This window comes from Cheilinus undulatus, linkage group 2, assembly GCF_018320785.1.
Source record: "Cheilinus undulatus linkage group 2, ASM1832078v1, whole genome shotgun sequence".
Taxonomy (NCBI): Eukaryota; Metazoa; Chordata; class Actinopteri; order Labriformes; family Labridae; genus Cheilinus; species Cheilinus undulatus.
In genome coordinates, this window is record NC_054866.1 from 35417544 (window position 1) to 35559929 (window position 142386).

General features: G+C 38.6%; 10 protein-coding genes across 10 annotated transcripts; 3 read left to right on the top strand and 7 right to left on the bottom strand.

Annotated features, from left to right (window-relative positions):
- The first annotated feature begins 3789 nt into the window (after window positions 1-3789).
- On the top strand, window positions 3790-20065 carry LOC121519226 (extracellular calcium-sensing receptor-like). Its single transcript, XM_041802070.1, has 16 exons — window positions 3790-4248; window positions 4335-4624; window positions 5262-5557; window positions 7501-7703; window positions 7821-8042; window positions 8834-8957; window positions 9620-9813; window positions 14052-14204; window positions 14286-14486; window positions 16374-16964; window positions 17077-17207; window positions 18056-18152; window positions 18319-18442; window positions 18565-19037; window positions 19133-19213; window positions 19576-20065. The coding sequence occupies exons 1-16, from the start codon at window positions 3955-3957 to the stop codon at window positions 19930-19932; spliced, it is 3831 nt and encodes a 1276-aa protein (XP_041658004.1). The 5' UTR covers window positions 3790-3954; the 3' UTR covers window positions 19933-20065.
- Window positions 20066-25145: 5080 nt separating this feature from the next.
- LOC121518487 (extracellular calcium-sensing receptor-like) lies at window positions 25146-32449 on the top strand. The gene is made up of 9 exons (XM_041800822.1): window positions 25146-25171; window positions 25292-25483; window positions 25535-25640; window positions 25965-26252; window positions 28389-28940; window positions 29037-29246; window positions 31189-31312; window positions 31410-31882; window positions 31968-32449. Exons 1-9 carry the CDS (start codon window positions 25161-25163, stop codon window positions 32388-32390), a joined length of 2379 nt encoding a protein of 792 aa, XP_041656756.1. The 5' UTR covers window positions 25146-25160; the 3' UTR covers window positions 32391-32449.
- Window positions 32450-34354: 1905 nt separating this feature from the next.
- LOC121518504 (extracellular calcium-sensing receptor-like) lies at window positions 34355-37414 on the bottom strand. The gene is made up of 6 exons (XM_041800846.1): window positions 37287-37414; window positions 36877-37153; window positions 35938-36762; window positions 35636-35857; window positions 35415-35538; window positions 34355-35253 (listed from the first exon to the last, which is right to left on the bottom strand). Exons 1-6 carry the CDS (start codon window positions 37403-37405, stop codon window positions 34355-34357), a joined length of 2466 nt encoding a protein of 821 aa, XP_041656780.1. The 5' UTR covers window positions 37406-37414.
- A 3834-nt stretch (window positions 37415-41248) lies between these two features.
- On the bottom strand, window positions 41249-44385 carry LOC121518510 (extracellular calcium-sensing receptor-like). The gene is made up of 6 exons (XM_041800859.1): window positions 44291-44385; window positions 43887-44157; window positions 43006-43809; window positions 42699-42929; window positions 42264-42387; window positions 41249-42162 (listed from the first exon to the last, which is right to left on the bottom strand). Exons 1-6 carry the CDS (start codon window positions 44374-44376, stop codon window positions 41249-41251), a joined length of 2430 nt encoding a protein of 809 aa, XP_041656793.1. The 5' UTR covers window positions 44377-44385.
- A 17924-nt stretch (window positions 44386-62309) lies between these two features.
- On the bottom strand, window positions 62310-66262 carry LOC121516796 (extracellular calcium-sensing receptor-like). Its single transcript, XM_041798210.1, has 6 exons — window positions 66099-66262; window positions 65708-65996; window positions 64772-65584; window positions 64465-64692; window positions 64228-64351; window positions 62310-63229 (listed from the first exon to the last, which is right to left on the bottom strand). Exons 1-6 carry the CDS (start codon window positions 66260-66262, stop codon window positions 62310-62312), a joined length of 2538 nt encoding a protein of 845 aa, XP_041654144.1.
- A 4616-nt stretch (window positions 66263-70878) lies between these two features.
- On the bottom strand, window positions 70879-76589 carry LOC121518497 (extracellular calcium-sensing receptor-like). The gene is made up of 6 exons (XM_041800834.1): window positions 76450-76589; window positions 75972-76269; window positions 75077-75862; window positions 74737-74979; window positions 74507-74630; window positions 70879-71792 (listed from the first exon to the last, which is right to left on the bottom strand). The coding sequence occupies exons 1-6, from the start codon at window positions 76551-76553 to the stop codon at window positions 70879-70881; spliced, it is 2469 nt and encodes an 822-aa protein (XP_041656768.1). The 5' UTR covers window positions 76554-76589.
- Window positions 76590-78095: 1506 nt separating this feature from the next.
- On the bottom strand, window positions 78096-81299 carry LOC121518478 (extracellular calcium-sensing receptor-like). Its single transcript, XM_041800811.1, has 6 exons — window positions 81154-81299; window positions 80730-81015; window positions 79741-80565; window positions 79420-79650; window positions 79142-79265; window positions 78096-79009 (listed from the first exon to the last, which is right to left on the bottom strand). The coding sequence occupies exons 1-6, from the start codon at window positions 81297-81299 to the stop codon at window positions 78096-78098; spliced, it is 2526 nt and encodes an 841-aa protein (XP_041656745.1).
- Window positions 81300-88650: 7351 nt separating this feature from the next.
- Window positions 88651-94876, bottom strand: LOC121516807 (extracellular calcium-sensing receptor-like). The gene is made up of 6 exons (XM_041798220.1): window positions 94689-94876; window positions 94319-94607; window positions 93252-94061; window positions 92939-93163; window positions 90765-90888; window positions 88651-89567 (listed from the first exon to the last, which is right to left on the bottom strand). Exons 1-6 carry the CDS (start codon window positions 94859-94861, stop codon window positions 88651-88653), a joined length of 2538 nt encoding a protein of 845 aa, XP_041654154.1. The 5' UTR covers window positions 94862-94876.
- Window positions 94877-98056: 3180 nt separating this feature from the next.
- LOC121518471 (extracellular calcium-sensing receptor-like) lies at window positions 98057-101375 on the bottom strand. The gene is made up of 6 exons (XM_041800799.1): window positions 100841-101375; window positions 100468-100756; window positions 99651-100385; window positions 99342-99569; window positions 99131-99254; window positions 98057-98976 (listed from the first exon to the last, which is right to left on the bottom strand). The coding sequence occupies exons 1-6, from the start codon at window positions 101062-101064 to the stop codon at window positions 98057-98059; spliced, it is 2520 nt and encodes an 839-aa protein (XP_041656733.1). The 5' UTR covers window positions 101065-101375.
- A 12998-nt stretch (window positions 101376-114373) lies between these two features.
- LOC121518517 (extracellular calcium-sensing receptor-like) lies at window positions 114374-124385 on the top strand. The gene is made up of 11 exons (XM_041800869.1): window positions 114374-114459; window positions 120711-120870; window positions 121002-121305; window positions 121445-121531; window positions 121609-121716; window positions 121843-122009; window positions 122172-122649; window positions 122754-122984; window positions 123087-123210; window positions 123310-123782; window positions 123861-124385. The coding sequence occupies exons 2-11, from the start codon at window positions 120746-120748 to the stop codon at window positions 124299-124301; spliced, it is 2538 nt and encodes an 845-aa protein (XP_041656803.1). The 5' UTR covers window positions 114374-114459; window positions 120711-120745; the 3' UTR covers window positions 124302-124385.
- Window positions 124386-142386: the final 18001 nt, after the last annotated feature.

Consider the following 142386-nt stretch of genomic DNA (forward strand, 5'->3'; position numbering starts at 1 on the left):
AGCATATCCTGGTCATAAATTTAATAATGCTAAAGTCAAGCTGAAGCTCATATTTAGTGGCTGTTGCTTTTACAGAGTTTTTTTCTGAAAAATAAACCCAATTTAAAGGGAAGTCTTATAGAGAAGAACTGACAGGAAAGCAATATCAAAGCAATACAGCAAAGATGACATTCAACAGTGTAATGAGTGAGACTTAGGCAGCAGGCTCCCCCTAGTGGTGGTAGACCGGAACCAAACCGAATGAATGGAGATACAAGGTAACAAAGAGCCAAAAATCAATGTTGACTCAATTGTACACTGTATAAAAATGTTTGAAGTGTTTGATTATTTACCGAGTAAGCCTCTGTTTGGCACAAACAGCTGTTTAGATACACTGAGGCAGAAGAACACATAGTCGGTAGTAAAATCTTTAAATTACTCTGTGGAACTATCTGCCTCACTGTATAGCCTAGCTTCCTCTAGTGGGACCTGTTTGAAGGGGCAACGTTCTTAAATTACTGGAGGCTAATGCCACTGCTATTGCCAACTACCTCAGACAACTTCAAAAATACTGAAATATCCCTTTAAGTAAAAACAAAAAGTAAATAATAAAAGGTTCACTGAAAATTGAGTGTTTACTTTTGTGTGAGAGGGATTGTGGTAGAAAAGTAAAATACACTTCTCCTTCTTGTGCAGTGTAATAATAACAAGAGAGTCTTCAATCAGTTTACATGCCCTGATATTACAGCGCAATACACAGAAATTTTGGATATAATATTGAATTACTGTTGAAATACTGATATGCTGTCATACCTACAGTATGTCAAACAACCTGACATCTTTGCACACCTGACAGAAAGCTAAAAGTGCAATTCTCAACTTTTAACCCTTCAAACCCTTAACTGTTCTCAAGCATTTTGTCACGCCTGCACTGTTTGTGTTGAAAAGCTTGTACAACATAAACCCTGTGGTACAAATTCAAGCTCCAAACATTCTTTTTTTCAGAACCACCTAGGCTTTAAAAATATATGTGCTGCAGTAATATCACTTGAATTTGTTAAAAAAAAAAAAAGTTAGGGGACTATGAAGACAAAAGAAAAACAATAAAAGGAAATAAAAAACCTAAAGATTTTTATGTGTGACACAGTAAATTATAATGACTGAGACCTTTGTGCATGAGCTTGTCCTCTTATCTCTTGGGACCAAAAAGTGAAAAAATAATCATTCTGTGACAATAAGTATTCAAAGTATTCAAATATTTACAAAAATACAAACGTCCTTGTGCTTTTTTGGGTTGGCTGTATTTATGCCATGGCTCAAAGCAGTTCCTGTCTGCAGTGACACAGAGGGCCACATCACAGTTCTCTGTCTCTCTTCCTCTCTATTGTGAGCTATTTAGGCCGCCTCATGATGTGATGACAGAACAGCCTGCCATTGGTTGACAGACCCTCACAAAGTGTTCTGGGAAAACAATATGGCTGTTAGCATTCAAGTGAGGGGCAAAAATTATTTTAAAAAAATGTATTAAAGAAATTGGTTTAAAAAAAAACATTCACTGTGGGATATAGCGGTGTCCATTTAATCTCTGTTCTGTTCCAGGCTCTGTAAGCTTCTGTAAGGTCTGCAAAGGCATAGATAGTGTCAGTGGAACAGCACAATGGCTAGCTTCAAGAGGAAAATGAGGGTTTATGGTTCAAAACTTGAGCTAGTATGAGTAAATGTAATTTATACTTTCCACCTCTGATTTTTATATGTAAGTTTCCATACAGAAATGTCACAAAAAGTTGCAGAGAGATATTTTACCTTCTCACAAAATGTAATCTTAATCTGTCTTAACTTGGTGTTAGACCATATTAACCTAGTGTGCATTTTTACATACATTATGACAAAGCAGACTGAAGTTATTCCTGAAATTATATCATTACAGTGTCCTCAGCAAACCTGTTGGGCTTCTTCCTCTGCAGGTCTGTGTTTTTCATTTTATGTGTGTATGTACAGTTATGGCTCTCACTGTGGTTTTCTGGAGTCCCACAGTTTTTTATGTTTTCACGTAGGTTTGGATGGCTTTTTTCCCCTTAATAACTGAAACCATCCTGTAAAAACTGAAGACTTCTGGTGACACATTCTGTCCAGCAGAGTAAAGGGGCATCTGTCCAGAAGAACTGGGTACACAGTGACACAGATGCAGCTCCTCTGTCCAGACAGTATTGTAGTTCATGCAATTAGGGCCCCCCCCCCCCCCCCCCTAATATGCTAGGCTGCTAATTGGATTCTGTCAGGATGGACACACATTTCCAGTATGTTTGTCACTTCTAAACTTCCTTGAATAATTTCTCTCTGTAGTCTTTGACTATGAAATCCACTAGGTGGTGGCAGAGTAAATAAAGGCTATATTCTTCCAGATTTCTTTGAGAGGTTTAAAGCACAGAAGGGCGGCACACTGTAGTAAGAAATAGTATGCACATAAAGTCATGGATCTACCTGACCAGATGTTTGATTGCTCGGTTTTTCTTGCTTACCAGTGAAGTGCTGCATGCAATTCAGTCTTTAACTATTGGCAGACAATAAATAAATATGAATACATATTGGCTACTGTGGCAAGCACTAAAGAATACAAAAATAAAATGTGATGAATTGCTCAAAATGCAAGCGATGGGAAGAAAATTATGAGCTTTAACAAATTTAAGGACATAATTTTCTTCCCATCGCTTGCAGCTTTACCAGCTTTTGAAATAACAAGCATGTATAATGTTAATGATATTTTCTCTCTATGATGATGTCTTTGACGTATAGTGGGGGGAGCTTTGTTTGAATTCTATAAAACCAGTGAAATTATGATGAGCATGCCCACATCCACACACCTGAGGGATGGAGGTCTCAGCTCTCTTTATTGGTCTGATCTTCTCTCTAGGTTTATGTGGGCTGAGTTCAGCTCTTGTCTTTAAAGGTTCAGTGAGACAAAGGGCTGCTGCTGCTGCTGCTGCTGGGGCCCCTGATCAGGCCTCATCTGTTAGATGTCAGCTGCAGGCAGTCGCTCGGGTGCCTGCTTTCTCAGTGGATGGGGACTACGTTATTGGGGGTGCTTTTGGCATGCACTATTACATGCAAAAAGTGAAGCATAACTATACCACTCTGCCTGAGCCACTGAAGTGTGATGGGAGGTTAGTGAGTGGGAGAAGATGCTGGAAAAAGTTTTGGAGTTACATGATTTGCTTATTTTGTGCAGAAATGCCTTTAGAATCAACACTTTCAATGAATGAGTCAGCGAATTTTAAAAGTAATATCTCTGTACACCAATGTTTTTACTTCTGTGTTCCTAAAGGGGAAAGCTGGGTGTGTTTATTGCTTTAAATGTTTAAAAAAAAAACAGAAGCGCTTGGAATAAGCTGGTTTTTCTGCACTTAGAAAAATTATGCCAAAAAATGTTACTGCAACAATTAAATAAGTGAATTGTTGAAGATTAGAAAATGTATGAAAATTGGATTTGGTAAAGTTCATTTTAATTGTTGAATTCAGCTTCATCTGGGTATTTAGTTAGTTTAAATTAATTTTGGCAACATTTATCATCATTTGACATTTTCTTATTAAATACAGTACATTTTAAGTGTTGCTAAAATAAATGTGAAATTGATTATTTTCCCCAAAATACAAACTTTAATCAGTACTTTAAATTTTAATTAGGCTATAGAACTAGCCCACTCGGTAATATTTCCTGTCAATTGTATTTTCTTTCTTTTTTAAAAATTATTATCGTTAAATGGGGGGGGGGGGGGGTCTTGCTTGACTCTTGACCCGGATACAAACGTTCGTTGTGTTTTTTTGTTTTGTTTTGTTTTTAGATCTCCGGCGGCTATTACCTAGAATTCTGGACTTGCCTAATAGAATGCCCACATTTCTGTGGTTTCTGTTGTTCTGTTTTCTAGTGTAATTGTACTTTTACCAACTGCAACAGTGACACCGGCATCTGTGTGCAGGATGGATACCCGTGAACTGCGCTTCGCGCGCGCAATGATCTTCGCCATCGAGGAGATCAACAACAGCTCGGAGCTGCTGCCAGGCATCAAACTCGGGTACCAGATCCACGACTCCTGCGGCTCCGTGTCCGTAGCTGCTCACGTGGCATTCCAACTTACCAACGGCCTGGACCCGGTGTTTTACACAGGCGAAAAGTGCTCACAGACCGGCATGGTAATGGGTATCGTTGGAGCGTCTGGGTCTACGCCTTCCATCAGCATGTCACGCGTAATCGGCTCTTACAACATCCCACAAGTACGTATATTAAATGTGAATGAATTTGATGTAAATCACAGCTGTTTTAATGCCGCCCTGTTGGATAATGACGCTGTGTTTGGTAGGTGAGCTACTTCTCCACCTGCGCATGCCTGTCCGATAAACAGCAGTACCCGAATTTCTTCAGAACCATCCCCAGTGACCAGTTCCAGGCTGACGCGCTGGCCAAGCTGGTCAAGCACTTCGGCTGGACGTGGATTGGAGCTGTCAGGTCAGACTCGGACTATGGCAACAACGGCATGGCTGCTTTCTTGAAGGCTGCGCGAAAGGAGGGGATCTGTGTGGAGTACTCTGAATCTTTCTACAGGAGCCACCCACGAAGCAGGATCCAGAGAGTGGCAGAAGTTATCCGCAGGTTTCTACATCACCACGCTTTTCTTCCTTAAAAAAAAAATCAACTGTTGCAAAATGTAGGATTAAATGTTGTAATTCTTGTGGTAACTCTTATTTTCTTCATCATTTTTCTGCTACATGCAGAGGGGGGTGCTAAGGGTGCTTGAACACCTAATTCAGTTTAGTCATTTTGAAGGGTGTGTTTTTGTCTCTATCAAAGTGACTTTGTTATGGTTAAAACAAGCCGGTAGCTGATACCTGACATCACTTGATAACCTCTGACCTGAGGCCAGCTTTGACACACAACGATTTTTACAGGAGAGGGAATTTCTATTGATGCCATTCGTTATAACTTTTATTAAATAACTTCTTTTATGAAAATGACTGAATTGTTTATTGATGACATGTTCAAACATAATTTTAATTTTAAAAATGATCAAAATATATTATGATCAGTTGTTTTCTGATTGATCTGTCCATTAGCTGACTCATTACAACCTCTGCAAGGGCCTGATCACATGTATGCCATTAATGTTACATAAGCACTCAGTAAGACAACAAAAAAAACGGGAGAATCTTTGTATTCATGTGAAGTACCAAGGATGCGTATTAAATCTTTCTTACAAAAATAAAAATGATCTATGTTTTTGTCTCCCCAGGTCGACAGCTGTCGTCGTCGTGGCATTTGTAGCCTCTGGAGACATGACAATCCTTCTTGAGGAGCTGTCTCTCAATCCTCCTCCACCTCGCCAGTGGATAGGTGGTGAGTCCTGGGTAACCGCCCCGGAAATGCTGAGATTCAACTTCTGCATCGGAACCATTGGATTCGGCATCCAGCAGTCCATCATCCCAGGCTTCAGAGACTTCTTACTGGACCTCTCTCCCGCTGAAGTTGCTGCCTCTCCATTGCTTACTGAGTTCTGGGAAGATGCATTCAGCTGCAGGCTGGGTAAAAGTGAGATAATTGTGCAGATCTGAACAAAAGTGAAGAAGTTTGATCCCTGCATTTTTGGTTGTTTTTCTCAGCAGAGCCTCTACTTCATAACATGTAACAATAACAGTTAATGTGGAGGGATTAAGGGTTCTTTTGGACAGTCATTTCATACTCTAAAACTTACAATTTGCAAGAGTAATAGCCCATCTAATGTCAAGGTATGAAAACAAGAATTGTAGTCTAACTTTCATGTAAAAATATGTATGTAGCAGAATTTACTTTTTAAATGACTTGAAGATCTTATTATTTTGTTGAATTAAAATAAAAACCTTATTTTAAGAAGCTTGTTGCGGTGGCAGCAGTTTTAAGAAAGACATTTTTTGCTTGCAATGTCTTGGATAATACTGTCAAAAGCACCTTTTATGTAACCTTGCAAAGCAGATGGATACACCCGTTTCCTTGTTTTTCACTGGTGTATCCATCTTGCAAAGCTCCCATCTGAACTGTTTGGGCCCGGTTAGAAAGTGACGGGACCAATCAGTGGCGAGGGGCAGTACTTTCAGGCACAGCAGACTTGTGACGTAAACAAGCAGCAGCAAGAGCTGGTGCAGTTATGGAGAAAGAGATTAGCGTGGATGTTGCTAAAGTACCAGTTTTATCAGAACTTGACCACATTTCTTTATTAAAAGAAGAACAAAGAACAGCAGTGAGTTGTTTTCTTTTCAAAAACGACAGAAGTCAAGTACTTACATGTCCATAGTCGCCATGTTTCACGTTATTCCTCACTAGCTGTGCACGCGCAGCTGGATAGCAGCTACGTCACGTGTTTTGTTGCTCTGATTGGCCCGTAGAGATGTGACAGACAGAATGTTCATCCAGTCACACTCCAAGTTTTTTCAAATCCTCTGCCTTTTCTCAAACGTTTCCTATTGAAGCTTTCCCAGATCGATATGTGAAACAAATCCATCTGGCGTGTCAGGTTACCTTTTATGTTAAATACAATGAGATATTTTTGACTAGAACTTAGACGAATACACTTGTTAAAATTTGAGCTTTTATGATGCAGATTCAACAGCCCAACAGCCCAGTCCAGGGTGGTAGGGTAGATTGCCTGGTCTGGGCACCTCACCCTGGTTCTGCTTCCCCTGTTCTCTTTCTAAGCTCTCTCCTCAGATTTTTTTTTTTTGTTATTGTTTTTTGGAGGTTTTTTTTTTGTTTTTTTTGGTATCTTCTTGCGGTCTCTCTTTGCCGACGCCGTCATGTGTAATGTTGGCTCCATGGGTAGCTGTGTTTTATTTGTGGAGGGCCATTAGGTGCCATGGATTAATCAGCATTGTCCCACCTGGAGCTTGCATGTAGAGAGCCTGGGCCAATTGAAGGTACCAGTGCTGCTTGGGCTGTTAAGGTCATGTGGTAGAGAAGGTAACATAAGGAACATCTGCCAGTTGGCATGGTGGGCGATAGAAGCTAGCATGGAGGGGGATGGCTCTGGGATGCCACTTACAGGTGTCGTGGGACCAATTGAATGAAACACAGGTGAAGGGAGGTTCTAACTTTTCAAACCTGGTGATGTGCTGGCTTTTAGTTGTCCATCAGTCTACTTGGTTTAAGGCCACTAATAAGAGCATTAATGGGTTAAGGGCGTGTCTATTTCAAATTCAGAATTTAAGCATTTAAAAAAGGTAAAATAGTCTTGGTATTAAAGAAAAAGTTAAACTTTTTGCTTGTCTTTTTACATAGTTCTATTATTTAAGAGAAAAGAACAAAAGGCCTAACACATCCTGAGGCATCAGTTATTTGATTTTGATGAGGCTGTAGAATTTTTCCATCACAGGGCTTTGATTTGTGTCACAAAATTAAGAGTTTTTAAAACAAATTCTACCTTGCAGATAAAAACAAAATCTCAGTGAAAGACTGTTGTCATGGCTAATGGTCATCTCCCTCTGTGTCTGTGTGGTTTCTAGCTCCAGCTGAAGGTGAGAGTGTGTGTGATGGTACTGAAGCCTTGCACACCCTCCAGAGCCCTTACACTGACACATCTCAGCTCCGAGTCACAAACATGGTGTACAAGGCTGTTTATGCCATAGCACACGCTATCCACAACACAATGTGTCAGAGCACAAATACTTCTCAGTGTGACACAATCACCAGGATAGAGACACAACAGGTCAGTTGAAAAAAAAAAAAAAGCAAAACCTCTACAACCTCTTGTAATTTATCATCATAAAATAAGGAAAATTGCGGTATATTTAGCTTCATTTATGTCCCTTGTCTCTCTTCACAGGTTCTCACTCAGCTAAAGAAAGTAAATTTTTCCAGAAATGGTTACCAGGTGTCATTTGATGCTAACGGGGATCCTGTGGCCATGTATGAGCTGGTGAACTGGCAGAGGAGTGCGAGCGGTGGCCTTGAGTTTGTGACAGTAGGACACTACGATGCATCGCTGCAAGTGGGGGAGGAGTTTCAAATCAACAGGGACGTCACCTGGATGGAGGGTAGCACACAAGTAAGCACATGTCCTTCCAGTGCCATTCCCTTGGAAATTTTTTGGATAACCAGTATCTATTTTGGTCATTTTTTTATTCACTTTTGCCCCATTTGTAATTTTAAACATAGACACACACTTTTAATGCCTTCCTAAAATGAATATATCTTGAGGCTCCTTGAAGTAGTTGTAAAGCGTCCTTGGGTTTCTTGAAAGGCGCTATATAAATTCAAGATATTATTATTATTTTTATTATTATTATTATTATTATTGAAGTTCAAGGCTCCAGGCTACTGCCTACCTTTACCTAATGGTAAAATGTCCTATGTATGATGAGTTGTCCATAAAGCCTTTTTTATTTTACCAGTTTTAAATAAAAGGGCAATAAGGGAGAAGTTACTATGATGTAGATTGAGATGAGTACAATCAGAGAGATGTTGGAAGAAGATCAGCACAACTATTGTGTTACATACATATTCATTTATTTTTAAAATGCTCCCAAACTGTAGAAATGTAGGGGGCTTCTTTGTACAGCAAATATATAAAAGGCACTACTTGTAGTCTAATAAGGCTAGTATGTCATTAAATGCAGGACTCCCCTTTAAACCTGAGTGTACAATACCATTATCAAAATTAATAACATTATTTTTCATTAATTCAGTATCTAGATGTATATCTTTTGTAAATATTGCAATTCAGTATCTTTTAGTGTAATACCACTGATATGTGAGTATTCTATTAAGCCAGATGTGAAAAAAAATCAAACCTTTAGTGTGTAAAGCTGAGTGAGGTTGTTTGGATCTCTTCTCCAGGTGCCTGTGTCAATGTGCACTGACAGCTGTCCACCAGGAACTCGTAAAGTCCTTCAGAAAGGAAAGCCTATCTGCTGTTATGATTGCATACCCTGTCCTGATGGAGAGATTAGCAATGACACAGGTATTCTTTTTGTTTTTATCTGATTTTTTTTCTGATGAATAGGGATGTGTCTGATCAATAGAGGTGTGCCATGAGGGTCAGATTTGGGCCCTGTGCTCTCCTCCTTGTATATCAATTAAATTGTTTTTTCTCTGTGGGTTGTTGCGGCCATCATCAAAAACTAGATATGTAGCAGCTTTAACTCTGAAGCCCTTATAAACTGTCTATCACTCCACACTTTTTATATATGGTGATGGATAGAGCACTCATCATTGTGTCCTGTACGAGAAGGTTGGCTGGCCTTCCCTTGAAAAGAGGCTCAGCAGAAATTGGTTTTTATGTATTGTTAAGGCCCTCATTGGAAAACTGCTACCTTACTTCATGTGGATTTAAGCTCTCGCATGACCCGCTCTACTGATTGGTTAGTTCTTAAAGTTCCTCAAGCTTGCACTGAACTCAGTAACACTGCATTTTCCTTTGATGCCCTCCAACAAATTAAGGATTGAAGTTCTGCCCTCTCTTGCAGAGTTTAAGACCTTGATTTCTGGTCATTTTGTTTCCAGTTGTAACTCTTTTGATTGATTTTTACTGTTTTTTAATCAGTTGTTTGAAATGAAATGAAAGCATGTCTGTAACATCAAAATACATGACCTTTAAAAGCCATTTCTGATCTGCTCTATCAGATTCCTCCGATTGTTTCCCTTGTCCGATGGAGTTTTGGCCTAACACAGAGAGAGACACTTGTCTCCCCAAGCCTGTGGAGTTTCTCTCCTTCAACGAGGTCTTGGGTATCATCCTGGCTGCGTTCTCAGTCGGTGGAGCCTGTCTTGCCATTGTAACAGCAGCTGTGTTCCTTCGTCACAGAAAAACTCCAATTGTAAGAGCCAATAACTCTGAACTGAGCTTCCTGCTGCTTTTCTTCCTGACTCTGTGCTTCTTATGCTCATTAACGTTCATCGGGGCGCCTTCTGAGTGGTCCTGCATGCTGAGACACACGGCATTTGGCATCACCTTCGTGCTCTGCATCTCTTGTGTTCTTTGTAAAACCATAGTGGTGTTAATCGCCTTCAGAGCTACTTTACCAGGAAGTAATGTAATGAAATGGTTTGGCCCTCCACAGCAACGAATGACTGTGGGGTTTTTCACTTTTATTCAGGTATTAATTTGCATTATTTGGTTGAGTCTTAGCCCTCCATTCCCCATGAAAAACCTTACTACTTACAAAGAGAGAGTCATCCTGGAGTGTGCCTTGGGCTCAGCCATAGGATTTTGGGCTGTGCTTGGCTACATAGGCATACTGGCCATCTTCTGCTTCGTGTTAGCGGTCCCAGCCCGGAAACTACCCGGTAATTTTAATGAAGCCAAGCTGATCACCTTCAGCATGCTGATATTCTGTGCAGTCTGGATCACTTTTATCCCAGCATATGTCAGCTCTCCTGGGAAATTCACAGTGGCTGTGGAGATCTTTGCAATTCTGGCCTCCAGTTTTGGACTCATTCTGTGTATATTTGCTCCAAAGTGTTTTATTATATTATTCAAGCCAGAGAAGAACACCAAGAAACATCTAATGAAAAAAAATCAGCCATAGTCAAGATGGCAGCTTATGATACCAAGGAAATTCAACTTAGTCCTTTTTTATGTTGATTGAAATATCATTTTGTAAAGGAGCCATTTTTTATTTTGACGCTGTTTTATTTAATATAATTGTATAAAATATAACAAATAATGAATAAAGTTGTGAAAGAAATATAGATATCCTCATCTGCCAAGGGCTTTCTTAAGTTACCATAAATAATATATGTTTAAATAATTTAACTGCAGTCTATACAGTGAAAATAAATGTTTGTTGCACAAGACATGCTAAAAATACCCCTCTTCCCTGTGTAAGATTAAGAAAGGTCAAGATTAGAGTCAGAAGGACAATATCAATAAAGAACCACCCACAAGCAAAAAGGTCTACAAACCAGAAAGCTCCTGTTAAAATGTTTAGTTCGCAACAAGCGAGCCATCATGCACTTCCCCACACTTAAAAATGTATAAGTGGGTTGCCACCTTACTTATGTATACTCATACATGTCACCTAACACAGCTGAAGTCCATCATTTCTAATAAGGCACTGGTAAATAAGAATAAACAATGATTGACATCGTGTGAAAATATAACAACACGCTAGATAGACTGTTTCATATATCCATTGTAGGATATGTTTCATATTCATCTGGGAAAACTTGCATACAAAGTTTTTGGGAAGAGCAAGACTTTAATAAATAATTCTTGGGTATTGGACGAATGTTCTGTCTGTAATATTTATTACGAGCCAATTGGCGCAACACAATAAAATAAGATAGTAAGCATGTGCAGCTCTTGCTATAACCTGAGCTTGGCAAGCATTGGTCACCACTGCTGTTTTTTATAAAAATTGGAGCTTGCTTGTGGATAAAACTCATGCTGAGGTCTGCAGCTATACTTCGGCTATATCCAAGCTAATTGCTACACCACCATACTAGCATACAGCCCAGCGCAGTTCAGCGCAGCAGCCATTGCTCTCAGCTTCCAGTACAGCAAAACCATACATGTAACAACTGCAAACTCATGTAGAGGCAGGTTGGGAGAAGAGCAAAAACATCAGCTACTTTCACACTGCCTCTCTTTTCTGTGTCTGTTACGCCTTTGTTCCGCAACGCCGTTCTGTATGAAAGTGACTGTTCTGCAATGGTAGGGTTGATCTCGCCCCACCTCTGATCCAGATCAGGAGGTAGTATCAGAGCCATAATAGACTTTTCCGCAACGAGTCTGAAAGGACGTCACGGCATTCTGCAACGGCAAGTGTGCGCTGCTGTCTCCATAAACGGGAGATTTAAAAACCAGCATGGTTTGATCGAGCGGCATTTCAACAGGGGGATAAAACAAAGGATAATGTGGCTTGTTTCAGCACACATTTTCTGAAAGGTGGAGGGGGGGGGTTCTGATTCTTGGTGGGATTATGGACAGGCCAGGCACACATATTTTTGCTAGAAAAGCCTGAAAAGTGTATTTTGCATAATATGTGACCTTTAAGGTCTGTTCTTAGGCTGGGCAAAATCATTTCAGATTGAAGCTTTGCAAGATGGATTTGCCTGATAACAGGCATGGGATCTGGCCAATACATCTGCTTTGCAAGGTTTATAAAAATAAATCACTCTTAGAAATTTCCCCTGAGGAGCACATACACAACACGCACAGCTAGTGCTTATGTGTGTTATACCTATTCACTCAAATTGGTGTTGGACTCAGGTGCAATGAGCCACATCTACAGTTGTATGGGTAAATAAAAACAATAACACAATCAACATATAAACAGAGATGTTATCTATATCACTGGTTTTTAACCTTTTTTTGCCCAAGGCACACACAGGTAAAGCTAGAATCTCAAGGCACATTATATCTATGTTTATAAAAAATAGCCTCTTCAAAACATGCTGCACTAATGTTTTTGTGTAGCTGTAATAATGTAAGATAGTAGAATAATCCTCAAACAATATTTAGGCCCATTACACATAGCAGTAACATGATAAAAAATCTTCAAGATCAGAAAGAAAAGGACATCATTATGCTATTATAGAAATCATAAAGCTGTTAGAAAAACCATTAAAATTTTGATTGAAGGACAGGTACAAAGTAGTCTTAACCATTTTAAACTCATAAATTTTCTTTGTACCTGTGGACATCTGTCTTAATTTTCTGATAATACTAAGTCAAAACCACACAATCACTACTTAATTATCTCCCTTCTGTGTCTTACATAAAATATAAATAAAATTATAACAACTAAGGAAACAGATGTTTTATTTTTCTTCATTTTATCACCCCGGTCAGATAATACACGTGTCTTTCCATGTGTGAGGCATCTTGTCCTCTTGTGTGCTTTCTGCTTTTCATTCTGATTGGTTCATTTGTTGATGAGTCATGTGACCTCTGAAATTAGGCAAACTTCATCAGCCTTTTTTAGGGAGCACGTTGGAGAGCAATCCTCTCCAGTAGCACACAGAATAGTCTTTATGGGGTCAGTATGGGTGCTGCATTCAACCCTTGTTGGGGCTTCTCCCTTACTGTTTCTATGGGTGTCATTTGCTCATCTGTTTTTGGTATTCTCTGATGTTTCTAGAAATGTGAATGATTTGAGAAGAAGTTTGGTGAGGGAAGGAGACACTGTTGATTTAAGCTCATCTAAATGCGTGAAACTGAGCGGCAGTGAACTGCCAGCCCTGCAGTCTGAGGGGGATGTTGTGATCGGAGGGTTTTTCCCTCTGCATTTTGTGGCTCCTGAGCCGTTACACAGCTACCAAAGCAAACCTCAGCTCACGCCTTGCAGCGGGTGAGAATACTCTTTATGTCATGTTGAGTCTTAGATTAGAAAATAGGAAGAGTTTTGTTAAATTTCTTCTTTATATAATCCTCTGGGATAGTGTTTTTGTCTGTGTCATGATGAATTACAAAACTGCATTATGCATTATGTAATTATGTAATTGTCTTCAGCTTTGACCACAGAGCGTTCCGCTGGATGATGACAATGGTGTTTGCTGTGGAGGAAATTAACCGTGATCCAAGCTTGTTGCCAGGAATTAAACTAGGCTACAGGATCCTGGACAGCTGTGACCATGTCCACACCAGCCTGCAAGCTCTTTTCTCATTAGTCAGCCACACCAAAGAAGTGCTCAGTGGTATTGGGAAAGAGGGGGTACAGATGGGAGAAAAAACAAGACAGAAAATAATGCCAACCACAAAGGAGACAGGAGGCACTGGAGTCAGCATGACAGTGCCCCACAGGCTTGAAAACAGAAAGCAAAATGTGACGGATGAGAGAAAGGATAGTGCAAAATCTGAAACTCTGTGTCTGTCTGATTCTCCTGTTCCTGTTGTGATTGGTCTTGCTTCCTCTTCCCCTTCAAGAGCTGTGGCTCAGACTCTTGGCCCTTTTAATATCCCGCTGGTATGAGAGGCCTAAAAAGATAAACTATGCACAATGTTCTTGATTCACTTACAATTTTTAGCAATCAATCACAAATGATATTTGAAAAGTTTAAGAAACATTTAGGAGCTCTGTCTAATCTCAAAGTTCATGTGATGTCTTTACAGGTGAGTTATTTTGCGACATGCACATGTCTCACTGACAAACACATGTACCCATCATTCTTGCGGACCGTGCCGAATGATCTCTTCCAAGTTCGAGGTCTAGTCCAGCTGGTCACCTTCCTTGGCTGGTTCTGGGTGGGCACATTAGGGACAACGGTGAGGTGAAGACTGTCTAATAATCAAACATTCATCAGTTAAAAAATTGCATCATTAACAAGTCTTCTCTCTATGTGCCAGGATGACTACAGTCAGTATGGTATCCAAGCATTTTCTAATCAGTTTAAACAACAAGGAGGTTGTTTGTCATTCCATCTGAATATCCCTAAATCACCCACTGTGGCTGAGATTCATGAGCTAGCAGACAAGCTGCAGAGCTCAACCGCACGGGTAGTGGTGGTCTTTGCAACTGAGGGACAGCTGGTGGATCTGTTCTTAGAGGTGAGCACATTGAATTAAATGGTTCTCAGCTGGTGGATCACAGAGCTGTTTTGACTGCAAATATGTGAAAAATGTAGCAGATGAATAGGATCTCAGAAGATCAGAGATGTAAGAATGAGCCTGCAGAGCTCCAAAAGACCTCAAAGTGGATTCTAAAATTGACTGATAGTCAATAAAGGGAAAATAAAACCAGAGTAATATTTGCTTTTCTCTATAGTTCCACTTAAAAGCTTTGCAGCTGCATGCTGAACTGTCTGAAGGTGGCTTAGAGCAGTTCCATAAAACGCACTAAAAATATGCGACAAGCTAGAATAGATGAGGTGAAAGCATGAATTATTATTGAATTCAGGCTTTTGTTGTTTTTCTAAAAACCTCAATGTATGTATCTCATCATCTTGGACTAGCAAAGTTAGTTCTACTATGATGGTGTGGTTGTTTATTGAGAAACTGCAAACAACAAAACCAAAACAAAATTAAATGTTATTGCCAGAACAGACAAAAATAAAATGTGTGCATGTCCTCCCAGGGCTTCTGCTGCAATGTTGCACTTTTCAACATGTTTGATTGTCCTCTCTCTTTGATCAATGATGTCTCATTCCATCTTAGGTCAGAACCAAAATAATCTTATTTTAAAATGTTAAATGAGCATTTACTGAAATGCAGGTAATGATTTCTCATTGAGGTAGCAGTAGTGGATGCTAAGTATGGTGGACCTGAAGGCCAATTGCAAAAACATCTTCTTTAAACAACAACAACAACAAAAAAAAAAAAACCCTGACAAATAAACAAATAAATAAATAAAAACATATGAAAAGAAATGTTAAAATAACATACAAAGCACTGAAATATTTTTTAAATAAGAAAATATTCTACAAATTATAAAATCATCTAATCACTTGCAAAAGCATCTTGAAATACATTTCATGGAGTACATAAGTATGCTTTGAAAGGTAGAAAAAATATTTTTCAAAACTTGAGAATATAAAAATAAACAATAAAAAAGGGAAAAAAATGAACAAAAAGGTTTTTGGAACAAAACATTTTGTGCAACACCATTTTTGGGGTTGAGTATAACATAATCTCAGAAAGTACAAAAATGTTCAAAAACATTTCGTGAAACACAGAAGACATTTCTTCAAATGCAAAAACATTTCATCAAATAGAAAAAAAGTTGAAATGAGAATATATTATTAAACATTCAAAAAAATCAATGAAGACCAAAATGTCAATGAAATGTCAAAAAATAGACTTTTCATTAAATACAAAAAATCATGAAACATAAAACCATTTCATGAAATGCAAAAAAATAAAAAGATAAAATACAAAACATTTTGCAAAACGCATTTCACACACTTTTTTGGGTCAAAAATAAAAGTACAAAACCGTTTAATTAAATACAAAATCACTTAATGAAATGCAATAAAAGTTTATTCAAACATAATGTTTAATCAAATACTGAAAACTAAATGTTGAAATGAGAACGCATATCATGAAACAAACAAAAAAATCATAAAGCCCCTAAAAATTTGTGAAATGTTGAAATGTCACATAAAACACTTTTCACTAAAACAAAGGCAAAAACACCCAACAAATCACAAAAAAACAAAAACATTAGATGAAATAAAAGAAAAAAATGTGAAATTCAAAACCATTTAATGAAACAACAAATATTTTCTGAAATGTTTTTGCTTTTCATTAGTAATTCTGTTCTAAGTTCTAAGTTCTTAGTGTTCTAAGTGTAGAGAAATGTTTTGTTCGCCTTTAGTGAGACTGTTTTGCCGTTGACCTTCAGGGCCTCCGTACCTCAGACTAGCCTAGCTGAGATCCACTAACATAAGGAATAGATAAGTGTTTGATTTTACATCTTTGATTCTCTTCTATTTCCAGCTGGCTGAGAGAAACGTGACAGGGCTCCAGTGGGTCGCTAGTGAAGCCTGGGTGACCGCTACCCTACTAACCTCCTTACGTTTCCACTCGGTCCTGGAGGGCACGCTAGGTTTCTCCTTCCCTGGAGTCAGGATCCCTGGTTTGGAGGAATTTCTGCTGAATGTTCGCCCGTCTTCTAAGCCTGGGATGGAGTTGATTAACATTTCCTGGGAAGAGCTGTTTGACTGTACGATGGGGGTCAGAGGTGACACATCCAAGGATGCTGCTACAGATGCTAACTTTGTGGGACAGCACAACTCTCGTAACATATCTGGGTCACTGGTTGGAGAAATTGTTGGAAACATAAGAACATTTAAAGAATCCCTTGATAAAACGTATAACGGTGTGGCTGAAAGGCCTGTATGTAATGGTTCAGAGGGTCTGAGGTACACAGAGAGCAGTTACACTGATGTTTCTCAGGTCAGAATATCTTACAATGTTTATAAAGCTGTGTATGCTATCGCCCATGCTCTGCACACTTTACTGAACTGTGATTCTATGGATAAAAACAAGGGAATATGTGAGAAACACAAATTCTTCACTTCAAAGCAGGTATGATAGACAACTATATGTTTACTTGTGATCATGCACAATTCCCTTTATTTGAATGTTATGCACTGTTGCTTTTATTTGATATTTTCTCCGTTGGTCTTCTTTCAAACAGTTGCTGCACCATCTGCAGACGGTAAATTTCACCAACCAGTTTGGAGAAAAAGTACATTTTGACTCTAGTGGAGAGCCAGTTCCTCTCTATGACATCATAAACTGGCAGAGGGATAGCACGGGGGAAATTAGGTGGAGTATTGTATTTCTTTTCTTTTTAAACATTTGTTTTTAGACTTTTTGGTCCGTTATCCTTTATGCTCTATAAGGAAGACACAGAGATGAGAGCACAGGGGACGACATGCAGGAAAGGAGTAACAAGTTGACTTGAACCTGGGTCATCCACATACACGGGATGCAACCTAACTGCTAGGCAACAATATTTAAGGTAAAATAAGTGATCTCATAAATATTCACTCCCTTTAAAGTGACTGACCTAATTCAACAGAGGTCCAGCCAACTGGTACTAGTAGTCTTACAGTTAGTGAAATGGGATCTACTGAGTGCAGTGAATGTGTCTCAAGTGATTGTAGTATAAAGACGCCTGTGTCTGGAAGGTCCAGTCACTGGTTTAACAGTATTCATGGCTACCATTACACCATGAAGATAAAGAAAAGGTTATTGAAAAATATAAGTCAGGAAGTAGATTAAAAAAATTCCAAGGCACTGAACATCCCCTGGAGTTCAGTTAAAGCCATCATCAAATCTGCCTGGATCAGCCGTCCTCACAAACTGATTGACCGTGCAACTTGTACTTGTACTTTTTTGTAAATACATTAAAAAAAAAAAGCCAAATTATATTGACCACGATTGACTTACCAAATTACAAAAGGGTAAAACATCCAAGGGTTGAATATTTTTTATAGGAACTGTATCTGTACCCTGGAGTAATCTACTGAAGACACAATAAAATGTCAAATATAAATAACAGTGATATGCAAAGCATTCTATATGATATTTAAACATTCAGACAGGGCACAGTGTTAACATATTGTGCTTGTCTTTGTGAGCTGATGGTAAGATTTCTGTGCTTTGGTTAGATTTGTCAAGGTGGGGAGCTATGATGGTTCAGCTCCTTTGAGACAACAATTGCAGCTTGTGCGGAGCGCCATTGTATGGACAAAGGGACAGTCACAAGTAAGTTAGATAAACTTCATGTGTGTTCATGTGAAATTTGACCTTGGATGCAGGATTGAAATGCTCGTTATTTTTCCTCTAGCAAAGAAGTGTTTGTTCAGCTAAGCTTCTTTTTGACATGGAAGCAATTCTTGGTGTTTAAAGTGTACATTTTTTGACTCTTCAGGTGCCGATATCTCAGTGTAGTGTGCCTTGCTCCCCTGGCAGCAGGCAGGCCAGACGTCCAGGAGAACCCCACTGCTGCTTTGATTGTCTGCCATGTGCAGATGGAGAGTTCAGCAACCAGACTGGTACTGAATTAATTTTTTTCATGTATTTCTAACAGTTTTAGGCCGTTGATATCACACAAATGCTGTATAATGAAGAGTTGTTAAAATATCCTGTTCTTTGTGTCAACTTTCTGCTCCTAAAGGTTCCACTGAGTGCACTAAATGTCCAGAGTACTACTGGTCAGACAAAGACAAAGTGAAATGTGTGGCTGGGGTTGAAGAATTTCTGTCTTTTTATGACACCATGGGCATCACCCTGGTCACACTCACACTCCTGGGTTTTGTCTTGACCTGCGTCATCACAACTGTCTTTCACCGTTTCCGTTTCACACCTATTGTCAAAGCCAACAACTCAGAGATAAGTTTCCTGCTCCTCCTGTCACTCAAGCTCTGCTTCTTGTGTTCCCTGGTTTTCATTGGCCAGCCGTCAGTGTGGACATGCAGGCTGCGACAGGCAGCCTTTGGCATCAGCTTTGTCCTCTGTTTGTCCTGCCTCCTTGTTAAGACCATTGTGGTTCTCTTTGCCTTCTGGGCTAAGGTACCTGGTTCTAGGGCTCTGAAGCTGTTTGGCCCCTCCCAACAGAGAACTCTGATTCTCTGCACCACAATTCCTCAGGTTTGTGGGCCGGAGAATTTCTTCAACCTCCAGCATCCACTTGTGATTATGTTGGGTTTTTTTTTTTAAAAGCTCGTCTTCTCTCTTGTTAGCAGGTTTGTCTCTGTGTTGGCTGGCTCTTGTGTGCACCCCCTTTCCCATTCAGGAACCCAACATACCAAGCTTCAACTGGAAAAGTGAGAAAAGTGATTTGATTTTTCCATTGGTGGTCACCAATGTCAGAAATATTAAGAAGAGTGTGACAACCACTCACACACTCTCTTTGTTATTATTACGTTTTGTAGTTGGATTCTGCAGGGCAGGTTTTTGACTCACCCTTTTGGTATCCTGACCCTTACCTTAACCCTTACCCTGACTCCAAGTGTGTATTTTAGTGTATATTTCTGTTCTGAGATATACAGTGTCTCAGATAAATGGCCTGTGAGTGGCTGTTGGAGCTAAATGGTCTGCAGCCTGACCGTCTTAGAAATATCTCATTTTGACTGTAGTGACCAGCACTGTACTTTTCAGGATGTTTAATGATTTACTGTCCCCTCAGATTGTTGTGGAGTGTAAGGAGCCGTGGCCTCCAGGGTTTTATTTGGTCCTCAGCTACATCGGATTACTAGCCTTCCTCTGCCTCCTCTTAGCATACCTCGGAAGGAAGCTGCCTGATACCTTCAACGAAGCTAAACTCATCACCTTCAGCATGCTTATCTTCTGGGCTGTGTGGATCTCTTTCATCCCAGCTTATGTCAGCTCTCCAGGGAAGTTTACTGTAGCGGTGGAAGTATTTGCTATATTAGCTTCCAGTTTTGGACTGTTGGTGTGTATTTTTGTGCCTAAATGTTACATAATTTTACTGATGCCAGAGAAGAACACCAAGAGAGGTTTATCAGGAAAATATCTCAGATGAACTTGACATTTACATAGTAGATGGTCATTTTAAGCACCCAGTAAATATGCCTTTTTATGTTGGATGAAGAAAATACTTTTAAATTTCCAATACTGAATGCAAATATAACAAAATAAGTTTCACATTCAAAAACATGTTGCTGTATTATAATTCCAGTAGTAGTTTTTAGTAGTCCTGAATGAAGAACATTAGTGATGAAAATTGTTGGGTACTGCTTTGTTTCATTGTATAGTTTCCTCTTAATAAAACTAGTGAGAACTATTTTTTACTTTACAAAAATGTGTTCTGGCTTCTTTGTACAGGCAACAGATATTTTAAACAGAAAATGAAAAATTCAAATTCCCTGCAGTTGAAAGCCTACTTAAAATAGATTTGTATTTCTGTTTTCCAGAGACCTTGATTATTTAAGAATAGAAACACCGAGCAGAAGTATGAAGGCTCGCCCTAGTGACTCATTTAAACCACTACATTAGAAAAAGAAGGTAAATTACTGGCTTTGATAAACTCCAAATTCTACTTTTGATGGGGCCTAGACTGGTGACAGATTTGAACTTTAACCATTGAAGCTCATTAAATACTTCATAACATCTGCAGGTTCCTGTGAAGAGGTCTTTTTTCCTCCAAGGAAAAGTGGAAGCTCAGTGGACCTATAATTGATGTTGCCTTGAAATTCGTGCATTTCAAACTTAGTCTCCAGGAAATGCATGAGATTATATATCCACAAATCTCCCAAAGGTTCTGTTTCTGCACAAAACACAGCACTGGATCAGTTTTTGAGCATATGATTTGTGTGTTAGCCAGTTGGTCAGTTGTTGGGGGTCTTCAGTCAATCAGTCAGAAATGGTGCCAGTCTTTAAGAGAGGTATGGTGGAGACATTTTGATGATGGCCCACAGGGACTTGTTGAGGCCAAATGTGATTAAAAGTTCCTCTCAAAGTTCTAAATTTATTGGAAATGTCCTTTTCCAAAATCCACAAAAAATCCTAAAATTTCAAAGAAATAACCAAAAATTACTGTGAAAAATTTTAACACATTTTTAAAGCATCCCATAACGTACCCCACATCTGCTCAAATATTCCCAGAATGTTAGACTGAAACTTTGTCATAAACTTGCAGAATTACAATAAAAATCCCCGAAAGTTCCTTGTAAGTTCCCCAATTTCAAAGAAAAGTCCACCTAAAATTATTTAGCAAATTACCCAAACTTTGAAAACAGACAACAAAACAGATTCCCTGAAATCCCCACGAAAATTCCTGAAAATTTTGAACTCCAAAAGTGATTTCATGTTGTAGGAAAGCTAACATGTAAGGACATGTACGTAAGGATTTAGAAGGAAAGGGGGAGTAAAGGGGAGCTAAAATGTAAATGTGTTGGTCCCTGGTCTCCTGATACCTGCTTGTACACTTTCATCCATCCAACTACTGTGACATCTGAGGCTCAAATATTAGACACCTGTAAGCTTGTCCAAAGCAGCTCATGTTAGCGCTCTAATATTTCAACCGTATTTCCCTCTTATTTTAAGTATTAAATCCTGCGAAAATATAAGGCTACCAAAAATTCTTTTATTTGGTTTGACTAAGCTCTCGTGTCATTATTGATCGATGTTACTGTTTGTTTTTAATGACCACTAGATGTCGCCAGCATCAGAGTCTGCCTGTCTCCCATACCATAAAGAAAACGCAGGAAGGGAGGGGCGGAGAGCCAACGGCGTGCGTATGAGTGCACGCAGTTAGCATAAAGACGTTATGATAAAACTTTGCTATCCTTGTTAAAAAACAATAGTAAAGTTAACCACGATAGTATTAAGGTTTCTGGAATTGTGTTGTTTACTACGGGATTAAGGAGCACCGCCTTTTGACGTGCTTTCATGTCTTTTCATCGGTGAGATTTTCTGTGTTTGACTGCTAGCTTAAATCTGCGTTACCAGTGCTAATTTCCTAACCATATATGGAAGGGGGACATAACAAAAGCTGTTGTCTCAATACTGAGTATAACGTTTGATATTCAGAGTTTTAAATGTGAAATACTGTTATTTGATATGATATTGCTATGTGAATTTTCAGACAGGTTCATGTTCTAGTTGCTTGTCATTATAAACGGCATACAACAACAAAACATAAGAAGACAAACTGTATTTTTCAACTATATTGAAAACAACTGAAGCAAACATGGACATTACGTGAAGTAATATAACACAGAATGCGGGCTGACATATTTTTTTTGTTAGGTTTACAAGGGACAACTGCCAGGAGGGAGGCTTGGACTTACCCTACTCCAGGAATCTACACCTCCTGTTTCTTTACAGGGATTCAAGGTAAGATAACAGAACCAACAATGTATGAATGCCCAAAGTCAATAACTAAACAAGGGTAACTTGGCTAGATAAATACTGAACCGAATTTACACAATTTTAGGGAACAGTGACCACAAGGGAAAAAATAAGAGTGGAAGTTATATTTTATTTTCTTATTTTTTGGTATTTAGATGAACAGCTCTGTGCAAATAGAGAGGATATACATTGCCTTCAGTACCAAGAATACTCATTCATAATATTATTAAGGTGAAGTAAAACTCTATTCTCACCACCATGTTATACAATTAAAGATTGCAAGCCACCATCAGTATTTTTCTTCACATTAAGTGAAATTTAAAACCTGTATTTGTTTGGTGCATGTATAAAAATTAAATCAATCAAAAGACTACCAAGCTTCAGTTTCCATACAAATGATTCATTTAATTGGAAATAAACTAAAGAAACTTATAGGTATGACTTTAAGTTTTTTGTTTTGTTTTGTTTATTTAAATATCTACTATTGTCTTATCCTGTGTAACAGCTGTAGGTCATATTAGTTATCTTTAACATAAATTAGTTAACATTTTCTTATTGCTTCTTGCATCTCTGGGAGGGCAGAATAGGGAATGGGACTTGGTCTTTGAGTTTCTCCACTCTATGTATCAAATATTATCAGAATATTAGTTAAACATGTATTTTGTGTTCACAGATGGTTTATTTATATTTCTTCTCCCTCAGTGTTATGTGTTAAGCAGTCACCCGTTTAGAAGTGACTAAGGATTAGACAGTCTAACATACTATCTGGCAGATACCAAATTGATAATTTGGTAAGCCCTCTTGGAAAATACCCTTTTGGGCCTTATAAATTGTGTAATTTGCCTTTCAACACATTCACAGTATTTTTTTTTTTGTACCATACAGGTTCATCTCAAAAAATTTGAATATCATTAATAAGTTAAATATTTTTTGTCACTCATTTCAGAAAGTGAACCACGTATATTAGACTCATTACAGATAGAGTGAGATATTTCAAGCTTTTATTTCTTGAAATGTTGATGATTATGGCTTACAGATATTGAAAACCCAAAATTCAGTGTCTCAGAAAATTAGAATATTACATAAGATCAATTAAAAAAAGATATTTTAAACAGAAATGTCGGGCTTCTGAAAAGTATGTTCATTTCTATCCGCTCAGTACTCGGTTGGGCCTCCTTTTGCATGCATTACTGCATCAATGCGGTGTGACATGGAGGCGATCAGCCTGTGGCACTGCTCAGGTGTAATGGAAGCCCAGGTTGCTTTGATAGCTGGGTTCAGGTCTTCGGCATTGTTGGGTCTGGTGTCTCTCATCTTCCTCTTGACAGTACCCCATAGATTCTCTATGGGGTTCAGGTCAGGTGAGTTTGCTGGCCAATCAAGCACAGTAACACCCAGGAACACCATGGTCATTGAACCAGCTTTTGGTACCTTTGGCAGTGTGGGCAGGTGCCAAGTCCTGCTGGAAAAATGAAATCAGCATCTCTGTAAAGCTTGTCAGCAGAAGGAAGCATGAAGTGCTCAAAAATGTCCTGGTAGATGGCTGCGTTGACTGTGGACTTCAGAAAACACAGTGGACCAACACCAGGCTTGAAATATTTCACTCTATCTGTAATGAGTCTATCTAATATATGGGTTTCACTTTCTGAAATGAGTGACAAAAAATATTGAACTTTTTCTTGATATTCTAATTTTTTGAGCTATTCCTGTAGTCCAGATTTGAGACTGGAGCTATGATACTTTGTTCACTGCAATGGTCCACAGTTTCCTGGATCAGTAAAACTGAAGTGCTGACTCAAAATAGCAAGATATCTATTTCTATCCCTGAGACCCTTGTGAAAAGAAGCAGTCCTTTCATCGTGAAGTTTGTCTTTATAGAGAACTGTTCAGTCTTTACCGGAAACATAAAAGGCCCTGTCATATGCCTGTTGCAGTGTTTTGGTGCGCTGCAAAGGTAGCTTTCCTGTTTTCTGACTGCATTTTTGATGTGTGCCTAGAAGGAAGATGTCATGGATATTCTTTTATTTTGAAGGATATATCTCTATCTCTTTGTTCCATCGTATCTTTTGTTCAATCACAAGCTCAACTACCCCATTTTCATTCAGTTTTTTCATTATGATTGAAAAATTCAAGAAATTTTGGTAGCAATTTTTCGTTTAGGAGGTGGTAGGTCCTGACATAGTTGAGAATCATTGGTTGAGAGGCTAAAGTACAGTGATGGACACATATCAGCGGAGCTCCAAAGGGTGTACAAAAGCAGCTTTTAAACAGTTTAATGTCAGTGCTTTTGCTGATATATTCAAATGAAGCTTTAAAGGGGCAAATGACAGGGAGTGAGAGCTTTTGTTTCTGTTAACAGGCTCTTTTTCATGCATGCTTGCTCCATTTTGTGATCTATGGAACACAATAAGCAAAAATTATAGGTGGATACCAAAATGTGGACAGATACACCCAAATGACTGTGCATAATGCATTTTAGACATTGCGCCATATGTCAGCCTAATAGGGGCCAAGGTGTCATCTTTGATGATGTTACAACTTCTTTACGTGGGCGGTCCTTTTTTGTCCTTAAGAGTATTTAAACCATCTGTATCACAGGCATTTTCACTAGGTAGGGCAGCAGCTCTCTTTTTAGCTCTTGAATTATTACACATGACTGAGCTGGAGATTTTCCTCCAACCTGAACCGGCCATGGCCATGGCTTCGTTATTTTTGATACTTTCCATCTTTGATAAAAGCTCTGTCTCAGTTGCTGCTGTGGACAGCTGTGTTTTCTTGGGGGAAGAAGAGAGAAACAGTCTGTATGAGAACGGAGATGTAGTTATAGGGGGATTGTTCCCTCTACACTACAGCTCTGTGTCCTCTGCCCCAGCTTATAAAACAAAGCCAACACCAACTATGTACAAATAGTAAGTGACATTTTACACTTACTGGATTTTGTAGAATGCATGTTAGCTTGGGTTTTTTATTCAGTTTATTTCCCTCTGTAATATTTGTGCTTTCAGATGAATTCATTTTTGATTTGACAGTTTCAGCTCTCGTGCCCTGCGCTGGATGCAGACCATGACATTTGCAATCAAAGAGATTAATAAGCGCAATGACCTGCTGCCACAGCTCAAGCTTGGTCTCCACATTCGTGACAGCTGTGATGACATACCTGTGTCTCTAAGAGCATCGCTGCTGCTGGTGAACGGCCAGCCAGAGAGAGGTTCCTCAGCCGAGTATGTGAAACGAAACCAAAATCCAGAAAGAAGCCGCAGTTCAAATTTAAGTTGCTCTGCTGTACAGAGGACGGTATCCTCAGTAATCATAGGAGACGCTGCCTCTGGAGTGTCTATGGCGCTGCTAAGAAGTCTGGGTTCTTTTCATATCCCACTGGTGAGACTGTTCGATCATTTTTGTTCAGATAAAACTAGGATTATGTGTTTCTGCCAAGTTGAACAAGTCATTTGTAGTTCCCATGTATTATTGGACTGTAAAACATTACTGTCTAACGTAAACAGTTTTTCCAAAATGTCAATTCTGCAAAGAATTTCCTCTCTTTGATTGTACTACTTTAAATTATTCAATCCAAACCCCTTAAATGCACTCTTAAAAGCTCTTAAAGACAGTGGATTTGTCTAGTGTAATGTGAAGCCTATTGAAAACCTTTCTCACAGCCATTGTGTGCAGAAGCTTAACTGTCCATTGCTTTAATACCAGGTGAGCTATTTTGCATCCTGCAGCTGCCTGAGTAATCAAAGGGAGTTCTCCACATTCATGCGCACCATGCCCAGTGATGCCTTCCAGATCAGAGCGCTGGCCCGGCTGGTTAGTTATTTTGGCTGGACGTGGGTGGGAGTCATCGGTGTGGAGTCCGATTACGCTCGTTTTGCAATCGAGCTCTTTCTGCAGGAGTCGGTGCAGTATGGTGTGTGTGCTGCCTACACTCATTTTTACCCTGTAACTTTAAATCAGCAGGCTCTAGATGAGCTCCTGGATATTATTCAGGTAACAGTGAGTCATTATTATATATTTGCAATGCATCATGTTGTGTCACAAAATGACATTAGCTTTTGTGTTGATTTAGCTTGTAGTGTGATTCTGAATAAAGACAAAGGCACTTGAATCAGAATAAGAAATACTTATCTGTAGGGGAAATTTGGTTGTTAATGTTGTGTTACACACAACATGGCAGTGAGAAATAGAGTTATGACCAGAAATAGGAATTAGATAATAAACATAAGTAAAATTAAGAAGCAACATGTACAAATAGTGCAGCGCATTGGGGGAATAAAGCCATGTTTAGAAAGTACAGACATTAAAGAAATCAGTGTGCAGTATTGAACAGTCACTGCACAGTTTTGTATCCTTATTGAAAAACAATATTATCAAGTTTAGCATCAGTATTGCATTTTGATGTAAATTGGAGCAACAAATGAAGTCTTGGGTCTCAATATTTACAAATGCATGTTCATTTATATGTATATAAATGTTGTTACTCTAATAATGGATACCGTTGAACCTAAATGATCTCTCGTCAGTAATGAAGCCTGCTTCACAAATATTCTAAATGTGTCTCATTTTGATGAGGGGGTGCTGACTAGTTTGTCATTATTTGACTGGGTAAAGCCTGAGGGGAGCTTCAAGAGGAAATGTTGATTTTCTTTTATAAAAAGCTAGATTTTTCACTGATACAAACACTCAGTAAAATCGATTGATTGCCTTGGCCTAGGTTATACATAGACTCAGAGTTCCTGCTGACCCTTGAAAAGTCTGAAATTTAAGGACTTAAAATGTCTTTAAAAGGCTTAATTTTACTAGTGAGAGGTCTTGAATTTTGAAAGGCACATTGGCTAAGAAATGTCTTTATCAATTCTTAATTTTTTTAGCCAACATTATAAGATTGTGATCATTCCTTTTATTTGCATATATGCTAGAGAGAGAGGTATTAGTGAAACAATTTAGGAAACAATTTAGGAAAAGAAGAAGAAATGACTAACCACACAGGCAACGTCATAGTTATTAAAGGCTGCCCCAAAAAACGGCAGAAAAACGGTGGCTACAACATAACGGATGTAAAGTAAGCATCAAGAGGTGTCTGTCCAAATGTTTATTCTAGCTTCCTCATGTCTGCATCTCATCCTCTTGCTCTGTAGAATAATGAGATGATATGTCCTATTTAAGCTGATATTTAGTGCCACTGCTTGTTTCGTTTTGAAGAAACTGGCAATTTGATGTTAATCCTCTCATTTTGGTGAAATCTATAGGTCATACAATTTAATGTTTGCCTTTATGAAAGGTTAGCTTTACACAGTCTATATTTTTGGTGTTAAAACAGTAAACAAAAATATTAATATGAAATATCAAAAAACACAAATTCAAGCTAAAATCACTGAAGTTTAAAAACTTAAGCTTTATAAAGGAAATAGTATTCTTTTTGATTAAAACAGTTCTGTATTTCTAACTAAATTTCCTCCTCAAATTGTTGTATAAATATTCTCCAGAATCCAGGGAATTCAGTGTTGGATGCTCAAAATTTTCTTGGGGATCCCTCAGACCCCATTTTAATTGGCAACTTCCTAGTAATTAAGTAAACTCTGTACTGCTATCCACGTGTCCGGTTCTCTAACTTTTAGTCTACCAAGTTACCCAGTTAAAAAGTTTTGCAGCTCACGCTTATTTTAACTTGTCTTCCCTGACAAAGTGTTATTCTGCTTTAAATAGTTTAAACTGTTTAGAATCAGTTTGGCACACCTGCTAAAATTTGTTTTGATAATTATTAACATATGGCATATAGATTCAATAGAGGCATTAAATGTGCCAGAAATCAACCATTAGCACATTTAGGGCCAAAAAATGATTTGTTCTACACAATTTGACATTTGATAAACAGTACATTAAATTTAAAAAATCAACCAAAGTCTGGTCTACAAAAAATCTCATAACTTTAATTTTTGACCAATTGCTGCACAGAAAGGGGTATTAATTTATCCCAGTCCAACCCTTAAAAAGGGTTGGACTTTATTATGAATAATATTACTTATAAGATAAGGGAGGCCCAACATGCCACTTCTTTGTTAAAGCTTTTGAGTTAGTTTTATAGTGGTATTAAATTTGAACTATATCCACATTGTCTCTGTTTAGATTGCAACCTCAAAGGTTATCATTAACTTTTCCGGTGAGTCGGAGCTGCAAGCTATTCTGACAGAGATCCGACGCTGGAATATAACTGGTCTGCAGTGGATTGCCAGTGAGGCTTGGGCCACGGCCACGTCACTCTGGGAAAATTTTGGAGATCTAATGATGGGAACACTGGGGTTTGCCATCCGGAGAGCTGATGTGATTCCAGGGCTTAAAGAACACCTCATGAGTCTAAGACCACCACATATTGAAAAATCTGCTTTTTTGGCCGAGTTTTGGGAAGAGCTGTTTAAATGTCGGCTGAATGGGTCGGTAAACAGTCACTCTCATGGGAGTGACAACTACTTTGACAGATTACCATGTAAAGGTACAGAGGATTTAAATGACGTTTACTCTCCTTACGCTGACGTGACACAGCTAAGAGTGTCTTATAATGTCTACAAGGCGGTGTACCTGGTTGCCCATTCCTTGCATGATATGAGCAATTGCATTGTTGGCCAGGGGCCTTTTCTTAATGGCACCTGTGCAGATCCGAAGAACTTTCAACCATGGCAGGTGAGACTGATTGCCTGTTAATCACATGTCTTAGCAAACTTAGATAAATAAAAGCTTGCGTTTAGTTAACATGTTTTTTTTCTAACCATCTTTCAGCTCATCCACTACATGAAGCGTGCTAACTTTTCTGCACTGGGAGAGAAAATCAACTTTGATGAAAATGGGGACCCTATTGCTTATTACGATCTCTTGAACTGGCAAAAAAGACCAGATGGATCACTTCATTTGGTAAAAGTGGGCTTCTTTGATGCCTCCTTGCCTACGGGACACAGCCTGGTCATAAATGACTCAGGGATTCAGTGGCCTGTTGGGAAACAGGTGTGTTCACTGCAAACAGGCTTGAGACCGTTTTTACCTCTTAGACTACTGTATGTACTTTTGATCAACACATCAGTGAATTTGATTTTGATTGCATGCAGTATAATCAGTTGGTCAATCAGACAGAGACATATTGACATGCTGACAATTAATTGCACATGAAAGTTGCAAAAAATGGACCCCATTTATTACCAAATATTGTGATAACAATCTCTGCAGTGTATGTTGACAGTTATTTTTTTATGGAATACAATATGGGCTAATAACAAAAAAGATGAAGTATATACTATGAATTTATTTGGGATGTTAAGATTTCCGATTCTGTTAGCGATCATGATCATAGTGTATCCAACCACAGAGCCCTAGACCAGTATGTTGATGGACTCTGGCCATTGGCAAATAATGTAGCATGAACTGATGTCAGTAACAGATGTATTTCTGTTGTATAGGTTTAATCCTGGCATTTAGCACACCTTACAGCCAGGGCTCCAGACTAACTTGTTTTACTAGGAGCACAGTGGCCCCTTACTTAAAATATTAGGGGTGCAAACAGAAAATTTAGGGGTGCACACTGTAAATTGACTAGCGAAATAAATACTCATGTTTCCTCTCATTTTTACTGTATTACTGATAAATACATATTTTATGTTTCCAGCTGGCATTGTGTTTGCTCAAAGTGTTGTGTTTTAATTGTGTAGTGCCAGTATTATCAGCAAATTTCGTGTTCCCCGCATGTTGTGGGTATTAGGGCTGCAGTTACCAAGTCTTTTTGTAATCGAGTACTCTATCGATTCTTCTGATGATTAATCGAATACTCTAATCACAAATATTGCATTTTTTAAATCAATTCCTTTTGCTTTTTTTTTTTCAAGAGAAATAGTACCAGACAAATGATAAAATACGGTGGGTCCCTTAAATGGACTACTTGTATGTTAAAAATACTAGGTATTAAAAGGTTATCTAAACAAAATATCTAAAATAGTTCTGATGGCAATTTACATTTCTTAAAGTTGAAAGGAAAGGAAGTTAAATAATTCCATTAGATTATGCCATAATTGAGGTTTAGGGATCATCTCCCAGGAATTCTGGCTGCTAATTCGTTATTTCTTATATTGACCCGGTACTGATATTGGATCGGATCGGTCCCATCCCTAGGCATGAGCTTTGATTTTCCCAGTGAGTGCATCTCTATTGTAAACTGCTTAAATGGCATTTAGCTGCTTATTCTGCCTACTGTGCTCACCCTTCTCAATCAATTGTATGAACTCTTAAGATATTGGATGCTCTCAGGCACTTTATATAGTATTACAGACTCTGTATTTTATTTTTAAATCTTGATGTTTGTACGTCAGTGTATGTTTGAGCTGTGTACATTCCACTACTGCTCGAGGCAAATTTCCCCTTGGGGACATTAAAGTATATTTTATCTAATCCTATTTTAATCCTGCTAGACTTGGATGTTGAGGTGTTCACTGGATCATCTTGTAAAGTAGTGTTGTTAAAAAAAATTTAGATCTGATACCATTTCTTAGATTGACAATAGAAAAAATGTGTAAGAACAAAATCTGATACTTATACTCTATAAAAGAACAGAAAATAATCAGTTGGAAGTTTGACTTTATTCCAAAGTAAACTTTAAAATGTATCTAAAACAAAACAAAAAACCCAAACATTTTTATGATAAGAGCTAAAAAAATAAGGGTTAAGTTCTCTAAAGAGAAACAGTCATTGCACTTTTGTTGTGTAATAGCTCTCAGAATTGTCCTTGTATTTTTGTAGATCACAAAAATTGTGTTGAATACATTCATCTGTAATTCCTATCCAATTCTGAAGGTGTCTCAGACGTGTGTAACTTAGTAAAGTAGAAGCAGAAGGCCGTAGTTCTTTATTGAAAGTGGTGTATTTTGAGTGGCTGAACTTTGCCTCCCAGGCTTCCCGATCTGTGTGCAGCGACAGCTGTCCTCCAGGCTCCCGCATCGCCAGGAGGAAAGGGGAACCTGTGTGCTGTTTCGACTGTGTTCCTTGTGCTGAGGGCCAAATTAGTAACAAGACTGGTGTGTTAAGTTCAGTCTTTGTTGCATTATCTAATTATAAACTGACCTGCTTGTATCTAAATGTGGCCTCTTCACACTTTTCTCTCTCCATCTCCAGATTCTTTAGAGTGCTCACGCTGCTCTGAGGACTCATGGCCAAATACAGCCAGAGATCTCTGCCTCCCAAAGTCTATTGAGTTCTTGTCTTACCATGACTTGATGGGTATCGTGTTGTGTGTTGTATCAGTCCTTGGAGCTTGTATTTCCCTTTCAATACTGGCAATCTTCTTTGCATACCAAGACACACCTCTGGTGCGAGCTAACAACATGGAGTTGAGCCTCCTACTCCTGATGTTTCTTGCAGTCTGTTTTCTTGTCAGCCTGCTGTTTATCGGTGAACCCTCAGACTGGCTTTGCCGGATCAGGTACCCAGCATTTGGGATCAGTTTTGCTCTCTGCATATCATGCCTACTTGCCAAGACTATAGTGGTCCTGATGGCATTTAGGTCTACGCTGCCAGGAAGTAATGTCATGAAGTGGTTTGGACCCAACCAGCAGAGAGCGAGTGTGCTTTTAGGGACAGTTATCCAGGTAGAAACACTTACAATGAGCCAGCTTTATTGTCCTTTTAACTGTGATTCCAACAAAAATTCACAATGTTCTTCCTTTTGCTTAGGTAATAATCTGTCTCATCTGGCTGTTTACTAATCCGCCTCACGTTACAAACAACACAGATTACCACAGTGCTACCATCATTATCGAGTGTGTTGCTGGTTCAGAGGTTGGCTTCTGGTGTGTTCTGGGATACATTGGCCTCCTGGCCTGCATGTGTTTCCTAATGGCCTTTTTGGCCCGAAAGTTGCCTGATAAGTTCAACGAGGCAAAGTTCATCACCTTCAGCATGCTGATATTCTTTGCAGTGTGGATTACTTTTATCCCAGTTTATGTGAGCACAGCAGGGAAGTACACAGTGGCTGTCCATATTTTTGCCATTTTAGCCTCAGCTTTTGCTCTCCTATTTTGTATTTTTGCTCCCAAGTGCTACGTCATAATTCTGAAACCAGAAAAAAACAGCAAGAAGAACATCATGCAAAGATGAAAATGTAAATTACTCCATTAACAATTCACTTTTATGTTAAAGATGGCTTTTTAATTGAGTATCTTGATGTGGTAGGATATAGACTCATGCCTAAATAAAATCAGGCACACTTCTCTTATGGTGTTGTCAGAATGTTTTAAAATTTTCCATTTTACTGTCATTTTTTTAACTACAATTCTATCATGTTATAAATAAATGGTTATTATATATCCTACCTGATTTCAAATTTCAAATGCTTAATGTATAATGAGTGGGAAAGTGTTGAATATTGTTTTTATAAATGTTCTCCACTTTAAACAAGTGGAGCACAAGTCATTGTAAAAAATTTGGAGAGTTTCATATTTGAACGGAGTTTTCAGCCAAAATATAAAGAGATATAAAACATTTGGATATGTATGAAATTCAGAAATGCCTAACATTGTGTCCATTGATTTATTTAAATCCAAACATCCTGGAAAACCTTAGATCAGTGATTCCCAAATTGGGGTACTCGTACCCCCCGGGGGTATGTAAAGTGACGTAGGGGGTACGTGAAAAAATAAAAATAAAAACAAAAACGTGATTTTTCTTTCTCTTGGATCTTGGAGAAGGAAATCTGTCCTGAATTGTCCAAGATTCTTGTAGTAACACATGTTCAGCCAGATACCCTTCTTATTAAAGCTGTGGTGAGTGTGTACTTAACAGTTTCAAGTTCATAACTGAATATGTTCTAGAAATGTAAATTTATTTTTTCAAAAGTGAACTGGTGTTGTTCACTGAAAATGCTGGTAAATAGATCTATTTTGTGAGAATAATTCACTTTAAGAGATTTTATTTGTATGTTATGCATTGTAAATGTGGGAGGTGGGGGTGGGGGCAGGCTTACAGACACATTTCTTTTTCTAGCGGCTATAAGCGCGTGAGAGTAGTGGGTACATGGCTGGAGGTCAAATGTCTGAAGGGGTATGGGCTATGAAAAGTTTGGAAACCACTGCCTTAGATAATTCTTAAATTTAAAAAAGCAAGAATGAGAACAGTCATAATCAACCATTAATACCAGTTATTTAATAGAATATATATATTTATATTTTTGATTAAAGTTTCTGTGTTTAAACTGTAGAAGAAGTTGAGGCGTGAAACCTATAGTAGAATAACGAGAAGAGAATATGCAAGAATTGCGTGCAGCATTCGGAGTTAAGTTGCAATGATTACACAATGAAATATTTATAAAACATGTTCCCTGTTTGTTACCAGAAAATAAATCATTTAGTTCAAAGAGTAACTAAACCCCAGGGTTTTGTTAAGTGCATTGCTCGAGTGCTTCTGCTTAATCTAATATTCATTTTTTAACTACAGATGATTCAAATGGGGAAATGATGGTATATGCTCCCATAGAAGACAGAAACTTGCATGAATCGACCTATTGTAATAATTTTTTTTTTTTTTGCCACAAGCCTCTGACTGGTGAAGCTCATGCTACTTATGAATATCAGCTATCGGCTGTGACTGACCACTGAAGATAACAGTTATGGAAAAGTGGGCTGTCAGTGTTGAACTCTGTAGTGTTTAAAGCTGGCCTGACTTGAGTTCAAGTCTAAATTCTTACTATTCAGAGTAATGTCATTCAAACAAATGGAACTGCACTACCGCACTGGTTAGATATTCTTATTTTTTCATTAAAAATGAAATAAAGAAATAAATCATACATTTTTTTCAAACCAGTTTTATTTATTATGCATTCATCATGAATTCAGGTATTCAATGTTAAGTGATCATTCCCATCAGTAAGTTTCATCCTAAAAGTGGGCTACATCTCTGTACATCTCCGGTGTAACTTAATGCATATATATTTGCCACATTTACATTTAAAATAGACAACTAAATACATTGTTGTTCGATTTAAAACATCTTGCTTCAATTGTTTTTAGAATTGTGTTATTTTAAAACTAGAAATAGCAGTAGAGATATTCTAAAATCACATTTCTTTACAGTTTTCCCATGACATGTTTCTTAGTATTCTTCTCTGGCTTAATCAGTATTATGTAACACTTAGGTGCAAAAATGCTTATCAGTAAGCCAAATGCTGAAGATAAGATTGCAAATATTTCCACGGCTACAGTGAACTTTCCAGGAGAGCTTACATATGCAGGGATGAAGGTGATCCACACTGCACAGAATATCAGCATGCTGAATGTGATAAATTTAGCTTCATTAAAGTTATCAGGCAACTTTCTTGCAAGAAAAGCCAGAACCAGACATATTACTGCCAGAATCCCAATGTACCCCAGCACAGCATAGAAAGCAGCCTCAGAGCCCGTATTACACTCTAAAACAATCTTCTTATTGCTGTATGTGAATACCATGTCAGGGAAAGGTGGCTTTAGTTTCAGCCACAGCACACATATCACTACCTGAATCAAAGTGCAGGAGCAAACTATTATCCTTTGCTGTGCAGGACCAAACTTTTCTGCCACTTTCTTTCCAGGAAATGTGGCTTTGAAAACTGTCACAACAACAATAGTTTTTCCAAGGACACAGGACATACAGAGAGCAAAAGTCACACCAAAAGCTGTGTGTCGCAGCATGCACGTCCAAACAGTGGGTCTGCCGATGAAAGTTAGGGGGCAGAGAAAACACAGAAAGAGAGAAATCAAGAGGAAACAGCTGAGCTCAGAGTTGCTGGCCTTTATGACAGGAGTTTCTCTGTAACGGATGAAGACAATCATTGTTGCCAGAGACATGGAAGCCCCTAGCAGGGATACGACTGTGAGGGCTATTCCCATTGGCTCATTATACGTTAGAAACTCAATAGTTTTAGGAATACACTCATCTTTCCTTTCATTGGACCAGTATTCCTGAGGACAGGGTGTGCAATCAGCTGCTCCTGTTGAATGTTGGAAAGAGAATCAGTTCTGTTTTGATGTTTCCAGAAAAATTAAATAAGTTTTTGAAATTCAAAGTCAGACAGTCCATATGTTAAAAACACAAAAACACACATTTGATTATAAACATATTTTTTAGCATGGTTTGTGTATGAGTTTGTACCTGTTAGGTTTGCTATAGTCCCATCAGCACAAGGGATACAGTCAAAACAGCAGGTTGGTTTTCCTTTTATTTGAGCTTTTCTTGTTCCAGTTGGACAAACAATTGAGCACACTGATATTGGGACCTGGGGAAAGAGGTTGAATCGAAGCCATTATAGTGAAGAGATATTCATCTGATTTTATATTCCAACCCATAACACAGAAACAAGTTATAATGATTACCATTTTTCCTGTCCTCCACACGATTTCTTCATCTCTAATGCTGAGCTTATGATCACCGTTTGCAGAAGAAGCAAAATGGCCCACTGTGACATGTTGCACCTGCCCATCTCTCAGCTGCCAGTTTATAATATCATATGAAGCAGGAGGGTCTCCATTGATATCAAAAAACACATCATCCTCAAATTGATTCCTAAAATTCACCCTTCTTAACTGGTCACTGACCTGAGGAAAGAAACAATATGAAAAGAGGATTATTTTACAAGGATATACATATGTTGGATTTTAATTGCATTTTTTCTCACCTCCATGGGTTTGATTTCTGATGAATTCAAACAAGGCTTCACTGAGTTTCCTCCAACTGGTTGGCAGAATATCAGCTGATGTAAGGCATGAGCAATGGCATAAACTGCTTTATAGACATTATACGACACTCTGAGCTGTGTGACATTAAAGAACACATCCTCTGAAGTCTTCAGTGTCTCATTGCCTATGCATACTTCATACAGTGCTTCAGTAACTCTGTATTCTGTAGATGAAACTGGTCTACAACCCACCATAGTCTCCCAAAAGTCATTGACAAATGCTGCATTCGGATCTCTGTAGGGGCTAATGTGTGTCAGAAATTGCTGAAGTTTTGGAATAGCCATCTTTTGCACCACAAACCCCAAGGCTCCTCCAAAAACTCGGTACATTTCTGGTGTGGATGGTCGAGCTGCTGTTATCCAGGCCTCACTGGCTATCCATTGAATTCCAGTAATGTTCTGTTTAACAATCTCTTTCATCAAAGGGTAAAAGTCGCCTTCTGGAACAAAAGCAAGGATCACCTTGACAGTTGATTGCTTGATCATTTCCACAACATCAAGAACTTTATCCATTGTGTAAGTCCGTAAAATAGTCCCTACAAATGCGATACAGATGCCATGCTTTTTAACCTCTGCAGCAAAAGCCTGGATCCCATTCCTGCCATAGTCATTGTCAGAGTGTATGGCTCCAATCCAGTGCCAGCCAAAACGTTTAACCAGTGTTGCCAACGCTTTTGCCTGGAAGTAGTCACTGGGAATTGTCCGAAAAAATGTAGGATATTTGGCTTTATCACTCAGGCAGGCACATGTTGAGAAGTAACTTACCTATCAAGAGAACACCAAAAGTTGTCTGAAAAAAAACACCACAAAAAACAATCACTACTAAAACACCACATACAAAAACATCAGTGCAATAAAAAATCTGTTTTAGTCTCTTACAACTGGCACTTGAAATGGTCCAAGAGCTCCAGCAACAACTAAAGATTGAGTGGATCCAGACTCTGCTATAAGGGCAGATATAGCTGGAGGACAAGGTGAAATCTCCTCTGGTGTGCTTGCCAGTGTCAGTGCAGCTCGTAAAGTGTTGGTAGGAGATGCACAAGAATCAAGGATCCTATAACCAAGAGATACATTTGGCAGGAGAGCAGGATCATTATTGATTTCTTCAATTGCAAACATCATCACTTGAGTCCATCGGAAAGGACGCAGGTCAAATCTAAAAAGTAACATTTCATTGAATTAGGTTATAATCGCTGCTGCTGGTACACAAACAACATACATTCAATCAAAATCAGTTAAACAATAGAGAGTATGTGTGATACCTGTTAGCCAGATGTATTAAAACTTACCCCACACACTTCACTCCAGGTGGCTTGCTCTTGAACGTAGAGGCGCTGCCTACCTCTTTGTTGAAAACTGGGAAAATCCCTCCAATCATTATGTCTCCCTGCTTGAACAAGCTTGGCATGTTAAACCTTCCTAACAATTCACAGCCATAGACGGTGTTCAAGCACAAGACAAACAGTGATACAACTATAGCTTTCTGTTGCTCACGCATGTTTGCTCAGCAGATTTTAAGAGAGATGAGAGAACAGCTCTTACAACAACCTTGTCATATGAAGGTAGATATGCCATTCTCAAAGGCTGATTCATTTCCCACTGGACAAAAAAAATTGAGGGGTGCAATTATTACAACAGGGAAGGATATTGCTACAGCTAGGATGCACAGTGCACTGTCACATAATGTAGGCATAAAGGCACTTGGGGTTCAATATTAGTGGGATAGGGTGAAATAGGATGGTAACATTTTGACTTATGTTATTTTTTTTTTCAGCAGAAAACTTTTTAATTAAAGTCGGTCATTAAAAAAAAAAAACGAATCATCTCTAATATTTGATACATTTACACTGGACCAGGAATCAGAATGGCTTTCATATTTGTGTCATGGATGACATTTTTTGGAGGGAGTAGCCGTTGAAAGATATTCTTAATGTCTTCTTTATACTTTTCAGCAGTTCATGCTGAATCAAACCAAACAGGTTAGGTGTGAAAGCACCCTTAAATATAGAAGTCTAAATGATTGTAATAATAACAACAGTATTTTGTCTTTGTGCATTTTGTTTACAGCAATAAAAGGCAAATACATTAGATTTTCCTTAAAATGTGTTAGGGATGCACGATAGATTTTTTTTTACAGATATCTAATGTGCTGATATTTACAGATTCATTTTAGCCAGTATCGATACCAATACTGATACTCCAATATGTATTTCAGCCCTAAAACTTCATTCCTCTGAACACATTTTTATGTTTAAGGATGAACAAAGAAACTAACTTGAGTACTGAAAACACACTTTAAAGTTTGAAGATTGAGAATGAATAAAGATAAAGACCTCAAGTGGTGTAGGTCTGTTGGTCCAGCCTAAAACTTTACAAACACATTTGTACAAATGCCAAAAATTTAGAGTCAATCTATGCTGATTTTCACAGCCAAAATAGTGGTTTTAAATATTGGCATAAATTTTGATATCTGCCGATTATGATAACTGCCATTTTAAGCTAGTATCTGCTTATAATGATATTAGGGGTGGGGGAAAAAATTGATACAGCATAGTATCGTGATATTTTGTCTGGTGATATGTTGTATCGTCTCGTCCACCAAGTATCGATTTTTTTCAAATTAATTTCTAATATGAACTGAAGTTTATGATAATGGAAAATTAAAATCAGTTGTTTAAGACAATTGTTTGTCCAGTGAGGTCAGCAGAGGTGATGGTCATAAAAAGTTAAACAACAAACCAACAAAAGTTAGGACAACAAACCTGACAGCACCAGGGGAAGGGCATTAGGAATGCAAGCAGGCCCAAATAAGATGGACATGACACATGAGGTTTGCAAGAAGTGCTACATGGAAATAAAATACTTCAGACATATAACAAACATGAGGGCAAGACTAATCCTAAAGCAGCTAAAAAGATGAAAAAATGGTGTAGATCACAATATATCGCAATATATGGTATCATGATACTCACTGTATTGAAAAATGTTTAAAATCACAATATTATTGAACCCTGACCCAAGTATCGTGATAATATCGTATCGTGGGGCCACTAGTGATTCCCACCCCTAACGGATATCAGGCAGGAAGTGTGTTTGTCCTCTCTAGGTATCAAGGGGTGTCTGTGTCTACCTGTCTCTATGTTCAGACAGTGATCAAGTTGGTACACGATCAATGTCTTCCTAAGTTTCTTATCAGTCATTGTGCTTAAATAACCTGCTACAGTGTCTGTTCAGAGCCCAATAACACTGGAGTTTAGTTTCAGTTCTTGTTGTGCATGTCCAATAGTTAATGCCATTTTTCTCTCTCTCTCTATAATCTTATTGGTTGACATGGTGTCAGGGTACTGTAAGGTAAGCTGAGCCTCAGGATCAGCTAATCACTGCTCATCGTATCAGCGCTCTGTTTTAGCAGTAACAGGACAATGGCACTCGCTATCAATTAATCACTCAACAATAGGCACTCCCTCTCACTCTCTTCTCATTAAATTCTTGGGTTGGAATATGAAGGCTATGTATGATCTTTTTTTACATCTTCAATACTTTTGGTGCTTTTCAATGTGTAAATAACAGATATTGTATTGTTTAAAGCATATGTTATAAAAAGTGTCCAGATCACTTGTGGATCTTTTTATACATTTGCAGAGAGTTGCAACAATTTGCATTTGCAACAGTAACAGCCCTATGTTACTTCAGCTAATGAAAAATACATATCACTGTCATCTGACAACTTTGCGCCTTGGCTTAAAGCTTTATCAGTCAGTCTGTCAGGATTTAGGATAACAGTGAAGCCTCCTAAAATGTTTGGACCCATGCACAGATCTATATTTGCATTTGTGAATCTTTTTATGCCCATGCAAAATGTTCTCCAACGGTAACTGCAGCCCACAGAGTACAAATATCAGCATTACACTTTTTCAAGTCAGATGGGACCAGGATATCTGACTGCTCAATAATAACATTCAGTTTAAATTTTCATGAGTAATCCCAAGCCATCTTTACTATTTTTTTGTATAAGCCAACATTTCTGTATGTGTATGTGTAAAATATTTAACATACTGACATCTGGTGGGCAAGCCTTGTCAGCACATTTACAAAAGGGTGGGAACCTTGTGAGGCACAAAGTCAAATACAAGTACCTTAGGTTAGTACATTTACAAAAACCTTTCTCAAAAAATTGAAACAATATCCTTTTGAATCAGCTTTGATACATTAGTTATAATGTTTGAACATTAATCATTACTCTTTTCTTCTAACCTACATTTTCCCCTTATTCTCACCAAGATATTTAATTTTTTTAATTTTCAAATTTTTGATATGTGAGCAAATTACAGCATGGTTGGTTGCATGAGTAGTAGCATGAGTTCTCATACAGTTTCTTGTACCAATGGTTCATCAGCACCATGGGGCTACAACTGACTTATGCTGTAATTCTTTTCTAGTGTAAAGTGTAATGGCTGCTGTTGGCCTTGTAAAATATATCTTAATGATTTGTTTCTTAATCACAGCTTTAATGGAAGTTCTAGTTTTCTAGTGTGTAGAAAATATACAGTACAAACTGTAATTCCTTTTTTAAGTCTTTTTAAAATTATTGGTCATGCTTGACTTGTCTTACTGGATATCAAAATTTTAATCATACCCTTGTTCTATGGCCATGATGTGATGATATCGTCTTTTTTCCTCTAAATGTTATTGAGAAGGTAACGTTTTTTAATGTCATGTGATACTGTAAATGTTGGAAAAGATTCAATTTTGGACCTGTAACTTCCTTCCTAAGTGACTCCTTGTTGTGACAAACTTTTTATTATTGTGTTTTCTACTGTGTCATGTACAGAAATTTAGGTTTAATTTTCTTAACTGCCTTATTACTGGATTCGCTTTAGGCTGTTGTTGATATAGGAGGAGAATCTCTTATTCTCACTGTTTTGATTTAGTGGCTTTATATCTTATCCAGTAACCTTAATTCTTACAGTTTTTACATTACATACCTATGAAGCTGTCCATCATGGATATACTGAAGCTCTACTGCAGCCTAAATTTCACACACATTGTACACTATGGCTTTTAATTGTCACATAAACTGAAAACAAATAAACAGAGTCATTGTATTCAGTTTATTTAGAATGTCACAATAAGAAAAAGACAACAATAATCTAATTTAAATCTACATAATGTGTTGGAATATTAGATTAAAACAGATGAATCTTTCATCACACAAAGCCAGTGGTTATAGAGGGCATTTTGAAATGACAGATTAAAGAGTTCTTGGTGGTATTTTCCCCATCAAATGTTTCTTTGAGTTTCGTTCTGGCCTGAAGATGATAATATAGCATTTTGGTACAAAAATGCATACCAGCAAACCAAAACTGGATGCCAGAATGGCAAATATCTCAACAGCTACAGTGAACTTCCCGGGAGAGCTGACATATGCTGGGATGAAGGCGATCCAGACTGCACAGAATATCAGCATGCTGAATGTGATGAGTTTGGCCTCATTAAAGCTGTCTGGAAGCTTCCTAGCAAGAAAAGCCAGTATGAAACACAAGAGAGCAAGAAGTCCGATATAACTCAAGACAGCCCAGAATCCAACTGCTGATCCCAGGGCGCACTCTAAGATGATCTTTTCTTTATAGTACTTCATGTTCTTCTTTGGGAACGGAGGGTTGACTGTGAGCCAGATGATACAAATCAAAACCTGAATGAGGGTGAAAGTCAGAACACTGAGTCTCTGCTGTGTTGGACCAAACCACTTCATGACTTTGCTCCCTGGAAGTGTAGCTCTGAAGGCCATCAAAACCACTATGGTTTTCCCCAGCACACAGGATATACAGAGAACGAAGGTGATGCCAAAAGCTGTGTGTCTCAGCATGCAGGACCACTCAGAGGGCCGTCCAATGAATGTCAGCGAGCACAGGAAGCATAGCTTTAATGAGAATAATAACAGGAAGCTCAGATCTGAGTTGTTGGCTTTTACTATGGGTGTCTCTTTATGAGTTAAAAAAATGATAGATGTCAGAAGAGACAAAAAAACCCCAACACAGCTGAATCCAGTCAAAAGAGCTCCCATGATCTCTTTGTAAGACAGGTATTCAGTGGGCTTTGGGAGGCACTGATCTTTCTTTTCATTGGGCCAAAATTCAGGAGGGCAGGTTAAACACTCTAGAGAATCTGTAAAATACATGACATTAATCAGAGGTACAGTAGTTCCAGTTTATTAAAACATAAAAGAAACTATTGTTAAATTAGCCCATTAGAAAATCCTTACTGACTTGTTTGGTTACTGATTGTTCCCTCGGGACACTCAAAGCAGTCAAAGCAGCACACCGGCTTGAACTTGTTTAGGGCTTTACGGGTCCCAGGTGGGCACGGCTCTCTGCAGACAGATCTTGGAATCTGAATTGGCCAAAACCAGAATGCTTTAATTAAAAAAAAGTTTTATATTAAACCGATATTGTAATTTCTAACAAATTCATATGCAACTACTTACTTTATTATGTACACTGTATATTAAAAGATACAACATGACTTTTTCTTCAGTCAAGACTACTTAAGCCTGTTTGACAACTGTCCCCAATCACCCAGAGAAAAAACATCACCCATGGTGGCCAGTTGTTTAATTATTTAGCTCAAATGTTGCCTAGATCTATTTATTTCTCTATTTGAGACACAAGGATAATGCATGCAGTGTTTTTAGTGCAGTTTACCTCCTCACTGTCTCCTCCCCAGACTACTTCTGTGTCATCTTTGAGTTTGAATTTTTTTCCCTCTGGAAAAGAGGTATCATATTGACCAATGTTTACAATTTTAACAGAGCCATCATCCGTCATCTGCCAGTTAACTAAGTCATACTGGGCAACTGATTCTCCATTTTCATCAAAGAAAACTTTGGCTCCATTCGGTGTGGTAAAATTGACATATTTCATCTGTTCCAACACCTATAGAGAGATGATTACCACATTTTAGGACACAAGCAACTCAGAGGGAAAAACTCTCATCACATCTAGTACTTACTAGCTTAGGCTCAACTCCGTTTTTATTTACACAAGGCTTCCCTGTTGTAGGATTTGAGCCATTTGTACATTGCAGTAGTGCATGGAGGGCATACGCCACCAGATACACTGCTTTATACACATTATTCTCAGGCCTGAATTGTGCCACGTCAGTGTAGTCGCTGTGTACGGTCCTAAGATCCTCAGAGCCAGTACATAAAGTGGATCCATTAGATGGAGAAAAGCTGCAGTCAAAGAACTTCTCCCAGAAAGCTTTAATCATAGTACTGTTTGGCTCATCAGAAGGTTTCAAGCTGAGTAAGAAATCACCAAGACCTGGTATGGATGCCTCAGGGAGGGCAAAGCCCATTGCACCTTGTAAAATGTTTTTCCTCTCAACAGATGCCAGCTGTTCTTGCATGATCCAGGACTCACTGCCAAGCCACTGCTTTCCAGAAATATTATAATTTTCCATTTTTGACAGGAACAACTTTGTGTAATAGAAGGACATAAACAACAGGACCACCTTTGATGAGGACGTCCTCAGTGAGTCCACTATATCAGTCAACCTTTTGGTAGAGGTCTTACTAAAAGGCAAAGTGTATTCAACACATATGCCTTCTTTCTTTGCTTCCTTGGTCAGTTCAGCAACTCCTGTCTCAGCATACAAACCCACAGAGTAAATAACCCCCACCCAGCGCCAGTTAAAGTATTTCATAAGCTGCACCAGAGCAATGATTTGGAAGCGGTCACTTGGCACAGTTCTGAAGAATGTGGGATACAGTCTTTTGTCACTCAGACAAGCACAGGTTGAGAGATGGCTCACCTTTAAGAATGAAAAATACAGACTCAGTGCAATCTCAAACCAATAAGGAATATATAATCACACATATTTCATCTCACCTGTGGAATGGAAAGCGGACTTAGGATGATGTTTATGTCTTCACTTACTCCGGACGATGAATGACCTAAGAGGGCTTGGATCTGACCATTGCAGCCACTGGTATCCTCTATAGTTACAGCTTCTATGGCTGCTCGTATCAGGTTTTCACTCCCACAGCCGTTATACAGTCTATAGCCCAGACTTACTCCAGGAAGCAGTTTAGTGTCTCTGTTGATCTCCTCCACAGTAAACATCATTGTGCGGGCAAACTTCAGCTCCCTGTCATTTAACCTGTAAACAGAGTTATTCAAGGCTGATGAACCATTCATCATAAAGAATCATTTCACAAAACATAAGATCAGAACAAATAACATGACATTACTATAATGCAAACAGATTTCATATTTAAAGCATAGAGACTTACTTAGAGCAGACTGAATATGGAATTTCTTTGTAGTCATTGTCTCTCAGTTTGCGTGTGCTACTCATGGAGAAAACTCCTCCGATCATAAGATCACCTTCTTTTGAAAACTCCATGAACCCTGTCTGCCCGATCACTTTGCATGTTTGATTCTCTGACTTTGCTCCTGCCAGCAGAATCAATAAGAGAACTGTGATCCAACCCATCATCAGCCACCCTCCCCGTCACTGAAGCAAATTTGGTGTGAAAGCAGACCTTTAATACTTTTTTAAACCATAAGAGGAATATCACCAGCCAATGTGAGCACTGTTTTCAATTCTCTGGGGATGATAAGACTTTATTGCCTCTTGCAAAAACATGACTCTTCTTGCTTATTTGTTTTCTTCTGAAAGTATTCTGCCTCTTTTAATAAATCTTGAATATATAACCCTGTGTCAGTTTTCAAACAATACTTTATCAGTGCATCACATATTATTAGACTGAAATATATGAAGATACTGTTTTATTTAAAATCTTTAAGAATTTTCCTCTTATTTATTTATTTATTACACATCCTAAAGGCAAGTTACCATAGGCTCTGATAAGATCTGGAATAGCACATTTTACAAATCAACCTTACTTTTTATGTTGATCATTATACACCTGATGTACAGCAAGCTTTCTAGAGGGAAAGTGCAGATCAGTGGAACATGTTATTTTTTGATACCTGTGAGAGATATATAAAATACGCATTACAAACAAACTTAGACACATGATGCATACAATTAAACATCAGAGGTGCACAATATATTTTTTGCCAATATCTGATATGTTTGTTTCTATTCCAATATCTATACCACTATTTAAATGTTCCTCAGTCTGAAACTTCAGTTTATATTGGTCTCAGAGGTCCCCAAAACATGCCTGGGAAGTTTGTTTCTGAAAAAAAAAAAAAAACTTGAGTATTGGATTTTTGCTTGTTTACAAAACCCTCTTGTTTCAGCCCTGCTCAGGTGTTTCTGTTTCTGTGGCTTTAAATGTTAATGAGCTGTCTGACTCCGCCCCTCTCAGGAAATGGATGTGGCTTAATGGATGTGGTTCTCCTGATCCTAGGATCAGGGAGTAGTGTGGAACTTTCTTCCAAGCGGGGACGGCCAACCGAACCTGTGGAAGGTGCCAACATTCCACATGACATCATGAGGGGAAAATCTGAGAACAGCTTTTTTCAGCACAGATTTTCAGAAGGGGGGGGGGTCTGATTCTTAGGGGGATTGTGGAAAAGCCAGGGGCACATATTTTTGTTAAAAAAGACTGAAAAAGTGTATTTTGCATAATATCTGACCTCTAAAGGTAAATGACTTGAATAACTGAGCCATGTTTGAAATTGCCTGTTGTCATTCTTACCAGTTTATAAATGGTGCATAAGTTACTGTCATACAAAATTACATGTGATCTCTGCATATAGTTTATGTCTTTAAAGGAAAACCTAAGTGTTGAAATGTACCTGATGAACATAAAATAGATTTTAAAAAAAACACACGCAAAAGAGGTTGTTGCAGAAGAAAAATAAAAATAAATACATAAATAGATCAGACTTTGATGCAGTATTTGTGAATCTTAAAAATCACATGGGTGAATGTTTTTTTTTCCCCTTTTTTGTCAGTATCTTAGAATTTAGCATTAAAAATGAGAATGAAAAAGTAGTGTATTAAAATTGAGAAAATGAACTAGCCATAAAGAAATAGTGATACATTTTTTTTCATATTTCCCACCCTTGAATACAGGACACATTTCCTTTTAAAAGAGTCACTTTTAATACATTTACAAAGAGCTTTGTACATACTGGATTGTTAGAACTGCATGTGAAAATAAAAAGGATGAAAAAAATACATGAAAACAGAACTGAACATGTTTACACAGCCACTTTCTGCTCATTTTCAGTTTTCGTTGTCAAATGTATCCACGTTCAGACGGCAACATTTCGAAAACAATCTCCTGCTCACAAACTGCAGGAAACACCAAAAATGCTGTAACAAAGTGATTTACTGCACAAAAAATCTGTCTCTGCAACAAAGGCAGTACTGATCATTCATTGTTTTTGATGTGTTTTTGTCATCATGATAATGTGTGACATTTTGATCATACTGGGGTGCTTGAGAGTAAACCCTCCTCGTCATCACCATTGTAGTGCAACAGGGAAATTTCACTGTACATATAAACACAGAAATGTTTCGCTAGATCAGTTTTGTTGTAACCAAGATATCCGCTGAGAATAGTTCAGTTTCCATGGACAAATTTAGCTTCTACAGTGTTTAATTTCCCATGTATTTCCTCACAGTGCTTCCTGTGAGTGCAGCTGGTAAAAGGAGAGGCTTTTCAGAGTGACATTTCTGTTTCCCCTTTTTCAAATATATCTGCTTCTTGGAAGCGATTACACCTATCTTTTTCAACCTTAACCCTGAACATGGAAGCTTCAATCCTGTCTCCTTCATCAGCTGTGCAGCCAATGGAGGAGACAGGATAGTCTACGGGCTGGTATTTCTGTGTTAAAATGAAGAAGAAAGATAAAGGCAAAATCATTTCCAAGCAGCAGATAAATTGGGAAAAGGGGAAATAGAAATACTGTTCTGAAAAGGCTTTCCTTTTTTCAGCCATTCTTATAAGCAGGAAGTGCTGCGCTTTATGAGAAAATTCATGAGAAATTAAAGACCATTGTAGGAGAATTTGTCTGTGGAAAATCAATTATTCTCAGCAGATGTCTACTTTATAACCAGACTGAGCTAATTTTATGTGTTTATATGAGCCATGAAATTTCACTGCACTGCGATGGTGATTATCATGGGAAAAAGATAGATGGAATTATTTCCAAAATTAATAGTATGACTTTATCTAAAAAAAAGCATTTACAGCCCTCAAAATGAAAATAATATTTGCCCTTTTCACATTTATCTGATGCACCGTTCTTAATCCAGCTGTCTGTGACTGACAAGCTAAATCACAGCTCAGACTTCTGTGACACGCATGGCAATTGGCTGCAACTGTAGTGCGCATGGTCGTTTTCAGAAAGTGTCATTTTGCCCATCTACGTGGAGATGGGGACGTTTTGAAAACTTTTGATTCTTGAGCCCGTTTCCATATTGCTCCATTTTCAGGCACCCAAAATGCCATTCTCATGTAGTCAGACAGCCAAAAAGCCACAAAACTTTTGTGTTTTCTACTGAAAACGTTGCTGTGTAAACAGGGCCTGCATCTACATTTTTTATTAGGGTTGCACAATATTATCAGCGTGATATTGAAATCGGAAGATATCAGCTTAAAAAGTGAATTATCAGCAGATATGAACATTTCTGCCAGTATTATCAACCAATATATTGGCTCTAAAAATTTGCCTATATCAGTTGAAGATATTGGCCATACAAACAGATAAGTTAGTGAAGTTACAACATCTGAAGTCCTGTCCTGATACATCACCATTCCTTGCACTTTAATGTGTATTTTAAGGACTGAAATTTGTTAACTTGTTAATCCTCAAACATTTGATTTGTGTGTTTTTAAGGGCTAAGGTTTAAGGTCTGAACTACATTTAAATATTGGTTTAAATATTTTTAACAGCTTACTTTGAAAATGTTGGTATATCGGATAATGGCAAAAATCCGATATCCTGCATCCCTATTTTTGCTATCACTTTCAAAATTTGACATTTATCTATGTTAATCTGTTAATCTTAATTACTAGTAAATACTTAATTGGGACCCTTGTGTTGTGTAGACAGGTTACAAGTCGAACATTTAAAAGAAAACTCAAAATGTGTATTTTTGTCGAGATGGTTTGCAGCAAACTTAAAAATGACACAAAAACACAGTAAAAAGTAGCAAGTAGCTGCACCTGCCCTAACACAGACCAAGCCTTTAGTGTTGATCCAACACTTTCCTCAACAGGTGTTTCCTCAAACAACGGTTTGACATGCTTCATGTCAGCAAGAGGGCTGACGAAGCAGAAAAACATCACAACAGCAGACAGAGCCTTTAATTGCTGGTGCGTGTTACCACAAAGTTTCATGATCGTTAAAGCACTCCTGCAGGCTATCATCACCTGTAGAGTTCTCCCTAGAGCACTAGAAAGGGACACAACCAGAGACATCCCAATACCAATCCTGGACCACTCAGAGGGCGGGTGGGTGGTCGCTGATGGTGAAGAAGAGTGCAAAGTGAGGGAAAAAAGCATCATCACTGTGGAGGTGCTAGCATGAGCAGGACTGACTCTGTATGGTGATATTTTTAGTCTTCTGATGTAGAATCCAACCATTAACACAGCTGCCAGAAAAAATCTTGCACACCATCTGGGAGGTCCTGCTGGCTGCAATCTCTCCAGTCTGCTCTCGTGAACATAACATTTGATTTGATCTGAGGAAGACAAGAAGTTTTTACTCTTGAAATTCTTTAGATAAAAGTTAAAGATCTGTGTTCTGTTTGTGGATGTTACCGGTTGGTGTTAGGAAGTTTTCCTTTGGGCAGGGCAGGAAATAGTGAGGTGATGGCATCTGTTTAAAGCATATGAAAATTAGTTACAGCACACACATTTCATTTATTATGATAAATACTTTTTTTTTTTTATGGAATTCATTTTCCAACAGCCAGCCCTACTACTGCCTTCTTGTTGGTTTACAAAATGCAATATTTTTATTTTTTCAAAAACAAAAGTCACTGAAAGAGCCTTGCAGGATTAGATTTATACCAGTTAGATTTCTGTATATAGGAAATCTCCTTATTGCAGTGAAAACACTTTAAAAATCCTCATTTTCTATAAAACTTAATTTTATTCATCGCAAATATAAACTTAATCTAAGATTGATTAACAAGTTAGCAATCTACCCTCATTTTCTCCTCGTGTACCTCTGGCCACATAAACACATGCATGCACACCAAAGTTATAATAATTTTAGGCTTTTCATCAGTTTTTATTTCAATTTCATTTTTACCTTTTATTTTATATTTCAGTTTAGTTTTAATCAGTTTTTCCTTCTGGGTTGCTAGTTTAGTTTGGTTTTCATTTTGCAAAAATTCTTTGTTTTAGTTTAGTTTTTATTAGTTTTAGTGTTTTAGTTTTGTCGGCAATATCGGATACTCGTCAGGGGCGAGACCCAAAAGGGCTCATCACTTTTCATTTCATTCATTCGATTCTGATGTTAATTCACAATTTAAGACCAAAAATTACCACTTTGTGAAGTCTTCTCCAATCAAATCAGGGGATTTTACTCTCTCCAGGCTTGGGCATACATGTCAGTCATTATGCTGCGGTCAAAAACTAAAACTATAATCACCTTGATGCACACACGCTCACACATCCATGCAGAGAGGTGCTGAGGTTTGTCCAAACTACAACTCCATCATAGATCTATTGATGTGCTGTCTTTACCTTTTAATGTTGAACTATGTTGATGTTTGAAGGGCTTGTATACAGTTCCAGTGTCATTCAGAAGCACTTTTTCTGATCATTTCGGTACTATTGTTACTAAATCTGCTTGAAATGCAGTCCTTCTTATGTTATCTATATACACATTTAATTGCAATCATCTAATAACAGAACCCGTAACAAATACAATTATTTTTTTGTTTAAGTAAAAAACAAAGGCAATGACCTGGGTGTAGTGAGCTGCACATTTCAGAAGACCAGATGGGACACAGATGCATCTGCAGTTCAAGTGTGTGCTGTGATTATCACTCTTTAGCTGCATGAAGGGAATTACAGACAAATGCACAAGGTTTTACATTTATTCTTATGTACTGTACTGCTCTAATTTCAAGTTCTACTTAAATTCAACACCTGATCGTTTAAACCACATTTCCTGTTTACAACATATACGGCACTCACCTCTATAGGCAGTTGAATGCAGCTTCTCCTAGACAAGAAGTAAACCACAAACTGCTCAATATTACACTTGCAGAAATGCCTGTTCTGCATCTCTTCATTCTTCCTTTGCAACATGTTCATACAGCCATAGAGAGGCACACATTTCATTGTCGCACAGGGAAAGAGGGTGCAGTCTTTTTTTATCCTAGTTTGATGCCTGTCCAAGGCAGCGCTCATTTCTGGACATCTAAACAGAGAAGTAGCATATGTCACGTTTTTCATACATTCAGTTAAATGCACAGCTTCTGCAAATGTTTACAAAAAGCAGTACAGCCCAGTCTCTTTTAAATGGAATATCACAACATCCAGTGCAGCCCAACTGTAAGAATGTCTGTGTTAATAATTGCAGTAAATTGGCTTCAGATTGTAATTCACCCATTAAAGCTTCTCTGGAGATCGTCTAATTATCTTTTGAGAGGTGCCTCAGTTTGGTGTTTAGTCTCCCATAATTCAGGCTGGATCCCCACTGAGGACAACATTTAATTACAAACTAATCCCACAGTGTCTTTGTGAACCTCAACACTGTGGTATCCAGTTCTGGACCAAAAAAAGCAAGTTCAAGAGCAAGGCACAAGAGAGGAAAACAATGAAAAGACAGAAAATATACCACTAATTTACTCACCTGTCATGTCTCTTTGTTAGTTTAGTTTTGCCATGAATATCAGCATTTTTTTGTATCATACTTGAGCTGAAGCGATTTGTTCCTTCATTGTGCCTACTCAAACCAACCTCAGAGCACTGGTCCCATCTTAGCCATGTGCCAGACGACACCATCCATGTGAACAGGGTTAAGAAGAGAAACGTGACTGTTGTCATCTCAGAGCCTTGTCTTTGGCACAGGCGTGCTTCATGGAGAAGATGTATTATATAGCCTCTTATCTGCTTCTCAGGAGGTGTAGCAAGCCACTCAGTGGGCTATCCTCTGAGGTACTTTTTTTTTTTTTTTTTGTGCTCATGACCTCTAGGAGGTCATGCATGCAAAATAAAAATGACAAGTAAAGCTGGGCCCAATTTTTCCTCTCAAGATTATAATTACCTGGTTAACATTGTGTATCAAAGCTGATATGAATCAATTTGCAATGATTGGATTCGAAAACATACATAAATAAACCCTGTGATGTGATAATGAACTACAATTATTAATGCAAGCCATGCAATATCGCACCTAATATCACATCACATCTTAAGTGGTTTGGATTTACATTTTATGATGATCTGTCAGGTCTTGGAGACATTGCATCATTTTAATGCTTGAACTTGCCTTTATCGAAATAAGTTCAAAACAAATTCTGCATAGTTGAAGCATATGAGCGCTGTGAATGTCAGAGAAAGTATAGGAAGAATGGTCGTACAGCCAGTAGCAGCCGGCCTTATATTGTGTGGACTCTACTGTCATTCTACAGCCTAGTTTACATCTGTAACTCTGCAGCCTCATAACATCACTAACAGATTTCAAAAGCTGCACAGCCCTACGTCACAATCTGACCACAGAATATGCAGAGGCATACTATATTACACAAAGAATGTAATATTTTATATCAGTGACAAAGCTGCACAGCTGTTTCAATGAAAACCTTAAAATGAGCTATTGAACTTCACAGGGATGCTGCTCTCTCTCTCTACATCAAAGGGATAATAATGGATTACTTTATGAAAAAGTAATCAGATTGCTTTAGTTTTGAAGATTGCTGTTTTGAAGATTGCTGCACTCACAAAAGATTTAAAAGCCTTTGTTGACCTTTTCTGTCTCTACAAATCAAATCTACTGCTACTAATTACATACAGTGCCTATAAAAGCAATTCACTCCCTTGGATGTTTTACCCTCTTATTGATTTTGTAAATCAATCATGGTCAATATAATTTGGCTTTTTACACACACAAAAATACAAAAAAAAACCTCTTCGATGTCAAAGTGAAAACATTTCTCCAAAATAAAGTTAATTTAATAAAAATATGCAAAGTAAAATAAGTGACTTCATAAATACCCCTTCAAGTCAGTATTAAATAGATACACCTTTGTCTGCTATCACAACACTGATTCTTTATGGACAGTCAGGCTTACACATCTTTACACTGCATTTTTGCTCCATTCTCGTTGCAAAATGGCTCAAACTCTATCAGCTTTCATGGAGACTGGTGTGAAGAGCCCTCTTCAAGCCTAGCCACAAATTCTCTATTGGATTAAGGTCTGTGCTTTGACTCATCCACTTCAGAACATTCACCTTGTTGTCTTAAAAACTTTTCTGTGTGCTTTGTGTCATTGTCTTGCTCAAAAATAAATCTTCTCCCAAACTATAGTTCTCTTGCAGACTGAAGAAGATTGTCCTCCAGGATTTTCCTATATTTTGCTGCATTTCCTTCCAGGGACTGCTGCCGAGAAGCATCCCTACAACATGATGTTGCCACCACTGTGCTTCACAGTGGTGATGGTTTGTTTGCGGTGATGTGCAGTGTTTGGTGTCAGCCAATCATAGCGTCTTGTCTGATGTCCAGAAAGCACCTTTTTGGTCTCATCAGAACAAAGAACTTTCTTCCACTTGACCATGGCGACTCCCACATGCCTTTTAGTGAGCTCTTTTAATCTGAGTTTTCTTCAACAGTGACTTCCTATTTGCCACTTTCTCATAAAGCTTTGAGTGGTGAAGAACCCAGGCATCAGTTGTTGTATGCAGAGTTCATTTTGACATTAAAGGGGCTTTTTGTAAAAAATGTGCCATAAAAGCCAACTTATATTGACCATGATGTATTTATAAAATCAGTAAAAGGGTAAAATATCCAAGACCAAAATATAAAACTTCTTTCCTTAAGTCATGCAGTGATGTTTTCAGCACAAACAAAGGAAATGTCCCACAGTGAAAATGCAGGGAAGACTACTAACGGCGTGGAAAACAGCCAAAGTAGTTAATTTGACATGTTTTTTCTCCGACAAGGCACATAACCATTTTTAAGGATTCTGGGGTGGCCAGTCATCCAGGTGACAGCTGGCCCTCCCTTTGATTCAGGCCCTGCTTTCATAGAACACATAATGACGTCACATTTGCAGCACAGGCCTTCAGTATAACTTTACTGTCATATTGAATATTGCCTTTTACCTGAAGAAATTATTGAAAATCTGAATAACTTTGTTCTAAAGAATAATGCAGTGAAACGTAAGGACTTTTAAGAGTTTTATTTAAATAGAAACTGACCATATGATTAATTAAATATTTAAATACTAAACATGTGCACGTATGATGGTGACTAAAACATCTGAAACATTAAAGCAATTAAATCAATGATTTGTGAATCATTTCACATGTGAAATTATAAATCTGTCTTAAGGTATAAAGGGCAGAATGTGGGATTATCTGCATAATCTAGATAAGTCTTATTTATAAATCTGGTTTCTTTGCTATTAAAAAATAGAATAATACACAACAAAATATTTTAAATGTGTCCTCCATTTTAAGCCTTTTCAAAGAAAAAAAATATTAGTACTACATCAGATTTTCGTTTTTTTTAAATCATCATAAATTGTTTTAATCATATCTTTGCTTTTGTCTTAATTAAGGAAACAGCAACAAACAAAACAAGTATCTCATACAGATAGGATGTTACAAAAGAAGAGTGTGGCCAAGGCTCTCAGTGGCATTGTTGAATCTGAGGTGACATCAATGAACTGCTCCTAGTCTGGCGAAGTCAGAATAGGAGCAGCCCCCCCCCCACCTTTGGCTCACCTTATGAACCGCTGCATTAATGTATATAAAATAGATCATTTTTAATGCGATGTTTTTTTCTCTGTTAATTAACACTTGACATGTGATGCACTCCACAGTGTTTTCTCCACATATCAAAGAAACACTCATTATATCATACTTTGCAGAAACATTCATGATATTAACGCTACCAGAAAAAATAAATCTCTATTTTGTTAGATATCAAAATGATGACATTGTAACTCACAAGTATTTTACCTAGAATTCCCTCCTCACACAAGTCAAATTTCTTGGGTTATTTTATTTTAGGACTGGGCTGTCAGGATACACACCCTAAAAAAATAGTCTTTCTAAAACGGCAGTGCTTATGATATTTTTTCATTAAATTATTGCCTTGTTTAGTGCCATGTTTACTTCCCTTGTCCTGTCATATCTCCTCTGACCTGTTGTTTGGTTGTACATGAAGTAAATATTTCTTCTTAGACATCTCTCCCTCATTGTTGGAAAATGTTGCTGCTTTAGGTGCTTGTGTGATAATTGCATGGTTTGAAACAACCAACAGTATGTAGGTGCTGTGTTTCTCACAGTGGGAGAATGATCAATAACCTTTTAGTACTTTTGTGATTGTTTTTTAATTATTATTATTTACTAGTGAACTTTTTCTTGAGTATTTTTTTTGTCTTTCTGTCACAGTGCTGGGAGCAGGAAAAAATGCATCTGCTCTTTTCATGTATGAGATAGACACAGATAATGACAACTAGAATCCTGAATCACTGTTATCCCACTTAAGTCCTGCTATCTTTTTTCCCAACTAAACCACAGGCATTTTAGCTCTGCTAAACCTGTATGCAAACCCCATCTTCCTCAAATAGCTGATATAGTAAAGCTGGTATAGTAAGGTAACGCTGTTAATATTGTTATAGTCATGTCTGAAGAACAGTCCTCTGACTTGTCCCTGTCTTGTCAAGCTACAGTGCAACAACTCTCATGTGGCTCTGCTCTTTCAGCAGTCTCTGTGAATACTTTAGACTCTCCCAGAAATTTGCTGCAAAGGCAAACGGTTTAAAAAGTGGGTGATGTGTCCCAAAGAAATTAGGAAGCAGGAATTTGTCAAACTACCTGATAACAAAATAATCTTGTGCTTTAAAATTTGACATTTACATGTGACACAAGACAATCAAGTTTTTGAAATTCAGTGCATCCAAGATAACTCAGATGAGAACAGTTAACAACAATGATGTACAAAGACCAAACTCAAGGCTTTTGTTTGTTTTATACATTATGAAATAAAGTGAAATGTTCAGCACAGCTGCCACATACTCTCCTATGACTTAAGGTCACTACTAAGGAGCAAGAGTACACCTTATGCAGCCTGTGCAGTGTCATCTGTCTGCTTATCTGCCCCTCTCCTAAATCTATGTCTGACTTCATACTGTTAAATCTGAAGGAATACTTCCTGCAGTGGTGTTAAAAGCTGGATTTTTAGAGTGGTGACAAATTTAGAATATCATACAAGCACATAATATAACCACATGTAAACACACTTACTCCAGGTATTTTAAAGAATAGACTAATTTAGTAGGCAGGTATGTTTTCCCCTCTTCCGCTGTGAAAGCTGTAAACGGATCCCAAAATGAAGTATCCAGCCCTGGCCAACTTAGATGGTGTTGTCCTTCCCAGCAGTGAGACAGGTGGCCTCCTCTCTCACGTCCACTTCTGATAAGCTCTCTAGACTGACCTCTTTTTCCCTGTCCCTGTCTTTTTAAACTTAGACTGGGCCGTTCATGGCCAGCCTTCTGTCCATGGACCTGCTGCGTCAGAGCAAACCACACATGAAGCTGTGATCCCAGGAGAGAGAAAAGATAACTTTGCTTGTTTGATAAAATGAAAGACGATGCAGTAGTCAGACAAAATATAAATGTGGTTTGAACTTAGGAACAATTCTGCTTGTCCAGCTAAAAAACCTGAACTAAAGGGGAGTAATAATTAACAGACTTTTTCTTGAAGGGAAACAATTATCATTACTGATAGTTTCTAAAGCTCTTAAATCTAAGCAATGAGAGGTTTTCTTGATGGGCCTTTTACTCATTTAGGCAAAGCAAGTTTTCTTTTATGTCACCTGTCATACTCTAAGGAACATTTATTTATTTCAAGATTTGTTTGAATTGAATTCCTTTATTTAGAGAGGAGGGCAGTGGATGGAGTCAGAAACCAGGATAAGAGAGTGGGGAAAGACATCTGGATAAGGAGCCACAGGCCTGTAAAACCCACAACCCTGATAAGAAACTTGGTTCATTAAAAAAGATGAGAAGAAATTTGCAATCACGAGAATGAGAGGAGATTTAACACTCTTTTTAAGACGACCTTTATAACAAAATAACAAAATTGTATTTCATTTAAAGTCACAAAAAGCAAATTCAGATAAATTTTAAAATGTTTTCATTAGTAATCATCATGACCTGAACATTCTTGAATAGATATTGTTCATGTCTAGTCCAGCCATGACTCAAACTCTGCATTGTAACAAAGGTCTGGTATAGTTTTTATTTTTACTGACACCAGTACTAGTTAAATAGTTTTCAAAAAGTGCCAGTGCCTGAATCCATACTCTTAAGTGAAGAAAGTGTGATAAGTCATCAGCTTAATAAAAGCTGTCTCAGTATCATAAATGATTCAGAAATAAGATGTCAATAGAACATAGAAGCAAAGGTAACAGGTGTAAGTCCTTCATATTATTTCATGCTTTTTCTTTGGAGTATCAGAGATTGCATAGGGGTGGTGAGGTACCAAAACGAAGCACAGAAATCTGTCTTGTATTTCTGTTTGGTAGGTATCAGATGTGTTGGCACCGGTGCTATGTTGGTACCAGATGTCGATACTCGTCACTAATCTTAACAGCACTTGAATTCAAAACCTCAAAGCTGTATTTTGACAATTATTTGTTTCTTTTTCCCAAAAATATCTGCATTGAAAATGTATTGTTACTGATAGTTTTAGAAGTTCAGTTTGATATGATCACCTAAAATCCAACCTTTGCTTCATTATTTTAGTTATAATGTAATTTTCAGATACTTTTTAATGTATCTGTTACGTTCAGGATATTTAAATAGGGTTAAATTTTACACCCGGAATGAATGAAAATGGAATCAAGTTAAGTTTAAGAATTAGATTAATGTTGTGATTTTTTTAATCAATGTTTCCATTATCCCGTTTCCCATTGTTATACATTTGTCCCAAACATATATTTTCTAAAGCTTTTTGTTAAAATATGGACAGGGATGCAGCTGAAGATCTGAACTGAATTGATTTTTGCTTGAGGCTTAAAGTCATCAAACCATGCTGTAAGATTTACTGCTTCTGAAGTCATCTGTGAATTTGAATGCTCTGCAATCAAGAGAGGAATGGCCTTTACTTTTTATTTTTAGCCATTTTGTACATATATTTGTATTGCATGTGCCTACATACAGTGCTTAACATATTTATTAGACCACCACCCAAAGTAAGGGTTATGCCACAGCTGCCCTAAATTAACAGCATTGGTAATTACCAAAATCATTTTTTTATGTTTCTGCAATGGTTAATACATCAATATGTAGAAGCTGTTTAACCCAAATGATATTTTTAATGCTAAAATATCATTATTATTGTTATCCACGAATTTTCAAATTTACTGATTTACAAAACAAAACTGAAAAAATAGTAAAGCACATTAATATTTCTTGATTAATATGTCAGATTATAGTTATTAAATTGCATTCCTGAACAGAAAAATGACTTTTAGTGGTTGAATGTTATGCTTGATGTATTTCTGACTTCTTAGAGAAGCTCAGTGAGCCGGCTCAAATTTGGATATGAAAAGGTGAATTAAGTTTGAAATTCCTCATTCCTGTTCAAAATGGTAAAACGTGGAGAGCTCACTGAAACTGAAAGAGTCCGAATTAAAGCACTTCGTGATGCTGGATGGTCTCTGAGACAAATAGGGAAAGAAAGAAAGTGTTCTCACAGTGTGGTCAAGTATGCTTTGGAGTCAATTGCTGAGACGGGTACTTAGAAAACGCACAAAGGAAGAGGCAGGAAATGAAAGTTAACTGAAGCAGATGTCAGACGCCTCAAGATTTGAAGTACTAGAGACAGAAGGAAGACCACTGCTGATCTTCAGGCAGAGATGGATGCTTCTAGATCAGAGTCTGAGAAAGTCTCCAGAATGACCATAAGCAGACGACTGTCGGAACAAGGCTTAAAGGGAAGAATAGCTGCTAAGAAGCCATTATTGAGGCCTGCAAACATCCAGAAACACCTCAGATTTGCCAGGGAGCACAAACACTGGACTGTTGATGACTGGAAGAAGGTACTCTGGACAGACGGGTCCAAGTTTGAACTCTTTGGTCAGCATCGTCATGTTTATGTCCGCAGAAAAGCTGGAGAACGTTTTGATGCCAGATGCATTGCACCCACAGTGAAACACGGTGGAGATTCCATTATGGTATGGGGTTCCATTTATGGATACGATGTGGGCAAATGAGTGAAAATGGATGGTATCATGAACAAGAACGTCTTACCACAACATCTTAGTGCATTATGGAATCTCTTCTGGACTGAATCTGATTGGTCATGGGTTTATATACCAATAAGACAATGACCCCAAGCATACTTCAAAGCTGTGCAGAGACTATCTGACCAAGAAAAAGGAATCTGGAGTACTGGAACTGATGGACTGGCCAAGTCAAAGTCCGGATTTGAATCCTATTGAACAAATTTGGGATTTAGTAGATTCTGAGATTGATGGCACAAAAGTTTCATCTAAAGCAAGTCTGTGGGAACAGCTAGAAACTATTTGGAACTCAATAACAAAAGAGACTGTGGAAAAGTACATAAAACAATGCCAGCAAGTATGCAACCTGTTATCAAGGCCAAAGGAGGCCATACAGAATATGAAGTTTTTGGATTATTATGTGTGAAAAAGGACTATTTAGTTGTTTCAGTTTGTTATTTGCCAAATGAATAACAATAACATTTTTAGTCTTAAACAAGTTTTTGAAAGATATCTAAAATATTTACAGGGTATCTGCGGGGTCTTGAAAAGTATTAAAAGGTGATAAATCAATTTTGGAAAAATTAAGACCCTTAAAAAGTATTAAAAAGTCTTATCACGACTTTATAAAGTCTTAAATTTTGAAATTATTTTTTCTGAATTAGCTGTCCAAGAGTTTGAGTCCCAAAAACATTGTAAAAGTGTGCGAATTTATTCATTTTTTTTTAAAAACAAAGATGAACAGGTACATAAAAAACTAGGCTATTGTGGGTGCACTCGTAAATTGTCGCTGAGAGCGCCAGAGCGAGCGATATCACTGATGTAAATGGTTACAGCTTGAAGTGGCGGTGAGGTATTAAAAAATACTGAGAAGGTCTTGAAAAAGTCTTTAAAAGGTATTAAAATTAACTTCAAGATTCCTGCATATACCCTGATTTATGTTTTCTCCTTTTTATGACAGGTGGTCTAATAAATTTGTTAGGCACTGTATGTTGATTGTATTTACTTGAACTCTAGCTTGTCTTGACCCAATAATAGTGCAAGACAGAATGATGGATGCAGACATCATGACAACTATTAACAAGACTTTTAGGACCTTCATAGTCCTCACCTGTTCTCTACCCATAGTTATTGTATTATCAAAAGGTGTTAGATTTTATTATTTTGTGCCAAACTTAAAAAAACCCCAACAAAGTTTAATTTAGACTGCTGATAAGAAAGAAGAATGACATGAGAAATCAAGCAGAGAAACAAACAAGTGAGGAGGAAAGAGATCACAACAACCCCCTAATTGATTCCAAGTGTGACATTAGCCTGTTGTGACAGAGGGGTTAATTAATAGACTCATTTTTTCTGCTTGAAACCGTATGCCACCTGATGTTCCTGTTGTTGTGTAAGAGGATGAAGCAATCTTCATTGTTGGTCTTTTGTGTTTGCGTTTTGGGGCCCTGCTCCAGCTCTCCCACAGGAGTCGAGCCACTGGGTAATGAAGTCAAGCCTGCAACAGATGGGGACTTGTTTATCTTTCACTTTTTTTCTTCTGGGTTGTTTTTGTCATTGCACAAGTGCAATGTTAATTTCTGTATTGCATCAGTGTATTTTTGAACCTGAAGACATCAGTGTTGGCACAAGTTTTTTTTTTTTTTTTTTTTTTTCAAATGACAAGGGTATTCTTGGGCTTGATGGGGGCCTTATTGAACAGTAATAATATCATTTTCACATAGTACTAACATAAAGTTTCTTTGTTTCACAGACTCTCCATAAAGGTTTCCTCTAGTCTGTTGGAAGTTATTCAGGGTTTAAACATTTATTAAGTTTTCTGCGTGGGTAAATACAGCCCTTGCTACCATTTCTTTACATTCTCACAGCAATGAGGTAATATTACCTGCACAATTTGTCTCCAAATGACTTTTATTTTCCAGTAAGCTTTTTTTTAATCTGGAAATGTATGCTTTATCTTCTATCATATAATTGCATAAAACAAGGATCTTGAGTCTTGAGTAGAAGTTTTAAAACTGTTATTATATATTTCTTTCAAACAAAGGTCCATAATAGGCAGGAGAAATGATTACAAGGACTCATAACTCTTTGGATGTACCTAAAGGCATAACAGAATCTATGATACTTGTTGATAGATCAATATGAATACCTGTTTTGATATTATAGCATCAGAATTCAATGCCCTCTGCACCTGATTTTAGGTAATGTCTTTCTTTTATTGTCAGACATTGCAAGTAAGTTCCTGCACACTGTGTAGATTACACAGGTGCATTTGGTATTCAGTTTCTGACAAGTTGTACAGTGTCTGTGCAATAATAACCACATGCAGGAGTTTACTTAGGATTTTTTATTGATGAAAACAAGATTTATGATAGATTAACTCTTCTACGGGGCACCTGTGCTTAACCTTTGCTTCTTATTAGGCCATGTCTCATTACAATTATACTGATTGCATCATTCTAAAAACGTGGTATTGAGCAGGGCTCCTGCAGACCCTTGATAAGTTGTAAATAGTCTTAAATTGCACGTTTGAAACTGAAGGCGGTAAAATGTCTTTAAAAGTCTGATTTTTACCAGTGAGAGGTCTTAAATTTTTGCACTTGAGTAAGACATTTCCTTATCAAATCTTTTTTTTTTGCCAACCTTATATGATTTTAGTCATCTTCCACCACAGACTGTTGCGTAAATATTGTCTATAATTCAGAGAATTCAGTGTTGGACGTTCTAAATTTCCTGTAGGAAATCTCAGACCCCTCTCTGTTTTTTTCTGACTCACTGTGATTTAGAAACTTACTGTTGTGAAACACTTGTCCTGTTCTCTGTTACATTTGGGATAGCAGGTTGCCCACTTAAAAATTCTAACAAGCCTTCCCTGAAAAAAGTATGACTCTGCTTTTTAATAGTTAAACTGTTTAGGATAAGCTCAGAACACTGACTCAGCACCAAGCCATGAGGTTAAAGGAACTGCAGAGCTCAGAGACAGGATTGTTGTAAGGCACAGACTGGGGTAGATTCATGACAGACAAAATTAATTTAAATGACTGTAGCATCAGACTACAACAAAACAAAATTGATAAAAAAGCAACAAGGGTCTGAATTCTTTCTAATAAATGCACTGTATATCTTCTTCTGTTCAAAGTTTTGGGATGTGGAGCAGATACTAGCTGTCACTTGGCTGAGAGGTGGCCTACATCCTTGACTGGTCATTGGTCAATCCCAGAACTGACAAATAGAGAAACAAAAAACAAAACAAAACAAAACAAAAAAAAAACTTAGAGTCCTCATTTAACCAAGCCAGCATGTCTTGACTGTGGGAAGAAGCCAGAGGACAGACACAGAAAGGCCCTGTGGGACAGGGAATCAAACCTTTCTGTAAGGCTAAAGCCTTAACCACTGCACCACCATGCAATCCTGTTCAGTCATCAGGGATATGGGAAAGCAAATTTTATCTCTGGATGTTCACATACTGATTTGACAATGGTAACAGAACTGTACAGAGCAGTTTAGGGTTTGTAATTATAAGACATCTATGCTGAGGCAGGTCACAGAACTTAAAAAGTCCTCTTAAATGCTTGCTTTACTGTTCTGATGCTTCTCCTTTTACACAATGGTTGCTTTTGGTTGCATTAGATAAACACTGCTGGCTATGTTTTTTTTTTTTTGTTTGACAGGAAAACTTTATTCAGTGGCTTTTCTGTCATTTTAAGAGCATTTTTGTTGAGACGGTGCTTTTATTTTGGAAGGAGTCTTTCTTAATGAAGGCATTTATACATATTATGCAGCAGTCTTCAATAATGTAGAGATTTGCTGAAACAAGCAAATAAATACTATAACAGAAAAAAAAAGAAATCAGATATTTGAGTTACATGAGAAACACCGGATCAAAAGTGGGAGTATTTACATGATTTAATATTGTATATCATTATTGGACGTTTTGCCCATTATATGTTTTCTAGTGTTCTGCTCAGGTCTGAACAAAATAATGAAACATTTTGGCATAAAAATGCAGAGAAGTAGCCCATAACTGGAGGCTAAGATAGCAAATATCTCCACAGCCACAGTAAACTTTCCTGGAGAGCTGACATACGCTGGAATAAATGTGATCCAGACTGCACAGAATATCAGCATGCTGAAGGTGATGAATTTCGCTTCATTGAAATTATTGGGCAGCTTTCGAGCCAGAAAGGCCAGAATAAAACACAAGAGAGCAAGAAGGCCGATGTATCCTAACACGGCCCAGAACCCCACAGCTGAGCCAAGATCACACTCTAATATTATCTTCTCTTTGTAGTGTTTCATGTTTTTTAGTGGAAAGGGAGGGTTGATTGTCAGCCAGAGTATACAGATTAAAACTTGTATGAGAGTGAAAGCCAGGACGCTGATTCTTTGCTGTGCAGGCCCGAACCATTTCATTACATTACTACCTGGGAGAGTCGCCCTGAAGGCCATTAGTACAACTATAGTTTTCCCCAGCACACATGATATACAGAGGACGAAGGTGATGCCGAATGCTGTGTGTCTCAGCATGCAGGACCACTCAGAGGGCCGGCCGATGAATGTGAGAGAGCACAGGAAGCATAAAGTCAAGGAGAAGAGAAGCATGAAGCTCATCTCAGAGTTGTTGGCCCGGACTAGCGGTGTTTCTTTGTGGCAGTAGAAGACTAGTGTTGTTATCATAGTTAAGAAAACTCCAAGCAAGGAAAATAAAGCCAATAATGTTCCAAGGATTTCATTGTAAGCCAAGAACTCGATGACTTTAGGGATGCAGGTGTCTCTCTGGTTGTTGGACCAGTATGTCGGAGGACATTTCATACAGATGATTGAGTCTGCAAGATAATAGAGAGTATATGTATTAATTATGGGATCTGTTGTCTCAAAATCAGTGCATACTAACATGTTTTACACTTGTTTAATAGGGATGCATCAGATTTTTGCTGATACCCCATATGCTGCTATTTACAAATTTATTTTAGTTACTGATACTGATATTCCATTATGCATTTCAGACCTAAAACATAGGCCCTTATGACGCACTTTAAAGCAGTATTACTAAACCCTGCTTAACCAAAGAGCCAAATTGTTGAAAAATACCTTTAAAAGAGCCATGATCTAAGTGGTGAAAAGTGCAATAAAAATGAGTCAAAGTGGGAAAAACGTTCAAAAAGTAGCAAAGAAGTGGCAGAATGTGGGTGAAAAGGGGCAAACTAGGCATAAAATAGCAAAAACTGGGTAAAAAATGGGGAGAAAAATTAGTTACAGGCAGCAAAAATGGTAAAAAAAAAAAAAAAAAGCGGTTAAAACGTAAAAAATGAGTGAAAAGTCACTGAAATGGGCAAAAAGCAGCAAGAGCGGAAAAAAAATGGGGAAAAGAAATGGAATTCAAAGGCAAAAGACAGCTTAAATGGGTAAGAAGTGGCAAAAAAGGGGATTTTCAAATAGCAAATGGGGAGGGGAGGCACAGCCAAAAATTAAAGGCTGACGATTAAAGGTATCGCTGCACAAGAGTGTAGCTTGCAATGGATAGTTTCTGAGGTAAAAGTTTCCCTTTTTTAAGTTTTTTTGGGAGAAAAAATATTTCAACTGAAGACAGAAGAGCCACATGTTGAGTATCTCTGCTTAAAAGGTTAACAATGGAGAAACAAGCAAACTTGAAAGTTTGTGTCTGTTGGTCCTGCCTAAGTCTCCACAAACTACATGTGGCTATTATTTACAGCCAAATGAGCTAATATCTGCAGGTACCATTTTCAGGTTGATTATATTGTGGATCCCTAATGTTTTATTTATTCTGTCTCATGTATACAGGAAATAAAACATTGGCATGTACCTGTTATGTTACTGATCTCGCCTGCTGGACACGGTATGCATTCATAACAACATACTGGCTTTCCTTTTTGGAGGACCTTATGAGTTCCTGGGAGACAGCTCTCACTGCAGATTGACACGGGAACCTCCTAAACACACAAACACACTTCATATACACTCTGTATGGCATGGAGAGTCAAAGAGGAATGGATAGTATAATAAACCATTATGTATAGGATGATTTTTAGGACAATTTTACCTTAATCAGACCATTTCCCCACACAACTGGGATGTTATTGGTAATAAACTGATTGCTCTCTGGGAGAGAAGCATCATAAACGCCCACTGTTACCCCTTCCATGGTCCCTTTGTGGGTCACTTGCAGATTAACCAGTTCATATCTGGCAGGCGAGTCCCCGTTGCTGTCGAAATAAACTCTTTCCCCTTCTTTAGTGGTGAAATTCACTAAATCAAGGTATTGCAAGACCTATAAAGAAGTGAACAGCTTTAATCTGCAGTAATCTTTGCTTTTATCACTCTGCCAGACTTAAGCAGTGGATCCTCACCTGCCATGGTTGAATGTTTTTACTGTCAGCACAGCTGCCGTTTGCAAAAGGCCCTTTACCCTCTTCACATTTGATCAGGTTGTCAAGAGCGTGAGCGACTGCATAAACAGACTTGTACACATTGTTAGTGAATCTCAGCTCGGACACATCGGTGAACTGCAAGTCAACATTTTGCAGGCTTTCCGACCCAGTGCACGGCTTTTTCTGTGTGTTTTCTGTTTCATTCAGAGCGCAGTTGAACACATCTTCCCAGAAATCCCTGACAAACTGACTGTCGGGAAACTGCAAGGGGTGGAGCTGCCTCAGGTGCTCCTCGAGCCCGGGGATGTCAGCTTTGCTGACAGTGAATCCTAGTGAACCAACCAGGATTCTGTGTCCCTCGCTGTCTGTGAGAGAGTGATCCGTGACCCAGGCATCACTCCCAACCCACTGCAGCCCTGTTATGTTCTGTTTGAACAGCTCTTTGGCAAGCAGCTTAATTTCTCTGTGAGACATGAATGCCATGACTACTTTGGATGTAGCATGCTTTATTATCTCTACTATCTCCTGCAGTCTCTCAGGTGGGCCTGACGATGAAAATGCCTCAGAATATTCAATGCACACTCCTAGTTCTTGTGCAGCTTGGATGAATGCAGCTATACCATTTAGGCCATATTCGTTATTCACAGCTATAGCCCCAATCCAGGTCCAACCAAAGTGTCTGACCAGCTTTGCCAGAGCTCTGCTCTGGTAGAAATCACTGGGAATTGTTCTGTAAAAAGTTGGATATTCTTTCCTGTTGCTAAGACAGGCACAGGTGGCAAAATGGCTGATCTGCAAAGAAAGAAAAAGACATTTGACCATGTAATTTTTAGCTCCTGTTGCTCAGAGCCTTCTATTACATTGCCAACATTTGCATAAAATTACACTTCACACTGGTCCTCCCGCTTGACTTACCACAGGTATATGAAACTTTCCAACAACTGGTGCAAATGCAATTGTTGGTCTTGATCCTGAATGTCCTAAGATAGCCTGCACTGTGTCAGTTTTAGTGCAGTTGTCATCACTGATTTCCTCCTTGACTCCACTCACCAGTGCCAGTGCAGCTCTCAGTATGTCCATCGATCCACACTCACCGTAGATCTTGTAGCCCAGTTTAACTCCTGGGAGCATGTCAGGGTTTTTGTTGATCTCACTTATAGCAAATATCACAGTCTGAGCAAACTTAAATTCTCTGAAGTTAAAGCTGGAGTGATAAACATAGAACAGAATAATACAAATGTTATTAGTGCATCAAATACAAGATGAAATACACAACAATCATAAATGTCATTCAAACAGTACATACTTCTTGCATTTCCTTACACCTGGAATTGTCTCAAATGTATCAACTACATAATCCTGCCCGGTGCGAAATGAAAAAATGCCTCCAATAACTAGGTCACCATTTTGGGCTAGTTCAGGTGGTTTTGCAGAGCCTTGCAGTCGACACTCACAGTCTCCTTCTCCCATAAGTAGAGTAAAGAGGATCAGCCTCAACAATGGCATAGCTCTGCTCTGCAATCAAGACCCGGCCAATCAGCCCTACAGCTGACTGCAGGGCTTTATACACACTCAGCAACAAGTGGGCAGTTGTCATGGTTAAACTTGAGCCTCAGGAGGCAGCGGGAAAGCCAAACAAGTGGAGCCAAAGATGTTTTGTCCGTGAAACTGGGTTTTGTTTTGGACGTCAGTTTTAAAAGGTGTGTTTAGTATCTGAAAATCAGCAAGGGATTTGACTCTGTGCTTGTCCGTTGTCTAAGGCTTAATGTACTGTGGGTCTTGATTGAAATACCATTGCTGCTATTTTTTCTCTGTTGTTTGTCACCAGGGTCATCACTAGTATTTCAGCTTTGAAGTGATACAAGTAAAATTAATCTGTGTTGATATCTGTTTTAATACACAGGCAGCAAAATTGAAGTCCCAGATCCCCATTATTTACTTATTTTTTGTTTATTGCTACCTTACTGGAACATAGCCAATTTTTAGTGCAAAAATGACAGTGTGTAGGGGTTTGCCTGCAATCTTCGCCTTTACACCTGCTGTATGAAACTGGTGTGCCTTTTTAAAGTTTCAGTGCTTTTATTTCTATTCATTATAAAAATGACAGATTTTAAGTGCAATGAGAACAGGCGTCTGAAATGGCAGCACAATCAATCAAGATTTCATCCTCATTAGCATGAACGAAAGTCTGAATTTATGCAATAAATGAGAACATTATTACTTCATGCAATCCTCCTTTTCTTATCATGTGGAAATTTTCCCCTTTGGATGAAAGACATACAGTGCCCTGAAAAAGTATTTGCCCCTTTCTGATACCTGATTTTTTTGCATATCTGTCACACTTAAATGTTTTGGATCATCAATTTTAATATCTTACAAAGACAACCCAAATAAATATAAAATGCAGTTTCTAAATGATGATTTTATTTATTAAGGGAAAAAAATCCAGACCTATCTGGCCCTATGTGAACAAATAAGACCTGATTACTGCCAGATTTGTTGACTCAAGAAATCACTTAAATAGAAGCTGTCAGACAAAGTGAAGTAGACTACAAGATCTCAAAAAGAAACACATCATGCCACGATCCAAAGAAACTCAAGAACAAATGAGAAACAAAGTGATTGAAATCTGTCAGTCTAGAAAAGATTAAAAAGCCATATCCAAGGCTTTGAGACTCAAGCATACCATGGTCAGAGCCATTATCCACAAATGAAGAAAACTGGGAACAGTGGTGAACCTTCCCAAGAGTTGTTGGCCAATCTAAATGTCTCCAAGAGTGCATGACGACTCATCCAGGAGGTCACAAAAGAACCCAGAACCACATCCAAATAACTGCAGGCATCACTGGCCTCAGTTAAGGTCAGAGTTCATGACTCAACCATAAGAAAGACACCTGGCAAAAATGGCATCATGGGAGAGTTCCAAGGCCAAAACCACTGCTGACAAAAAAGAGCACAAAGGCTCGTCTCACATTTGTCAAGAAACATCTTGATGGTCCCCAAGACTTTTGGAGAAATATTCTGTGGACTGACGAGACAAAAGTGGAACTTTATAACAGGTGTCCAGCCTGTTACATCTGGCGTAAAAATAACAGCATTTGATAAAAAGAACATCGTGCCAACAGTCAAACATGGTGGAGGCAGTGTGATGGTCTGGGGCTGCTTTGCTGCTTCAGGTCCTGGACCACTTGCTGTGATTGATGGAACAATGAATTCTGCTGTCTACCAGAAAATCCTGAAGGCTAACGTCTGGCCGTCAGTATGTGCCCTCAAGCTTAAGCGCTCTGGGTTATGCAGCAGAACAACGACCCGAAACATACCAGCAAGTCCACCACTGAATGGCTCAAGAAAAACAAAATTAAGGTTTTGGAGTGGCCCAGTCAAAGGCTGGACTTAAATCCTATTGAGATGCTGTGGTGTGACCTTAAACTGGCAGTTCATGCTCGATTACCCTCCAATATGGCTGAATTAAAACAATTCTGTGAAGAAGAGTGGGCCAAAATTCCTCCACCGCGATGTGAAAGACTCATCACCAGTTATCGCAAACACTTGATTTCAGTTATTGCTGCCAAGGGTGGCACAACCCCTTATTAGGTTCTGTAGGCAATTACTTTTTCACACAGGGCCAGATAGGTTTGGAATGTTTTCCCTTAATAAATAAAATCATCATTTAGAAACCACATTTTGTATTTATTAGGGTTGTCTTTGTGAGATATTAAAATTGGTTTGATGATCTGAAACACATAGGTGTTAGAAATATGCAAAACAACCAGGAATCAGAAAGGGGGCAAATACTTTTCCCTGGTACTCTAGCTCCTTAGTCATACCCAAACTGGACAGGTGTTTCCCACATGTTCGACAGTTTCCACACTGGGCTTACACCTACAAGTTGACAAGGATAAATCTGAAGCATTGCCAAAGTCATGTCAACAACTGTCCTCAGACATCACCCTAAGTAAGAGGGATAGCATGCATTGCACTGGTACTAAAGTAAAGTGCAGAACAGGGATCATCAACTGGTGGCCCTGAGCCCAAATTAGGCCCCTCACAGCTTCCCATCTGGCCCCCATAAGATTATTAAATTATAAGAAGATGGGAAGCAACAAAAAGTGTTTTGGTATTTAGTGTATTTGTCCATCAGTTCCTACAACTATTAATGGAACCCCTTTAACAATTGACTTTAGAATTTTTTTTTTTTTCAGCAATGATTTAAAATTTGATGGCATCAAGGAAACCTTCCTGTAAGCCAATGATAAGCAAATTTAATGCATAATAAGCACATTCCTGTTAGTCTATTCTTGATCAAAGCTGTGGTTTTCTGCAATAAATTTCTGATTCAAGATCTTTTTGTGTAATATACCCTGCCTGACATGAAACAGGCAAAAAGTCTGTTTCCTGTTTCCATGTGTTCTTCACAATTTATGACATAGTATATTGGCATCAAACCCAGTAATGAAGGACATAATAGTGCATGAAATATGTGGCCAAACTATCACATTTGCCACCTTGTACCTGATTGTAGTATTGGCAGTTAGGATGGATCTTACTGGTAAAGGATAAAATTTATGTTCATTTGGAAGAAAATGAAAATATTTTAACAAAATATGTTAATTTGACCAAAATTCCAGTTTTATTAATAATTCGGCCCCCAAAGCGCCTGTGTAGGGGAAAGCTGGCTCATACAGATGTAGCTGATTACCCTTGGCATAATATATGTACAATATACAACTGTTAAATTTGTCCATGTTTCTACAATATTTTCCCTTTCTTTCTTGTTTTCACCATTTGATATACAACCAGTTTACAGGAAACTAATGTATTATCATGGTCATGAGGAAGAGGGTGAGGTCCAGTAGTAACGAGCTGAAAGCAGACTTATCACCACCAGAATGCATACACCTTTGTCATGAATCAATTCTGATTTGGTGATTGTACACTCAGAGATGGACAATCCAGTAAAATGACAGAATCAAAAGCCTAACCTTACATTAAGTGTGCATGCAAACCATAGACAGTAGAAATGTTGGTTGAAACATGTCAGACATCAGCTATTTGGTTATTTAAGGTGGCATCTGAGACTAATCTGTGGCTGCCATATTGAAAACACTATCTCAACTAACATTAGATCAGCTGAGTATCAAGAAGAGATATGTAATCAAAACAGACAAAGTTGATTTGTAAAGAATAACCCTTGTGTTTTCCCATAAAGGCATGAACTTTTCTGGCCAAATTTTTTTTTTTAACCAGGCTGTATATAAATTCATTTCATAGAGAACATTTTTGAGTGTGCATTGGCTTCATTTTTCAACAATGGAAGTTGCTGTTTAATGTAAAAATGCTGACCAATGTCAAATGAGAGAAGCCAAAAGCAGATAACACCCTCAGCTGACAAAAAAGTATTGTGATGTACAGTGCTGTGTAGACCTTTTATGCATGTTTTGGACAAACACTGGTGCTAAAATAAAGCGAGTAATGGGGAGTAAGCCAGCCTGAGGACACCACCAGGCAGAAAGGAGGATTGCCACAACCCAGGTCAAGCTCTAGATGTCCTTGCATTTTAACAGGGACATGGGAAAATAATCTGTTAAAAAAAAACTTCACACTTTTAGTGTGGAGGAAGGCATGGATGTGATGATGGCCTTTGGTTCTGTCTGGTGGGGTAGGAGTGTTGCCATGAGCCTCTGGTCGTGCTGTTGAGGGTCTGAAAACTGCAGGCAGTCTCCTGGTGTTCACCAGGGCCTGGACCACAGAGATGCCATTGAGCTTGACCTTGGCTGCTGAGCAACACACACATGGCTTGACATGTTTCGAGCTTGACTCCGCCCTCTCCTCTCCAGCTCCACATTGTGACACATCGCCCTGTGATTAATCCGTAGCGCCCTATGCCTAAAACTCATGCACATGACTGCTTGTATTTGTTTAATCAAATTAAACCATCCTTTATTTGCATCATTTTAAAATAATTCTCATGATATTGTTACAGGCCTATGTTCTTCATGTGGTACAGTCCTAGTGTAATAAAGACAGACTGGTTCATTAACTGTGGTGGTACAGGAAGGCCTTTGCTACCATTTTATTTGGAAATTTTAGTAGGATTTTGTTGCTCCCTTCCCCATGATATTCTTTTTTGTATTCTTCCCTGGTTTCAGTAAGATAATGTAACATTTTGGAACAAAAATACAAATAAGTAGTCCAAAAGTAGAGGCTAGAATGGCAAATATCTCCACAGCAACGCTAAACTTCCCAGGAGAGCTGACATATGCAGGGATAAAAGTAATCCATACAGCACAGAATATCAGCATGCTGAATGTGATGAACTTAGCTTCATTAAAATTATCAGGCAGCTTTCTGGCTAGAAAAGCCAGCACGAAACAAAACATGGCCAGAAGTCCTATATACCCAAGTACTGCCCAAAAACCCACAGCTGAGCCAAAAGCACACTCTAATATGATTTTGTTCTTGAACTCCTTCAAGTTCTTGAAGGGAAACGGGGGAGAGATCGTTAACCAGAGGATACATATGAGTATTTGTATAAGTGTGAAACCAAGAACACTGAGTTTCTGCTGAGTTGGCCCGAACCATTTCATCACGTTACTCCCTGGAAGTGTCGCCCTGAAGGCCATTAACACAACTATAGTTTTCCCTAGAACACATGATATACAGAGGACAAAGGTGATGCCGAATGCTGTGTGTCTCAGCATGCAGGACCACTCAGAGGGCCGGCCGATGAAAGTGAGAGAGCACAGGAAGCACAGAGTTAAGGAGAAGAGCAGGAGGAAGCTCAGCTCAGAGTTGTTGGCCCGAACAATCGGCGTGTGTCTGTGTCTGAAAAAAATGAAGGCGACGACAGCAGTCATAAATGTTCCTAAAAGTGAGGCTGAAGTGAGGAGTGCTCCCAAAATCTCTTTATAAGATAGAAACTCTGCCTCCTTTTTTACACAGGCATCTCTTCTCTCATTGGACCAGTAGTCAGGCTGACATTCTTCACAGGTGATAGAATCTGAAAAAGGATGTAAAAGCAGTTGTTAGAGGTTGACTATTGTAGACCAAGGGAACAAACGCTTATCAAACCTTTATGATAAAATGGCCGTGTTTTTCAGTTGTTTATGAGCAACAGCAAACTTCTGAGATGGAGGGGTTTGTCAGTCTGACAGATAACGATGCTGTAGCACACTAAATGAGATTATGTTACAGGAATCTCTGACAAAATACCAATATCACAGAATAAATGATATGAAAGCCAAAGCCCAGAATAAATATTATATTTATTCTGGGCTTTGGCTGCCTGTTCTGCCTTGGATTTTTTGTGGCTACACTGATCAGAATGTGTTGGTGAGTTTTTTAGATCAGTGGTTTTCAAACTTTTTTTGCCCAAGGCACACCTAAGGTTAAGCCAAAATCTCAAGGCACACCATATTTAAATTGATACAAAATAGACCTTTTAGAATAATGTTACAGTCAAGTTGGCCTATAAGGGGAGAAAGGGGAGAGCTTTCTGGGCACAGCCAACTGGGGGATCATGGAGATGGCAAAAGGTGGAAAAAACGGGTTAAAGTTGATGAAAAAACATGGCAAAATTGTGCAAAAGTGGCTAAACAAAGTCAGTAATGGGCGAAAATTGGTAAAAAGTGGCCTACCAATGGGTTGAAATTGGCCAAAACTTGTTGAAAGTAGGGGGGCCCTGATTGCAATTTTCTGGCCGATCACTGATCACCGAACTTTAAAAAGCCTGACCTGCCGATTCTGATTTTGGCTGATACCAATTTTTTTTATAACTGACAGCATACACCTTCAATGTTCCAATCTTATTTTATTGAATAACATTGAACAATACCCGTAAAACAATACAAACTTATTGTTTTAACTGCACATGAGGTAGTTTTCTCAAATATAAATGAAAAGTTTAAAGCATTGCTGTCCAAACTACTAAATTATATCAGTTCCTTTAGTCTTTCATTTATCACATTTTAGTAGGTAGAGGCATATGAAACCGATCTTATCCACCAATCTTATTTACAAGGATCGGCCAAATCGCCGATCTTCCAAAATTAAGGAAATCGGCACCGATACCAATTTTGGCCGATCGATCGGTGCACCCCTAGTTGAAAGTGTCAAAATAGTGGCAAAAATGGGTTATTATTGGCCTAAAAGGATTAAAATGGGATAAAAGTGATAAGAAAAAAGTGCAAAAGTGGCAAAAAAAGTGGTAAAAAGGCAAAAGTGTCAAAAAGGTGGCAAAATAGATCACAAGTAGAAGAAAAGTGGCAAAAAGGGTTAAAGTTACTACAAGGTGGTTAAAAAGGGTTAAAAGTGATGGGAGAAAATGGGAAAAAGTGGCAAAACAATAGCAAAATTGTGCGAAAAGTGGCAAGAAGGTAGCAAAAATGGGTTAAATGTGGCAAAAAGTTCCAAAAAAAGGTAGCAAAATTGGGTTAAATGTGGGAAAAAGGTAGCAAAAATGGGTTGATTGTGGGAAAAAGTTCAGAAAAAGGTAGAAAAAATTGGTTAAATGTGGGAAAAAGTTCCAAAAAAGTTGCAAAAATGGGTCAAAAGTAGTAATAAGAAGCAGCAAAAAAAGTAGTCAAAAGAAGTGGCAAAAATGGGTAGAAAAATTGTTTAACTTGGTTAAAAATTGAATCGATTGATAAATTTTACACCAATTCAACCCAATAATAGTTTGCCATGCTTTTCTGCTCTTAACGAGGTAACTGTTAACCAGGATGCTAGCACCGATGCTACTGATCCAACACACATACACTGATATCATCAATAAATCAGGGGAGGTCCCATTCTCTAGGGTTTTTACAGGGGTCCAGCCAGTTCTATGGGCAGGCCTGGTTACAGTTCTTGCCATAAAATTGTAGTAATATATGGTGCAAATTACCACGGCACACCTAGACTTGCCTTAAGGCACACTAGTGTACCTTGGCACACCATTTGAGAACCACTGTTTTAGATTATAAATGTTTCAAATTTTAAAGACAGTTTAAAACTGGAAGGGTGATGCTCCATGTATCATGCATGTCACTGAATACCCCCAATCCTTTGTGCTTTCAAATAGGTGATAAAAGTGTTTTGTAGGGGCATGATGTAGAAATATCTGAAGAGTCATTAATGTACAAAAAATAACATAAGGTTTCCAGCAAATGTCATTGCTTCAGAAACTACATTTTCCATTACTTCTATCTGTGCATGGCTGTAATGTGCCTCTGCCACCAGAGGGTGGCTGTAGCATATCTAAATTGTGTTCCTAGCCACAATTACATAACAGAAAAAGAAGAAAGCAGTAATGTCTGATGGCAAAACTGCAGTGTTGTAAATTAACTTTGCTTCCCTACATTCAGGAAACAATCTATTTTAAGATTCAGTCACACTGTCTAACAAGTAGACTGCCATCAAATGGTCTCAAAACAACACTCCTTCAATCTAGCAATGGATTTACTTAAATTTATGTGAACACTGAAAGTTTGTGTTGTCAGTTAGTGTTGAAACCCTTTTGTATGACCTTCAAAACCTTAATTTGCATTTGCAGGATCTTTCCCTACATGAAGGTCTTAGTATTTGTTTGGATATTTGATGTTTACTGTATCAATCAGCTTCTGTTTGTCTGATAAACATAACAGTTCTTAACAGCTGCTGATGGCTTCTCCAGGCAGATTACTACACCATGTAATTTCTATAATTTGGTGCATGAAAATGGCATGATAACAACACCTGCAATATTGCTTATCTCTCCCTCTGCACATCTGAGGCAGTCATAGCAGCAGACAGGCTTCCCCTTCTGGAGAACCTTGCGAGTTCCTGGGTGGCATTTCTCGCTGCAGACTGACTGAGGCACCTGCATGAAAAACAGACAGGCGTTTTATTTTTTAGACATCTCAAACATTATGGTACAGTAAATAATACAGTATTAGTACTTGAGAGTAGTAGCTATGAAAGGTTACCTTTTGTGAGTTTTCTGCCCAAATTAAAGACCTATTGTGCAGAATAAGCTGCCTATCTGCTGGTAGTGATGCGTCATAAAGGCCAACTGCGACAAAGTCTACAATGCCATTTTTATTTGGCTGCCAGTTAATAATTTCATACTTTGCTGGTGGGTCTCCATTCTCATTGAAGTAAACATCATCTCCTTCCTTTGTTTTGAACTGAATCTGCTGAATGTGCCGTAAAATCTGAGGAGATGTGCACTCATTTTTAATAGCTTGATACACTCGTTACAATAACAGACTATTTTCATAGGCATTGTAACTTCACGTGAATTGTAATTGTTGGTGCTTAACTTACCATGGATGGATCCAGCTGCTCTTTATTGTTACATGTTTTATTGCAGCTGAGCATCCTATGAAGTGCGTGGGCCACAGCATACACTCCTTTATAGACATTGTTAAAGATCGGCATTAGAGACATGTCAGTGAAGCTGTTCTGAACTTCAGTCAGATCTTCCTGTCCAGTACATTCTCTCTGGTTTCCTGCTGTTTTCTTGAACCTACATTGAAATAGTGTCTCCCAAAACTCTGTGAACATTTCATTACTAGATGAATTAAGTGGCTTCACATCCAGCATGAACTCTCTCATACCACTGACTTGAGCTTTAGGGATTGACAGACCTATAGCACCATCCAGAACATGATGCCCACCTGTGGCTGCGATTTGGGAGTCAAAGATCCAGCCCTCACTGCCTACCCATTGGTATCCTGTCAGGTTGTTCTCAGACAGCTTGCGTGTTAGCATGTGCATATCTGAGGCAGAGAGGAAGGCAACAATCACTTTAGAAGTGGAGGCCTTGATGGTGTCCATTACCTTTTGTATTTTGTCTGGTGGATCCGTTCTAAAGACGGATAAAGAGTACTCCAGACAAATGCCCAGCCGTTGGGCCGTTGCTGTGAAAGTAGCCATGCCATTGTTGCCATAATCATCGTTTGTTCTTAAAGCTCCAACCCAAGTCCAACCGAAGTGTTTGACCAACTGGGCCAAGGCTCTGCTCTGGTAATTGTCACTTGGTATTGTTCTGAGAAAGGATGGGTACTTGGTTTTATCACTGAGGCAAGCACAAGTAGCTGCATGGCTGATCTGTAAGGAAAAAAGATGAAGCCCAAGATAAAAATGCACTGTAAAGAAGTACTTACAGAGAATTAAAGCTACTTTTCCACATGCATAAATCAAATTTGACCTTACTCACCAGTGGGATATAAAAGGGCCCGACGACAGTAGCGATAGCCATGCATGGAGAAGAGAAGGTCTCTCCCATGATGGCTTGCACTTGAGCAGGTCTTGTACATGGTTTGTCAGAGGATGCAGACACCATTTCATTACCATTAACCAAGGCTAGAGCGACTTTCACAGCTCTAGCAATGGATCCACATGAATCATAGATCTTATAGCCCAGAGAGATTCCAGGGAGCAGGTCTGAGCTGTTATTTATCTCTTCGATGGCAAAACGCATAGCCTGGGTATACTGGAAGCCCCTGAAATTCAAACTTGATACAGGCAGAAATAGGAGAAGAAACAGTAGCACATTAAATCAAGGCATTCTGTGATTTTAATTCCTAAAAGACAATATAATTATCGTCTTTATTCTTAGTTTATAGTCATTTTTGTTGTATTGAATCTCTACCACCTTTCTCTTAGCGATATAAGTAGATTTTAATGCCATTTACCGAATGCACTGTAGTGGCAAAGGTGTGTGTGAGAAGGTATTCTGTCCTTCCTCCCAGCGGCTATGGAAAGAGAAGATTCCCCCCAACATAATGTCCCCCTCCATGGACAGCTGGGGGTATTCTACCTCCCCCCTCCGACGGCACACCAATTTTTCAGCATGAGAGACATACACAACCCAGAGCAGCCCTAACAGTGCCCAACCCTTCTCTAACCATCTCTGAGTGGATGTCATACTGCCCCTAGACCTCTTCAGCGAAAGCTTGCACTGGTATTTATACACTTTGGAAGTGTAATGTGAATGTTAATACGTCAGAGATGTGTGATCTCTGATGAACTAGTGAGATGAAAGGACACCATAAAGTAAAAGAGCTTGGATCCTTGGTTTATTCAAATTATACTTAATGTCAATGCTGTCAGAAAGGACTAGATGACAAATGAAAATTTGAACTTTTTTTTCTGTTGCAATTTTAATTGTTTTTTTCGAAAATATATTCTAGTACTCATATGTGCTCAGGGCTTGACTGGGACAGAAACAATCAATCTTAATTATCTTTAACCACCAAAACACTGAAGAAAAGAGGATATATGTAGGATTAAAAAATATTAGACTATTCTAAAAATGTGTAACTCTTACTGTTATATATGGGCTTGAGTTTGCATCCACTTGTTGTTTGTTAAAACAGTATTAACTTCTGTTTTTGCTCTTTTTTGCTCCCTACCAACAAAAAATACTGTTTTGAATCTGTGCGAGCTGTTTATGGTACAGTAAACATTGTTTAAAACCTGTTAAGCTCTGTGATTTGGAAAGGTTTATATGTTTTTACACACACCCAATTTAGTAGTGATGTTATAATTGTAACTCAGTTTGCTTTCCATCCTTTCACGCATGCACAGGAAGAACATGTGAACTCCACACAGAAAGTTCCTGTCCAACACAGAATTTTCTCGACTTTTTCAACTTTTTTTCATGAAACATAAAGTATTAAAAAAAAAAAAAAAAAAAAAAAAAAGACCTGCGTACAAGGAAGCAGTAGATAATAGAAATGATATATTAAGAGGTCAACACTATAAAGTCTTCCTTTTACATTTGTTTGCATGATAGTAAAGGAATAATAGAGATGATTTTCTCAACAAACATCTGTTTAATGTTTAGATTCAAACCAGAGTGGAAACTTGAGGATACAGTGCAAGGTTCTTGGCAAATGAGATACATAGACTTTGTGATTTGATATAATGAGGTTTAATAAGAATTCAACATTTCTCAACACTGAATCATGCATACAAACTAAACTGGGATCTAAACTGTACTGTACATAATTTTTCTGTTTTAATATTGTATATATTGTAATGTGAACCTTAAAAGAGTTAATTTATATCTGAAAACAACACAAATTTAAAGACACATTATATTTAGGTTTTTTATTGTTCCTGTATGATATATCAAATAAGAGGTGATTCATTTGTTTAAGGTCACTGATAGACGTGAGGTTTTTTAGAGCAAATTTATTTCCCTTTCAAACTATCGACTCATCTGTTCAGACATTTAGTGTAGATAAGCAGAAACTAGATTTACATTTTCTCAGAAAAATATTTACATGTAAAGTGTTTTTGTGAATCAGAGACATCTAAAAATGATAAATTGGACTCAGAGGGATTTTGGGGTTACTTTACCCATCAGATGCTTTTTGGTGTTGTGCTCAGGCTTTAATAAAATGATGTAGCACTTGGGCAGAAAAATACAAAACAGCATCCCATAACTGGAGGCCAGAATGGCAAATATCTCCACAGCCACAGTGAACTTTCCTGGGGAGCTGGCATATGCTGGGATAAATGTGATCCAGACTGCACAGAATATCAACATGCTGAAGGTGATGAATTTCGCTTCATTGAAATTATCGGGCAGCTTTCGAGCCAGAAAGGCCAGAATAAAACACAAGAGAGAAAGAAGTCCAATGTAACCCAAGACAGCCCAGAAGCCCACAGGTGATCCCAGGGCACACTCGAGGATGATCTTGTCCTTGTAGTGTTTCATGTTTTTGAATGGGAAAGGAGGATTAATGGTCAACCAAAGTATGCAGATCAAAACCTGTACCAGAGTGAAAGCTAGCACGCTGATTCTTTGCTGTACAGGCCCGAACCATTTCATCACATTCCTGCCTGGAAGTGTGGCTTTAAATGCCATTAAGACAACAATAGTTTTGCCAAGAATACATGATATACAGAGGACGAAGGTGATGCCGAATGCTGTGTGTCTCAGCATGCAGGACCACTCAGAGGGCCGGCCGATGAAAGTGAGAGAGCACAGGAAGCATAAAGTTAAGGAGAAGAGCAGGAGGAAGCTCAGCTCAGAGTTGTTGGCCCGAACAATTGGAGTGTGTCTGTAATGGAAAAATATCAGGGCTATGGTCATGGCCAGGCAGGCCCCAAAGACAGAGAAAGTGACCAAAAGTATACCCATCAGTTCCCTGAAGGTGAGGAACTCAATCGCTTTCAAGTCACAGTTATTCTTCTCTTCGTTGGACTTGTACTCTGGGGGGCATTTGTCACATTTCACTGCATCTGAAAGCATAAACATGTTTAGGCTGTACAGCACAGACATCCTTAGATACATCAGTAGAGTGCTGGCAGTGATTTTACCCAAAAGAAACACGACGAGTGCTATGGTTAAGGCTAGGAATCCTGCTGTCTCACTTGTACTGTTGCTGAACTCCCCATCAGCACAGGTGATGCAATCAAAACAGCAGATAGGCTTGCCCTTGACGAACGCACGACGAGTCCCTGGAAGGCAGCTCTCACTGCACACAGACCTCGGCACCTGCATCACAGCGAGGGAACAGAAAAGATAGACATTCAAACTCAGGAATCAGACTCATGTTATATGGTGATAAACTCAGCAATTCATTGATATATTTTGGAAATTTTAAGTCAACGATCAAGCATGTCACATAATGAAATAGGCGTTTATTTACCTCAAGATTCTCGCCTGCCCAGATGGCACTGACTCCTGCTTTCATCTCAAACTGCTGGCCTTCAGGCTTGGAGGCATCGTAGTAACCAATAGTCTCAAAGAGTATGTAACCTGTCTCATCCATCTGCCAGTTCACCAGTGCGTAACGTGCCACAGGGTCACCCAACTCATCAAAGAACACATTTTCACCTATTTTAGTTGTGAAATTCACCTGGGTTAGGTAATGCAAAACCTGCAGAAAACATTTAGATACAGTTTAGAAACATAAACAGTTAGTTGTAACTGTTTTGATTCAGGAAAGGCAACTTAACCCAGCATTTACCTTCCATGGCTGTACATTCTCCCTGTCAGCACAAGTATTGTTTTCAAAAGGCCCCTGCCCATCAATGCAGGTAAAGAGCATATGCAATGCATGAGCGACTGCATATGTTGCCTTGTAAACATTATTCAGCAGGCTGGCATCAGATACATCTGTGAAGCGTGTGTTTGTATCCCTCAGAGACTCCTTGCCCGTGCAGGCTGGGGCTAAACCCTGAGCTGTAGTCTCAGCTCTTGGAGTCAAGGTGCAGTCGAACACCATCTCCCACAACTCCACCAATCCCTGATCTCCAGGAGTGATGGAGGGCCTGCTGTTTGCTAAGAACTCCTGCAGTCCAGGGATGTGAGCATTCAAGGCTGCAAAGCCTACTGCCCCCTGCACCACAGCGTAGTTCACCGGTGAGGCAATGTAGCGATAAGTAATCCAGCCTTCACTGCCCACCCACTGCAGGCCTGTCACATTCTGAGCATAAAGCTCCTTAATGAGTATGTCAAGGTCAGTGCCATCAGCGAATGCTACTATTACTTTAGAGGTGGATTTTTTAATGATGTCCACCACCTCTAAGAACCACTTTCTGGGATCCGTTCTGTAAATAGCCAAAGAGTACTCAACGCACACTCCCTCTTTCTCGGCTGCTTCAAGAAAAGTGGCCATTCCACCATTCCCATAGTCACTGTTAGTTCTGATTGCCCCAACCCAGGTCCAGCCAAAGTGTTTCACAAGTTTTGCTAAGGCTTGGCTTTGGTAGATATCACTTGGAATGGTTCTAAAGAAAGAGGGGTAGTCTCTTCTATTGCCAAGACATGCACAAGTGGCTGAATGACTGATCTGAAACACAAGCAAAACAGAGAGAGAGTATCTCTTAAAATTTATCTTACAAGAATTCTACACAGGATCAAATATTTTGACGTATGATACTTATTTTCATCCAAGAAGACAAATCCATTGATAGTCTATCTGTGCAGAAAGCATGGATACCTCCCACCACTCACCACAGGAATATGAAACGGTCCCATGGTGCGAGCGATACCTATAGTCGAGGTGGATGTGGTTTCTCCTATGACTGCATGCACATTAGAGAGTTTGCTGCAGCTGTCTTCCCTGCTCTCGTACCTGTTCATCAGGTTTAACGACGCCCTGATGGACAGAGGGATGCTGGGACATGAATCAAAGATTCTGTAGCCAAGTGTCACTCCAGGCAGAAGCTCTGAGCTGTTGTTGATCTCCTCTATGGCAAACATCATAGTGTATGCATACTGAAGCTCACCAGGGTCCAGTCTGTACACAAAGATGGGCCAAACAGTATATTTTTTACATTTTCTCAAGTCAAACATGCATACATTTATACCAGGATTTACATTCAAAACATGAGAAAAAAAAATAACACCATTTACATTTTGACTATCCCTGTCTTACCCTTCACACTTGATTGTTCCTGGGTTGACATGGAGAGCAGGATTGACCCTGACTGGATTCTGGTGGAAAGAAAAAATGCCTCCAATGTTGATGTCTCCCTCTTTAGAAAACTGAGACAACTCTTTTGTCCCATATGTTTGACACATGGGCTTCCCTCCTCTGATAACCAATAGGGAAAGAAGTAGTAGATCTGCTATCAGCAGCATAATTGCTCACTTCAGTATCTACTACCAAAAGCCCAAAGACAAGACCACTCAACTCTGAGCAATTTATAGGATTATTCTTTTGACGATCACAGAGACACAGATGCAAAGGTGAAACCCAGATGAATAGCCTTTTTTCTCTTCACCAATGACAGCGCTTGTGCTGTGATTGATGGATAAATGGGCCAATAAGGAGGACTTTTGGATATTGCAATAAACAATTCCTGGCATGTCCTAGGGGACATCCAGGATGTTGTGGTTTTTAGCTGTTATGCTGCTCTTAATTTTCATTTCTCCTCAAAATTAGTATGCTACTCTGCTGTTTCAAGACAACTAGAACTTTGTGTTGTTTTCAACAAAGCATCTCCTGCAGCCCCAGTAATGTAAATACACCAAATTACTAATTAATGAATGCACACTTTCTCTCACTATAAATGACTCCGATGATGTCTTACAAAAATAAACTTTTACATTTTAGTTTAAAATAGAATACAGATTTTGAAAACAGATACAATATATATATATATATTTCTGCTTGCAGAAACACCCAAATCTATCAGCAAGTGGTTTGTGTTACTGGCATAGAGGCACAAAAGGCTTTGAAAACACTCTTGAAAACCGTCTTTGTGTCACCTTATCTGAGTTTCATTCTTGTTTCTGAAAAGTTGAGTCATCACATGGTGCCTTAACTTTTAAATTAGGGATGCATGATACTGGATTTTTGCCAATATGCCTATATACAGATTCATTTTAGTTGATATAGATACCGATATTTAAATATGATTTTTGGACAAGAAATTTCACTCCTTTCAGGCACACTTTAAGGTTTGAGGATGACCAAGGAAATAAACTTTAGACATTAAAAACACTTTAAAGTTTAAAGAATAAGGATAAATAGAGAAAAACACCTCATGAGGAGAAATTGAAGGCTGGCCGGCCACATTGAGAAAGCTCCCTTATAATGTGTTAAAGACAGTGAATCCAACGGTAAAATGTTTAAAATATTTATAGAAAAATATCCTACATCACAGCTTTCCATTAATGGCTTTTGAAAATAAAAAGCTCTTAACTGTTAAGGATTTTGGGATTGACAATCAGAATTCAGGGGGCCTTCCCCTCTAGATCCACCCCTGCTTAGGATGAATAGACGCACCTTTCAGGTGATGGCTCCTCCATCATATCTGCATGCCAGTACTAAGGTTCTGCGGATTTTCATCAAAGGGTGGAGGCATTAACCTTGCAAAGCAGATGGGTACGCCCGTTTCCTTGTTTCTCATTGGTGAATCCATCTTGCAAAGCTCCCATCTGAACTGTTTGGGCCCGGTTAGAAAGTGACAGGACCAATCAGCAATGAGGGGCAGTACAATCAGGCGCAGCAGAGTCGTGAGGTAAACAAGCAGCAGCCATAGCTAGTGCAGTTATGGAGGAAGAGATTAGCGTGGATGCTGATAAAGTGCCAGTTTCATCAGAACTTGACAAAATTTCTTCATTAAAAGAAGAACAAAGAACAGCAGGGAGTTGTTTTCTTTTCAAAAACGACAACAGTCGAGTACTTACATGTCTATAGTCGCCATGTTTCGCGTTATTCCTCAGTAGCCGCGGACGCACAGCTCGATAGCGGCTACGTCACGTGTTCTGTTGCTCTGATTGGCCCGTAGAGATGTGACAAACAGAGCGTTCATCCAATCCCACTCTGAGTTTTTTTCAAAACCTCTGCCTTTTCTCAAACGTTTCCTACTGAAGCGTGTCAGGTTATGGAGGCGTGGCATGCCTGAACAACTTTCGTATGCAAAATTTTTTTCTAAATCATAGCGCCTCCCGCTGGCAGCATGAAGTACTGTATTCATATAATTGCCTCTGTTTCCTCCAAAATTGGAGATATTGCAAATAACTTATCAAATTTATGACGTATGATTGGGTGTAGTCAGTTTTGTGAAGCTCACATGTCTGCTTGTAACTTTCATGCCTCAACGAAGGATCCTTCGCCATGAAACAGGAAGTACTTATTTTAAGAGCTTAAACCTAATGTAGAGCCCTGAAACTTGGCACAAATATGCTCAGTGGAAAACCGAGATGATTGATGTTGATGTTGTGGGTGGGCGTGGCTTTTTGGCTCATTGGCGCCCCCTACAATATTTGAAAAATGCAGCCCCTGCAGGAGGTTTATGCTGGGATTTTGAAAATTATTGATACATTATCTCAAGATCTACAAAAAAGCCTCTTGGACCCATGCCATAAAACAAACAGGAAGTCCGCCATTTTGATTTATGTGGTCAAAAAGCAGCATATTGCAGACGTCACAATTTTCAAAATTCCTCTTGGTGAATTCATCCAAACACCTCCATGTTAGGTAGATTGTAACGAGACATGTAAAGGTTAGAAATTTAATTGGAACTTTTTCATTACTCAAAGCGGCGTGGCCATGGTGAATTTTTCTTCGCTATGAACAGGAAGTAGAATTATCCTGGGCTTAGAAAACTTGGAGAATCTTGAAACCTGGCACAAAAGTTCACAGTGAGAATCTGAGATGACTGTCCTTGGTGTTTTGGGTGGCCTTTAGTTATTGGCTCAGTGGTGCCCCCTACAATATTTCACAAAATCAGCCTCCCCACCACATATTACCTAGACATTTGAAAATGCTTGAGCATGTGTGTCATCTTAGGACCTACAATTAAGCCTCCTGGAACTATATTGTAAAAAAACAGCAAGTCTCTTTTTTCATTTTGCATGTTGAAAGTTTCAAAAGTCCCTTTTCTCTTAATGTAACCAAAATTAAGGCTGTGCTGCCATCTTGTGATGATACAAAATGCTGCAACACTATTTAGGACAGGAACCAACCCATTACGAAGTTTGGTTATGTCTATTTATCCATGAAAATAAGAGAAAATGACAAACTGAGAGGAGATATCAAAGTATTGAGGAAAATAATGAAACAAACTTGTACACAACTGTGTCTCTGTATTTACTCCTATGCTATCTCCATCACCAATGATTGGAACATTCAGAAAACCATCAGTTAATGCTTTAAGCCATGCTATCATTTTTCTCCTGTGGAGTGAGCACGCACACGAGGGAGAGGGAGTGAGGCTGCAAGCATGCAAGACAGAGAGAAGAAGCAACTGAGCCAAGCAAAGCAGAAAGGGGAGCTGTGAAGTTGACAGTACAGTGATTTGTTCATATTTTGGAGCTGCATTCAGAATTTTCAGTGCTCATGCCCCCTGCCCATTTGTTTTACTGCCAAAATAACGGCAAACTCTGGACATTAATGAGGGGTATCACCCTCTGTTTCTCTGAAAATGCGAGCGTTGCTATGCCAACATACCTCGTGGGTACAGTGCGCCTTGCTGGAATATGCTACCTTCTTTCTTTTAGCTGATTGTCAAATTAGTTTTATTAAGATTTATGGGTTTTTACACATAAATACTGGGTGTCATATATTTTAACTCACACATGATGGGAGTGGGGCTGCAGAGATAGCTGTCTTTTATCTTGGTTCTTAGTCTGCTTTTGTTCAAAGTCATCAAGGAAAATGTTTGCTCACATATGTATGTTGAGCCCAACAGACACATTATTCTTTTTGCGTGGCGTGTCATCAGAGGAAATTTTTCCTTTTCCAAGCTTTGGTGGAAGTCTGTCAGGGAGAGAAGCTGGTGTTTATTCTTCAGTGAATCTTCACCCTGCATTTCAAGCAGTTCTAATTGCAGACTCTCCTCAACTTCTTCTGCATTAATGGAGAAGGGGGTAGAGGACAGCTGAATGTCTTTCTCAATGACAGAAAAATCTCTGAAGCGCAGATTGAATTCTGTCAAAAGTAGGGGTGTGACGAGACACTTATCTCACGAGACGAGACGAGACAAGATTTGGGCCCACGAGATGAGATTTTACGCTTTTTTTTGATTTTGGAAAAAAAATACATGGGTGGATAATAGGTCCTTTGTACAACTAAAAAGTCATAATTATAATGCATTCAGGTCTACTAAAAAATGTTTGAACTAAGTCCTGAATAGGCTATCAATGCTTCCAAAGAGTATGTTTTGTCTAACTTTGACTCAGACTGTACATTTTATTACTCTTAAAATCAAACCTTTCATTTCAGTCTTTAATTTACTACACTATGCACTCATCACTGCAATTACAAAAACTATTTTTAATATTATATTTGGATGTATATAATAAAAGCATTTAGATTATTTTAAAAGTACTTTAAGCACTGTTTACAACAGACTGAAATATAAAGAGCTGCATCAGTAAAATCAAACTATTTTTCATCCTCTTTAAGGACATCCATATTTAAAACACTCAAAATAAATCTTTAAGTCAATAACACGTAATTTAAAGAAATTGATTATTGTATTGTTTTGTGGTCTTTTTCTCATATGATCTTTAACAGTGTTGGACACGATGCACAGATGAGCGTGTGTGTTTATATGTGTGCATTGGTGAGTGAGTGTGTCTCTGTCTGCTGTCATACAACAAACAGGGCATGGTTAACTGAAGCTCTAACCTTGCTTTTTGGAGCTAACAGTGGACTCTATGGCGCTCAAACAGAGTTTGTTTTGCCAAGCTTACCACTGCAGTATGCAGACCCGTTGCGCTACACATGTTAAGCTTCTGACTGATGATAGCACAGCCAACAGCTGATGGATCTGTGACTGACAGATGGTGAGACGAGACGGAGACATGTCAAAGGCGCGACTCAAAGTTACAAAGTCACAAACAGCGGCACTACGAGTGAGGCCTGTGCTCATACATGAGCTAAATAAACGCTGTATTCTCCTCATGGAGACTGCGCAGGCTTTCACCAGCAGCATTTCAACAATTCACACTGTTATGATGATGCATAGGCGGATCAAGTACGGCCCAAGTAGCTTGTGGGGGGGAGGGGGGGTCATCTTAATGGATACCGGATCAGCTCCGTTTCCCCATTTGCTCTCTCACCAACTGTTTTAAAGTGTCCAGGGCATGTTTGTGATCTATTTGTAACTTCCAGTTTGGTATTGTTTTCTGTAAGGAGAGCTGCTGCTCCAAGTTTCTGCGCAATATTGATCTTGCGAGATTGATTTTTCCGCAACGAGAAATCTTGTGGCGTTTTGATCTCGCGAGATCTCGTGCCACGAGATCTGGTCATACCCCTAGTCAAAAGCAATGTGATCACAGACGCATTTTTCCTTTTTTAGAACAAAGGTTGGCGTCTTGGAAAGTTGAATTGATTTTGGACATATTATTTCTGTGACTTTAGTGAGGCACTGTTTTATGAAGTCTCCCTCAGAGAAAGGCTTTCCATGATGGGCAATAAGATGAGCTATCTTGTAGCTGGCAGTTGTGGCATTTTCTTGAGTTTTGTTGGTACAGAAGAAATGCTTTTGCTGAGCTAGCAAGCTGGCGGTCATCTGCTTAACTTTCTGCTCTCGCTCGGCACCGGTATATGAGGTGTAAGACTGATGCTTAGTTTCATAGTGTCTTTGAACATTATAATCTTTTATTCCTGCAACGGTTTCATTACAAATTAAACAGACACACCTCCCCTTGACTTCAGTGAAGAAATATTCGTTTGCCCACCACGCCTGAAACTTTCTGCACTCACTTTCTATCTTGTGTTTGAAAAGGAGTTTCTTCGCTTCATTTTTTGAATTCATGCTATTGACTCGCTCCACTTGCGTGTCAAATCCCATCTCTGCGAGTGGCCACACAACTTGTGAGAGGAGGGGGGCTGCCTTCTTCCACAACTAGCAAAGGCTAAGCAAACATGGCTGAGCTTGACAACATTGAATAGATTGCTGCTTTGTATTTGCTGTGACAAAATGACAGACAAAAGTTTTCTTAACTTACCAGGCAATGTTACATCCTCACTTGCTTTCCTTCAGGCAAGATCTTTTTTATTCCTGTGCCGGTAGAACAGGCACGTTGTGTCGTATAGCTCGGGATAGCCGAGAAACAGAAACCACAAATTTCTCCTCCATTTTCCAATTGAATGAACCTCCTCCTCCACATGATGTATATGAAATACATCACTGTAGGATCTCCATGCTATTTGGCCATCACGCCACAAGTGATTTGCTTGAGTCCGGGTTTTTCAACTCTCACAAGGGTATGAAGCAAACAGCATGTTGAATACATTGCAAATTCCCCTCATTTACACAAATTACTTTCTAAAATCAAGATAAAACACTTATGAATAGTTAATTAAAAGGTCTCTTGATAAGAAAACCTCTGTGTGGGGCTATTTTATATAGATTTAAACAATACAAACTTTGAAATTTGATGTTAATTTTTGACATCCATGTATCACCTTTTGTTTGTGTGGGTCCTGGGGGTCCTCAGCTCCTCTACGATATTAGTAAGGGGGGTTCATAGGAAAAAGGTTGGGAACCACTGGTTTAAACGATTGTTGGGTGGAACAGTCGTGTTAAACACACCTCACAAATGCACATCGTTGGCTTGTGTGCATGCATGAACAATCATTCTATGACAAAGCCCACCTATTCCATCCATGCCAGACTCAGGGAAGTGCACCATAGAGGGCCAAGTGTGTGCTCTTAAAGTCCCCTATGTTATTCATTTACATTAACGCTCAGAGTCTGGACATTTTTATCAGCTTAGAAAAATGGGCAGAAAAAAATGCTGATGTCTCTGTGGCTTAAAGGCAAACAAGACCATATTGAAAATTTCTGTACCTATATTTTGTTGCTCATCATCTCTTCCACTGTAAGAAAATAAGGTGAAAATTTTATAGCTCTTTGAACAAAAGTGCTTTAAATCATAATTTCTCCAAAAGTAGAGATTCAGAGTGAGTGATCTGGTTGATTATTAACCCTTTAAAGCCTGTTGTATCATATTTGATACATACCTTTATGATATCTCTATCTCATCAAAAGGATCAATAAATTACAAAAAAAAAAAATCTGAATACAATCTGATAAATAATAAATATGCCCTCAAGTGTATTATCTGTTACCAAGAACACCTAATATATCAAATGAGATACAAAAAATATATATATATGTGAAATTTTATGGAAATTTTGATTTTTTGGGATTTCAGTAGAAAGTGAAATAAACATTTCAGTTTCAAAAAATTTGAATTTTCTGGCTATAATTTGTGTATTCAGGCTTTAAGGGTTAAAAGTCAGCGAGTTGTTTTTCTTTATGTATGAGGATTAAAAAAGGACATGTTTTGTATTCAGGGGTCGCATCTATAACTTTTCTATGATAGCAGTGAAGCTCTAGAGAAAATCTCCGTTTTTCAATTTTCATAAATTTTTCATTTCATTTTTCATTTTTCAAACAAAAATTGTTTATGGTTTTATTGACAAGGCCCAGTTTCTCCCCATCATATGTGTTTTGGTATTTTTCTCTGGTTTTAAAAGGAGAATATAGCATTTAGGTGCAAATATACAAAAAAGAAGGCCAAAGCTGGAGGCCAGAATAGCAAATACCTCTACAGCTACAGTAAACTTCCCAGGAGAGCTGACATATGCAGGAATGAAAGCAATCCAGACGGCACAGAATATCAGCATACTGAAGGTGATAAATTTTGCTTCATTGAAATTATTGGGCAGCTTTCGAGCCAGAAAAGCGAGGACAAAACACAGCACAGCCAGGAGTCCGATATACCCCAGAACCACCCAAAAGCCAATCAGTGAACCCAAGCTACACTCTAGAATAATTCTTTCAATGACATGAGCTGTGTTTTTGTAAGGGAAAGGTGGAGCAAGACTTAACCAAAGTGAACAAACTAACACCTGCAGCGAAGTACAGCTGAGAACACTCGTTCTCTGCAGTGAAGCTGAACATTGAAGGACTGTGTTTGATGGCCTCTTAGCTCTAAAAGCATTAACCACTGCTATGGTTTTAGCCAAAACACAAGACATGCACAAGGCAAAGGTGATACCAAAAGCTGTGTGTCGCAGCATGCAGGACCACTCAGAGGGTTGACCAATAAATGTCAGAGGACACAGGAAGCACAGAGTCAAGGAGAAGAGGAGCATGAAGCTCAGCTCCGAGTTACTGGCTTTGACAAGAGGTGTGTGACGAAAGTGAAAGAAAATACATGACACCACAAGAGATAAACTTGCTCCAAACAGTGAGAAAGCAGCAAGGAGGGCCCCCATGGTTTCTCCATAAGAAAGGAACTCAATTGTCTTTGGAATACACTGGCTGTGATCCTCATTTGACCAGTACTCAATTGGGCACTGGGAACACTCTGCAGAACCTGAAAGGGAACAAGAAACATTGAAAGCAGTTTGTTCGAGCAGAACTGGAGGAATGGCAGAAAGCAACTAGAGAATGAAATTGCGCTGTGAATGCTGAAATGCTAAACGGCTGTGCCGAACTGCTAATGCTGGGTTGAAAAGATCCCTGAAAGAAGCTAAAGAAATTCTTGAACGTCTGACGCTGACCTGCTCATCCAACCCAGACTCTCCAGTGTTAGGCACTTGTTACCATGGAGCCAGGAGACTCACCTCAGTTTAGTGGGTTTTTAGTGGGATCTGACTGAAAACATGCTCTGAAACTCAGGTCACTGTGTCAAGACCGTAACAGCTATCATTAAACGGATCACACTGTGAGAAAGACAAGGCTTTGATGAAGCAGTTGTGTTAATTTCAAGTTGTTTGGGTGAGAAATGTGGCCAGGACAGCAAGTTAAAAAAGTCCTCTCTTCTAGCTCTACTCAGCATTTTCTCTCAAAGTTTAATATTGTGGCAGATGGGAGAGACTTCTGTGACCCTGCAACAGTAGGCCAATTTTAATATGATTTTGCTGTGTGTGGTGTTAGATTTGTGGTGTCAGTCGCAATTTATTCAACGAGGTTTCTGGCTACAATCACACCAGCCTCCACTCTAACTGTCAGTGTGTTCTATCCCATTGAAATGAATGTGAAATGACCTTAAGGCTGATAAAACATTTATGAACTTTGAAAGATCACTATGAAGAAATGCTGACTGATATGAAGAAGCTGAATCATACTGAAATAGCTAAATTTCTTGTGCATATTTTAGAGATTAAATGGAGTCTGTAAGTGTAAGTATGAATGAGTTTTAAGGTTTTGAAGGAGGGTTAAAAAATGTTTGAATTTCAGCAGTTGAACCCTAGTTTGAACATTCTACCCATTCATTTCAGTGGTCCCAAATTTTTTGAAAATAGCCAAATATCTCAGAAAGTATAATGAATATTTCTTAGAAAAGTCATTCTGTGCCATTCCAAATTAGGCAGAATGTTTTAAAGGTTGAATGGTTTGAATTGGTTGAATTTTGTAGGAGAAGAAGCATACCAAAAAAAGCGAGCGGAAGAAAAACGATAAAGAATTTCAGCGCAGAACAACAATACCTGTGGGTGCTTGCAGCATTCACAGCAATGATTTTGTTTCAGAAAATCTATGATAATTTGCTGTTTGGAAAACTTCTACTCACTACTAGAATTGCTGATCTCTCCAGCAGCACAGGCGATGCAAGAGAAGCAGCAGATGGGTTTGCCTTTAATCACAGCCTGCCGGAAACCTGGTTGACAACCCTCACTGCACACGGACCTTGGCCTCTGTAACGGCACCACAGCTCATTAGTACATTATTTTTACTCCTTAAACCAATTTTGAATATATTCTTTAAAGTTAATCAACAGTATGGTATGCTTTAAACTCTAGATTCAAGGGCACAGATGGTGTTGTGGATTGTTAACCCAGGGGTTAAGTTTCAACCTCAATTTCACAAACATTTTGAATAAAGCTCTGGAATAAATTAAGGGACTACTGCATTTTTTTCCCCCAGTTTCACTGTTTTTAGGTCTGTGGATGAATAAAAAGCATTTTTGTTTATTATGTAGAACATTTATCCCAACTTGTAAAGAAAATATTCCCATTAGGGGCTTTTATTTGCAGGAAATAAAAGCCTACCCTTTTCTAGACAAATTCATTCATTTTGAAACAGTAGAATAATATTCCTTCCCTTGGGAAGAGATCAGAAATCAGAATTTGATTAAATTCTTTTTAAGGGACCAAACAATGAGAAAGCAGTGAGGAGGGCTGGTTTGCAGGATATGAGGAATCAAAAGGATGCAGTATTATTTACACCATAAATAATGCAATTTAAGCAAAATCATACCAATATCAATTTTGTCAATTCAAACACGGGATAGAAATGTTTTATCAATAACCTTTTTCAATAAGGAAAACTAAACTAAAGCCCTATTCGTACAGGAACAGTTTTACCAAGGAACCTTTGTTAATTTGTAGTAATTGCACAGGGCATCTGTGTTTTCTAGCTTGTGGGAATTGACCACGTCTGCCATTTGCAGAAAAGAAATTCCGGGTCAAATTACCAACCAAATTTCAGCCCACACAGAGGTCCACATACTAATCCCATGCGATCTGTAATTTAGGGTGGTAATTCTGTTTCTTTACGGTTCAAGCAGCTTTTTCTTATTGAAAAAAAATATAATGTTTAGAAGATTATTTCCAAGGTTTTGAAACATAAAGGTTATAAAAAGTGCTTTTCTTTAAGTTCATTTCAGCATGTTTAGAATTTGCTTTATTTTACTTAACCTATTATTTAAACTCTACTGTCCAAATGTGTGCCCCCATGTGCTCTCTTAATACACACAGTGCTTCTGTTCTGCCTCCTAAAGCTTCTCTTTGCAAGTGCCTGATCTTATGTCAGTATTATTTAGCCGTACATTTCATGCATAACATAATTTGGTAAAATACTTTTTCAAGCGATCATCCAAATATCCCTTGAATCAGCTTCTCTACATGCATGGAAGCTGTTCTGTTAAAGTGTCTGTTGAACTTCAGCATAAGCACACCTCACTGGGCCAATAAATAATTTTGAGATCATTATACAAATGATGTTTGAGTGGCTACTTTCTCACAAGCAAATCCAAAGAAGTTACTGGAGCAAACGAGTCGCTTTGCAATTCAACCAGGTGCAAAGGACTAATGTTTCAACACACACTGCGTCTTCATCTGAGTTATACCAAAACATTCTTTGTATGTTACTGGTCCTCTGTGAGAGCAGCAACCTCCACCTGTGGGGGGGCTGAAGCGCAAGAGACTCCTTCTTCACTAAAATGTGAGTTTTTGTTTGAAAGTTGGAAGTAATGTTGAGTACAATAAGAAGTCCCTCAACCTTTTCCTGAGTTATACTGTATATAAATCAATTACCACATGGAGTGTATGAGTCATTGAGAAAATGACTCTGAAGGCAGTGTCTACACTATCTTTTTCCAGCATGTAGACCTTAAAAACACACTTTCCCATGCTTTTGGTATCCAGCTTTTATCAAAAAGTTGGTTGTTTTTTAAGCCTATATGATCATTCTGTGACAATAATGGCATTTTAACCGTTTGAAAGATGACTTGGAGATTTTTCCTTTTTAATTGACCTCATGATTCCCATACTGCACCCCATTTTGCCACTGAAACTTTACTTTATGTTGCTTAGTCATATGCTTATGGTGTTAATGTTGGGTCTTTCTAGTTCTAGACCTGCCTACTTTGTAAAGTGTCTCAAGGTAACTTTGGTTCTGAGTTGGCACTAAACAAAGAAAGATTGAGTGTCACAGTATGTATGCCGTACATAAAGTTTTCAACACCTTTTTGGATCCTGCAGCCCAAATGATGTCAATGCCATTCATGGTGAACTGTTTTCCACTTGGTAGAGAAGCGTCATAGCTCCCTACACCCACAAACACTGTATCTCCTGCTCGGCTTCTTTGCCAATTCACCAGCTCATAAGTAGCTGCAGGGTCTCCATTTTCATCAAAATGCTGCCTTTCAGAAAGAATAGTGAAATTAACATTTTGGAGGTGTTTCACAACCTAACAGAAGGAGACAACAGTGAAATAGCTTTCATAAAGGTAACTGTTATGGGAGAAAAATAAACAAACAGTGAAGGCAGCCTCTCACCTCTCCTGACTTAGAGCCATCTTTCCAAAGACATGGTCGATCACTCATTTCTCCTCTTTTTCCACAGTTCAACATGCTGTGCATGGCATGAGCCACAGCATACACAGCCTTGTACACATTGGAAGATATCCTCAGCTCTGACACGTCTGTATATGGATTGTCAATGTCCTGTAGTCTCTCATGTCCAGAGCATTGGGTTTGACCCAGCTGACTGGATTGGAAAGTGCAGCTGAATGTGGCTTCCCAGAACTCCCTTAGTAGATTGTTCTGAGGGTTCTGTCTTGGGTTGACCTTTAAAAGAAACTCTTGCAGGCCTGTTATCTTTGTCTTTCTTATGGTGAAGCCCAGAGACCCCATCAGGATTCCTGAGTACCTCTTATTTGCCAAATGGCCTGCTGTGATCCACGATTCACTGCCCACCCATTGAAGCCCAGTCAGGTTCTGCTTCAGGGTTTCCTCGAGGAGAATATTCATTTCAGCTTGGGCAAGGAAGGCAATTAAAACCCTTGCAGTGCCACTTTTGATTACTCTGACCACCCGGGCAATGTGCTCACTACGATCAGCTGTCCTTGAGATTGCTTCAGAGTATTCAATACAAACCCCCTCCTGACCCGCTGCTTTAATAAAAGTTGCCATGCCGTTGTTTCCGTAATCGTTGTCACTTCTAACTGCCCCAACCCAGCTCCAGCCGAAGTGCTTTACGAGTTTGGCTAAGGCTCTGCTCTGGTAGTAGTCACTAGGTATGGTCCTGAAGAAGGACGGGTACTCCTGTCTGTTACTGAGGCAGGCACAAGTAGCAAAGTGGCTGATCTATTGAAAATAAAAGAGGAGAAAAAGAAAGAAAACAGCACTTTGCATTGTCGTATACAGTAACAAACTGTTGATGAGCCATCAATGAATCTGTGCATTTTTAATCCTTTAGAATCTTAAAAAATCCTTAAAAGCAGCCATTGGATATCAACATTTTGGCTTGACATCACATTTAGTAAACAAGAACTCCTGAGTGTCAAGAGCAAGCCTTTAAGAAACAGGAAATAATCATGCAAAAGAAGAAACAACATATATACCACTGGTATTTGGAATATTCCTAACATCTGTAGCATCACAATTGTTGATGAAGACTCAGAGGCTCCGATGACAGCATGAACTGATGACTGGCTGGAACAGTTTTTTCCCAGACTTCTTTCTTGTCCATTCATTAAACCCATTGCTGCTCCTGTGGAAGGCAGCGTTGAACCACAGGTGTCGAATAACTTATAACCAATTGAAATATTAGGCAGCAGAGAGCTGCTATTGTTGATCTCCTCAATGGCAAAAATCATAGTTTGAGCAAAACGAAATTCTCTCAAGTTGATCCTAAAAGGAGTAGCAAGTTTTCAAGAATAGTTTTCAGACTTAATGTATCTTTACCATGTTTAAGAAAGCAACAAATAGTACCTGGAGCATGTTAGTGGCTCTGGTGTGCCCGTGAAGGAGAGTGAAGGCTCTGAGATTTGGCTATGAATGGAGAAGGCTCCCCCAATTGTTATATCTCCTTCCTTTGATAAAAGAGGAAACTCAGGGCTTCTCAGCATTTTACACAGCATGGGGTCTTCTTTTGCTCCAAACATGCCAATAAAAAGTGCAAACAGGAACATTTTAAAGGCACAATCACACATCTGGTAAAAGAGAAGGCAATCAAGAATCTGTGCTCTGCTAAGTTTTTCTACCACTGAAAAAATGAGTATCTCCTAAACAGGATGAGCTTTATTCTTTTTGATGTTAAACAAAGGTCATCTAATCAAATTACGCATGTGATGATGTTAGACCAATAAGCTGCCTCTGCTTTAGATTTTTTTATTTTAGTGTCACCTGGGAGCAAATCTGAGGATGCCACAATGTGATTGGTCCCTCCCTCTCTTGTGTGCAAAATGAAGTGTTTCAAGTTTTATGTATATGTGTGTTTATGTATATGTATTTACTTTGATAATTCATTTGGCCTGTCCAAATTGAACTGTTTTAAGCTGTGAAGAGCATTTGCTTCAAACACTCAAAGCACTCAAAGTGCTTTTATATCGCAGGTGGGACCTACCCATTTACACCATTGAGATTTCAAAAACATAGAGAAAATATCTTGGATATTAATATTTTATGAACTAAGCTTGTTAGTGGATTGATTTTTGTTAGTTAAAACCACAGACCAATGACCTTGAGAAAGGCCTTGACATAACTTCCAGACATAAACCATGTGAACTACCAGATGTCATTTTGAAGGACTGAAGAGTCAGTCCATTTTTATTTCTTTATATCGCAGCAATTCATAACCAAAGATATCTCATGACACTATACAAAGAGGGTAGGTCTTGACATTAAGAGGCGAGAACAGAGTCAGAAACAGGGATGAGAGAGTTGGGGAGAGGAATCTCAGGCCAGACTGGAACCCATGCCACCCCTGTACGTGGAGTATGACCTAACCACTTGACCATCTGCCCCCCCGACCCTACTCTGAATGATTCAGGGATGCACAGTGATACAGTGGTTTGTATTGTCACTTCACAACAAGGATTCCTGGATCAAATCTCCATCTGATAGGGCCTTTCTATGAGGAGTTTGCATGGTCAACCTGTGCATGTATGAGTGCTCTCATGGCACTTCAGCTTCCTCTCACAGAGCAAATAGCTTGTTAGGTTAAACAGTAACACTGCAGTTGTGAGTGACTGAATGCTTGACTCAAGGCATACCCCACTTCTCGCCCCCAGTGACAGTGTGAATTAGGTGGAGATATGTGGTGTACATAATGTATGTAGTAAGAGATGGCAGAATGAGTCTTATTTTCTTTTAAATTGTCTCTTTTATGATGCATTGAGAACGCTCTTGATAAGTGCAGTATAGCCTATATACACTAGCATTGACAGGATAAAGTGGTTGTTTACTGAAAATGCTTGAATAAGCCTGGAAGAGACAGGATGGTTTACTTTATTATGATTGTAAAATGTCTACTTTTGGTTTCTGGCCCTTTTATATTGAAAGTGGGAAAAACTGGGATTATTTTTGTGCTTTAAAAAATAATCTGAACAAATCAATCCAAACCATTCTAGCCAAACAGCCATACAGAGGCAGACGGATAAAATGACAATAGCATTAGTGGGCATACAGTAGGTGTTCATGTTTGAAAAGAAAGAGTGTTCCAACATTTTTTCCTGTGATACACATACTTATGAATAATATGTGCATTATGCTTATGTGAAGACTGCATACATGCAGTGGGTAGCACAGTTGAGACTGAGAAGTGTCAACCACATTGTGAAGACCCAAAAAAGGTAAATAGAAACTAGGTTAAGTATAAGACACAAGCAGTCAGGGTTTCAATCTTTATTTAAGAGGAATAAAAACAAATAATGCACTTGTAATTCTGAGTTCAGTAAACCTCCTGCTGCATTGTAAAATATGGATGATGATAATAAAAAAGGACAGGTTTTCAGTCTTTAGTTCCAATAAAATGATCCATTAGTAGAAGTGTTAGGGTCTATCTGCTTATCAACTTCATATACAGTCATGTGCATTTTTTTAGGCATGTAGGGTGCTAAGGATTCATCACTGGGCCCAATGTGCCACAACTGGAGAGTCAAACTCAACACATTTCCACATACATGTGCCTTGCTCAGCAGCCAAGGTCAAGCTCAATGGCATTTCTTTTGTCTAGGCCTTTTCCCCATGATAATACGCCTGTTGTTTTCAGGCACCTTGGGACATCCACAGCACAACCAGGGGTTGCGAAAATCCTAACTACCTGCCAGAAGAGTACACTAGACCAAATATTCACAAACGTTTCAGCTCGAGACCCCCAAAATAATTATGCCAGACCTTGGGACCCCCACTCTCTCTGGAAGTGGATAAGGCACACAGCTGTGCACCCTCAAGAGTAGGAGAATTGTGTGCAACCTTCAATTTTATGGAGAAGTATAAATGTAATCTTATTTCTATAGTTTTATTTTAAAATTAGCTAATCTTATGCATATATTTATTCAATAATAGTAATTTTTTTTTTTTTTTTCCCTATGGAAGGCATACAGTGACCCCCTTTTTAGTGTCTTTAGTGGGGGTCCTGGCCCCAACTTTGGGAACCATTGCCCTTGGCCATGATTACTTGCCACATCCACCCCTTACTCCACCTAAAAGGTGTGCACTTTGTTATTTATTTATTTATTTTTTGTACAGATTATTTTCCCATGCCCCTGGTAATATGCAAGGACATCCAGTGTAGCTTACTTGGCAGATCTACACTTTACTTCAGCCTCAACATTTGGCCCAAACATGCCTAATAGTTCTGCAAAGTACTGTATATGTTTTTTACATATGACTTAAGGTATTTGTTTTGAAGCGTAGTCTAGATTCTTGATATTAAAAAGGACACTGACTAGCATGACATCATAGATAGCAGGTTTGACATACTTAATTTAAGCCTTTTCAAAAGCCATAAATGCAAAAATGAATCATTATACCCTTAAAAATGTCCTAAAATAAAGATTGAATTTGACAACATTTTTCTAGGGAAGCACAATATTGACAACGGAATATTTGTTTCTCTAGATATTCGATGAATATGAATTATTATATTGGTAGACATAAATATTACTGGTGATATTTACAGCTAACAGATAAGCCGTAACAAGAGGAACTGCTCAATTCTCATACAAGACAGACTAAATGAAAAAAACTGTCCAGCTAAGATTTCTGTTTTGAACGAAGTATTAAGGTGCAAAGATAAACACTAAACTTTTAAAGACAAAGCATAAGATAAGATACATAGATATTGTTTATATTTGTTAATAACGTATATCATTAGTTGATGCTTTGCCCATTATGTGTTTCCTAGTATTCTGCTCAGGTCTAAACAAAATAATGACACATTTTGGCATAAAAATGCAGAAAAGTAGCCCATAACTGGAGGCCAAAATGGCAAATATCTCCACAGCCACAGTGAACTTTCCTGGAGAGCTGGCATATGCTGGGATAAATGTGATCCAGACTGCACAGAATATCAGCATGCTGAAGGTGATGAATTTCGCTTCATTGAAATTATCGGGCAGCTTTCGAGCCAGAAAGGCCAGAATAAAACACAAGAGAGCAAGAAGCCCGATGTAACTTAAGACAGCCCAGAAGCCCACAGGTGATCCCAGGGCACACTCGAGGATGATCTTGTCCTTGTAGTGTTTCATGTTTTTGAATGGGAAAGGAGGTTTTATCGTCAACCAAAGTATGCAGATTAAAACCTGTACCAGAGTGAAAGCCAGCACGCTGATTCTTTGCTGTGCAGGCCCGAACCATTTCATCACATTCCTGCCTGGAAGTGTGGCTTTAAATGCCATTAAGACAACAATAGTTTTGCCAAGAATACATGATATACAGAGGACGAAGGTGATGCCAAATGCTGTGTGTCTCAGCATGCAGGACCACTCAGAGGGCTGGCCGATGAAAGTGAGAGAGCACAGGAAGCATAAAGTTAAGGAGAAGAGCAGGAGGAAGCTCAGCTCGGAGTTGTTAGCTTTCACCAGGGGAGTGTCTTTATATATAATGAACAGAATCACAACAATTAAAGTCAGAAACACACCAAACAAAGTGAAAAATATCAGTATTACACCCATAACCTCAGTGTAGCTTAGGAACTCAATGTTTTTCACTATACATGCATCTCTGTGCTGATTGGACCAATACTCGTCGGGACACTTTTTGCAGTCATTTGAATCTGTAATAGAAATATCAGACTGTCACTTTAATGAGTTAAATTAGACTTTTGTAAATAATATATCTTACCATAGCAGCCTTTAATATGATACACAATGTCTGGCAAACAAATGATGTAATCAGATGGCTATATCTCATGTCTATGGTGCTTATACCTGTGCTGTTGCTTATTTCTCCCTCTGTACACTGTACACAGTCATAGCAGCAGACTGGCTTCCCTTTCTGAAGGACTTTATGAGTTCCAGGTTGGCATCTCTCACTGCACACTGATACAGGTAACTTTAAAAGGGAAGAAAATGATGCATGAGTTATTTTGAATAGTCAGAAACTTAAATGGTATTTTATAAAAGGTTTGAAGATTTTTACCTCTGTTTTCCCCCCAGGCCATGTTATAGCTTCAGTCTTGAGGACGAACTTCTGTCCAGGAGGGAGTGAGGCATCATAGTAGCCGACAGGTTGAAACTGGACTGAGCCATCTGATCCCCGCTGCCAGTTCACCACTTCATATCGAGCCACGGCTGCTCCAGTGCTGTCAAACCACACTTGATCTCCGTTCTTAATGGTAAAGTTGACCCTTTTTAAAGACTCCACGACCTGAAAATCATTTTGACAAAGTGTGAACATTTTACTTTGCAATTCTTGTACATTTAAAGTGAACAACAGGGTTTTTTTTACCTGCTGGTGAGTTACTTTAACAGTCTTGTCACAACCATTACTTTCTGAGCACCTCAGGATGCTGTGCAGAGAATGTGCCAGAGCATAGATAGCTTTGTATATGTTACTGGAGTATCTGAGCTCAGCCACATCATCAGAATAATCTTTGAAATCAAGTAGATCCTGGTATTCATTGCAAGTTGATAAAGCATCCTTGCACTTTAACTCAGTCTCCCAGAAATCTTTGATTAAAAAGTCCTCCATGCCACTTATATTAGCCTTTTGCACAGCAAACCCCAGTGAACCTCCAAGCACACTAAAGCTGGTAGGAGTCACAAGGCTGTTGGCAGTGATCCAGGCCTCCACACCAATGAACTGCCGGCCTGTGACGTTGTGCAGACTCAACTGCTTAAGAAGGTTGTTCATTTCAACATGAGCGAGGAAACCAACGATGACTTTAGCAGTGCTCTTTCGGATCACTTCTACCACCTTCGTGAGTTTCTCCGGCTCTGCTCTGTGAAATTTCTCTATATATTCCACACACACTCCTTCCTCCTGAGCTGCAGAGAGGAAGATTGCCATGCCGTTGTTGCCGTAGTCGCTGTCACTGTTGACTGCACCGACCCAGGTCCAGCCAAAGTGCTTGACCAGCTGGGCGAGAGCTCGGCTTTGGTAGAGGTCACTTGCAATGGTCCGAAAGAAAGAGGGGTACTTGTTTCTGTCGCTCAGACACTCACAAGTAGCTGAATGGCTTATCTGAGAATGCACAAACAGAAGAACTGAATAAGGAGAGTTTGATTTTAAAATACCTCTTCCTACACACAGATATCCCTCTTACCACTGGTATTTTGAACGGTCCAGTAGTGCGGGACAGCACGATGGTAGAAGAAGATTCAGACTCCCCGATAACAGCATGAACAGCTGATTGCCCTGAGCAAATCTTTCCCACTGTTAACTCACCGCCATTCATCAGGCCCATCACAGCACGCATTGATGATAGCGTGGAGCCACAGTTATCATAAATACGATATCCAATAGAAACATTAGGAAGAAGAAATTCCTTTTTGTTTATCTCCTCAATTGCAAAGATCATAGTCTGAGCGAACCGGAACTCCCTGAGGTTTACCCTGACATAAAAAAACAGGATAAAATCTTGTATTCACAGTGACAGAACTAGACACAAAGCACTTCAGTACATTTCTGACAGTTACCTTGAACATGTTAGATGTGTAGGTTTCTCTGTAAAGGTAAGTGGAGGTTGTGTGATTTTGCTGTGGATTGAAAATGCTCCTCCAATCACCATATCTCCATCCTTAGACAACAGGGGGGGCTCTGGATTCCCGAGAATCCGACAGAGAGGAGCGCTTTTCCTCTTTGCTGCTCCAAATGTGAACAGGAGCCCCATAAAGACCAGATCTGTTACCACGTGAGGCATTGTGCTCTCCCAGTTAATGATGGGGCAGAGCCACCAAGGTCAGGAACAGAATAGACTTATATGCCGACTAATCTCTGACTAACCAATCACAGATGAGTGTGATAGGGCAGTTATGATTGTGTGTTGTTTTTTAAAAGATTTTGATGGTGCATGATGGTATTTTGATTACACTGTGGATAGCATATAAGGCATTATGTACAAAATGTGATTACACGTCCGAGCACTTATTGATTAATCAGTACAATTCAGTATAGCCCATAGTGTTAAAGAATTGCCTTGATATTAAAGGAATGGTCAGATGGACCATAAATTTTAACACATTTTGCATGGAAGACTTGATGCCAAATTATGTCAAAGTTTATTTTAAAGGGATACTTCAACATTTTGGCAAATTCATCCATTGCCATAATCCCTATAGTCTTAGTAATAGGTCCGTTACCTTTAGTTGTTGGTGCAAGCTGGTTTTAGATCGGCCGCTGCCAACTTCGGACCTGCTGTGCCAACTCAATGTAAGCAGATGGTATTCTGGCTTTCGCTTATCACACTCATCAAATACACAATCCAACAACCCCAAAATGCTCTCGTAGCAAGTTGTGACCTGCACATTCACCACACTATGAGATAATCATGGAACATTACGAAACGGAGATGTTTTAAAGCTAAATGCAAAGCCAGAACTACACTCCAGGCATGGCTGCTGCACTGTGTCACTCCGCTCAGTGGTTTACTCAAGAAATAGTTCAGAGTATTTGCTTCATGTGTCGTAATGTTACACAATTATACATTATTATTTCATAGAGTGGTGAATGTGCAGGTCACAGCTTGTCCACGAGAGCATTTTGGGGTTGTTGGATTGTGTATTTGATGAGTTTGATGAGGGAAAGCTGGAATACCGTCTGCTTACATTGAGTTGGCACAGCAGGTCCGAAGTCGGCAGCAGCTGGTCTTAAAATCAGCTTGCACCGACAACTAAAGGTAACAAACCTATAACTAAGACTATAGGAATTATGGCAATGGACGAATTTGCCAAAATGTTGAAGTATCCCTTTAAAGCTCCACATGACCATCATGTGAAACCGATGGTTTTTCAACAGTGTTCATTGGACACTCTTTTGCTTTGAATATTCTACCTCTTTTTTTTTTTTTTGGCAAACCTCAGTATTATAATTTAAATACAATCCTAACTATTTATTTGGAAGATAACATGTTTTAGGGATGCGCTGAATGAGATTGTAACGGTATCTAAATCTCACAGTACAATAACAGCATAGTCACAAGTTCATGGTGCGAAATTTATTGCAGTATCCAAAAAAAAAAAAAAAAAAAGATCAAAAACAAGGAAGCCAAAATGCTTCCAAGCATCAGATTTAAAAGTCGCTGGAGCCTCAACAATCTCTAAAATGTTGTCACTCGGACCTCCCGTCCATCATTTTCATGCTGTAAGATCAAGATGGTAACTGCAGTTCCCACTCTGCTTCGCTCTGCTCCACCAAAAAGAACTACACTTTTTGCCCTGAAGACCTATTGTCTGAGATGGTCACATGTCCATTGAGACACTTCTGTCACTGCGATACAGCGAAATAGACAATACCCTTAAATCTCTCCCACCGATGCATTGGCTTAACATCTGTATCAGAAGATATATGCAAATAATATGATGTAAACCGACATGCATAACCAGCATTTATCTGCTGTCATATAATTTTAATGCTAATATCTGCTATACCTGTGTAAATTTAAAGGGATACTTCAACATTTTCCCTCATCAAACTCATCAAATACACAATCCAGACTCCAAAACATTCTCGTGGACAAGTTGTGACCTGCACATTCACCACGCTATAAAATGATAATATATAATTATGTAACATTACGACACATGAAGCAAATACTCAGAACTACTTTCCGAATAAACCACTGAGCGGTGTGACCGAGTGCGCGCCTGTGGCAGTGCCGTAGTTACTTGGTAGTTCCGGCTTTGCATTTCACTTTAAAACATCTCCGTCTTGTAATGTTCCTTGATTACTTTATAGCGTGGTGAATGTGCAAGTCACAACTTGTCCACAAGAGCGTTTTGGAGTTGTTGGATTTTGTATTTGATGAGTTTGATGAAGGAAAGCCAAAAATACTGTCTGTCTCCATAGCGTTACCAAGACTATAGGAATTATGGCAATGGGTGAATTTGCCAAAATGTTTAAGTATCCCTTTAAAGAAGAGGGGGTTTTTTAGGGCAGAAGGAGTGACTGTTGGATAAACTTAGATCTGTTTTCATAACCAAAACAAGAAAATGTTAGAAGCTCTGAAACAGACATAACAGACATCATGATCAATCTCAGAACAATGTTTGGTATTAGCAGTTCTTATCTGTACTCAGCTTTTGGTTTAAATTAGTAAATATTGGTCTGTTATGGAGCAGCAGCTCCTAAATTTTACATATCCCTTCAAACAATGCTCCTCATCTTGATTATTTATGCATGGCCTCTGACATTTCCCAGTGAGGACTGTCAACCTTTATTGCCAGTGCACTTTAATGTTTAGGGGACCCTGACATTTGGTCAAATTAACACTTAGTCAGTGGGGCTGTTACAACAAAAATCAGCCCGCAGTCATCAGGTCACTTCTTCCAGGAGGCTGTCTTGTAGCCATCTGACATTCACCAGCTTAGAGGTTTACTTTAATGTTGATTTGGGCTCAGAACCATTCTTAATGTTAACCTTTCCCTGTTCATTTTTGAATGCCCCCTTAGCTATTGAAACAGAGGTACAAGGGATAGTGGTGAAATCTTATCCTACGACAACACTTGATGACCCACTGAGGGTGTCATCCACACCATTGCACAAAGAGACACGACAACAGTACTGTCATTTCTACTATGAGAGTGTTTTTTGATGCTTGAATGTAATAAAGTACCAAAATGCAATATGAAGTTCTGCTGAAGTTTCTGCATGTAAACTGATAAGTAGCTGTGTAAAAAGGCATCAATTTTATACCACCTGCCACCTTGTAATGCTAGTGTTCTCTTTTGAGGGGTGATTTGACAGTACTCGGAAATGTCTACTTAGTTTTTTGCTAATTTTAGGGCTATATTATATTGTATAACTGCATCACTATGTAAATTAATTGTTTGCTGTTTACGTTTCAAAAATATTTTGCACACAAGAAAGATTAAAAACTTCTTTTCTTTCAAATTGATTTCGTCCTTTTGCAACAATGTCTTTATATCAAATGAAACCGTTTCAGTGCTCTTCAGTTCATGGGCATTTCAGCTACCTCAGTATAAACACAAACAGTAATCAAAAATCTTTAATCTTAAATTGACCTATTTGGATATTTTCTTCACCATCTCTCCTAAACTTCATCCATGAATTACTGTCAAAGGCTTGAAGCATATTTACTGCTCTATTATTTCACCAAAATGTCATATCAATTTGAGGAAATCCTACATTTTGATGCATTATTCAAGTTACTATTTTGACAGATGATCAAAACAGATCAAAACTCGGTAACGCATTGAACCATGTGATATTTAATTTGTTGTTGTTATTTTTCAGCCTAGAGATGTTTAGTCAGCTGATACCTCCTTAATTAATAAGAGTTGTTTGAGTGTACAAGGATGCTGTCAGTGTATCATACACTTGGATGCTTTTCATGGGGTTTGTCTTTTGGGAGCTGATTTAATAGGAACAAAATGGGGGAAGAGCAGAAGCTTCAGGCCTGATCATGACTTTAACCTTAGGCTCTTCCCACTCACAAACAACAAACTAACAGACTCCCACCGGGTGTCACAGAGTCTCCTGTCTTCTGTCATGGTGTAAACTGGAAACTTCCCTTCAGGGCTGTTGCATCATGACTCCCCTATGATCTTTAGTGGGGAACTTGTGGCCTCTAACAAGGCTGTGCCATTGAGCTAAAAACCTGACACTGCTGTTTGAGCATAAAGCTGCCTTTTAAAATAAACAAAGAAATCTTGAAAAAAAATGTAGATGTCACATTTAACTTTGTATGTTTTACAGCATGTAAAGGGAATCAACTGTAACTGAGATGTATTCATTGTTATACTGCAAACAGAACATCCAACACAAGATAAAGTTTACAGGTATACCTTTAACGTCACAGTTTGCCAAGAAATACTAACTATATAAATGTTTGCGCTATAAATAAAATCTAGTAATAAATGGGGTAATTATTTAGTTACATGTTTGTACATTAGAAAATACTTCTTCCCACAAAGCACACAAAGTAAAATGGCTTGAACTAACAAATACTTAAGATTGATAGAGCACCAATCTAACATAATCCACTCTGCATTGAACATCTATAGACCAGCATACTGGCTGGGTGGTCAGCACTGCAAGTCTGAGGTACATTTTTATTACTAAATAAAGTATACAATAAAGCTGACAAATGGTAAGTTTAATGAAGGATTTGCCATTATTTTCTGATAAAAAATGTGTGTCACATACATGTATTATAGATATCGACCTGGCTTATGTTAACAAAAACTAAGTATAATCATATTTTAATGTAGGCAATGACATTCTGGTGTCACTAGTGATGGTGACCCTTGACCTTTGCTGCTGGTTTTGCAATTTTAGATTGGTTGTTGTTGTTTGTGGTCTGACTGTATGTAAGGGACTACTGTTGTTGGACTGAACGTTTTTTGTACAAGAAGAGTTTCAACAAGTGTCAGATCTATTCAAAGAGTTTGTGATTCCTCAACTGCTGGTTATAAACAGCAGTACATTTCAATTATAGTAAACACTGGAAAGTGGATGATGGTGGCAGCAATGGCAACATGCTAATTCCCCCTGGCACTGGTGTAAATGCGTTGATTTGTAGTCAATGACAATGTGGTGGATGGTTAAGAGGTATGTCTAAATAGTCTAAGTTAATCTCATGATGTACTGAAAGTAATCAAATCCTCATGACTACTGTGTGCCTAACATAAGCTAAAGTTAGCAAGCAGTTGTTTTCTATAGCTAAGGTAAGGCCACTTTGCTTTAGATAGAGATTCTTTTAGATAGAGAACTTTTATGTATGTTTGTGACAAAATTAAGTCTGAAATAAGGCAAGTAAGCCACGATGGGGCACCACTGGGCAGGAGGAGGGATTGACACAGCCCGTATCATGCTCTGGATGTCCTTGCATATTGTGAGGAGCATGGGAAATAATCTATTGAAAAATAACAAAGTCCACTCATTTATGGTAGAGTAAGGGGTGGATGTGGCGAGTAAGCACAAACTAGGGTACTGTCCCCCCTTGAGTAAAGGAGTTGAATCTGCTTTTACTAGAGTCCTATGTCACACAAATATCTGTACTTCTATTTAAGTACAGAACGTGAGTACTTTTGCCACCTCTACATAATAATAATAGTGATAATGAAGATATGATTCACCAACAGTATAACATCCAGCTACAAATGATAAACCCATCTTTTTAATTACTATTACTACAATTTATTATTTTCTTATAAACCTATTTTATTGTATCCCATTTGTTGCAACATACATTGGTGTCTTCACAGACTGTAGTGTTTGCTTTATAGACTATATGGCATACCCATACAATGGACAATGTTGCCCTCTTGTGGCTATTCTTTGTTATTACTTTGAAGGTTCAAAAACAGTGTGATGAGATTTACATTGTTGGGAATACCTTGGCTAAAACGTAATAGTTGTAGTATTATTAGTATACTTCTTATCAAAATAGCAGCAGTAAAAGTAAAATAGTAAATTATATGTGAAATGATTTTTTGTTGGTAGAAGGAGGCCAAAACTCCTCAATAATATTATACAATTTACCAGCTTCAATCAAGAGACTAACAAATATGACTCAAATCTAGATTTATCCTTTCATGGAAAATGAAATAAAGATAAAAGGTGGAAACATTTGTGAACTGACCAGTAAATAAGATTAAAGTAACATAAAGGTGATATTTTTATAAATGGATCTTTAACATAATACCACAGGGATTAGACACAGGCACTGCCAAAAAAGACGCTGCTAACTAAAAGAAGGGCACACCGTGGTTTTTGATGGGTTAAAAATTTAAATCTTGCCTATATTAGTTTTTCTCGACCTTTTTTCTGTAGAGGCACCCTTTAAGATTTGAAACATCTCAAGTCGCCTCAAACAAAATGTATCGATAAAAACAAACATTCTACATCACTATGACGGACAAGGGATTTATTTAGTTATAAAATGAAAGATAAATCTCTTAAACAATCTCTTAAAACAATTAAGATGTCTATATTTTTACAGAATGGTGGTGTAGACATTTATAATACACTCTGACACATTTTGGCCCACCTTTTGAAAAGCCTTTACATTAGCTGAACTCAACACTGATGTCCTGTCAGGAAAAGGGCATACAGGACAATTTTGACTAAGTAAACAGACACTTAATAATCTGCACATTCATGCTAATCATTGGTTGATATAAAGCATTTTGAAGGCCCCCCCACAGTGCCAGAGGGCACACCAAGCTTGCACAGCATCCTGGTTGAGAAAGGTGGCCTATATAATAGATTTGAAAGTACATTCGTAATCACGCTGTTTAATGAAATCCTAAACTTTCATCCACTTTAACAAGCTTGTTAACTTTTTAACATCAGGTGAACTTACCAACCAACCAATAGAAATTTAGACCTAGGTCTACCAGCAACTAATATATTTGACACTTTAAGTCAGAACTCATTATTGGTCTAAGCTTTACTCACTCTGGGATGCTAAACATGAATCAGAAATGATGTAAAAGAAAATTAGTCACAACAGGCCTGCTCACAGAATTTGCTGGGCCCCTAAAAAACATAAAATGGGCCCTGCAAAACCATGCCGATGGACCCTCCTCAGTTGTGATTTAATAATGATTACGTCAATGAATGTTTGCTGGATGAGTTACTTTGGCACTAGCGTCCTAGCTAACAGTTACCTCATTTTGGAACAAAAATTGTGTCTATTATTTGGTTCTGATGTTGGAATTAATTATTGTGCTACTTTTCTACGCCTTTCACCATGGTTTTCCGCCCATTTTTGCCCCTTTTTGTGGTTATTCTATAAAGATTTGAACAATAAAATTTTTTTAAATTTGATATTATTTATTACATCCATGTATCACTTTTTGTTTTTGGGGTCCTCAGCTGCTCTACAATAAAAGTAAGGGGGGCTCATAAGAATAAAGGTTGGGAACCACTGCTGTAAAACATTTAAATGTTAGTCTGTAATAAAGTCAGTTTACCATCCTTTATATGTAAATATACTTTGCCTTTTTATTCTTTTCCTGATTCTGACAGATTCCCAGGGGTCTGAATTGAACTCAGGTCACCCATTTGGAGGACTTTGACCTCTGTAAGTGGAGCACAAGACATTCACTCACAGATCACTTTATTAGGTACACCTGCTTAACCTCACATTAACATGAATATCTAATCAGTCACATGGCAGCAGCCAATACATGTTAGCATGTAGACGTGATCAAGATGATCAGCTAAAATTCAAACCCAACATCAACATGAAAAAAGAGGGTTTTAAGGGATTTTGAACATTCTGTGACTGTACGTGGTCTGGTAGCCTGTCATGTTGTTTGTGCAAACTTCTGACCTTACCCTTCCAGTGTCATAGCACGCATCAGGTCTATCAGACCTGGTAACTTTTTTCAATCTTCAGCTGTACTGTTTTGGTGAGCCTATGTGAACTGTAGCCTGAGTTTCCTGTACTTAGCTGACCGGAGATGCACCTGGTGTGGTCTTCCTCTGCTGTAGCCCATCTGCTCAATGTGTTGTGCATTCAGAGATGCTCTTCTGCACACCTCAGTTGCCATGAGTAGTTATTTGAGTTACTGTTGCCTTTCTGTCAGCTCCAACCAGTCTAGTCATACCCCTGCAACCTCTGCCATCAACAAGTCACCCAGAGGGAACTGCTGCTCACTGGATATTTTTTTCTTTTTCTGACTGTTCTCTCAAAACCCCTGAGATATTTTTTGTGTGAAATCCCAGTTCTTGAAATACTCAGACCAGCCTGTCTGGCACTAGCAGCAATAGCACATTTAAAGTTTTAAATTACCTTTGTCCCAAACTGTGATGCTCAGTTTGAACTGCAGCAAATCATCTTGATCATGTCTACATGCCTAAATGCATTGGTTCCTGCCATGTGATTGGCAAATTTGATATTTGCATTAATGAACAGTTGAACCGCTGTACCTAATAAAGTGATCGGTGAGTGTATAGGCTGTGAGTTTTCCATAAAAACATGTTCTGGGTACACCGGAGACATTTTGCACAGTGGGCAGCCTTTCAGTGTAATTAAAAGATATCCAGGACTTACTGGGGGGCAAAAGTTGACCTTCAGTAATAAAGACAAACACCATATGCTGCGAAGTACCCACACCTTCAGACAGTCTTAATTCTCAAAAGGCACACAAAGCTCTGTTTGCCAAAGACCAGCAGAACCATGAGGACTAGGGGAAAGGTCATCTTTTGTGGAGGGTCTTTTCACTCCACCTCACACTTGGCTGTCTGGTGACTTTATGGACACCTGGAAAGGCCTGATGCCTGAGCCTCTGGTAGAACAAATGACATTCAGGAAAGGATTTGTGGTGATTTGATGATGATTTTGTAATGGTTTCTTCAGTCTTCTAAAGTTTTTAATGCTTTAGATGGATGATAGATTTATGGATGGATTGATTGATTCATTTACCAAGTATGATGCAGGACAATGGTCTGCAGGGTATGCTATATATTGTTCTGTTGCCCAATTAAAATGCAATGCATTTTTTTAAAGTTTAGTTACATGGCAGTTCCTAAAGTTGGAAATCAAAGCTTGTAGAAAGGACATGTTTCTGAATACATAAAGCTACACGAGAAATTAAATTACTTGTGTAAGAGAACTGTAACATACTCAGTTGATGAAGGCTTGTATTTTTCATTTATTCCTTATGCTGACAATGACAATGCACATTAGGCTTTCAACGTGACCATCTTTCCTGAATGCTAACTTGGCTTATTCTTTAACTGATTGGTGTTAATTTGAAGCTAAACGATGTAACTGACCTAAAGTCAAATTTAAGACATCTTTATGTTTAACATCCTTCACGGTTTTGTTACATTTGACCCAGACATTAGTCCTATTCTACCCAATATCAAACTAATAAGTGTCGCTTGTACTTCATAATAATTCTTCTGTGTGCTTGCTAATTAAAGTTCAGTGTTTTCAGAGAGACAGTCTAATCTTTCATTAACACTCTGAATTAATGAATTTCCAACAAGACACCTGGTGAACTCCTGTTTCACTGCCCCAGGCTCAGATGTCATCAGTTTTGTTGGAAACTCTTGCTTGTCTTCGCTTGCCTGGCGGTCCCCTTGTTCCCCCTCTAAAAGCCCTCGGGGTAAAAGTTAAATTGGCAGGTTTAGGATGATGCCATGACTCCTCCTTGCTGTCAGAAAAAAACACAATAACAAGTTTGTCCCAAGGGGGTTTTATGCTCCAGTGCATGTTGTTTTTCATGCTTGATTTAAAATTAGAGTTAAAATAACACCATGCTCATAGGATATCCCTCTGTTCAAGTTAACAAACAGCTCCCCCTCCTCTTTAACCACAATGCATCACACATCACAAACATTTAATCACACATTTTGTTCATTTCTTAGTTGTAACTCTCATATAGACACACACAGTAAGGGCATGCAGACCTATGTACTGTACATGTTGATATAGCTGCAGTCAACTTACTTTGTATTAAGCACAGTTAATCTGCTGTATACTGGTATTAGCAGATATGAACATTTCTGGCCATATTTACTCCTGCTATAACAGACATACAGAGCTTAACAAATTTATTAGACCACCCTAACCCTAACCAAAGTAAGGTTTACGCCACAGCTGCCCTAAATTAACAGCATTGATAATTACCAAAATCCTTTTTTATGTTTCTGCAATGGTTAATACACCAATATGTAGAAGCTCTTTAACCCAAATGATATTTTTAATGCTAAAATATAATCATTATTGTTATCCATGAATTTTCAAATTTACTGATTTACAAAAAACCTGAAAAAACAGTAAAGCACATTATTATTTCTTGATTAATATGTCAAATTATAGTTATTTACTTGCATTCCTGAACAGAAAAACTAGTTTTAGTGGTTGAATGTTATGCTTGATTCATTTCTGACTTCTCAGAGAAGCCCAGTGAGCTGGCTCAAATTTAGGTGAATTCAGTTTGAAATTCCTCATTCCTGTTCAAAATGGTAAAACGTGGAGAGCTGACTGAAAATGAAAGAGTCTGCATTAAAGCACTTCATGATGCTGGATGGTCTTTGAGACAAATATGACAGGTGGGCTAATAAATTTGTTAAGCACTGTACATGTCAGCAAAATGTACACTTTAGTTTGTCTTGTTTAAAGCAGAACCAACAGAGGTCTTTGCATCAATATGAACTGCAATTAGTACACCACTGCTTCTGAATTTCTTATTTCATGTTAAGAAAAAATCAGCTCAGTGGACAAGTCAAAAAGCATCTGCATATTTTTATCAGTTACTGTTATGATATCCCTTCATTTCCTTTTCAATCCATAACAAGTTCCCTTTTCGATGGTAAAGTTTATGTTAAAATTTTTGATCCACCTTTAAAAGCAGCCCTGCATCCAAACAGGAAGTCAGTCACCCTTAGTTTAAGACAGTACATTTAAACAATCTTCAGCAATGTGTCCTTTGTGTTTTTTTTATTCCCATGAAAATGTTTATAGCCTATTTATATCGATCCAAACCAATATATGCCCAAAACACTTTTACTGTGACATTACAGTCCTTTGTGACTTTTGAGTATCTCGTTTCAGAACATTAGTATGCTGCTACAATTGCCACTACTTTTGTGCATTCAAATCCAAAGTTCTTTGATCGGTTGGGGTCTACGCAGGCCATTCAAGTATTTCCACAACAACTACCTTTTTATATTTCCCCTTCTTTATGCGTCACAATAGACCAGCATGATGTGAAGAAAATGCGATGTGCATTGGCACTGTTCAAAATCACAATGATGACAGTGCTTGGGATGAATAAGCAAGAACATACAAAGTGTGGATATTGGATTCTGTCTTTCTGCTTTTACAAGGTGTTCTACATTGGCAGGCCTCAAACTATGAACTGCATTCAAAAACTGCCTTATATTACATACCCATGGATTTTTAAACCATGTGCATTGATTTAAAATCATTGTGCATGGTTTTGCATCAACAAAAAGTGTTTGCATGCTGTATTTCCTTGCTCATTTCTTCTGTCTTGTCACAATTAAGTCGTAACCAGATACTCTGGGAGTATGATTGCTAGCTGAAGCTTCATCTGATTGACTTATGTATCCAAGGCTCCATCTGACTGGTGAAACGATGCATGCTAAAGGAATACATGGCATGTTAATTGTGTTTTTTTTTTCTAAATTCAGACTTTGTATTGAGTTGGTGCAGATTTTCATATTGCACTAAGGACAAAAATTCAGTTTATATCTCAGCTTTATTCACTATGAAGAGATAAAGGTCTTCACCAAATTGCTGCGGTAAAGCTTGAAGTAGATTCTTTTCTAGTAATTGAGTTTATGCCTGGGTGATTAATTTAATCTGTCATTTCTCCCAATACTTAATTTTTAAGAGCATCTATTCTGAATTTTTGAAATCCAGAATTATTTTGAATGACAGGAAATACACATTTATATTAACAATAGACACTTTCTCAACAAACATAAATGCTTATCAGCAGGCCTGCACACAAAATTGGACCCAGAGAGTGGGCCCTCCTCAGTTGTGATTAACTGATGATATCATTGCACGTTTGTTGGATCATTAGCATTGGAGCTAGCATCCTGGCTAACATTTTCTTTATTTTGGTGCTGAAAAGTATGTCAAGCTCTTATTGGGCTCTGATGTTGAAATTCTTCATTCGTGACATTTTTTAACCCGTTTCTCCCACTGTTTCCTTCATTTATGCCACTTTTTCAATTTTAACTCATTTTTGCCACTCTTAAACACCTTCTCACTACTTTATCTGGCCATTTTTGCAATATTTTTTGTCACTTTTTGTATTGCAGTAACCAATTTTTCCCTCCTTTATCTTATCTGTGCCTCTTTAAACCCATTTTTTTTGTGGGGGGGGGGGGTTGAAGCCAGCATAAAGTTTAAATACATCTCCTGGAAATCATATTAAGTTTAATGCATTTTAAAATATTTTGGGTGGTTGAATAATACATCCTGTTTCATTTTTACTTTAGTTATGTGTAACCTTAAACATAATACCACCAAAAACAATAAGAATATTGATTATGATTTAAAAAAATGCGATTTCTCACACATCTCAACAAAAAAAAATGTTGCTCCTTAAGTTCTGCCTAGTTTTCTGAGTTCAGACACTCTACAAGGAGAACTACTGTTGCCAGCTCAATTCCATGATCTGATTAATTTGGTTCTTACTTTTATGGGACATAGATTGACTGGTAAATGAAGAACTATGACTCTGCAAGAAGAGGGGATACAGTCTCTGGCACCCTCCAAACCTTGGCAGAAGCTTCTGTCACAAGGCAAAAACCTGGCAGAACATTTCAGGCCATGAGAATGTGCTTGACTTCCTGCCAAGGATTTGGGCACTGCTTTTACTCAGATTAAGTTTCTCAACACCGGAAATATCCCCTCAGGATACCCAAGGGGACATGGTTTTAAGCACTCTCCACTTCAACAGAACACATGTTGATGGGAACACTCACAGTGCCTTTAAGGTGATAGCTGTAATATTGTTGGGCATGAAGCAAGAAAATGGAGGTTGCCGTATAAAATTGGTAAATTACTGCACTTTTAAAGATCCAGTGATGTCTAAGAGCTTGTCCTGAACTGAACTGAGCATTGTGATACCCAAATGGTCTGACATATTAGCAACCCAGGATGCTCTTGACTATGAAGGACCTCCAATTGGCACTGAATTGGCAAGTCAACCAAGACCTTATCATGCTACAAGCTCTCAGGGACTCAGAGATCAGGTTGTATTGCATCAACTGTTGGTGTTTTAACTTCATGAAGTTACTTTTACAGAATCTATTGGTAAGCTTCTACTAGACCATCCTATTCTGTGGAGGGTTTAACTGCAGAGCTCTTGAATGAATTGTGCTAAACTGTATAACAATTTCTTTGTCCAGGTCATCAATTCTGCTCTTGTTTCACCCTCAAACCACAGCTAGTCCTTCCTCCTCTTCTTAAATTATATAATAGAAGCATGATAGGTCTGTCTTGATTGACCTGTCACTCCAGTATCATCCAAAGGTCCAAGACAGTGAATGACAACAAAGATTGGCAAGAATGACCAGCATTTAAAGTATTACATCACTCAGCATTTACTAGAAAGTTGCGAGAGTACCAAATGAGGTAAGTTCTTTCTGTTTTTCTGGATAGTAGCTGCTCAGTGCTTTGTAAATGCAGTCCATTTACCATGACTCAACTTTTAGATTGTTTTTCCACATCCAACAGTGGCGAAGCCTCTCTTGTAAGCTAACCCATGAAGTCTTGTCTTGTGGACTTGGAGAGCCCTTAAAATCATGTTGCCTCGTGTGGAATATTGCCAGTGTATGCGATACATAATATGAGTCATTCTGTCCTCGCATCATTGAAATGAGATCAGTGCCTTCATGCTTGGCAGGAATTCAAGCACATTCTTAGTGGAAGCTGGGCACTGCCAGGTTTATGCCTTGTAACTTATTCTTCTGCCAAGGTTTGATAATACCCTGTATTATAGTCTCAGGATTGCATCTCTACTTTTTGTAGAGCAAAGGCGTTTGATCTAATGGTCAATCTACATTCTATCAGTGTTCATAAGCATTATGTGAAGATTAAATAAATAGAACCGTAGGAACCAGCGGCCAAGATGTGCCCTCCTTGCAGCATGCATAGACTGATTGAAATAGTAAAGAGCAAGAAAATTAGACACCTGAAAAGAATTTAAAGAAGTCACAGTGGTCAGTTAGGGTGATTCAGACATCTTATTTGCATGAAAGTAGGCACATGCTCAGAATATAGACAGGCTGAGGACATCTCATGATTTTATACGAATATATATTTCTCCTTGAGTAGTTCACAGGTGTTAAAATCAAAATTACGTCACAGATATTGATATTCACTCCCATTAAGTTTTCTGACTGTCTGCAGGCATATAGGGATGTAACAATATCGTGTAGTACAATCAGTAAGCATGCAAATGATGACTAACTCAATTTAACACACATATGTATTGGAATACTCCTTTCTGAGCAGGAGAACAAAAAGTGTACAGATACAGAAAAACATTGATGATCCACACAGTATATATTTATATTTTTTTATTACAGTGTTAATTTATTTCAGTAAATTATCAGAAAATAGGGAAACTTTAACATACAGAAATTTAAAGTGCTTAAAAGAACTGAAAACAAAGCATTTATAATATCAAGAGCATCAAAAATAAGTCATTGAGCAAAAATAAGACATTAAAACACAAAGAAAAAAAGACAAGGTCAAAAAAACATTATTATAATTTGTTGAGATTTGTCATAAGTTGTTAAATACCATTGAAACAGCAAAACAGTCACCTGCAATGTAGATTAAAAAATTACATCAAATAAAATATTGGGAATGAATAGTAAAGTTAGAAAACAAGAACAAGTTTTGAAGGCAAACACGTCTGCAAATTTATATAAAATAGTAATATACAAGGCAGCATGTTGTTATTAAATCTTTATTTTCCCGTCACATGCATGCTCTGATTAAAATTGTGATTTTTCAGTGTTCTTTGAATGCTGCTTCAATTTTTATTGACATTTGACAGAGGGCTTGACTCCCACATGCTTTCCAACACCAAACTTGCAGTGATCTCCCAGTAAGTCCGTAGGAAAGTCTACAGATATTCGGACTCACAGATAGTGAGAAATCTACTTTCGATAAGTCTGCATTAGAGCCCTCACAGGCTTGTCGATTTCACAGTGGGTGGCACAGTGACACTTGCCTCAAATCTGTTAGTTTGAAGTTTGGGATTCAGCCATTTTAACTAGACGTCCTCCTCCACTGCAGGTGAGGTTGCAGTGGGTTTTGTTGCCAAGGAAACAAGCACTGTTGTCCTTCTGGCCTAAATCTTAATGCTCAGCCCACCTGTAAAAATGTTTAATTGTTTATGAAATGGAATACAGTTTTTTTTTTAATTGAGTGATGCAGGGGAGATTAGAACGGACTGAGCATAATTATGAAACCAACTGTAATGCAGAAGGATATGATTCTATGTTGAGGGGAAAAAGAAACACCTAATTAACTTACTAAATTGAAAGTAAATATATAAATATTTAAAAAAGAGAAGATAAGAAAAACATTTCAGGAGGAATTTACTATAAAATGAAATAGATAATAGGGAAAAAGTGAGTTATAACACTGGTGTGGCCATATGTTGCTGCATATTATGTAGAAATATCAGTTATGATAATAATAATAATAATAATTTCAATTAATACAATAATGATCAAGCTACTATATTAAAATATAGTAGTTTTTATATTGACAATGGTTTTAATGAGGATAAAAAATGATTGTAGTAGTAATGATGACAATAATATATAACTGTAATTAATTTAGAGTATGTAACTATTATCATTTACTACCATTTCAACACCCTTGAGAGGTTATCATTATCAAACATTATTTAAGCGATATAATGCTGATATGAATGATATAATAGTGATGTTATATAAATACAATATACATAATAATTACATAAATAAGGAATGGAATACAATTGAAAGAGATTACTAATTATGACCTGAAAAGGCAAACAAGACCAGCAGCATTAAGCAACAGCAGGATACAGAAACAGCCTGGTCATACATTTTTTTCAAAGCAAACCTCAGGGAAGACCCTGAATGATTTGAAGGGATTATATGTCCTATCTGGTCAAGGAATGCCCCAGGGTCCTCAGAAGGAGTTGGAAAGTGTCACTGGGGAGAGGAGTATCTTGGTTGACTTGCTCAGCCTGCTACCATGAAAAGAAAAACAAACAAAAGAAGTAATTAAAAAAAACATCCTTATCAATGCTGGCTTAATTGTTCTTTTAAACTTTAATGGTATCAGCCATAATTTTCACAGTCAGTGCATCTGTAGTTACAGTAATATTCTGACACTGACATTTTCTGATCCTTACTTCTTACTACTCTTACTTGTTTTTCTTCCTGCTTTTGTTTGTCAGACTTATTTTGTGTTTCCATCTAAAGATGTCCTATCTGCTTGCCTGGAAGTCCCAGTGGCTTCTAACTCAGCGAACATTCTCTTGTTGACTAGTTCATGTTTTTACTTCTCCGTTCAGTCATGCCATTCTCACCACTCCTTCTATGTGGATGTGTGTCAGCCTGTTTCTGTTTTTTGTGTGTCAGTCAGGGGAATAAATTACCTTGAATCACATCTCCCTGTGAGGAATACTTGGACACAGTTGCAATCTTCGTAATATTCACTTATAATCAGCTTGTTTTCAGAGACGGTAAGGGGGACACCTATCCCTTGAGAGCCTCATATCCTCTGAGTTCATGATTTTGTGAAAAGGCTGACTTACCAGAAAAGGAAATCACTGTTTCATAACACTAAAGTTTCTATCCTAAGGCCCTTCTGTCCTCGTGTCTGAGTGTCACAAAGGGACATATTAAGTGAATAAGGAGACCTACATGACCTGAGGCGTGACAACACGTAGAAAAATGTTCTTTGCTACACTCTGTACTGCTGTGTTTTGTAGCCTGTGGGCCTAGTCTCACTAATGATGTGCACAAAACCATAACAGCTTATTATGTTCACTACATTAAACCTGATTAACCCCTCAGAAAGAAATTTAATTCAAAAATATGAAGAGTAGACCAGAATCTGACAGTTTGTTCTGAAAATTAAATATTAAAAGCCCCTGTGAGGAGATTTAAGTTGGTAATAAAACAAAATGAAATTAAAATGGATGTCTCGTTATGATCTACTAAAACACACTAGACCATCAGTGGCAATTGATGATTGCTAAACTTACTTTAAATGCCTTTAATGTCTGCTGCAGGGAAGGTTTCAAATAAGATAAGGCAATCAGGCTGTTCAAAAATGCATTTTTTTAAAACATTTTCCACAATGAGACTCACAGTGAGTGATATGGTTGGGTGTTAAAAGCAAGCAGAATGAGTTTTTCCTGTAAGGATATATTACATGTATAGGGCAATATGAGCAAACAGATAGGGTATACTACTTTATCCACTTGGGAGCCAGCATTAGCATTAGCCAAAAGGTCCCCCTGCATTCAAAATATAATTTATGATTTATTCACTCATTCAGTCATTCATTTGAAAACAGACAATGTAAAAGTTTACCCATGGCAGTTTCGTCGGCAGCCTCTTTACCTGATGTCATCAACATCTTGGAATTGAACATATCACTAAATGTTTGATAGTAGAAACAAGATAAAATCAGACAACTAGATAACAAGAGCAGGCAACAACTTACATCTTATGTCATCTGATGATACAGCTTTGATGACAAGGGGTAAGTACAGCATCAATGTTGACATTGTTGGTTTTCAATAAACCATCCGGCTCTTTTTATAGATGACAGGGTGCTGACTCTTAGTTGACTGATGTACTGAATTTCACCAATGAGATGCTCTGAAGGAAAAGACAACATGGCCAAATGTGTAGGTGCATCACAAAAAAATAGAATATCATAGAAAACTTCATTTTACATCAGAAAATTAAATTTATGTTCTGTTTGTTTAAGATTAACCTCATAGATAGTAAAACATTTTAAGACTTATTTTGGCAAGAGTAAGATGAGAAACACCAGACAAGCTGAAGACTTGTCTGTATTGCTAAATTGAGCCGAGTGTCTTGATTCTTGAAATTTCCATGTTTATTTAGCATTAAACTTGTACATACCACTTCATTGCTGCTAGGCTGTGTAGTGTGTCCAGCTCTGCTGGCAATGACCAAGTTGAGCACTAGGAGTCAGCGTCAAGCCACTACTAGGCACCTAGTTAGCTTAGCTAGCATGCAGAAAGAAACACACCCTTAATGTCCATCAAATATAATTTAATGGACACTGTGAATTTCAGGCTCCCGTTGTAAATAGATAGATATAGTTTGATAACACTTATGCTTTTGTTTTGATAGTGGACAAACAGAAGTGAGGCACTTTTTATTGAAGAGCTTTTGACAGCTTTGAGGTGAATAGTCAAAGCACAACAATTCAAACACAAATATGGATATCATCAATGCTCAATTTTTGGCATTTTCCAAGGCAAGATAATAAGCTCTGTTGAGTGACAAAAGTAGAGGAAAATCAAGAAAATCTTCTTTTCTGGCATTGCTGATGCTTGGTCATCTACCTCTTTCACTGGTCCTCGCCCATCTCAGCATGAGTAAAAGATACTGGTATTCAGGCATACAGGGCATTTTCGCAGTGGGTACACTTTGGGTCTGGTATGATTTGAACTTTTTTTATTGTCTTATTTTCTCGTTCACCTCTGTCCTCGAGAGAGTCACTGAAAGAGACAATAAATTTCATTTTACTTGTCTATGTCATTTCAATTCAGCTTTCTAGTAGTTTGGAGGACAAAGGAGGACAAAGTTGTCCTTTTCAACCAGGGTAGAGGGCCAGTTTGCACCAAAAGATACCAGGTTCAAATTTTCTCCCCAGTCCAGCGCTGGTCTCAGGGTAATGATAACATAACGATGAATGCTGAGTCTCCACTGTTTACGTCATCTAACACTACAATGTACTACAAGTTTATACATGCACTTCCCAGTCAACTGCATTATGATTTATAACTCTTCTTGTTTATAACTATGACCAGTTCATCTTTTCCTTCTCACTCTGTTCCTCACTGTAGGTATTAGGTGAGTGTGTCTGTAAGCACCTCTCTGTATGATTGTGTTTGAAAGCTCTGTAACTGAGTTAAGTAGTCCCCTAGTGACACTAGCCTCCTGCCTGCCTCATCACATCACTGCAGGATGCATTAGGCCTAGTCAGGCATGACAATGCCACATGACACAGCTCATGTCTTCCTCCATTATGGTCAAGTGCTCATTCCAGTGACTTGTTTTTGTTTTTACTTAACTTTGAAACTGCAGGCTCGTTTTCCATCGATCAGAAGCCCAGGGGAGATAGAGATATTCAGTATATAAAGGCTAAAGGGGCATCTTCTCTTATACTGAAGACTGACTAGCTTTTCTGTGCAGCATAACTGATAGGATGCAGACAGTTCAAAGAGTGGCATAAGCTTGGATTATGAATGTGGTTTTACCTTATAAAAATCAGCTTAGAGTGATGCAGAGATGTGCTTCAATAATTGTTTTAAAAGATTTTTCTTTGCAGACTGAATGCTCCGCCTAAAGAGGAACTGTTTAATGTGGTTTACTTCTTGCTTTTTACTTATCACATGCTCTATCAGTGTATATGATTCTTGTTTGGCTCATATTCTGCAGTTTGTATGATCTATCTAATCGTCTTCATCTTGAATGCAACTGTATTGACAAACATTTATTTAGTTAGTTGAACTAAGAAAGAGATGAGTCACTTTTGGACAAGTTCTTCATGTGTATTTTTGAGCCTCTTATGGTGCGCCATTTTTCCAAACAACTCCCACCAAGACTTGAGTCAACAATGTGAAATTATCCCAGGCTCGATGCCCCTTCCTGTGCTGGAAAAAAGAGGGGATATCACCTTGGGGGGTCTCTTCTCTCTACATGACACAGTAGTAGAGCCAAGTCTATCCTTCACTTCTAAGCCACCAACAACACAGTGCACCAGGTAAGCTGTTTTCTGAGCAGCAGGTAGGCAGCAATGTTCCATGATCAATATTAAAAGTTTAAATCTTTAAATGCTTAAATTGTGTTGAAATTTAATTCATCAAGCTTTTTCTCTATCCATTCTTCTTCTAGATTTAACTTTCGGACATTTCGCTGGATGCAAACTATGATCTTTGCCATTGAGGAGATCAACAGGGAAGGCAAACTACTCCCCAACATCACACTGGGTTATAAAATCTATGATTCTTGCAGTACACCTCATCAGGCTTTGAAGGCAGCCACGGAGTTAATGGGAAGTGAGAAAGGTTCAGGGGTCAAGGGAGTGACTCATGTTAACGGTACATGCCGTGGTATGGTACCAGCAGTGATCGGAGATGGAGGCTCTACACAGTCGCTTGTGGTGGCTCGTTTCTTGGGAGTTTTCCAGGTACCACAGGTGAGTGTAAAAGCTGCTTTAGAGGTATAGATTGCTGTGGACTTTGCATGTTTAGGAGGATTAAAATCAATCGTTTGCATGCTTGTTTCTTAGATCAATGGACAGCACATGTAATTAAACTGAATATCTTTCCATCCAGGTTAGTTATTTCTCCAGCTGTGCTTGCCTCAGTGACAAAAATCAGTTCCCTGCATTTTTAAGGACCATGCCAAGTGACTTTTTTCAGGTAAGTAGAGATGAATTAGACTTCCAATAGACACTGTGAAGAACCTTCTATCACTGTTTGCATCTGTCCACTTTTAGGTAGATGCACTTGTACAACTTGTCCGTCATTTTGGCTGGACATGGGTGGGTGTAATTGCAGGAGATGACGCCTATGGCCGTGGTGGGGCAAATATTTTCGTGGACAAGGTAGACCACAGTCCTTTGAATGAAGAATGACATTTTGTTTGTCTTTTCTAATATATAACTGATTGAAAATATAAATATAAATTAAGAAGAGTACGCTGAAATGCATCTCATCTATCTGTCTTTCAGGTCAGGGAGCTCGGTGCTTGTATTGCTCTGCATGAGATCATCCCAAAGAACCGAGCACAGACTGCCATTTCATCTATCATTTCAAAGATCCGCTCCTCTGGGACTCGGGTGATTCTTGTATTTGCTGTGGAACAAGATGCAGCAGCTTTGTTTGATGAAGCACTCAGGCATGATATTTATATCTAGATTCCTTCCCTTCATATTTATATAATGATTTAAATCCTGTATCAACATTTGCTTCTGTAAACTTTTTACTGGTTTGAATCTCTGATGTTTTTGGTCCCAGAAGTTGTTTAACAAAATATCATCGACTTATTTCTTGAATTTAGAGAGGGGCTCACTGGTATACAGTGGCTAGCAAGTGAGGCCTGGAGCACAGCTGCAGTCCTCTCGACGCCTAAAAAGTACCATCATGTCCTCCAGGGTTCAATGGGGTTCGCCATTCGGCGAGCAGTCATCCCAGGCTTGCGAGACTTTCTGCTTCGCTTGCACCCACTGAACCCAGATGCCTTTAATGATCCGTTCTTGATACCCTTTTGGGAGGAGGTGTTTCAGTGTAGCCTGGGAGTACGTGCTGAGGGTCAGGAACACAATGATGAGGGTAAACCTCTGTGCTCTGGAGAGGAAGAGCTGGGGAATGTGACCAACATCTATTCAGATGTGTCACAGCTAAGGATTTCCTACAACGTTTATAAAGCTGTGTATGCTGTTGTCCATGCACTTAAAGCAATGAGAAGCTGTGTGGAAGGAAAAGGGCCATTTCCTCTGAAGGCCTGTCCTGACTTAGACAATTTACATCCATGGCAGGTAAGATCCTAAATGTTCACCACTTCCCTCTCGAATTGAGAATTGTTGAGCTAAAGTGATGTGGAAATGCTAAAGTATAATCATTTATACTTTCTTCCCGTTAGCTTCTTCATTACATAAAGCAGGTGGACTACATGAATTCATTTGGTGATGAAATCAAGTTTGATGAGAATGGTGACCCTGCAGCCATGTATGACCTTGTTAACTGGCAGCTGAGACCAAACGGGGAAATGGAATTTGCCACTATTGGCACATTTGATGAGTCGACTGTCATTGGAGAACAAAAACTCCAGATCCAAGAGCAGAACATCATGTGGAATGGCAACCAAACCAAAGTAGGGATCTCAAAAGAATAACCCTGCTGTGACTGGCACTGTTCTTGCTTACATCTTCATTATGTTGTGACCAGTGTAGTATGCGTTTCCTGTTTTGTTCAGGTCCCTTTGTCAGTATGCAGCAGCATCTGTCCCCCAGGTACACGAAAGGCAATTAGACCTTACTTCCCTATTTGCTGCCATGATTGTGTGGTGTGTACAGCTGGGGAGATTAGCAATCAGACAGGTGAGGAAAGGCGACCACATTATGTTTGAGAATCTGACCTTCACTGATTTTGGAAAAGCAACAGTACAGCCTTAAAAGACAGTTTTTCTTTCCCTTTAGATGCTATAGAGTGTGCACGCTGCCTCCCAGAGTTCTGGTCTAACGAAGAGAGGACATCTTGCATCCCCAAACAAGTGGAGTTCCTCTCCTATAGTGACACCATGGGCATCACCCTTATGGCTATTTCCCTCATAGGCTCCTTCTGCACATGTGTTGTGGTTTTTATATTCTCCTGTCACCGAAACACCCCTATTGTCAGAGCAAACAACTCAGAGCTGAGCTTTCTGTTGCTCTTCTCCTTGACTCTATGCTTCCTGTGTTCTCTGACCTTCATCGGCAGGCCCTCTGAGTGGTCCTGCATGCTGAGACACACTGCATTCGGGATCACATTTGTCCTTTGTATTTCCTGTATTCTTGGGAAAACTATAGTTGTGCTGATGGCCTTCAGGGCTACACTCCCCGGCAGTAGTGTGATAAAATGGTTTGGGACTGCGCAGCAAAAGGTGATCATCACTCTTTGCACACTGGTCCAGGTAAGAATGTTCAAGAATTTTGAATAGTTAGCTATAATCAAAAAAATGAATGAGTCAAATAAATGCCTTGTATTCTAGGTCATCATCTGTACAGCCTGGCTGTGTGTTGCTCCACCAACTCCACACAAGCTCATGCCTCCAAAGAGCGCTGTACTTATTCTCCTGTGCAACGAAGGTTCGCCTGTAGCCTTTGCTCTGGTCCTGGGCTACATCGGCCTCTTGGCTTGCCTCTGCCTCCTCTTGGCCTTCCTCGCAAGAAAGCTCCCAGATAACTTCAATGAGGCCAGACTCATCACCTTCAGCATGCTTATTTTTTGTGCTGTGTGGGTAGCTTTCGTTCCCGCCTACATCAGCTCTCCAGGGAAGTACTCCACAGTCACAGAGGTGTTTGCAATCCTGGCCTCCAGTTATGGACTTCTGGGCTGCATCTTTGCCCCAAAGTGCTACATAATCTTACTAAGGCCAGAGAAGAACACAAGGAAACACCTCATGTCTAAAGGTTTTTCTAACAGATTTTAGGACACCACCAGTATCTCATGTTTTCTATGGACTTCTTTTGTTGTTCTAGCAAAGATCAATAAAAAAGATGCATGTCTTTACTAAACTCAGCTCACTTTAAATTGTGATATTTGTAAAAAAAACAAAACAAAAAAACATGTTATAGATGTTGGTCCTTGAAAATGAACTCTGTTTTTACCACCAGATGGTAGTAGTGTGCTTCTTGGGCTGCCTTCTTTCATTAGTCATGTGCAATCGGGGAATACAACCATGCAGTCACACAGATTATTCTTTTATTCTTATTCTTTCCTTTAATGTTATTCTTACCCACACTTTCCCCATTCTGTTTGTTTATTGGCCACTTATGGGAGTTTGTTACCAGATTCATGCAGTAGTTCTACTTCAGCTTTATTAAATTAAAAGTTAGGTAGAAAGAAGGACAGGCAGTTTAAACAAATCACAATACTGAAACAATGTTTGAAACAGAAGTAAGGTTATCTTGAGAACTCCAGCATCTGTTACAAGACTTCAAAAATATTATACAGTGAAATGATTAGTGAAAAACAAAATTAACCAAACTCCTCTTGAATTAAATGGTTTTATTGTTCCAGCAACATGATACTGCTTTGACGTCCTCAGAACGTGAAGGACAGCTAAATGCAAGATCTGAATGAGATTTGGCAGCAGTGTCCATGCTGATTTGGCTCTGAGATAGAATGATGAGGCCCAAGGTCTCTGAGGTATGCTGTGGAAATCCCAGCTGTCATTGGTTAATTAAATCCTCATACTCCAGAGGCCTTTACATACAAACATCACGCCTGGCTGTTCCCTACAATAACAAACCGAAACGTCACACATTTTTCCCTCTTCTGCTCTTCACAGCTGTGTTCAGCCCAACATTGATTATACTGCAGTGATTGATCTGTTGTTCCTCCAAAGGTAGAGAAATAAATTGGGAGATGGAGAGGCGTCACGTCTCTTGACGTCCATCGGGGACAGATTGAAGGCAGAGGTGTTATGAGGATGCAGATGGACAGCATTGTTTTATGGACACAATACTTTGCTATTTACATTTATTTCTAACCTTCATTCTTCTTAACCTTTGCATTTTCAACACATCTGTCCTCTGTGTTGGCAGAAAGACAGCACTTTGCTCTTAAAAGCACATAGCACCTCCTCATTGCAAAAAGTAAGCCTTAACAACACTATTTATAGAGCCTATAAATGAGTCATCTCCTTTTAAATGGAATAACATGAAGAAGACAAATACAGTGGGTTTTTTTTCTATAAAATGAATAGCCAATAAAAATCAAAGGTGCATGGAGAAAAAAGGGCTCTTAAAAACAAATGAAAAGCGTGAGTTTGGGAATAAATCAAGAGTTCAAAAGAAATCCTTAGTAGACACGATATACTTAAGGTTTACCCACAGTGTACTGATAAACATGGGAATAGGGTTGTAACAATCTCAAAATTTTAACTTTAATATCACACTACTTATACCATGATTTGATACTACTGCAAAAAATCTACATGTATTAGGGAAAAACACCGAAATTTGAAACTTATTATTGAAGATAGTTGCGAACAGATGTAGGCACAGTTAAAGTTTAACTCAGCAAACTGTTAACCCAGGAACAAAAGCACTAACCTGGATGGCAACAAAACAGCATCTTTTTTTGCAATGTCTGTAGATTTTAGTTCTTAAGAAGCCATGATGACCTCAAAAATTCAAAGTATCACATAACTGTATGGAAAAACCAGAAGTAAGAGATACTTTTTAAGTATAATTTCCGAGTGCACAGGAGGTGGTATGCCCTCTCTTTGTCTGTGATCCATCTTACCGTAAAAGTTCAGGGTTTGGATTTTTCCCCTTTCTCGGGTAAAAAATAAACTGTGTTAACCCAGCATACATTTATTGTTGGAACAGCTCCTCTTTGAGTTAGTTACACAATGACATCTTTCACAGACTTTCTTTCTCTTCCCTCCATTGCCAGTGTTAAATATGATAAAGTGAAGTTAAAAAGAGAAAACATTAACAAATAACACATTTCTTTGGAGGTAAAGGTTTGGATATTTTTTATTAACTTCCATGTTATTAGATTAATTTAAAATGTATGCAATTAGTTAATGATTATCAGATGTGTGCCCTGCTCCAGGAGCAAACTCCTACACACCATGTGTTACCACCTTATTTGTGCAATAAAGACAGTGTGCAGGAGTATGCTTGCAATTTTTGATATACAGTATCTGTCTTTCAAAATGGAAGCAGTTATTTTAAAGTTAATTTACCCCACCTTTCTATCCAGTTAATGTAAACCCTGCTCTGTACCCATTGGCAATCAAGGTACAGTTGAAACCAGAAGTTTACATACACTATATAAAAAGGCACATAAACTTTTTTTTCTCACCGTAAATAACATCATCAGATTAAACCTTTCCTGTTTTTGGTCAATTAGGATTACCAAAATTATTTCTATTTGCTAAATGCCAGAATAATGAGAAAAGGATTTTTTTTAGACAATTTTTATTACTTTTTTCAAAGTCAGAAGTTTACATACACTAAGATTACTATGCCTATAAACAATTTGGGAAAGCCCAGATGATGATGTCATGTCTTTGGAAGCCTCTGATAGGTTGGCATAGAATAACTGTGTATTCTGTGCTATAAAATCGATCTGATCTGTTGCTTCTATGAGTTGGATTTTTAACTGTTGCCCTGACAAGAAGTAACTTTTAATGGCACGTTCTGAAGGGATATTTTGACATCAGTAATCTCCAGACTTTGTTGAATATGTACAGAATTAAACAACAGAAAAATACATTTGAAATATTTTGTCAAATGGACAGTGACCCCAAGCATACTGCCAAACTGGTTACAAAGTGGCTTAAGGATAACAAAGTCAATGTTTTGGAGTGGCTATCACAAAGCCCTGATCTCAATCCCATTGAAAATTTATGGGCAGAGCTGAAAAGGCATGTGCGAGCAAGGCGGCCTACAAACTTGGCTCAGTTACACCAGTTCTGCCAGGAGGAATAGGCCAAAATTCCTGCAAACTATTGTGAGAAGCTTGTGGAAGCATATCCAAAACATTTGACCCAAGTCATACAGTTTAAACGCAATGCTACCAAATACTAATGTAATGTATGTAAACTTCTGACTCTCAAGAAAATAATAAAAAAAATGTCTAAAAAAATGATCTCTTCTATTATTTTGGCATTTAGCAAATAGAAATAATTTTGGTAATCCTAATTGACCAAAAACAGGAAAAGTTTAATCTAATTTAATGTTAGACGGTGAGAAAAAAAGTTTATGTGCCTTTTTATATAGTGTATGTAAACTTCTGGTTTCAACTGTATATCCTTGACTGCTAGACAGTGTTTGCCTCTGAGGATGGATGTGAATTTCTCAGCAGTGGCCAGCATTCAGCATTGAACAACTTATTCTAAGGGGTGGGGGACTTTTTTTCTTTATTTGATAGAACAGCTGAAGAAAGACAGGACAGGAGAGAGTGGGGGAAGAGACCAGGAACCAGACCTGTGACCACGGGGTTGAGGACTATAGTTTCTGCATATGGGTGCCTACTCTACCAACTAAGCTAACCCTAACCCACATTAAGCAGATTCCATTTCTGTGTGTCGTTTATATGTCTACAAAGTCAACAATGTCATTTCTTTATCCAAATTTCCAAAGGTAGCGATGTTCTGCTTTTGACTCTCAATGAGGCAGCAGCCACTATGTTTGAAAAATGAAGTCATCCCCACCCTAATAGCTGTCTAGAATAGATTAGAATAGAAAACTATATTAGTAGTCTTGTGGTAGATGCAATTATGAGTTGTACTAGGGTAGATAGAAGGGGGATGTAGGGCATCAGCCAAGTCTGGTTGGGGTGATTGCTAATCCAAATCAGGGCACCTCAGCCTAGCACTGCTTCCCCCACACACTAAGCCGGGGTTGGCTGAATGTGGCGTTGCTCTTTGTGCTGCAATGGCCATGTTGTAGGTTAGGTAAGAAAGAGAATGTTGGCATGGTGGGTGGTGAGAGCTAGCATGGACGGGGACAGCTCTGGGACACTTGGAGATCACTGTTGAGCCCTCTGGAGGTGTCGTGGGACTAACTGAATGAAACACTGGTGAAGGGGGTTCCAACTTGACAACTTGAACTGTTGGCTTCTTGCAAATAGGAGGCAAGTAAGGATTTAACTGGGTTAAGTACTTCTTCACTGAGCTCTTTTCCTTTCTATAGAGCACAGGTATCTTATTTTTACTTCATATTTCATATTTCAGATGGGAACCTCCAAGTTAAATTGTTGATTTTTACAGCAGAAATAAACATGTTTACAGTGTGGTACAAAAAAACAGTTATTGGATTAAATAAGGATATTGATTGAGGAATTATTAGAGGCATGGTTGGTATAGCTGCATGTCAGTGTTTTGAGTACAGTGGAGTGGTGTGTAAGGAGGCTTCAGACTTGCCTTATTGCTCCCTTTTTGTCTGGTACAAGGTTGATCTAAAGTTTAAGTTTGAGACTTCAATCCATCTATCAATCCATCCATCTTGCTCTGCTTATCTGGGGCCAGGTCACGATGGTAGCAGGCTGAGCATATCAACCCAGACAGCAAAACTTTCTGACTCCTTCTGGGGGATCTCTGAGCACTCCAGAACCAGACAGGATCTATAATCCCTCCAGTGCATTCTGGGTCCTCCCCGAGGTCAACTCCCAGCTGGAGGTGTCCGTAAGACCTCAAAAGGGAAGCATCCAGGAGTCATTGTGATCAGATGATCGAACCACCTCCTCTGGCTCCTCTCAATGCAAAGGAGCAGTAGTTCTACTCATAGTTCCTTCAGGATGCCTGAACTCCTCAGGCTATCTCCAAGGCTGAGCCCAGACACTCTCCGCAGAAAACTCATTTCAGTTTCCACAGTCTTATTCTTCTGGTCATTACCCTGAGTCCATGACCGTAGTTGAGGTTTGGGAGGTAGATTGACACTGTGTTTTTTATATGGTGGCTACCCCGATTTAAAAGCCCCCTTAAGTAACCAAATGGCTGATGTCTCTAGCGTTTTATTCAGAATTTTGTACAGTCTATAGTCACAGTTCAAACATAGACAGTGGCTAACACTCACTTCAGCTGTCTGAGCCCATTTAATCTGATTTCAGTTCAGGGGCATAAAGTTTGAAGAAATAGTATTATAATACAGATTAGTAAAAAGTAAGGTGTCCTTTTCTTTGTCTGCATTTGTTGGTCCTATATTCTCTGCTTCTGATGTTTTTTTGTTTTTTTTTTTTCAATCACACATGGGTGTTTACCTCAGCAAAGACAGAGGATACAAAATAATGTCATGGATGTGAAGTAATGAAATGATAACTTGGTGTGAAATGAAGTGCAAGCACTGATTAGACCAAGATACAGGGAGGATTTCATCACACAAACACCTTTCTAGTAAATTCAACAGAAATATTGTAAGTGTAATTCAATGCAGCCTACAGCGGTTACTTTATTTGACAATTTCAACGGTGTTGCTTTGATTGAAAAAGTCTGTTTGAGAAGGAGTTACAGGAGGAGTACAGTATTTAGGAAATATTCTGTTGTGTGTTTTTCTGTTGAGAATCCACTAATGACTTTCATTTGGCAGAATGCTACTTGAGACTTTTCTGCCTATCTAATTTGATGTGTTAGCAACTTACACCTGTTATTGTAGAGGGTTACATCTGTTTTAGTCTGAAGATTAATTTAACCCACCCTTATGTAATTTGCATAGCAATTCAAAACCAGAAATGTGCTGCACAAAAACTCTTCTAATAGACAGACAACTGAAAGAAGGTCACCCCAGCCCTCAATTCATGTGAAAAGTAACAACAAAAATATGTTCAAAGACTCAAACACAGTAACAGACGAACTGAAGAAGGGGGCATTTTCATGCATTTTCAATTCAGCATTTCTGGAAAAATGTAAAAAAAAAAAGAGGTGAAATATCTGACACGTTGATTTTAATCAATTGGACCAAACAAGTAGAAAAATATGCAGCAACAAAATATGAAAACCATTGTGAAATAAAGAAGGAACAGAAAAACCTTCCCAGATAGCGGCTCGACAGTATTAAGGAAAATACAAATAACTGCATATTCGTGTAACTAACTCAAAGGGGACCATAGCTGGATAAATGGGCTCATATCCTGAAACAAAGCTAAACATTAAGAGCCATTTAACGCAGCAGTAGGGCTATTGCGTTTACTGCGAGGTCCTATAATTCTGTTATAGCCGTCAGAATAAATTGCACGAAATGCACTAGTGTTACTAATGACACCATTAAGGGAAAGATGTAGAACAGGGTTTTTGTTTGTGAGGAAAGTGTACATATCATTGACACTGTTTAAGGATTACATTAGGCTTCAGCACTTAATGAGTGATACATGTCTCGCACAGATTCATACAATCCTCTTTTCAGGATGACAGCATCTCTGGGACCATAATCCCAGCTGTGTGTAGTTTTTCTTTCTTGACACCATTACTTTCCGGGTAGCCTTTCTCCAACTTTCTTTCACCTATTATGTAGAGAGAGCCAGTGTCACAGAGGGGATGAGCACCATAGAAACTGCAGCCGAATCTAATGGTCTCTTCCATAATAGCACCATTCACTCAGGCTCGTGTGGTAGCCTTCATAATATAGGGCAGGGAATGATCCTGAGGTCTCAAAAATCCTCTGAAAATGAGAAAGCTGCAGTGATGATGGCTTTTTTATTTAGATATATGGTATGAGTCACTGTGCTAATCTCATTAAAAAATCAGATTCATGTTTGGGTTTCTAAAACGAGACGACGGATGAGAAATGTGATGAAAGAATGCAATATAGAGATGCAGAGATTGTCATAGTGAATAATGAGTGTGAGATTGAACAGTTCTCACAATGTGTGAAACATAAACACACATTTAGTGTGCGATGACTGAATGTTTACGATGAGCCGTCAGGGTGGCACCACAGTAAGTCCAGAGCTGTTAATGTGATGACATATGTTTATTGCAATTTACTGTAGGCACAGGAATAAATGGAGATCATTCTCTGCAGTGTGTTTAACAGGCTGCAGTGTCAAGGCTCTAATTAAATTATCTGGAGATGTGAAAGAAAAAGGATATTTTAATTCAGATATTAATATCAGAATATGTATGTCTGCAAGGCTGCATGATGGTGTAGTGGTTAGCACTGTCACTTCACAGTTTGAACCCCATGAAGTTTGCATATTCTTCCTGTGTGGCTTCGGCTCTCCAGCTTACTTTGTCATGATGAATGCCATCACAAGGGTGTAACAGTACACCCAGCTATCACTACATATAACTATACTGTGTCACTGGGGGATTGTAACAATTTCAAGTCAAACTAAAAGAGATGGCATATTCAAATGCGTATTCACGGGCTTAATTCCCCTGTCTACCTCTATAATAAGGCTGTGATGGCATACTCAATGTCTGAGGATAAGAACACAGAAAAATTATTTTACAAGTCTTGCTGTGTTTACTTATTTTTAACTGTGCTAGTAGTCTTGAGTTTCACTTCTCTCTTGCTGAGGTGTGTCAGACTGCTCCTGACAACACCACCTTTCCTGATCTGGGCTTTCACAGTATAAGCACTCAAGCAAAATGACAACTACAGACTTTTATCGTGAAGAACGTAGATCTGGAGAGGAAAGAACACACGTTTTAACTGATTACTGTGCTTCACGTTGATTACACCGAGACAAACAAGTGATGTTTGGCTTGTTGGCTGGCTTTCTTTGTGTTGGAGCTAAAAAATGCTGATGACTGGGCTCAGACTGAGGCCTTGTCCACATAGGCAGGTATTTTTGGAAACAAAGGAATGCAACAGCGGACATAGTGAAACTTTCTTAACTGGTCTGCTGCAGAACTTCCAATATGCTTACACTATGTTAATAAACAGAGATGCCTGAATGGACTACAGAGAACACTGCTGCTTTATAAAACACTCCAAAGACACAACTTAACAGCAACATTGGCAGTTTGGAGAGGCCTGGTTGAGGTTGACTGGACAACTTTGAAGAAGAAATGATCATTTCAGTGGAACGGAGGGAGAATTTTCACACAATAAGGAAATGCCGGTGAGTGAGCTGCTTCACCCACACAGTAAAGGGCCGACTACTGTTGGCATGGTGGGTTCTTTACAACAGAGCATTTTTGCATCTACATGTGGATGAAGATGTTTCCAAAATGATGACTTGGACAAGGGTTTTTTGTTTTTTGTTTTTTTTTTGGTTTTGTCTTTTTTTTGGGGGGGGGGGTATTTTTAGAAAATTGTACCTTTATTTGATAGGATAGCTGAAGAGAGATGGGAGAGAATGGGGGTAAGACATGAGACATGCGCCAAGAACAGGAATCTATTCAGGGACCAGTATGTCGAGGACTGTAGCCTCTGCTTATGGGGCCAGATTTACCAACTGAGCTACACCGGTGCTAAAGAGGGTTATTTTTCGAGACAGATAAGGAAAAACCTCTGGTTTTAAAAAATACCTGGCTATGTGGACAAGGCATGAGCTGTTGTCTGTCTTATCACTCTACTGTGCTAATGGTAACATCATTCTCCCTCCTGTGACAGTGTTGCCATTACATGGCAGAATTTTTACTAGTGACACTATTGATTACTGCTCACCATGAACTGTGCAAAGGTTCCCCACGATTCTCTGTGTAGTGCTCATTTTGCACTTGAAATCCTAAAAATGTTAGTATTAGCTGCCTGCAAATAATTTCATGAAGCATATGGCATTTTCCATAGCAACAGCTAATTTACATCAGAAGCACTGGATGGCCAACTATCAAAGCGAGCAACCATCAGCATAACACTTTAGAACACCACCTTGGTAACTTTCAACCAAATAAGATGCTGAAAACAGAAAGAGTACTCACAAATGCCTCTGTTTGTAGTCTGGTGAGCATACTGACATCTAAATGAAACACTAAGCAGAGGTTTTCATGTACAGCTACATAGGCAAGAAGGATCTTGTTTGCTTAAAGATTACTGCCTGAGCACAGAAAAGTTTTTTCAGTCCAGTCTCCAGAAGTCTCTCTGTTTGTGAGCACCCTCAGGGTGACTCACCTCATTCGACAGTCACTGACATTTGTGTTCAGTAGGCTAGTTCTGTTTAGATACTGTCTCTTGCTTTAGTCGCTCCCAAATACATCTAGAAGATAATGGTAGACTGAAATGCTCAGTAGACTATTGTCAACACTGGCATTTCCATCAATGGTCACATGTCTGCAACGAGTCATTAAATACATGCACATCACAAGTGGGAAAAATGTCTTAGAGATTGTGAATTTGAATTTTCTCAACTTTGTGTTTCTTAACTTTTCTTTCACATCCTTCACTAGTTGGGTCATTACAATCAGCTGAACAGTGACAACCATCAGCCCAAATCCTCCAGAACATTCATGCATGTAGTTATCTTGGTAGCTCATTTGGCAAAAGTGGGTTTCAGATCAGCTTCTTGGTATGGCACAGTTTTACATGCTGCATCATGTTGTATTGTTTATCCATCTGTTGCAATATTTGCCTACTTTGTGCTTTGTCTCACCATGCCCTACCTTGAAACAGGATATAACCTCATTATCTTCACTTGCTTCCACCATTTCTGTAAGTCTCTCCTTTTCATTTTTTAATGTCAAACAGGTGAAGGCAATGGCAGAAAGGGCTCTAGACTGGATGAACAGCTGCCAAGGGCCTCTTAATCGAACCGATAAAAAAAGATGAGAACTTGTAGCGAACAAAAGCACTCTAGAAGTGTATTAACTAAACAGTCATTTTTTGGTCATGGGGGAAAAAAATGGTGTGATCAGTCCCAGAGTGTTTTGCAAGTAGCTTGCAATCTTAATTTCTGGACAACTTCTGATAGCATTCCTCCTTCATTACGTGAAATTCATCCATGAAACAAAAACAGTGGATTAATGTTTAGTAATTACATGTGATTGAATGTGTTCTTTATTAAACATTTCCTGTCCTAGCCCTGCGATTGACTGGTGACAAGTCCAGGGTGTACCCCACCTCTTGCCCAGTGACAGCTGGGATAGGCTCCAGCCCCCTGCGACCTCCAACGGTATAAGCGATATAGAAAATGATGGATGGATGGATGTCCTGTCCTTAATTCAAAACAGAAGGGAGGTTTTCAGAGCTCAGAAGCAAATCTCTTTTTGTCTTCAGGGCCTATAGCACTATTAGAGTTGGGGCAGGGGGGTGGAGTTACACTTTTGAGGAGGAGGAGAACTCACAGCAAAAAACAAGAATGAGACACAGCAACAGAACAGCAACAGCAAATTGACAAGACCCGTCCTGTTAAAACTAAAGGTTGCTTGCAGTCACATGATCTCTATAATGTGCAAATGTCAGATGGGGGAAGTGAAGAACAGCTGTTAGGAATCTATGGCAATTGAAGGAAAGTTAGAAGTTTTAGAAGTTAAAGTTTTAAATGGTACTGCATGCTGCAACTATCATCAGAAAATATTTTCTGTACATTAGGCATGATCCTTGCAATTTTCAAAACATTTTTTTTTTTTTTGTTCCCACAGGTTACCTGGCTGGAGCTGACTGATATCAGACATTACTTAGTCTGGCAGAATACTGAGAGACAAAAGTCTTGAGGAGTCTTGTCCTGAGCTAAGAGGCAAGCTGCACCCCTGTGACAGCTTTTCTCCCATTTTTTGTTAAACATGTTTGTAACTGAAATGGTGATATACTGTACTATTAACCACATTAACCTTGTGGTATGAGCAACCATGTAATGGTGTTGTTTATGAATGAGGAATTTCTACAAAACAGCTCTTTATGTGAGCCACAGAAGCCAGGTCCGGTTTAAGACCCAGTTTCCTTTTTATCCATTTTTGTCCTACTTAATACACATTGAAAAAATGCAACAAAATAAGAAATGTACCAAATGTAGAGCCGTTTGAAGCCAATAGATTGATTCTTATTACTGAGCTGAGCCTAATGAACCAGATTTCTAAAACCAGATGGATTTCCCTATACAACAAGCAAGTCTGTACAGACACCAGCTGTGGTAACACAAGCATGATGAGAGTTTACTGTGCAAAGCTGCGTTGCTCCAAACCAGACCACTTTTTAGAAATGGACCACACACAAGTGTTGTCTGATAATGCTTGTCCAGGCTTTAGATGGAGGTTTTAAATCCTTGTCTGCTGATGTTTCTCTGTGGGCTTTTTAAACATTTGGCCTGAATGTTTTTCCATTTTTTTCAACCCCAATTTGAATGTTTGGCACAGCACAAAACTTTGGCAATACTGATAGCGCTTCTTAAAAAGAGAAATCACTTTTGTCCCCTGTCCCCCATCTGGAGTTCTTTGCTGTGACGTGATGTCAAACAACCTATAATAATTAAGACTTCTCTAGCTTTATAGCTCAGTGGTTTACATCACTGACTTTCTTAAAAGAGATTAGAAGTTTGAATCCCAGTCAGGGCACAATGACTATCCGGTGTGGGCCTTTGGGCAAGGTCCTTAATGCAGGGATACCTGCCCCTTCGTCGCCTTGTACAAATTACATTTTAAAATTGTAAAATAAGTACCTGACTATAAACTTATACATTTAATATAGTATAGGTAATTTTTGTCATAAATAATACAGTGCAAAACAATCTATATATGCAGCTTAAAAAGACTTTTACATATTATACATAATACATACAGTATTTTGTCTCACTAATGCTGGTTTGTTTGCATTTGTATTGATTTTTATTGTATCTTGACATTTTGTTACATCCTCACATAATAGGGATGTAAAGTTCTCAATTACTGGCAGTTTAATGTTGCAGTGATTTACAGGCCCTCAAGCCTTAACCTTTGTTATTCCTCACTATCTGGCCATCAGGTGTTTTCATTGTTTCCCTCAGGCCTCAAAACAACAATAAAACACTTTGAGGCAGAGGTACAAGACAAAAGACCTTAACTTGAGGCAAATAATGCTTAAATCTCCTCTGTAACAGTGTACTTCAAGGAAAGCTAATGGTTTCAGGCACAAAGGACACAGAGCAGAAGATCAGCATGCTGATGGATGTTGTCGGGGAGTTTACCTGAGCAGAAGGCCAGAAGAGGTGAGACAGGCCAGCAGGGCAATTAAGTCCAAAAAAAACAGTGAAAGTCCCACCACAGAGCCCAAAGCACATTAAAGAATGATCTTGGGTCCCTAGTTGTCGATGATTCCTCTTTCTGCAGGTTGAGCATGTGCCAGGGTCAGCTGCTGCACAGGGCACCTGGAAAACCCTTACAGTAATGATTGTCTTTTTAACACAGGTATCTTTTAGTACAGTGCAGATAAGATCACCTAAAACTATAGAGAAGAAGCAGAAAACAGGCTAACCCAACACTGGTTCTAACAGTATATATACAGCATACAGAACCAGGCCAATGAAAGATTGAGCTCATTAGAAGCCCAAATTTAGCATCAGCAGGAACATGAAAAACACCTTTATGATGCTAACTCACCTTTTAAAATGAGGTGACACAGTAATAAATTACAGCAGGATGTTGGAAGTGCTGTTCTCGAAATTTGATGTTAAAGATCAGGAAATAGGATCATAACACTATTAGTCTTACAACATGATGAAACTACAATGTAATGCTCTTTAAGATGTGATCTCACTTCTTCTGGGACAGTGCAACACATTATCAGAGGTGTGTGTCAGTTGTGAGGAAGTTGTTGCCATCGTTGCTCCAGCAACTCTGATGATAAGGAGCCCTGCTGCCATCGTTAGGAAGAAGAAAATGCCTCATCTTTTAGACCTATAAATGTGTAAAGGCATAACTAAAGGATCAAAAGTCACTGAGAAACTCCTGCAGACTCTATTTTCTACCTTTTAATAATAGATAACACTACATTACTGTTAAGGACCTACATGGAAGTTTTTAAGTAAATTAACTGAAGGTGGGAAGGACATTTTGTCAACTTTTTCCTTCTGCTATGTTAGGTTCATCTATAAATGTATGTAACCTTTTTACTATGTGCATTTTTACAGTGATGACCTCTCGGGGTCAATAGGATCCAGGGCCATACTGTTAATGCCTGTTGTGTCAATAGGGTCAATTTATGACATAGCATGTTTAAACTAAAGTTGTGTCTGCCCACTGGAGGTGTATGAGACTGTGTTGTATTTGTAGTGATGATTTATGTACATTTAATTTTTTTATTTTTTTTTATTTTTTATTTTTTACTCACAAGGTAAATGTATGTCTGGCACATTGTGTGGTCATACTGAGATACTGCGTTTATAGCCCAGTGATTATCTTTTTGTTTAAATAGTAAATGGAAGAATTATTTTTATATCCGTTTGTGCAAAATCTAATTTTACAATACAGCTAAAGAGGTTTTCACAATAAGCACAACTGCTTTGTATCATGCCCTCGTGCAGTGTCTCCCCCCTCCCTTTGTTCTGTGCTCGTGCGTGCTTGTGTTGTACAAAATCTGATATAGAAGTTGGCAGTATACATGTAGTTGCTTTGTAAATCTGCCAAGAAGAAAGAAGAAGAAGCAACCAAGGCAATCACAAGCTTTTTCCCCAAAGCCAAGGAAAGATCGTTGAATGGCTGTTTTTGAAGGATACAACATCATCGACTGCTGTCAGAGGACTTTTCCAATCTCAAGGATCCTCAAAATTTTTCCAAGGACTGAGTCCTTCAAACAGAGAATTTTCAAGGATGCACATGTATCCTCCACTCACAGGAATTACCCACAATCCAATGCGCATTGTTTTTCTTCTCTTAAAAAAAGTCGCATAATATCAGAAGAAAGCCAGGTCCTAGTAACCTGGCATGCCAGATGAGTTTGTTTCACGCATCCATCTGGTAAACTTTCTATGGACGGCATTTGGGAAAGTGCAGAGCTTTGAAATAAGAAAAAAAAAAAAAAACTCGGAGGGTGATTGGATGAACGCTCTGTCTGTCACATCTTTTCGGGCCAATCAGGGCAACGAAAAACGTGACGTAGGCGTTACCGAGGTGCACCCCTACCAAAGGAGTAAACTCCATAGAGAACTGCATATTGCGAACCATGGCGACTGTAGACATGTCAGTCTACGACTTTAGACGTTTTTGAAAAGAAAACAACACAATGTTGTTCTTTGTTCTTCTTTTAACGAAGAAATGTTGTAAAGTTCTGTTGAAACTTACACTTTAGCAGCATCCACGCTAATGTCTTCCTCCATAATTGCACCAGCCTCTTCTCGCTGCCTGCATATGTCATGACTCTGCCCCCAGTCGCTGATTGGTCCTGTCACTTTCTAACCAGGCTGAAATGGTTCAGATGGGAGCTTTGCAAGATGGATTTGCCAGTAAGAAACAAGGAAATGGGCGTATCCATCTGCTTTGCAAGGTTGAGATCCTAGCACTCTCAATACAGTTTGAAACAAATGTCCTGTTTGAAACATAGATATGTTGTCATCATTTTTTCATATCAAAGTAAAGCTGGATGTGTAAAAGTAGCGCCATATAGTATGATTATATGATTATATTAAATAATCAATATGATTATATGATCATATTATATATATATATTATGATTTTATGATGATGTGATAGCCTATTAAACAGCGCTAGGTAAAATTTGTGAAAGTTGTTGTTAGTAGTCCTCCCATTTGATTTCTGCTGCTGCCGCATATATGGACGAGACCCTCCCCACAACGTAATCACGCACACTCGCTAGCCTGTTCCAAATGTTTGTTCAAGAGTTGCCAGGGAGGGCTCTGGCCTCGTCTCCAAGGGACCTGACTCAAGATCCTTCCCATAGAGGATCCTGGACTTTGAGAAACAGCTAGTGGAATCATCAACTGGGTGGCAATAGTTTATCTTTAATGCAGACAGTGGAGTCCTTCCTGCTGCTAAGGATGTTTTTATTATTTCTTTATACTGTGACTCTGACCCAACAGTCTGGTACACTTGTGTTCACAGCGATCAAATGAACCAGACTTTTGGGTCAAGTGTACTCAGATCTGGTCTCATATGTGAAGCCACCCAGGCTACACTTGATGGCTGCCATGCCTCCCCTACATAGGTTAAATGCGTCAGCTGTACACATTGTAAAAAAAAAAAAAAAACAACACAACACAGACATGAGATGCAGTATACATGCATAAATGTATATTTATTTGTTGTGAGCCTTAAGTATATACATTGTGATTTGCTATGTACCAAATTTGTCATTCTGAGAGAAAGATATGACACTGGAAAAAAATATAAACATTAACACTGGTGGAAGCAGGGAAAGGGGATAAACTATCTCATTACATTCCTGTTATTTTCAGGAAATAATCTGGCTGGTATCCTCACTCACAATGTCTGTTAAATATGCATTCTGAGTTAAATGGAAATGCACCTTGAAATATTAGGGTTGCTTTTTTCAATTTTAGTTAAAACTAAGGAAAACGAAATAAAGTACAAAATGCTCAACCATTATCTGTGTCTGAAATTACATCTGCAAATTGGTTCTTTTGTGCACCCAGCAGCAAAAAAAGCCAATTAAATTCATCACTGACAAGAAGAACCGGTAAATTAGCAACTACCTAAGAAGTTGGAACCGTCAAATGCGTGACATTCTTCTTCAAAAATGATACAATACATTGCTTATCAAAATAGTTCACTGCTCATTTTTCATTGCACAGTGAGAATGTGATTAGTTGCAGACATAAATCCAAATCAAATTGGCTTCTTTTTGTCACTAATGATTTGAGATTTGAAGTCTAGCTGCTTTATAAAACATGTCAGATAAAATGTATCAGAGCTAGTTAGACAGTGCAGAAGTTCCTCTCTTTTACTCAGACATGTACTGTAAGAATAGAAATCCACCTCCAGGGGTGTGTAGACTGTGTGGTTTTAGTTCTGAAAGAACAAACTCACCTGTGATTAAGACAGACAGTGGAAGAGATGGTGAGTGCTAAAAACAGAACTAGACACAAGCTGAGTCATGGTAAAGCTCTCCTGGAGATTTTTTATTCTATTTCTTTGTACAAGTCCAAGTACATAACCAATTTTCTTGAGTAATGTTATAATTATTTGATAGTCAAAAGAGTGGGCACATTGTCAGGACTGACAGCGCTGTTGAAAAGTGCAGCTCCTTGCTGTGTTCTTTACCGGATTAGCAGAGTAGAGGAAAGGCACGATAAATCACCTGAAACTAACATTACAGTCATTGAACTTTCTATGGTGTCTGCCTCAAACGGACACAAGAATCTCTCATAGTGTAGACTTTACCAACCTGCTTGCTTCATCACCACCCATTGTCAGATGTGGGCCTGAACATGAGCATCGGCAACTATAAATACTCATGTACTGTACTGTGACATATTTAACAATGCATCCAGGACACCCCATGACCCTAATTTGGCTGGTATATGTCAACAGTGTGTATCTTGATGCTGACCAACAGGACAGCATGTGACAGATAGCCAGCCCATTTTGTCCTCTTCTTGATTCATCACAATTCATGCACAATTGTTTCTTCTTTGTTTGTTTTTTTTCAGAACATGAGACCACTACCATCCCAGTCAGTGCTTCTATGTGTGTTGGAGTGTTAACTCATTGAAAGAGAAGCTCTTTATTAAGTTTGAAGAAAAAAAACAGCTCAAAAATGTTTTGTCCAAACCAAAATGTGTGTGGATCAAACTGAATTTCACATCTGAATTATGTGTATTATCTCATTTGTTGAGAAGTAAAAGGTCCTTGGTTAAGATCTGGTATTCTTCCTCTGGTCACTGAGGTCAGCAAATTCAGAATTTTCCTAGAGAGAAACAGACTTTGTGAGTTGTGAATCTAGTTGAAATGGAAGCCAAGTCTCTTGTTCTCTTGCACTGGAAAAAAAATAGGAGGAGGGAGTTATTGCCTCACAGAAAGGCTTGTCAAAAACCTGAAACACTGCACTGGCCTGATTAGCAAAAACTGGAGGGCCTGTTTAAATTTGATGAGTTTAGGCTTGCTAATTTTGTCTCAAAGACCTGAAAAAGAAGACAAGATATTCTACTTAATAAGGCTTTGCTTTCTCTTTATTCCCGCCCTCTGTTACATGACAGTGAAAAGACGTTATGCACCCTGTTCCTGGATAAATTGAAGTCTTGTGTCATGTAAGCCCATGTGTACTCGGCTCATGATTCAGAAGTTAGATCCTCTGCCTATGGAGTCAAAGACATCCTGTCAGACACAGCACCATAACAGTATTTTTCTCCCTAAATTTAGATTTTTTTGTCTATTTTTCTAGTAATAACCCAAGAAAAACTTTCCTTGGTGCACACTCACACAAGACGCACAAATCTTGAGCCCTGTTCACATTTACTGTAATATAAAATCTTTTAAACCTGCACTCCAATAGGCTTATTCAGTAGTTATAGCTCTGTTTTCTTTAAATGTATGTTTTAAATTAATAAGGGAGAAAAGCTGTTAAAATGTTGCACTGCCAGCCTGCTCGACTATGTTAGTGCTCAGAGTATTGCAAAGGGGGCTAATGAGAGAGCATAGCAAATCATGCTATTCTGCTCAGTTGGAGGAAAAGAAGCAAACTGTGATGTCTGCGCAGCTGCTCATCTTCAGAAAGCCTGTTTTCTTCAACAACAGATCAGTAACTTCAATGCTTCTGAGCAGATTTAGGACATTAAAACAACTCAGAATTATACTTTGAAACATCAGTTTGTAAAGACCACCTTTAAAAACTATGTCAGGTTTAAATCATGCACAAGCCTATGCATGGTTACTGGGATGTGTCGGTTGGGGCTCGTAGATAACTTGCATGGGATCAGGTAAGATTGGACTGAAGTTTTTGGGCCCAATCTAAGCTGTAATATGATTGGCTATGACACAATGATAAAATTAAAAAAAAATCTATACATTAACACATAGTGATTGACACTCTTTTAGCCGCTTCCCTGATGATCTGTGAGCTAAGGCAAAGTCACTAAGACAGCTAACTTTATTACAATCAGGAGAGACTAAAATGAGTTAACAGTTTATGATGTTTCTTTGTACTTAAAGGGGTAGTGAGGGTGACAGCAAGAAAGGGTAACCCCTTATGCATTGTAGACACTAGTAATAGTGATGGAAGGAATAAGTTAAAGGG

What these genes read in the sequence shown, in the direction of transcription:
- LOC121518497 (XM_041800834.1), bottom strand. Translation starts at nt 76,553, where the DNA reads ATGGAGGGGGACATTATGTTGGGGGGAATCTTCTCTTTCCATAGCCGC. An exon ending in AGCAGCTGGATCCATCCATG is followed by an intron (nt 74,980 to 75,076) that starts GTAAGTTAAGCA and finishes ATTAAAAATGAG; the next exon opens with TGCACATCTCCTCAGATTTT. An exon ending in GGGCAGAAAACTCACAAAAG is followed by an intron (nt 74,631 to 74,736) that starts GTAACCTTTCAT and finishes TTTTTCATGCAG; the next exon opens with GTGCCTCAGTCAGTCTGCAG.
- LOC121516796 (XM_041798210.1), bottom strand. Translation starts at nt 66,262, where the DNA reads ATGGGAGAAGGAGACTGTGAGTGTCGACTGCAAGGCTCTGCAAAACCA. An exon ending in GAAAGTTTCATATACCTGTG is followed by an intron (nt 65,585 to 65,707) that starts GTAAGTCAAGCG and finishes CTTTCTTTGCAG; the next exon opens with ATCAGCCATTTTGCCACCTG. An exon ending in AAAACATTCAACCATGGCAG is followed by an intron (nt 64,693 to 64,771) that starts GTGAGGATCCAC and finishes ACTTCTTTATAG; the next exon opens with GTCTTGCAATACCTTGATTT.
- LOC121518487 (XM_041800822.1), top strand. An exon ending in AGAACTTTCAACCATGGCAG is followed by an intron (nt 28,941 to 29,036) that starts GTGAGACTGATT and finishes ACCATCTTTCAG; the next exon opens with CTCATCCACTACATGAAGCG. An exon ending in TTTTAGGGACAGTTATCCAG is followed by an intron (nt 31,883 to 31,967) that starts GTAGAAACACTT and finishes CCTTTTGCTTAG; the next exon opens with GTAATAATCTGTCTCATCTG.
- LOC121518478 (XM_041800811.1), bottom strand. Translation starts at nt 81,299, where the DNA reads ATGTGTCAAACATATGGGACAAAAGAGTTGTCTCAGTTTTCTAAAGAG. An exon ending in GGAACAATCAAGTGTGAAGG is followed by an intron (nt 81,016 to 81,153) that starts GTAAGACAGGGA and finishes CTTTGTGTACAG; the next exon opens with ACTGGACCCTGGTGAGCTTC. An exon ending in AGAATGTACAGCCATGGAAG is followed by an intron (nt 79,651 to 79,740) that starts GTAAATGCTGGG and finishes TGTTTTCTGCAG; the next exon opens with GTTTTGCATTACCTAACCCA.
- LOC121518471 (XM_041800799.1), bottom strand. Translation starts at nt 101,064, where the DNA reads ATGCCTCACGTGGTAACAGATCTGGTCTTTATGGGGCTCCTGTTCACA. An exon ending in GACCGTTCAAAATACCAGTG is followed by an intron (nt 100,386 to 100,467) that starts GTAAGAGGGATA and finishes GTGCATTCTCAG; the next exon opens with ATAAGCCATTCAGCTACTTG. An exon ending in TTAAAGTAACTCACCAGCAG is followed by an intron (nt 99,570 to 99,650) that starts GTAAAAAAAACC and finishes AATGATTTTCAG; the next exon opens with GTCGTGGAGTCTTTAAAAAG.
- LOC121518510 (XM_041800859.1), bottom strand. Translation starts at nt 44,376, where the DNA reads ATGATCGGAGGAGTTTTCTCCATGAGTAGCACACGCAAACTGAGAGAC. An exon ending in GTCCGCTTTCCATTCCACAG is followed by an intron (nt 43,810 to 43,886) that starts GTGAGATGAAAT and finishes TCATTCTTAAAG; the next exon opens with GTGAGCCATCTCTCAACCTG. An exon ending in AACAATCAGTAACCAAACAA is followed by an intron (nt 42,163 to 42,263) that starts GTCAGTAAGGAT and finishes TGTATTTTACAG; the next exon opens with ATTCTCTAGAGTGTTTAACC.
- LOC121518504 (XM_041800846.1), bottom strand. Translation starts at nt 37,405, where the DNA reads ATGCCAAGCTTGTTCAAGCAGGGAGACATAATGATTGGAGGGATTTTC. An exon ending in GACCATTTCAAGTGCCAGTT is followed by an intron (nt 36,763 to 36,876) that starts GTAAGAGACTAA and finishes TTCTCTTGATAG; the next exon opens with GTAAGTTACTTCTCAACATG. An exon ending in CAGAAATCAAACCCATGGAG is followed by an intron (nt 35,858 to 35,937) that starts GTGAGAAAAAAT and finishes TTCTTTCCTCAG; the next exon opens with GTCAGTGACCAGTTAAGAAG.
- LOC121519226 (XM_041802070.1), top strand. Translation starts at nt 3,955, where the DNA reads ATGGATACCCGTGAACTGCGCTTCGCGCGCGCAATGATCTTCGCCATC. An exon ending in GTGGCAGAAGTTATCCGCAG is followed by an intron (nt 4,625 to 5,261) that starts GTTTCTACATCA and finishes TTGTCTCCCCAG; the next exon opens with GTCGACAGCTGTCGTCGTCG. An exon ending in GATAGCACGGGGGAAATTAG is followed by an intron (nt 17,208 to 18,055) that starts GTGGAGTATTGT and finishes TGCTTTGGTTAG; the next exon opens with ATTTGTCAAGGTGGGGAGCT.
- LOC121518517 (XM_041800869.1), top strand. Translation starts at nt 120,746, where the DNA reads ATGCCCCTTCCTGTGCTGGAAAAAAGAGGGGATATCACCTTGGGGGGT. An exon ending in ACAATTTACATCCATGGCAG is followed by an intron (nt 122,650 to 122,753) that starts GTAAGATCCTAA and finishes TCTTCCCGTTAG; the next exon opens with CTTCTTCATTACATAAAGCA. An exon ending in GGAATGGCAACCAAACCAAA is followed by an intron (nt 122,985 to 123,086) that starts GTAGGGATCTCA and finishes TGTTTTGTTCAG; the next exon opens with GTCCCTTTGTCAGTATGCAG.
- LOC121516807 (XM_041798220.1), bottom strand. Translation starts at nt 94,861, where the DNA reads ATGTTTGGAGCAAAAGAAGACCCCATGCTGTGTAAAATGCTGAGAAGC. An exon ending in GAATATTCCAAATACCAGTG is followed by an intron (nt 94,062 to 94,318) that starts GTATATATGTTG and finishes TATTTTCAATAG; the next exon opens with ATCAGCCACTTTGCTACTTG. An exon ending in GGGCTGCAGGATCCAAAAAG is followed by an intron (nt 90,889 to 92,938) that starts GTGTTGAAAACT and finishes GTGCCGTTACAG; the next exon opens with AGGCCAAGGTCCGTGTGCAG.